Raw genomic sequence first — 144,179 nt, forward strand, 5'->3', positions numbered from 1 at the left:
TAGCAGATATCATTGAGCATATCAGAGCAGATCACAGAGCATACTGTGGCTACGAAGATAAGAACCATCTCTCTATGAACTACAAACATCCTTTGTAATAGAGAGTGGGTTTTTTTCTTTTAAATGACTTGTCTATGGTCACAGAGCCAGTGTGTGTCAGAAGTGGGTGTTAGACCCAGGTTTTCTGACTCTATATTTATGAAGCCTTTCTACCTCAATAATAAAATAATACACGCAAAGTGCTTTACAAACCTTAAACTGTTATATAATGTTAATGATTATTAGTTATTATTGTAAATGAGAGGCAGCCTGTAGGTGGTGCATAGAGAGAAGGTCTTAAGACCTGGCTTCATGTCATACCTCTGATACCTCCTGGTTTCATGTGACCTAGGACAAGTCCCTTCATGTGTCAGCACCCTCAGTTTTAAGAATACTCCTTGTGGAAAGTGTTGATCTGCATTAGTGAAGGGAGTTTCTTCACCCAGAGCCTCCTAACCAATGAAGTCAGAGGTATGGACAAAAGGAAAACATTGCATTGCCAACATGTGAGAGAGAGCATCAGGATATGGGTTTCCACCTAAGGAAGGAGTCACAATTTGAGACTTAGAACCGTTGAAAATTTTTAAAAAATGGGGGCTGCTCCTCAAATAACTTCAAATGGATTTCTGCTGTAGGAGCTGTGACTTTTGAATCCCAGACAGGAATTTGAAATGTTTCCTTGCTTTAGGATAAGAGCAGGAGCCCTGGAGCATGAAAATGCTTTGTGTTTGTAAAAGTCAGTGGAGAATGGGAATAGACAGCTTCTCTTTAGAGAAGGAGGAAACTGCCACTGGTTAAATAATTCAAAGTGCTTCATATTTATTTCAAAGTGAACATCTAAGCATCTTCTTGATTAGTTGGAAGGTACAGTGGTATACTGTGCAGCTGCTATGAGTGGGAAGTTGCTACTTTTTGCCTTGTTAGGGCTAGGCGAAGGGCCCAACTCCTTCAGACTTGTTCTGTCTCAATCTATCTTAGCCCTGTTTTTGTATTGCTCCCTGGTTGTTTCACACGCACAGGTCCTCTCTCAAAGGCTAGATTACAGCCTATTCTTAGTCACGTCCACAGTGTTTTCCTTCCTATTGACCAATGTCCAGCAGAGGCGAGGAACACAGCAAACCTCCAAGTACTGGTTGAAGGACTGAATCATTATGTTCTCATGTCAGACACCAAGTTTTCCAGTTGAGGTTTTATTTTTCCTCCTAGCTATTTATAAGGATTTTTAAAAAAAAACACGAAGTAATTTCGAATTGCTGCTTTTTCCAGGGGTTGCATGGGTGAAGTAACAATTCCATTATTGGACAACAACAAAAAAAGTGTTAGTATCTTTTAGATTAAAAACAAGAACAAAAGAAATAGCCATACTTGTATAATCAGACAGTTACTCCTACAACTTTCAAATGACCTTCTAGGTCTTCTGACCTCCACCCCCATACCCCACCATCTTTCTTCTCTGACAACTTCCCAGGTACTATAGCTGGAAATTATGGTCAAAGGCAGCAGAGAAAACTGGCACATCAGAAAATAATGTTGAATAAACTTATGAGATTTCTAGTGCCACAGTTTTTTCCTATTCAGTCCCACAGCATGATAAGAATGAAAGGAAAGGCTTCCCCCAGTGATACCAAGTCAACAATAATGCCGTTTCATTACCCACTCTACATTAATCTACACTAATACTTTGAGGAATTCTTCTTCATTGTCATGGGTTAATTTTCCTTGCTCCCTACTGAGGATAGGGTCCTATTTTTGGTTTTGTTTTTTTGCCTTCATAGTTCTTCTTTCCTATCCTTAAACAATTTTCTCTTTCTGCTTGATCACTTGGAAGGGACACAAAAGGGGAAAGTTTTTTTTTTCCATCCTTTCTATTACTTTCTCTCTTTTCTGTCTTTGTGTCTTTGAGAGTCAAGGTATATTTGTCTCCTTGAGAACAGGACTGGAGCCTATTTGTCCATGACATTTAAAAAGTTGAAGAGACATAGCTTCTAGGTAATTAATCACTTTATTAATAATGCTAGTATTTTATTAATAAAAGGAATGGTCATTTGGCCAGCTCTCTCTTGGACCAGAGATGACCCATGTTGGTAGGCTCACAGTTAATATGCCCTTGGAAGAGTGGGTGTTCTTGAGGGGGGCAATCAACTCTGATTGGTTAATGATTAATGAGAGAGAACAAATACTACAATGAGGGGCTGGGCTTTATTCTAGTGAGAGTCTTGAGATAGGTGACACTGAGCACCAAAGTCTTGGTCAAAGAGACTTATCAATTTCCACATCACCTATTTGACAAAATGATGAATCCACATTTTCCCAGATCTGTCTGACAATAAGCAGGAATGTACTCATTAGCCTAAACTTAGAATTTCTTTACTGTTCTTTATTAGATCTTAGCTTTCCTGGCTGGGTGAGTCTTTGAGCAAGAATTTTTACACTGGTTGATTTCTGGATGAGGAAGTAGAAAGAAGAAAAAACCTTGGTCCTAATTCAATAATTAATTATTAAATGCAAGAGGGAAATAATCATTTTTCTCATATCTCAGGGCTGTTACTAGGATAAAATGTGACAATATTTGTAAAGCACTTAGTACAGTGCCTGGCACATAGTAGGTGCTTGATAAATCCTTGTTCCCTTTCACTCTGTTCATTTTCATGACCTTACCCTATCCTAGTTTTCCTACTGATTTCCATCTGATGCTGCTCAGTTTCCTTCGCTGACACCTCATTTGTATCATGCTTCTTAATTCTGGTTGTCCCCCAAGGATCTCCTCTGGACCCTCATTTCTTCTCCCTCTGCATTCTTTCTGTTGATAAACTCATTAGCCACCATGGCTTTAATTATCATTCTATTTGGATGGTTCCCAGATCAATATATCCAGACTCAGTTTCTCCTCTGAGTTTCAGTCCCATGTTAACAACTGCCAATTGGACAGTATGGCTCTGACATATAGATAGCAAACTCTACATGCCCAAAGCAGAACTCATTATCTTTACCCCCAAACCATCTCTCTTCCAAACACCCCCATTTCTGCCTGAAGTATTTAGGGAGATACTTTCAGTCTCCCAGGTTCATAACCTTGGGGTTAAGCAGGACTCCTTAACTCTTTACTCTCCCTCACCCCATGTATCCAATCAATGGCCAAAGCTTGATATTTTTACTGTCACCACCACCACATCTTATTACTCACACAACTACAACCAGAGTTTAGGTCCTCATCACCCTTCTCCTAGATTATTGCAACAATTTCCTGATTGGGTTTCCTGCCTCCAGGTTCTCACAACTCTAGTCCATCCTACATACAACTGCCAAAGTGATTTTCCATAAGCATAGATTTGATCATCACGATCATTCCTCTGCTTTATTAGTAGCTTCCTCTTGCTTGGAGGAGGGGAGCTAGGTGGTTCAGTGAATAGAGCACCAGGCTTGGAGTTGGAAAAACCTGAGTTCAAATCTAGCCTCAGACACTTACTAGCTGTGTGAACCTGGGAAAGTCATTTAATCCTGTTTGCCTCAGTTTCCTCATGTAAAATGAGCTAGAGAAGAAAACGGCAAACCATTCTATTATCTTTGCTAAGAAAACCCCAAATTAAAAGTTGAATACAACTGAAAAAATGACTAAACAATAACAATTGCCTGTGGAATAAAATGTACTTTTTAAAGCTTTTTTTAAATTTAAATTCCATTTTTATCCTGATCTTAGATTGGGTATTTTCACATAAATAACAGAACATCAAAAGAAGATTGTATATGACAATGCATCATCTCTATTATTATATCTTATCTGCATTTATCTCTATTCTTTCTTTCTTTCTCTCTTCCTTTCTCTGTCAATTAGGTGTTTTGGAGTGGGATTAGCGAGTGGTTAAGGGGTGGTCAGTTCTTAAAGGAACACGTACTTTTTGTATCTACTGCGCAGGTATCTTACCCAAAGTTCACTGGGAAATAGCCTAAGGGTAGGCTACCTGGAGGTGTGGTTTTGATTGTGAAATGTCACTAAGTCAACCAATGGTCAGGACTGACTGGAAATATCCAGGTGGCTTCCATCAAATGTCTTGTTAGACAAGATGAATGTAAGGGAGTATACATTTGACTATGTCTAGGATACATATCAGTAAGTTCAGAGAGTAGTAAATATTGTTATGTCCCAGCGCACAGCCAATTAGCATGTACACAAGGAGTCGGACCAATAAATTCTATAGGTGCAGCTGGCCACAGTATCAGGAAGAGAGATAAGTGTTTTGCTAAGGCATACTGCCCTTGAACTGGAGAGGAACTGGTAGGGCTAATGCTTTGAAGCTAGGGAGAGATATGATTTTAGAACTGGGGTCCAGGCACAGGCACTCAGGCAGAGGCTAAGGAGAAATGTTAGAATTAGGTCCAAGCACAAGCACCCAAGTACCCCATCACTACCATGTGCCAGGTGTTGGACTAGATGCTGGGGATACACAGATAAAGTGAGTTTCAGCTCTCAAGCTGATAAGAGTCTAGCTGGAGGACATAAGTAAATGAAATCTATATACAGTATAAATACAGAGTGATTGGGGTAGCAACAACCAATAGGGGATCCAGAAAAGGCCTCTTGGAGTAGGTATGAGACAATCAGATTATGAAGAGAAGTTGCTACTGATGAAACTTGATTCCAGAGAACGTGAAATCAACTCTTGTCTGAAACAGAAGCTCTGAGTTGTCTCTCATTATTATTACTTAGGTAAGATAAGGCCTATCTTTTTTTTTTTTTAAATACTAGCATTCTACATGTATTGCTCAGTGACAGCCAAATGTAGCTTCTCTCCTTTTAGGCTCAAAACAATGAAGAATTCCACATGAAGAACAAGGACCCTGGGCAAAACAAAGGAAGAACTTCAAAGAAGGGAGAAAAGATGAAGTCAGGGAATTGTGTGAGAGATTGAACAGCTAGTAAATGTCAAAGCTGGGACCTAAACCTGCATCTTCCCAAGCCCATATGACTTCTCTTCCTAACCTAGCACATGCATCCTCAAGTAGTCCTAGGATTCAAGAGAGACAATCCAGTGTAATCAAAAGAACCTTATATTTAGTGCCAGATGCCTGGGTTCTTATCTCAGCCTTACCAGTAGCAATTGTATTTGTGGGGACTTGGGCAAGCCCTTTATTCTAAGGCCCAAATTTCCTCCTATTTAAAATAAAGGGATTGGGCTAGATGCTGTTTTAAGTCCCCCTTCACCTCTAACCTTCTATGATTTTCCTCACTGCCACATGGCTTAGCTATCTCATTTTATGTACATTTTCTCTCTTACTGCCCTCTTGTTAACTACATCCTTTGCTCTTTCTCTCAAGGCCCCCTTAAAATATCCTGCCACCCACCCCAGTGTAGCCTCGCTCAAGCAGGGAAGATAGGTGGGAAATTATTCAGCTAAACAAGTAGAATAACAATCTAGGGGAAAGAGGGATTTCCTTCCCAAGGCAAACTCCCAGATGTTTAGATCACTTATATTCCAAGATGCTGATTTGGAGAAAAATAACCATCTGTGCCTGAGGCAAAGCAGGTGTGCGATGGAGGGGGGCAGTGTGGGGTGGCGCAGAGCACTAATGTAGGGGTAGAAAGAAAACGAGAAATGATTCTTGGCCATCCCTCCAGTTGGCTGCTCCAAGGTGAGCAGCTTTTCCTTGTTCAGTCCGCACCTGCTCCTTCCTCCCGGCCACTGCTGCTGCCACCTGGGATTCAGAAAGACTGCTTGTCTTCTCTTTCCTATTCTGAGGGGTTTCTGGTTGCCAAGAAGGTACTTGCCTCCTCCTGACGAGAGTAGTTGACTCAAAACATCCCTCTGGAGAAGCACTTGTGAAATAAAGAGAATCGAGCCTAGTAATATAGATTTTTTTTCTTTCCTTTTCTTAAAAAAAATTATTTTATTTTTAATTTATGGAGTAAAACAAGCATTTTCATAACACAGTATATAAAAAAGATGATTGCACATGAAACTGCAAATCTATTATGTACAACTTGCTCTTCCTTTTAAATATATAATAAAGTTATTATGTAAATTTCTTTTTTCCCCTTTTTTTCTTCTCTCGCCACTTCCTGCCTTGCTCTAGAGATGGCTACCATTAGACACAAATAGGTATATATATGTAAAATTATTCTACACACACTTCTATTTATCAGTTCTTTCTCTGGTATAGAACATAGATGGATAGTGTCTTCACACGGCCTTTATTTTTAATTTGTGTATTTACAATAGTCAAAATGACTTTGTAGCTCAAAGTTGTCATATTTTTTTCAGAGTTACTCAGAATTCTATGCTCCAATGCACAGGCAATACATGATTAAAAGAGAGCTTGTAATTTGAACAACATTCCCTTGCATCCTGTCATTCCATCAGTAAGCCTATACTAGAGGTGGCTAGGTTAGAGTGGTAAGAGCAGGGGTGGGGGAACCTCGGCCTCGAGGCCATGGCCTCAAGGCTTCAGGTTTCTCACCCCTAGGTTAGAGCATTAGATCTGAGTTCAAAACCAGCCTCCAATGTGTATTAACTATGTGACCTAGGCAAGGCACTTAACCTCTGACTCAGTATCCTCATCTCAGTAAAATGGGGAGAAGAAATACCACCTGTCTCTCAGGGTTATTGTGAGGGTAAAATGAGATATTTGTAAAATGATTTGTTAACCTTAAAGTGCTAATATTGCTGTTATTAATTCTATATGCCAGGTATTGGGCTAGGAGATAAAAATAAAATAGTGCCTTACCTCCTTGACCCCAAGGAGCTTATATTATGGCAGAGGAAACAACATATACCCATGCAAGTAGAGAAAAATTTATGCAACTCAAATACAAGGTCTTTTGGACGGTGGGTCCAGCAACTGAGGGGATCAGGGAAGGCCTTGTGTAGGAGGTGGTATTTAATAATAATAACCAAAATTTATATAGCATTTACTATGTGCCAAGCACCGTGTTCAGCACTTTACAATTGCTATCTTATTGGATCCTCACAACAATGCTAGGAGGCTAGGTGCTTGTATTGGCAACCAAAAATGGGCTCCTTAGCACTTAGTCAACAAGTGCCTTTGACTAGTTTGGCTTTTTCCCCTGAACTGAATGCTGTTTGTATCTTGGACTGGAGTAAGCTTGTCGGCCCCTTCGCCTTGCTTCCCTTGCTTAAGCTGATGGAGGGGGCCTGTGCTTTTCTGGTCGACCCCTTCGCCTTGCTTGGGCAGATTGGGGGGGGCCTGTGCTTTCCCCGGCGTGCCTTGCACCCCCGCAGAAGCTGGATGGTTAAAAGCAGCTCCCGTTGGAACCAGAGGCAGTTACAGCTACAGTTACAGCTACAGTTACAGAGGCAGTTACAGCTACAGTTACAGTTACAGTTACAGCTACAGTTGCAGACACAGCCACAGCCACAGCCACAGCTGAAGCAGGAGCTGCCAGTAGCAGAGCTGACCTACGGGAGGAAGCTGAACAAAGACTTCAGGCCAGTGGGTAATCTTATTACCATAGAGGGGGAAGCATGATTTTGCTTTACGCAATCATGCTTCTCTGTAGCCTCCTGGTTACTCTTTCAAGGCGTACTTATTGGGCCTGGAAGCCTTTGATCAATATATCAAAATGGGGTTGCTGGTTCATGGGTTGGTTACTGTGGAGCCTAAATATATGTTTTGATTCTTTTGCCTTCTACTTTGAGAGTTTCTTATATCCGGCGGTTCCGAACGTTTCAGACATGTTTATGATCCTCTTTGAGATTATAAACTCTGCCCTCCTAATACAGTGCTGTGATTACCACCCCCATTTTACAGCTGAGGAAACTGAGGCAAAGTGATTTGCCTAGAGTCACACTGGTAGAAAATGTCTGAGTCTAGATTTGAACTCAGGTCTTCCTGACTCCAGGCCCAGAACTCTATGCATTGTGCCACCTAGCTGCCTTTGGTACTTGAACTAAACTTTGAAGAAAGCTAGAAGTTGTAAGAGACAGAGGTGAGGTGTACCAACACAAGGGCAGCCTACGCAAAAGCATAGACACCAGAAATGAGATACGTAGTGTTGGTATATAACGTGGGTGGCCAGGTAGGACATTCATTTCAGATGACACATGGCCTTGAAGTCTTACTTAAGGGCATGTGTGCCTAGAAGCTTTTGATTGTTCCCTTAGTTCTTCTGAAAGACCAAGGAGTGGTGGGGAAGAAGAGGATGGGTATGTAGTGTACCAAAGATGATTGGCCACTCTGCTGAGAGGAGCCATTCATCCAGGAGATTTAAAAGGGGAAGAGTTACTGTTTTCTCTTTCTCTTTGGACTCTGTCATTTGGGAGTCAGACAGCCTTAGACTTCTGGTGAAAAGGGGAATCTTTGTCTCTCTCTCTCTCTCTCTCTCTTTCTCTCTCTCTCTCTTTCTCTCTCTCTCTCAGCGCCCCCTCCCACCCCCTGCCCCCCCACCTCCACCTCATATCCATGGTGACTACACACATATGGAACCAAAAGTATGCTTGCCTAGATGATCCTGAGACTGGATCTCAAGACCCTAGCTGGCTCTTTATGTTTCTTACCATGAGCATGGGTGACTGAATGCTAATTCCGAGATGGGTATTTCTAGCCTTAGCATCAACCTCATGAATTTGATAGTTGGGTGCCCCTGGAACTGGGCGCTGCTTGCCCAGTAGGAAGTGATCTCCCCAATAACTTCTTGGAGGAAGATTTGGCCACCACTAAGAAGCTACTACAGAGGAAAGGAACAAGGAAACTAAAGCCATGCCCTGGCTTGCCAGAAGATTAGAAAGAAAACCAAAGGGTGATGCTTGTAGATCTGGGCTTATGTGTTACACAGATCAGAAATGAAAGTGAATTATGTATCCAGTAGTCCTAAAAGCCGCCTGGGATGCTTCCCCCCTGGACAGTATAATTGGAATGATGAGTCATTGAATCATGTGTTAAGCATTTGCCAATGCCAAATTTGGAGTCTTTTTTGCTTTAAGCATTTGTTTTTGTAGTAGTGGAAATAAATTACTATTGCATACCTGATCTACTTTGTCCATTGAGTACCTCTATAGAAGGGACCCTCTTAATCCCTTTTGGGGAGACCCTAGACATGAGGCGAACCTTACCTTTGATTAAGAGATTTTCACCAAAGGTCTACTCTGAGGAGGAGAAGGAGAATGCAATGAGCCATAAGATGTAAAAAAAAAAAAAAAAAGACTTGATCTCTCTTCTTTGGGGTTGGGCTCCCCAGGTTTAAACTCATTTCATATGAGTCCAGAGGAGGAGCTTGGGCTTCATGTGACATGTGTGAAAAGGCCAATTGGACTTGATATTAGAATGTGTGCATGTAATTGGGGAAAAATAAAATATTATATATTAGAAAAAAATCATCAATAGCAAAACAAAGAACCTGTGAAGAAGAGCAATAAGTCTGGAAAGGTAGGCTGAAGCCAGATTGTCAAGTAATTCAAATGCCGAATGAAAATTTTTGTTTGATGACAGGGATAAGCAGCGGGGTGACATGGTCAGGCTTGTTCTTTAGGAATGTCATTGGGGCAATTGTGTGGATGGTCACTTGGAGAGGCGAGAGACTTTTGGCAGAGGTGACAAGTGAACAGTACAGTGGAGAGAAGGAGATGGAGGTTAGACATGTTGCAGAGGTAGAAATGTCAAGACCGGATACATGGGGAGAAAGAGCGAAGAGCTGAAGATGGCTCCTCTGATGTTATGAAACTAGGCAACTAGAAAGATGGTGGTCATATCAATGGAAAAAGTGTACTAGTAACAAGATGTAATGCTCATATACTATGTTATAGTTTACAAAGCCCTCTCATAGATCAGATGGGATAAAGTGTTTGGTGAAATAAGTTAGGGTAGCTAGGTGGCTCAGTAGATAGAGTGCCAGCCCTGAGTTCAAATGTGACCTCAGACATTTACTAGTAGCACACAGTAAGTGCTTAATAAATGCTTGACTAAGATAAAATGTATGTAAAGTATTTCATGATATAATACTATAGAAATATATTTAATATATTACTTATTAATAATATGTTATAAACTTTATGCTCTCAACAAATAAAAATAAACATAATATTGAATAAAATCTCCCCAAAGAATCTTATAATTAAAATTTTGATAAAAATTAATTATGATATAAACTTTTAACAAAATAAGAGAAAAATTAGCACAGTACTATGGGAAGAGTGCTGTTTTGAGAGTTGGGAGACCCGAGTTTGAATTCTGACTTTTCCCTTTGCTACGTTTGTGTCCTTGGGCATGCCAACCTCTCTTGGCTTCAGTTTTTTCTTCCAAAAAAAATGAGGGATTATATGGCTTCTAAGTTCTTTTCTAGTTCCAAATCTATGATCCAGAGATTACTGATTTTATTGTAGTATTATGTTGTTGGTATAATCATAATAGGGAACAACTTAAAAAAACTATTTTAAATTGTTGCCTAGATTATTATTATTTTAAAAAAAGCAGACATCATGATTTGGGATTCCTTGAATTTAGATTCCATGAGGTTTGACTACTTCTTGACTCTTCTGTGGGCAGGTAAGGAGGGCACCCAGAAAGAGAAGATGTTATTGACGGCCTTTGCCCATCAATGTGCTGTACTTCTGATGTCCTGTGCACACAGGCATCTTCCCCAACTTTCTTTGAGTGAAAAACGAATTTGAAGATGGGCTCCTACACAATTTGCCAGGTTGAGCTCTCCCAGCAGGCCTCCAGCTTGGGAAGCCACAGTTCCTTGATGAAGCTCCCATGGTTTTTGCCAGGGAGCATGTCCACAGCCCTTTGGAATTTGCCTGATGTCTTTGCAGATACTAATAGAGGACAGAGATGCCAAACTATTCGGGCAAATCCCAGGTTGGTGGTAATCCTCTGTGTTTACAGGAGAGAAGGAGACGTGTCTTTCAGATTACTTTATATAGCACTCAAGGGGTAACATGGTACAGGGGATAGAGATCCAACTTCAGCATCAATAAGACAGAGGTTCAAGCTGTGCTCCCAACATGGTGTGGCGATGGGGTGGAGTTGAATGAATCCTGGTGCTGTAGTGAGAGGATGTGGGTTAGAGCCTGCTTCTAAGGCCTTCTACCTGTGTGACCTTGGGCAAATCGTTTAACCTCCATGGGCCAGGCAATAAATTGAGAGCAATCGCCTATCTGTATTGGCAGATGGAGTTTTCTCACTAGGAGTTCCCTCTGTCAGTGAACTCACAAGGCTTGTCCAAAACAAATCTAGCGCTTATTGCTATCTAGGTCTGTGAAGTTGCTGAAAAAACATTCCCCTTCAAAAAATGGAGCACAGATGAGGGCCTTCTTTATTTCTTCATCTCTTGACCTCTTCCAGCTGCTGATGCCTGTAGGCACACAGGGAAAGCAAAAGCCTCGTGGCTGTTCCCTTTCCTCTTCACCTGGCCCTGATATTGTTGGATTTGAACGCCAGCTCTGTTTCAGCTCAAGCTTGCAGGGGTTGGGAAGGCACAACTTTGCTGAGGAGAGCCTCGCCAAGCAAGCCTGCTCCATCTTTCCATCTGCTCAGCAGCACCGGGTCCCTCCAGAGCAGAGCTGCAAAGCAGCCAGCCGGGCAAAAAGTCAAACCATTCCTAGTCTGGATGTTTAAAATCTGAGAAACCACAGCAGCGACAGGAAAGATGTTCTCATAGCAGCACCTCCAAGTAACTGCTCACTGAACTGGTGGGTCATGTTAACAGATTTATGGGACAGGCCAGAGTAAGAGAAGCCGGGATTGACTGGAAGGAGCAGAGGGCTCCCAGGGAAAGATGAATAGCGAATAAACTTCAGTGATTTCAAGGAGAAAAGAAATCAAATAGAGATTTTTAATGTTAATATCTTAATGAAAATTAAAATAAAGTCAAGGTAGCTCAAGACTGAAATGGCCCACCTGCCTAATAGATTGCTTTAATTAAAGGTATCATTTCACCTGTTAGTTCACCCGGAAAGAACAGTATTTATAAGGATGTGACTGATTGTGTGTGGTGCAATTTCATTTCTGGTATAATTTGTTTTCTGACCAACAGTGTCATTAAGTTGTAAATAATATTTTTTAAAGTATTCTAAAATGAGGCTGGGGATGGTAAGATTAAGAATGAGAAAATTCAAAGGTTTGCTGAAAATCGACAGTGGAGGTTTTTCTAGGGGTAGGTTTCCTTTCCTTCACATATGATAAATTGCCATTTTTGGGGGTCGGGGGGAAGACCATTTAAATGTGAACCTATGGGAAGGACTCATTTATGGTATTTCTTGAGTAGATAGGCAAATGCCTTCCCCTGCATCTTCTTTCAGTGTCTTTTCATCCCATGTAGCTGGTTGGATACTGTTCCATATTTGTCTCTGTGTCCCCATTGCCTAGTACAACACCCAGAACATAGGCACTTAATAAATACTTGTTCACTTGAGTAGAGTTAATAACCTTTTCATATTCTGAGTGTGGAATTAGTTCCTATCCCTAATACCCATGTTACCTTCTGATAGTGACTTAGGTGTCATGAGGGGATTGTTTTATGATTATTGCCGACAGAATTTAGGAAACCACCTTGGTGCCTAACATCACCAGAGAATGACTTAAGGATGTGGGAGAAAAGAGCCCATTGTAGCTAAACTTTTAGCCCCTCCCTCATAATTCAAAATCTGCTTCACCATAAGGCCACCAAAGGTTTGGCAGTGTGACTTGTTAGCCAGCAAAGGTTAAGTTGTGGAACACACACATGCACGCACGCATAGACATACACACACACGCATTCACACATGTGTTTTTTAGTACTACAGATATATCTGAATTTGGTTCTCATATGACTAAAATAATTGCTTAACCAGAATAATTTGGAGTCTGGAATGTTTCAAACCTCTCTTGCTGTGTGTGTTGATATAATTTCTCATGAGAGCTGACATTCAGCATTCTTAGTGGTAATCCTCCAACCCACCATCCTTTTGGCTAAAGTTGTCTTATTCACCTGCTTTAAAATTCACAATGGCTTCCAATGCCTTGGCCTGAGTCTATTGTTTGAGAACTCTTCTCTTAAGTTCTTGCAAATGGGAAAAAAAAAATGGGGTTTATAGAATCACAGACCTAGATGGAAACTTAGAGATCATTCAGTTCTTCCTTGTCATTTGCTGAAGATTTTACAGATGATAAGGGATAAGGGCAGTCAGGAGGACCTGAGTTCAAATCCACTTCAGACACTTCCTAGCTGTGCCACCCTGGGTAAAGTCATTCATCCCTGTTTGCCTCCATTTCCTTTATGTCTAAATCATGTATTCATTTTGACTTTATCTCATTATATGGTGAGATGTTGGTCTATACCTAGTTTCTGCCACATTGATTTTCAATTTTCCCAGCAATTTTTGTCAAATGTTGATTCTTATCCCCAAAACTTGGATCTTTGGGTTTATCAAACACTAGATTATTATGATAATTATTTAGTGTATTATAAACCTAATCTGTTCCACTGGTCTAGCTCTCTGTTATCCAGTACTAGATTGGTTTGTTGATTACTGTTTTGTAATATAGTTTGAAATCTGTAACTACTGGTCTTCCTTCCTTAACATTTTTTTCATTGATTCCCTTGATATTCTTAACCTTTTGTTCTTCCAGATGAATTTAGTTAACAATTTTTTTCTAGTTCTTGATGTTTCATGGAGTCATTCATTGGTTTCTAGTTGTGCAATTCTAATTTTTAAGGAATTATTTTCTTCAGTGAACTTTTGTACCTCTTTTTCCATTTGACCAATTCTGCTTTTTTAGGAGTTAATTTCTTTAGTGAATTTTTGTACCTCTTTTTCTATCTGGTCAATTCTATTTTTTGAGGTGTTATATTCTTCAGATTTTTTTTTGTGCCTCTTTTACCAAGCTGTTGTCTTTTCATAATTTTCTTCCTTTGCTTTCATTTCTTTACCCAATTATTCTTCCACCACTCTTATTTGATCTTGAAAAATTTTTTTAGCTCTTCCAGGAATTTTTGTCTGGCTTGTGTCCAATTCACATTTTTCATTGAGGCTTTGCTTGTAGCTGTTTTGACTTCATTATCTTCTTCTGAGTTTGTGTATTGATCTTCCCCATTTAAAAATGTCACCATTTTTAAAAGGTTACCATTTTTGTCACCATTTTTATGGTGAGGTTTTTTTTTTTGTTGTTGTTGTTTGCTCATTTTCCCACTCTATTTCTTGATTTGGATCTTTATGTTGTGTTAGGCTCTGTTCCCAGTAAGGGGGTGGGGTACTGTCTCCATGTTCAGGCTCTTTTGTACTTCTGTTTTCTGAGCTGGTTCTGGGGATTTGGAAGTGTTGGATGCTTGCAAGGTAATATGATTTGGGGAAAGGTGTGGTCATGGCTCTCTTGGTCTACACCAAATATTGCAATCAAAACTTCTCAGGAGCCCTCCTCCCTTGGGACCAGAAATGATACTGTTCCTTAGGGTCCTGGATCCTGGGATGGAAATGATCCTCCTCCTCAGGGCTTCTACTCCTTGTTGACTGAAAGTCTCTTAATCCCTTCTTCCAAATTTATTTTAAGGTTAAGATGTGCCATTGTATCAATAATCCGGCTGGCAGCTGCTGTGGGCGGTGTAAAATCAACAACAACCAGCTCACAGAACGCTGCAAGCTCAGGTTCTTTTGATCTGCTTTACTAAGGAAAGCAATGTTAAGGGGTTGACAATCTCACTTTAATCCAGCATACAAATACCATTTACTTAGTTTAGAGGAAAAAGCCAGCACCCTGAACTTCAGAGCAAATACAAACAAATTACAAACATTGACAGACAGACCAAATACAATTCATAGTTACCAGCATCTAAATTCATCTTGGGAGCTCATAACAAGGGCTGGCCCAGAGTCACGCACGCCACCACTGCTTGTGGGTCAGAGCTCCGAAAAAGAGAAAGCCAACCCCTGGTTTTATATCTCTTTCAGAGTCAAGGGTGAGTCACATATATGTGACTCACAAATCGTCACAAAGAGGTGACTTAAACCCATGTGGTCTAAAAGCCTCTGATGTCACAAACATGTCACTCAAACCCATGTAAACTAGGCATTCCCTTGAGGCAAGGAGGTTGTCAAGGACTCCTAATTTAATCAAGGAAATAAAGGCCAAACTCTTCAAGGGCACTTGGTTGAACTAAGTGCTGAGAGCCCATTTTGATCGCCAATACAGCCATAGTATATGTGTTAGGCCAATTTCACAAAGCAAGCTGGTAAAGTTCTCAAGACACCAGGTCCCTTAGGTGCTAGATTTGGAGTCAGCAAGACTTGAGTTCATATAGTAGTTTCTAGTTGTGTCACTGGGCAGGCCATTATTTCTCTGAGACCCATTTTTCTCATCTGTTAAAAGAGGGAAATGATATTGGCACTAACTGTCAGAAGGTTGTTGTGAAGATTGATTGGAAGTTGGGGTGTCGGGGTGGGGGTTGGGGGTCTCTGTGTAAATCACTCTGAGATAATGCATTTAAAGCACTTCATAAACCTTTTTCTTGTGAGAATGCAAGCAACTGACATCATCATTACTATTTATTTCCCTCTCCAGTAAAGGACAATGGGGCTTATTTGATTCACTACAGGCCTGATACTCCTCTGATGTAGCTTAAACCCACCTAGGTTACAGACTCTGATAATGCTTCCATAAAGAGCAACCACTTTCATTTTATATATTTCTCTGGTGGCTGGAATGAAGCTTCCTGATTTTTCTATAGTTAAAGGATGTGATAGTTTTAATCTGACAATTGTATCTCCTTTCAGGGATAACCTGGAGGGAGCTCTGAAGGCTGGGCTTTTTAAAAATACCTATGTTAATTTAGTGCCTAACCTGATAGTACTCTTGGTTTATGGGCCTGCAGGCTGAAGAAATAGCCAGAACGGGACTCCTGTTAAGTCTAAGATCACCTCACAGATAATGTGTTTGGACTAAGTGTCTCATTTGGTTTTTGCATTAAGTCAGGAAGCCACACCATTGTGCACAGTGTGCTAATTTGCTTAATTCTTTTCCTGTCAACTAGAAAGACCTAGGGGGGTTTGGGGAACATGATTTTGTGTTATATGAGTCTAATATTGCTCAACGGTATCGAATGCCAGAAGTATATTAAAATGTAGGAGACTGTTGGATCCCTGCCTTGGGGAGGGAAGAGAGAGCTGTGCCAGGCTGACAGAGAGCTTGAGACAGATTTCCAGAATACTTGCTGTTAATAGGAAAATAAATGTACTGGGTGAACAGTCAGTAGAAAGAATGACAATATGTTTGCCCCAGGCATTTGGAAAAGATGCCACTAGCCCTGTTAAATGTGTGTGGGGTTAAAACTTAAGATGTCATGATGTTTGTGTACAGAGGAGACAATTCTTTTTGTCATGCTGCTTTTTATGCCTAAATACCTTTACGCCAGGGCTCTCTGCTGAAATTCTATCCATCTCTCCAGGTCCAAAACCAAGGCCATTTCCTTCATGTAGTCTTCCCTGATTGCCCTGCCAAAAGTCCTCCTTGATAATAGTAACAGTTAGAATTTATATAACTATGTGACTTTTGCAAACTATTTTATAAATCTTATTTAATTTGATCCTCACAAAAACTCTGGGAGTTAGGTGCTATTATTATCTCCATTTTATGGATAAGGAAACCAAGGCAGACTGAGCTTAAGCGACTTGCCCAGAGTCCTACTCAGGAGGAGTCTAAGGTAGGATTTGAACTCATGTCTTCCTGACTCCAACTCCAGGGCTCTAGCCACTGTGCTACCTAGCTGCCTCACAGTACTATCCCCACAACAGTTTCTACTTTTTAATGAACTTTGTCTTTTTCTAGTAATATCATCATGTTCACGTATGTTACAAATTTCTTGAGGGCCGAGGCGCGTTTCACTTATATTTGCATCTTCATCAGCACATAGTGTAATACCTTGTACATAGTAGGAGCTTATTAAATGAATGAACCATTTTTCGGTGTGTACTTTATCTTTCACTACAACTAGCAAGCATCAGTGTAGACAGTTGCCTATTATAGTTTGGCTAAGAGAGACTGGAATAGCTAAGGACAGTCAACAACAACAACAAAAAAATACCCAATAACCTGATGCTTATTTCTCACCTTGTGAATTCTTTGATTCTTTGATGGTCTGCAGTTTCTTTGATTTGCATGGTCCCTTCCAAAGATGCAAAGCACAGTCCATTCTCTCATCCTATATAACTCTTGTCCATATTCTCCCATGTTCCATGAAATTCTACCAAATATGGTTTATGAAGATATACATCTAGATACGGTGTGGATTCTAGAGGGTTATCCCAGGTATCCATCATCTAACCCTTGCAATGACCAGCCCATCTTCTTCACCATGCATTTTTATTTCCTTTAAAGTGAGAAAATCAAGTTGGATACCATTCCATTCCTCCCAGGAATGATGTTTAAGTGAAGCACCTGAGAGAGACTGTTGAATATGTGTAGATATTTTGCCATTAGCTCCGTTGGCCAGTGCTGTGTTGGTTGGCATTCAAAAAGGGCTGTCAGCTTCATCTAGTTCTTCTTTTAGGCTTTGTTTGGTGACTTTTTACCTCATGACAACTGGTGAGAGACCATGTCAACCTTGGGAGTTTTGAAAGGTCAGGAGAGCCAGACATGGGAATCTGGAAGTCAGAGTACAGTTGCATAGCATCAATACCATAAGGAGTAAGAAGAGACTTCTGGGAATGACCACCAGGATGCCAATCCAGTGCAAGCTGACATGTGAACTTATCTAGCAACCGTGATACATCTGCACATGAACTTGGTGGGATTAATACTATGTAGAACTAAGCGAAGTTTTGAGCCTACTCTCCTAGAGACCAGGGCGGTACAGGGGAGAGTACTCCCCAGAACTGTTGGGGGGAAGAAGGAATGTTTGTATGTTTGTTCTTGCTGTATCTTTGACATAAATATCCCTTTGTGAAAGCTAATGTTAAATGGTTAAAGGGAACTGGGAGAGCCATTTGCAGGTCCCTAACAATGAGGGGGTGGGGAAAATAGCCAATAGGGCCTCTAATCAATGGCAGTGGATGAAAGTGATATCCCAAGCTCTCAGTATCCTGCCAGAACCCTGATGGGAGGATGTAGCAGCCTGACTCTGGGAGAGGGTGTTAGAGCTTGCCATGCTCCATTAGGAAAGTAGGACATATAGGCTTCCTCCGAGAGGGTGGGGCAGCAGTATTATGGAAGGCTTGAGGAAAGTAAAAAAGGTTTGGAATATTCATTGTGGGTAGTGCAATAGAGACTCAACTGGAGAGGAGTAAAATGATTGCTTTGCTGCAGGGTCTCTCCTCACCCTCCCATTACCTTGCATTCTCTTCTTAAAACATTTGTATTTTCTATCTACACATATATCGAAATGTATGCACACACACACACGTATAGTAATGTATTTATATATATATGTCTATACATTATAAATCAATCAATCTCTTTCTCTCTCTCTCTGTCTAATCTATCTGTCGATGTTGTTTCCTCTGGTAAAACGTGTGCTTCTTGAGGGCAGTGACCATTTCGTTTTTGACTTTGTATCTCCAGTACCAAGAACAGTGCCTGGCACATAATAAGGGCTTAATAAATATTTGTTGATTGAATAATTTACTTAATTATGGGGTCCAGTTCTCCTCCTCTTCTTAGCAATGCCAATATTAGGCAGATCTCCAGAAAAGGTGGGTTTGTAATCATTTTACTAAAGCCAAATTAATCTGATGAATTATTTGTTATAACTTCCTTTTCCCAAAAGCTTGGTAAATATTAATTTCCACACATTTGGGTAGTCCAATAATACCTTTCAGGTGAGAAAATGAGGTACTTAAGAGCGTTTTCACTGAATCGTCTGGAGTCGCTGGAAATGCTGGGATTCAGACTGACATTGCTGAATCCCTTTGGGGTACTCTTCACTGCTCAGTCCATGAAGTCTCTGAGCTCTTTGTTTGCATTGAAAAAGACTGTCCGCATAGGCCATATCCAAAAAAAATTGTCTCCTTCTGCATTCTGAGTCCTTCTCTTCTATCACATCATTAGTCCTCTAATCCTGGTTGGTTCTAACACTAATAAAGTTTCAGTACAGTAGTGTTTCATCACCTTTATATACCATAACTTGTTTAACTATTCCACAATTTATGGATACCGCCCCCCAAGATTTCCATTCTTTGCCACCTTAAAAAGAACTAAATATCTATGTATATCTTTGTCTTGACTGTCTTTAGGAGAGGAATTGCAGAGTATTGCATTTGTTTTAGCTCTAAAAGCTAATCTAATTACTGTCTTGTGTCCCATGATGCCACAACCTTTGGAAATGGATGGGTTCGAATTAGTTTCAGCATAGCCAGTGATCCTAAATACCGCCTAGCTTATTGGAATAGTCCTAGCTCTCAGCTTTCAGTGTACCTGGCAAGAGCACTAGTTTGGAATAATGTTGGAATAATTTACTTGTCAAATAAAACATTCTCTCTTGATTAACTTGCTCTTGGCTTTTGGACCCTATTACACTTGAAGATTTCTAAGATGTCGTCTTGACACCAGTGGGTTAGGGAAATTTCCTGTACACCAAGGAATCTATCCCAATTGATACAGGAAAAGCAAATCACTCCCCAAACCCCATCATTGCTCAATTTTGTTGCTGTTCAGTCATTTTTTTTTTCAATCTTGTCTGACTCTTTGTGACCCCATTTGGGGTTTTCTTGGTAAAGATGCTGGAGAAGTTTGCCATTTCCTTCTCCAGCTCATTTTATAGGTCAGGAAACAGAGGCAACCAGGGTTAAGTGACTTGCCCAGGGTCACACCGCTTGTAAGTGTCTGAGGCTGGCCTTGAATTCATAAAGATGAGTCTTCCTGACTCTAGGCCCAGTATTCTATCCATTGTGCTAACTAGCTGCCCCATCATTGCCCACAAGACTATGTAAAAGAAAGCAACATATCAAGGACCGAGGATGGTTCACTGAAGATGACACAGGAAGGACCATTTTGGTCAGGTTTGGGGGCATAGCTGGAGGGAGAAATCAGAGTTCTTTCTGTTCATAGAATAAGACATTAGAGCTGTAAGGGGCCTTAGGAGAAGCTGAGACCCACGTTTTCATTCTTTCCAGAGGTGAACAGATTTTGTTCTAGTATCAGGATTGGCTAGAGTAGGGCTGGGAAACCTGTGGCCTCAAGGTCACATGTGGCCCTCTAGGTCCTCAAGCACGGCCCTTTGACTGAATCCAAACTTCACAGAACAAATCCTCTTAATGAAAGGATTTGTTCTGTAAAACTTGAACTCAGTCAAAAGGCCGCACCCAAGGACCTAAAAGGCTACATGTGGCCTGGAGGCTGTAAGTTCCCCACCCCAGGCCAGGGAACAGGGAAGGGTCTTAGCAGAAGCAAGAGGCAGAGTTCATTATCATTTTCCTTTGGCCCCTAGAAGCCTGCTGTGAATCTGCATGTATCCGTCCCCTGTCCTCCCTCTCCCCGTAGTTCCATCTGCAGGTCCTGTCTACTCTCATGTTGGATGAATCTACTGTATTTTGAAGGAACGTGGACTGAGAACTAAAAAGGACCTTACAGATCTGCTAGCCCTGTGTCCTGATTTTGTGGTAAAAAACAAACAAACAAACCCCCCCACCCCCAAACCTAGCTTCCCTTTTTACATGGTAGATTTTGGGTGGTGCCATGGAATCTGCTTTAAAATATCTCCATCATGGGGCAGAGAGGTGGCACAGTGAGTAGAGCACCGGCACTGGAGTCAGGAGGACCTGAGTTCAAATCTGACCTCAGATACTTGACACACTTACTAGCTATGTGACCTTGGGCAAGTCACTTAACCCCAATTGCCCTGCCTTCCTCCCACTCCAAAAAAGCCCCCAAAAACCAAAACATAAAATATCTCTGTCACCTACCTATTATGGCACTTCCTATCTGATTGATATTCTTACTATATAATTTCATTTGAAATTTCTATTCTATAACCAAGAAAGGCCAAGCAAAGCAGCATGGAGTTAAAAAAACCTGGGTTCAATTCCACTGCTTATCAGCTCTAGGAACTTGGCCAAATCAATTTAATTCTCTGGGTCTTAGGTTCTACACCAAAAAAATAGAAAGGACCCTCTGGAATGGATGGAGATGTTGCTGAAAATTAAATGAGGTATTTTGTGACTGTGTTTTGAAGAGTCACATGGCACTGTACCAATGTGTTCTTTGGGTTAAACAACGTAGGATCAGAGATCGACAGCAGGAAGGGACCTCAGACATCAGAGAGTCCAACACCTTCGTTTTGTCGTTGGTGTTGTTTTTCAGTTGCGCCTGACCCTCTGTTATCCCATTTTGGGGTTTTCTTAACAAAGATACTGGAGTTGTTTGCCATTTCCTTCTACAACTCATTTTACAGATGAGGAAACTGAGGCAAACAGGGTTAAATGACTTACCCAGGGTCACACAGCTAGGAAGTATCTGAGGTCAGATTTGAACTCAGGAAGATGAGTCTTCCTGAGTCCAGGCTCAGCCCTCTGTGCACTATGGCACCCCAAAGCTGCCCCCATTTTACAGATGCGAAAACCCTCATTTTACAGACAAGAAAATGGAAGCCTATTGAGGTCATAAGTCTAGAACTGGAGGGGACTGCATAAACTATGGAATCCAAAACCTCATTTTACAGTTTAGGACATTAAGGCACAAGGAAGTTTGAGACTTGGGGAAGTTCCCCTGGGTAGTAAGAGGTGGGATAAGTGGAATTCTCTAGATGGGCATTTTGAAATATATACTTGTTTCCTGGAGGTAAGAGGGCTGGGGGTGGGAGTAGGGGCCTATTTTCACTGGTACAACAATAAAGATTGACCTATGTGCTTAGCTAACAGAAAGCAGGGTCCTGATGGGAGAACACTCAGGCCAGATAAGTTTGATGTTTAGGAAAGGTATGGAAGAGACCCTATCTACAGAGTAGTAATTAGCCATAGCAGTAGGTAGGACTAATGGGGAAGGAAGTGGAGGAGCCTAGAGGACCCTGAGACTGTTTGCATATTCTTTCTAGAATGGGACAGCTTGTCTCTCAGAGGGAGTCTAGCCCTTACCCCCTTGAGGATTTGGGAAGATTGGGGAGCCCTGTGATTAGAAGGAGGGTGGTTGGTTCTATTTTTTTTTTTTTTGGCAAAGCTGTATTCGCTTTATGTTAGATATGGCTCTGCAAGCCTCGAGAGGGAAGTCCTGTCTGAGGCAGCCTTGTGGCCCCTGAAGAAATCCAGCACTTAAGGCACATTTTACCTGCATTGCAGTTTTTTCCAGGGTTGGCCCTGAGCACTGGAGCTGGTGCATCCTGGAAAGAAAGCCAGGGCCTGATTCTATAAACCCATGACATGTATAAAGAAGAGAGCTCTCAAGGGGGTCTTCATTCATTTTGGGATTTTGCCTGTTTTGTAATTTTCTTCAACTGAATTCTTTGGGGTTGAGATATGAGGAAAGATGAAGTGAGAAGATCCAAGAATGAGCCTGGGGAGCAGCAGTTTTGAATCTTATTTTAACAAGCAGTCTGTTGGGAGCGTTGCTACATTTAAATACCTCAAACCCATTTGGTTTTCACCCTTGTCTCCCCCAAGCAGTCTATTGAATGGACCTCAGCTATTAGACTATTAGACAATTATATTTTCTGCCCCTCCCCTCCCCTTCTCACGCCTGTACTTCTTTGATTAAGGTTGTTTATTTGGGCAAGGTGATTTGGAACTCTTTTGACCTCTTGGATTTGTCTTGGAAAACATAACATGCTGTGGATGTTCCATATGGAAAATGCATAAACACGTGCGATTTCTAACTGGGAACTTGGGAGCACAGAGGTAGCTGAAAGCCAGGAAAACAGGATCAAGCCTGACTCCTAAAAGCCTGAGAACCAAATAAAATAAAATCAAACCTAATCTCGTCACCTTCACCTGACAAATCCATTTATGGCCTCTGTACTACTACTAGGGTCCCTGAAGCGCTGATCCATTCAAACTTTTTTTCTCTCCTGGGCTTCTGTGACCATAGTAATGACCATAGTAATTTTGTAGCCACCATCTTTTGGAGAGAGTTTCTGCCAGGGTCGCTCGTGGGCTTTCCCCATTTTTAACTATAAATCACTACATCTTGCTTTCTAATTATCTAATCTTTCCCACAGCTGATTGGCAGAGGTCTCTACCTTCCTTTCCAGGATTATGTGGAGTCCTGAAAGACCATTCCTGCTATGTCTCATTCCTAAGCTCATAAGTGGCAAATTCAAGTTATCTCCTGAAACCTCATGTGATTGAAATATTCATTTCCATTCTCTTTTCTCCACCCTTCCCTGTCCCCTAAACTGTCCCTTTACTCCTTTACAATGCCTGTGCTTAATAACAGAACTTGAATGACCCACAATATCCTCTAGGTTTCTTTTTGGTGATAAAGCACAAAGATTACTTCCTACAGCATAATTAGCATTAGGCTGGCAAACGAAGTCTTTCATGCAGCAATTGGTTCTTCAGTTCCTAACAATTTAAATGGTCATTGCTTCAAATGCTATGTCCTAGGTCCTCTTGCCTTTAAGATGAGGTAAAAGCTCTGGAAAACCTGAAATGTAAAGGCTGCACAATTTAGAATAGATGAATACTCAGACAACTAGAGGTGTTTACCATACTCCTGACAAAAGCTGCAGGGATGGGCCATAAAAGGCAGGGAGGTGAGGGGGAGTCCTCACAAAAAGTCATGGGTAAGTGGCAATGTTCAGTTTCCCTTTGGGAAATACTTGGCTACGAGGAGCGAGCCAGGAGTGAAAAAAGGAAGAGGTTTGGGTTTGGTAAATGCATAAAAATAAAAATCTGCAAATTATTACAGCATTTTACAGCTACAAAGAATTTTCAGATAGTCAACTAGCATTATTAAGTGCCTTGATTTTCACAAAAAAAGCAGGTATAGCATGTATGACAGGTACAAATTTCCATTTTATTTAGAAAGACATCAAAGTACAATGAGTGACGCTGGATATTTGGGAGGGCAGTGTGTCAGTTTAAAAGGAGAGTTTCTCTCTCTCTCTCTTTCTCTCTCTCTCTCTCTTTCTCTCTCTCTCCCTTCCCCCCCCCCCCCCCCCCCGCCATCTCTTCCACCTCCTCCACCCCCAAAGGTTCCTTCCAGGGCTAAACTGTCCATTTTGGGACTACTGTTCAGCCACCTATGCTTAGAGGAAGGAAAGACTGTCACACCTTCTTTAGCCCTCAGGGTGGGGGGAGGATAAGTGAGAAAGAGATACTTGCTATATAGGAGAGTCAAAGGAAGAAAAGAGGTGAGGGAAGAATCACTGGGTCACTCCTCCTGGTTTAGTGACCAGCCTATTATGACTCAGCCTTGTTATAGTCTCCCCACATTTTTAGCCATCATGGGGTGGGAGCCCAAGGCATCACTCAGGGTTTGCTGTATCATTCCAAAATGACAAGTCTTTCAGAAGGGACTATGACAACCAGAAGTACTCAGAGCAATTCAGTGTACTGCACCACCTGCGACCTATATATAAAGTGATTTATTGCAGGTCAAATAGCTATTAATGGAGCCAGGTTTTGAAAACATTTCCTCATCCCTATACCAGTGTTTTTTATACTTTGTGGGATCAGGGAATAGTGAGGTTGTGTATAGACAGGTGAGAAACTGGGTGGATGTCTAAATGGGGCGACTGGAGACACCTTGCTCTTTGATGTGTCCTAGAAAATCTGGGTGTAAGTGGATAGAGATAGAACCTTGAATTTAGGAAGATACAGATTTAAGAACTACTTCTGACATATAATGTTTATATGACCCTCTGAAAGTCATTTATTCTTTCAGTGACCCTGGGCAGCTAGCTAATTGCTATAAGTTGCAAATCTATATAGACAGAGAGACTTTCCTTAATGGTCATTCCCTTTACTAGTGGTTTTCAAGCTTTTCCAATTTCACATCTCTATCAGTAAAAAAAGAAAGAGCTTGCACCCCCTTTGTGTATTTGTATGTTGTATCCATATACTATTATACTAACAATTATTGTATATTATAAACCTTACACAAAAATAGAAATTAAGAATGGTGAAATTAAGATGAAATAACATTTGGTCCTAGTCAACTGAAATAGTGAACTGATTGGATATGTGAAGCAAATGAAAGAAAAGTTGAAGATGATGCTAAGGCTGAGAAGCAGGCAAACTAGAAGCATGGTAGTGGCCTTTACAGGAGAAGAAAAAAACTGGAAGAAAAAAATTAACTATTTTAGAATCTCTATAGAAAAATATAAAATAATGCATCATACTTATTAAGTGTGCTGTCACAATATTTAGGAATTAAGACAGTAACTATGTGTAGATATGAGAATAAGCAAGTAAGCATGTTTTATTAAAATACTAACTTGTTGTGACTTGGTGTTCTTAGTACATCTTTGTATAAAAAATAGCTTCTTAATTTCATAAAAATTGTTGAAACGCCTTTTCACTAGTGGCAATCAACATTTTTATTTTCCACTTTTATTTTTCATATGTTATACCAAGGATATTATTTTATTCCAAATCATTGATATACTGTATAGATTTGGGATCTAGGACAGAAATCAAGAAATTTGGAAGAGGAAAGGATTTGGTGGGAATGATAATGAGTACTTTTTTGTATCTATTTAGTTTGGAATGGCTACAGGATATTCAGTTTGAAATGTCTAATAACAGCTAATTGGTGATATGGGACTAGAGCTCAGGAGAGATATTGGGGCTGGATATATAGATCTGGCAGTCACATGGATAGTGATATCAATTAAACAGGGGGCTCTTTAGGGCCTTCTAGTTTTCCCAATCACAGCTTCCTGCTAAGGGATTTGATAGCCAGCACAACAAAACAAATGTTCCCTTGAAGAAGCCAGAGGAATTTGGGATTGAGCAGGATCTCAGCCTTCTGTTACTCTCCTATCCCAGAGTAGATCCTCATTCCTGAAGGTCCATGATAAAATCTCATGCTAGTGGTTTCCCTGGTTGCCTGTATTACAGCACTGTGATGCCTGCCTATCCCAGGTAGTCTCTAACTGCATGGGCATTGAGCTTGGTTGACTGTCTTTAGTGCCTTCCAAGCCCTTAGATCATATGCCCTAACCTTTGATGATTCCTACCATTCAGCTAGACTATGATGTTCATAAGCTCTGTCAGGAGCAGAACTTCTTGTGCGGTGGTCACAGAGAGTATACCTTAGTCCTTGCTTTGAAGATCTTTACTGTCTCCTTCTTTGTGGCATGAAATAACTATCAAATAAGTTCATATTGGTGTTTTTAGGAGAGCCTCACTCCATGCTTCACGCTCAGCACTGATATTATAACAAGTGGTATCTTATGAGGCTAGCCAAAAACATTTCCTTAAATGCCCTTTATTCTCCAGCAAATGGCTATTCCCCTCTTAAAGGTGGCCCCCATCTAATGCTGCCTACCCCTGTGTATTGGCAATCAAAATGGATTTGAGTGACATGTTTACACCACATGGGTTTAAGTCACATTTTTGTGACGGTTTTTGGTCACGTGGGTGAGTTGCATGTGTGACTCACCTTTGACCCTGAACAATATATATAAAACCAGGGGTTGGCTTTCTTTTTTCAGAGCTCTGAGCTGCAGCAGTAGTGAAGCATGACTCTGAGCCAGCTGTTGTCAAGCTCCTGGCTGAACTCAGACATTGGTAACTATGACTTGCATTCGGTCTGTTTATAAATGTATGTTTGCAATTTGTTTGTATTTGCTTTGAAGTTCAGGGTGCTGGCTTTTCCCCTGAACTAAGTGAATGATATTTTTATGCTGGATTAAAGTAAGATTGTTAACCCCTTAACATTGCTTTCCTTAGTAAAGTAGATCGAAAGGACCTGGACTTGCAGCATTCTCTGAGCTGGTTGGTGTTGGTTTCACACCCCCACAGAAGCTTCTAGCTGGATTGTTGACCTGCCCCCCCAAAATGTCCCAAAGACTTAGGATGCCTGAGGCTCTCCAGTTGCAAAATAAAAAGCTGCATACTAAATCCCAGCAGTCTCTTTTCACTTTTCCATGAAGAATAAGCATGAAATGATGAAGTCTGCAATAAAGGAAGCAGACATGTGAGTAGAGAGAGATGTGGAGGCAGAAATGTCAAAATTTACCAACTGATGGGATAATATGTGTGGTGAGGGTAAGTGAGAAACTGAGGTTAGCAATGAAGTTACAAACTTGGGAAACTGGAATTGTGGTGCTTTGGACCAAAATAGGGAAGTTTGGAAGAAGGGTGAGTTTAGGGGAAAGAAAATGACCTCTATTTAGACATAGTGAGAAAGACTTTGCTATCCATAGAGAAATTAATTGCTATTGTGCTATGGTTCTTGTGTTTTGGAAGAAAAGACATTTGAGACCAAAGATGAGAGGTAACTCTAGTTATGGCCTTTCTCATAGCTGATAAAATTTCAAGATCTTTCTCTCTCTTTGTGTCTCTCTCTCTCTCTCTCTCTCTCTCCATATTTGTCATCTTTATCATCTCTATCTATATACACACATATATGCATATATTTACATCATCTGTTCCTCTTAATGAAATACATAGTGATATTTATGTTTGCCTAAGCCTATTAGAACAAAATTTGAGACTGAGAGAGGTAAAAAAAAAGGCTTATGGAGAAGAAAAGTTTCTGCAAGTTTTATAAACTAAAATGAGGGGTCTGTTAATTAGTTTAGATAGTTTCTCTGTTTGTGGGCATTCGTGAGGCAATATTAGATCATGCCCTTAGATTTCCCTCAAACTAGATATGATAGAATTAATTAGTTAACTAATCAAATAACTGCCTGAGGGGTGGCAGTTTACTATTGAAAATACAAGTACCCTTGTCCCACAAACATGGGATTTAAGTTCCTTTGCTATCAGAAACTCTAGGAGAGAATAGTCACTTCTCCTGAAGGTCCCCATCATTTCTATCCCAGAAACCAGTCTTCTCTATTAGTGAGAATCGGTTCTCGTAATAAACTTATAGAGTGCCTTACTCAAGAGATAGAAGAGATTAAAGTTATGGATTCCCAATAAGCCTAGAAAAAATCTTGGTGAAAGTACTATTGTGGTTATTAGGGAAAATTGGAATGTTGTGGGGAACATATCCCTAACATTCAAGGATGACCCCAGGTAAGTCAATCATAGGTTCCCATGGTCACCAACCAGCATCACTTCCAGATGAAGATTGCAGCAGAAAAGATCATGAGTCCAACCAGTTTGACAATGGTTACATTTTTCTCTTAATAGTAATGAAAACAATTCTTCTTGAAGAAATGTTCAGAATTCAATGTTTGCTTTAGATTCAGTATAGACCAAAGAAAGAGGCTTAATTGATGATTGTGGCTTAGAAAACATATGGTGACCTGATGCTTTACTTACACTGGGAAGAAAAAGCTCAATAAATCTGGGATGGCCTAATAGAATTTTAACAAATGAACAAATCACTTGGGCTGTTCTGATGGTAATTAGTGATGAAGTCATTTACGCCATAATAGAAGCCATGGTTCTCCCCAAATTGTGAAGAGGGGAGCCTGTGGTAGGTACTCACAGTCCCTCCATCCAAAAAGGGTTGAGAGGGAAAGGAAGAAAGAAAAAAGCAAGAGACAGAAAGATAGAGAGGAGAGAAAGGAAAGGGAAATGAAGAGGGAGGAAGTAAGGAAGATAAGAGTGGTGTGGGGGGCGAAGAAGAGGAGTGAAGGACTACTGATCACAAGACAGCTCATTTGGTTTCATTTTAGTGAGAATGACAACTCTGAGGTGACCTTCTTAACGTTGCAGCGCTGCTTTCCTGTACTGCTTGTGTGTCATATTGTCCATCTGTGTTATATTAGGAGGAAAGAACATTCTTGGCAGTACATTGATGGAGAGTTTTAATTTTATTCTTCCACAGAAAATGGAAATTTAAACAAAAGATTTCTTTTAAGGAAGGGACTATTCCTCCCTATATCAACCATTCCAACTGAAATACTTGTTGGATATTATAAAATACATATATAATTTTATCTCCAAGTCAGTGATTTTGTATTCTCACTCTTAACAAAAATTAAATGGGATATTACCTGGTACATAGTTTGAGAAACTAGTTTGTACATATCAGCTGTTATACCCAGAGATGAAATAAGTGTTTAAGTTGGGTAGTTTTGGACAAATGAATCTTAGAGTCATGGAACCTTTGAGCTTGAGATAATAAATGGCCAAATAGGAAATATTAAATAGTTGTGTAAGCTTGGGCAATTCTGTTATTTTTCTGGACCTCAGGTTCTTTTTCTGTAAAATCAAATAGATCAGGAAGCATGGTGTGGTGGAGAGCAGGCTGACCTTGGAGCCAGGAGGAGCTGGCTTCAAGTCCCGGTTCTTGCATGTAAAAATGTGACCATGAAGAAGTCACTTCTTAGAGTTTTGGGAAGACTTTAAATTATGGATGAGTAGTCAAGATAGAGCTAGGTAGTGCAATGGATAATGCATTACATCTGGGCTCAGGAAGACTTGAGTTCAGATCTGGTCCTGGACACTTACTAGCTGTGTTATCCTAGGTAGGTCACTTAACCTCTGTCTGGCTCAGTTTCTTCAACTGTAAAATGGGGATAATAATAGCATTTAGCCCTCACAGTATTATAGTAATGATCAAATGAGATAATATTTGCAAAGCATTTAGTACAGTGCCTGGCACTTGGTAGATGCCTTAATAAATGCTTATTCTCTTCTTCCCTTTCTCCCTCTCTTTCAATATTGTGACAGATAAAATCTGAAATAATTGAGGAAACAAAGGTTCGAGCTTCCAAGCCTATCCGTGTATTAAATAGTGCATGCCAATTGCATAAAATTGAGAGCAGGTCTCTTCAGCTTGGCTCTGGACCCCAAATACAAAGGAAGACAGATTTTTATGTGTGTGCAATGAAACTTAGGTTCAGATTCTCACCTGCAATAAGACACACTCCCAACGGAATAATGCTTTTATTGAAAGGCAGGGAATACTACATTGGATTCACAACAGCAATTACTAACAATTCCTAATAACACAACTAATACAGCAAAAGCAACAAAGACACAGACAGACAACATAAAGCATCACCATTTGGGGCAACTCTGATACCTGAGTTTTCAAGCTGGGGAATCACAGGGTACAGCTTATCAGGGTCCCGAATGGGAGGGTCCCAGGCAGAGCGTCCTCTCCATGGGTGAGATTCCAATGTGACTCACTCATGTGGAAACTTAAATAGGACTTTGAACAAAGAAGGCTAACTGTCCCGGATGTTTCCCGCCCAGGAGGGGAGCCACCCCTCAAAGTGGGGTCTCGGAGGTGTTTTGTTCTTAAGAACTGGCTAGGTTCTTAGAATGGCAGTTTCTCCAGATGTTTAACCTTAAGGATGTTTATTATTCTTTGCTCAAGGCCTGGTCATGTGCGAGAGTTCACGCAGGGGACAACCTGATACATATGTGCAAGGCCTGCAGTATAATATGGAGGATCTTTTATATATAATGATTTTATCATTCAATGTATTAAAACCAAAAAATTAACAGAATGTAAGTTGCGTTACAAGATTAGACAATATGATTTCTAATTGGAAGAAATATTAGGAACTTTCTGAATTGGGAGGGGGAAGAGTGAGTAGGTGAACTTTCCCAGATGTGAAACAATATGTCACTCAATTCCCACAATTAGCAAGCAGGTAGAATAGACAGGAAAATGAAATTTTAGTCTCAAGATGGAGTCAGTTTTACAAGATAGAGTCATTTTGGTTCACATATTTCTCTCAATTTTCCCTTTTGATCCATGGGGGACTAGCCCATTCCCCCCCCCCCCCCCCATGGATTACTTGTTTATAAGCTGAATTTATAAGGTTTTTAATGGGCTTATGCTCACTATCAGCATTACATACCAAGAAAAGACCACTGGCGGGCACCCTCTCACAAAGCTTAGTACAACAATGAATATAAAGCCTAAAAACAGTAATGATAATATCCCCTAAGGAGACAAACCTTGTTAAATAGACCCCATAGGTAAACTAAGTTAGGCTATAGATCAAACTACTTAGAGGGCTCACAATGGGCTAATTTTGAGAGGGAAGAGTTATGTCACCAAGGTAACCAAGAAAATTTAGCAAACATAAATACCATGAAACAAAAGGCCAATATAATACAATGATGATCATCAGTATTAAGTAATATCAAGGCTTCTTGTGTCCTAGTAACTTACTCTCAATGTCCACTTAATCAGCAAATTTTGTCCTGAGTCCCAGATGCCCCACGTAGTCATCTGATCCCTGGAAATATTTTCTCTTGGATATTCTGGAATAGGACTCATTTTCATTACAACTCTCAAGGGGGTTCTGCTTCTCCAGTTCCAAGTGACTTGCAGAAATTCCTAGTTAATTCTGCTAAAATTTGCCAGTAACAAGTCTTAATACAATTTAGCACAATCTCTTAAACTTGGTTTTCCAATAACTAGTTCATATGGTGAAAACCAGCTCAATCCTTATGGTTTGAAGCAGACTTACCAGGAAAATGTCAAATTAAGAACCCATGATTCATTTGAAACTTCAGAGAATTTTAGTTTTTCCATGCCACTTGGTGTTTTTTTCTTTACGTAAACCATGTACCTGTTATGAGCAATGATCAACAGACTGAAGAAAGAATTAAAAAAAAAATTCTTAGGGGCATGACTTAGAAAATGAGCACTTCTGTTTCTTAAAACAGATACTTCCAAATAGGAAAATTCACTTTCTTTACAATTATCAATGCAATTTTATATGTAAAATACTTAAGCCAATTTTGAGAACTTAACATGACCAAAGCCTGAATTTCCTATTAGAAACATTTAGAAGTCAATCATATTTTAATTCTATTTCTCTCCTATAGGAAGATATCAGCCCTACATTGTAATTTTTACTCAGATGTTGTAGTACTAATTTATGTAATTAATAGATTCTGTACAACAATGATAAAAATTTCTACAGTTCACAGTTATTTATAGAAATTTGCTTTGAAAGGAAAAAAGAAGGGACATAGTTACAACATTGTCAAGACTGTTCCCTTGAAGGCACAGAATGACCTGACATATACCATAACAAAAGGAAAAAAAAAACTCTCTTAACTATTGATTCCAGGCATGAATCATATTTAGCCACCAATCACATAACAAAGCTCCACATTATTCATAGGGTATGAAAAGCCAGGCTCAGGATTAACCAGGAAGGAAATTTCCTGTTCAAAAATGATAGCACAATGGGGAAACTTCAAGAGGATCCTACCTTAGGACATGCCAAGATTGTCCCTTCAACTTTTCCTAGGGACAGACATCCACCCTTAGCAGTCCTCAAACTGCAGCATATGCCATTTTCTCCATGAATGGTGGACTTATTAGCTTCATGACCATCTTAATACTTAATGCCATATCTTAATCCAATCCACTCTTATCAAATTATCTCAGAAATGTAACTTCATTACAGATTATTCAGATGTAATTTCACAATTTTACGTAAGTGATAGCTAAACAATTTCAGACGAAAACTTGCTCTTTATTATAGTAAACATGTGAATGCTCCCATTTTGGCAAGGAATGGGACAGGAGATCTTATTTCCTCAGTTCTGGGTTCTCAAACTTCGGTACTGCAGAATTTTACAACATGCAATCAATAGGCATGCTAAGATCTTATGATCCATCCTGAATACAGAGTCACAAAGAACCTCACAGATAAAAATATTTTAAAGAGTCTGTGTATTTTCCCAAACAGCAAATTATTATAATTGTCTATTTTAAAGCAAAATACACCCCATTAAATAGTGAATAGTTTTCAAATATCTATTTTAATCACATTCTTTTAACAGCTCAATTCATAATCCATCAGAATCCAGACCAAAGAGAAGTCACCTTTCTAATAGCATTTTTGATATAAGAAAGTAATAATAGTTTACTAAATTTAACAAAAGTTAGAAACACAATAATAAAACATGAGTTAAATAACATCATTTCAGTCAAATGCATTTCCAAGTCATCTTACACAGAAAATCATTGATTGTTAGCATTTTTGGCATTTTATAGTAATCACAACAAAAGCCTGGTATAGAGTTATACAGTATAGAGCAATAAATTCAATTAAATAAATAATAATAATAGCAATAATAATAGTTAACATCTATACAGTGCTTACCATATGCCCAGCAATGTGTTAAGCACTCTACAATCTGTATATCAATTTGATCCCCAAAACAACCCTGGGAGGTGGGTGCTAATTCTATCCCCTTTACAAATTAGGAAACAGAGGAAAATAGAGGTAAAATTTTCTTTAATGTCTATAACCACAAAATCAAAATCTCCATTTTCCAGGGCAATTAGTCACCTGAGATTTAAAACTTAGAGCCCAAAGTTAAAAATTAGCCCATTTCTAAAGGTTTGAGGTAGCGCCTCCACCTTTCAATAAACTTTTTATTTGTTTTCTTTAAAAAATCATCCAAAGAGCTAAATTAATTCCTTTTTCATTCATAATCTAGTCCCACCCTCTCTTTCCTTAAGGCTTTTCAGTTTAAACTTTAAGTAAAAGATAGGGAGAGATCCCAAGTTGCAGCTTCAAATTCACATCCCCTTGCTTTGGCACTCATGCAATTCTAAAGACTTAGGGAATACATCTCTGGAATTGTCTTTCAGGGGCAGAGTACTGTATTTCTTAATCATTTCCCAAACTATCCAAATAGCTAATTTTTATTCCATAGAATGTTTCCTTTGCAATTTAGTGCAAAATTTTACATAATCCTGATTAATTACAATATTGTTGCTCTTTTGGGTTACTAAGAGCTTAGAAATGCATGGTTTCTTCTAATTTTCTTTGGTGACCTTGATTCTGGTTTATAAAAAAATTAATTCTGTCCTATAAAGCTTAGAAAATTCTGCTTCAGCCTTCCCAAAATACATTTCTAGTTCCTGGTCACCTTCCTCTCTCCCTTTCTTGTTGTTGTGAATATTTATCCTCCTCATCCAGAAAAGGGGCTGAGTCCAGACAATGGTGGGGTACGGTAGGCTGACTAACATGCCTGGGGGGGGTGGGGCTTGGTGGTCATTATTATTCTCTCTTTCCAAACTGCCATTAAAATTTACTTATTTTTTAAGTTGCTCCCTGATTGAAATAAGCTTTTCTCTTTTCATGGTCAAGAAAGAGTTAATAATAGGCAGTTTATAAGCATCAGATTTTTTTTTTAATCAGTGAAAACATTTTCATTGCATAAAACAGTAACTCTATCAGTGTCCAGGAAATGGGTGATAAGCCCCTGGAACTGTCACTTTCAAAGTCTTATTCTTATTTTTCCTTAAAACAAATTCTACAGAGTAATACCCCAAAACTCACTGAGAAATTTCACTATTTGTTAAGCTTCTGCTAAATGTCTTATCAGATAGGATAAAGAGAAGGGCGTGAGTTCCTTATTCAGCACTTGCCTTAACTCTGCTTATACCAGTGGAATCAACGTTTCTCAGAACTCTTTCTTAACTGTAATTCCTTCCCTTCAGAAAGAGGAGAGAGGTACTTAGCCTTAGTCTACAAACCTTCAAAATCTACTAAGAGGGGCAGCTAGGTGGCACAGTGAATAGAGCACTGGCCGTGGAGACAGGAGGACCTGAGTTCAAATCTGGCCTCAGACACTTGACACATGTACTAGCTGTGTGACCTTGGGCAATTCACTTAACCCCAATTACCCTGCCCCCCCCCCCCCCCCCCCCCCGCAAAGTGACAAAGCAAAATCTACCAAGATGTTACCATGATTTGGAAATCTATAGTAAAGATGCTACATTTCAGTTACAAAAATTTGATCTTTAATTTATAATGCCACACATTATTATAAACCAGGAAAAGATTTTCCTTTGTTTGATTATTTGACTTTATTTCTGTAACCCCAAGCTGACAGGCTAAAATGACAGAGAGAAAATATCTTGCTTTTTTTTTTTTAACCTAATCTGCCACTAAAAGCCTAAATTGGGAGTCAGTCTTGCTTACTGGGACAGAGAATGTGACATCAGATTACAGAAAGCTGGGAGAACTGTGTCAAGAATAAAACTATGAAGCTTCATTACTCTTCCCTAGCATTCCAGACACTGGCTGAGGATTTTTACAGAGGTCTGTATGGCTGGCTTCACTTTCTTCTTAGCACTTTTTCAAGGTAGCAGAATTTACAAACAAAACCCAACACAACAAAAGACAAAGATTTTTCTGACCCTTTTACAAAGAAATGAAAACAGACAAAATGATAAGACAAACACATACTTGCTAGCCTCCTTATCACCTTTAATTTGCTTTATTTAAAAGTCTCTTCTTCAGGCCAAATTTGCAATCCTTTTGAATTTTTATATGTTTTAGACCAATCTCAATTTCTTTAATGTCAGTTTTAGCTAGCATGGTCTTCCCTTGATCTCAGAACAAAAGAAATTTTTCCCAGGATGGCTTCGCATTGGGACGCTATCCCTGATTCTCACAATTTTCCCAAAGGAACTTTCCCAGCAGTGTGAAGGCTTAACCTAACTTATTTCCCAAAGGGAACTTCTCCTATGGTGAGGAAGGTTGGCTTCACTTATCCCCTTAAAGGGACTTCGCAGGACTACTTACTTCTCCAGCAGTGTTAGGGCTTACCTTAGCTCAGAAGAATTTGAAATTGAGGGGGGTCCAACCTCTGAGGCAGTCTTCCAAGAAGTCTTGTGGTGCTTTAGGAAGCTATTCTAAGATGCTGTCTTGAGCATCAGAGTCCTTTCTTGACCTGGCTGACTCTGCCAAGAACTCTGATAGGTGAAATCTGGAATAATTGAGGAAAAAAAGGTTTGAGCTTTTGAACATATCAATTTATTAAACAATGCATGCCAATTGCATAACAGATTGGGAACAGGCCTCCTCAGCTTGGCACTGGACCCTAAATACAGGAGGAGACAGATTTTTATGCATTAAAAGCAAACAATTTACACGATATAAACCAGGTTACAAAATTAGGTAATCTGATTTCTAATTGGAGGAAAGCTTAGGGACATTCTGAGTTGGGAGGGTGATGAGTATGTTTTGGAATTGGGAGGGGGGAGAGCAAGCAGATGAACTTTCCTGGACGTGAAACAGGATGTCACTCAATTCCAATGATTAGCAAGCAAGAAGAATTTACAGGAAAATGAAACTTTAGCCATGAAATGGAGTAAGTTTTACAAGATGGAGTCAGTTTGGTTCATACAATTCTCACAATTCTCTCAGTATCAGCTAAAGAAGTTTTCATACCTGATGCACCCAAGAAATAATAGATCTGCTCCTTGTTCCCTTCTAATTAGGGTGTTGGATTAGAAAATCTCTAAATTTTCTTGCAATTCTGATATTCTGTGATTTTATGATTTTTTTCTAACTCAGAGTACTTACTTTCAGGGACTTCTCTGCAAAAATTGTGTTTCACCTCCACACTGCTAAGATAACTCAGTGGTAAGTGAAAAATTCAGCCGGTCAGACCATTGTTGTGTCTCATTTTTGATTGAATTGTCTAGTTGCTTTAGCACTGTGGAGATGCAAACACAGTGTACTTGGGGAGAAAGAATTCAGTATGTAGAAATGAGAAACTTAGGAACACATGTTGTGTCTGAACTATTACATCTCCAAAGAGAATAGCTATGAGGGGACAAGATACAATCTGAGTTCTAAGTGAGAATGTTGCAAGCAAGACTCTGTGAAAAGTTAGATGGTTACTGAACTGGGCGATTGAGATCATAGGAGTCTTTGAGGCTGCTGCCAAAATCTCCTAACACCCAACTTCTTTTTATTTCATAATTGCCTATAGCGCCCATTTTGTAAAAGTTTTATTCTCTATTATGACTTACAATTTTTCACAGAAGGATGAAAGAGAAGGTACTTGGTGAAAAAACAACCAGTACTTGTCAGCAATGTCTGAGAAAGAGGTTGTATTTGGCAGGGGGTTCTTAATCTTTTTTTGTCGTGTAACTTCTATCAGTCTGGGGAAGCCTATGGACCACTACTCACAATGATGATTTTAGGGCCACTACTTACAATGGTATGTTAAATGTATAACATAATTTAAACACATAAAGGATAAAACAAATATGATTACAAGGAAAACAAATTATGTTGAAATCCGTAGATCAAAATATTTTTAAAAATTAATATAATCCAGGTTAAGAATTTATGGGTTAGAGGCTTTGTAAGGCCCCTTTCAGCAGTAAGGTTCCATGATTCTATGCAATAAGCCCAATTAAAAAACAAAAACAAAACTTCCTACAAAGGAAAATGTTCTTGTGTCCACATGCTTGAAAAACAGTATCACAACTCTTGCTTGGATGGGTTTATCCATATACAAAATGGCATTTTAATGATTTTATTTTCATGATATCTTGAAAATACAAAAAGTGAGTTTTGTTGTGTAATAAGTGATATAATAGACAGGTAGGTGGTGCAGGGGATAGAGCACCCCCTGGAGTCAGGAGGACCTGAGTTCAAATCCTGCCTTGGACACATACTAGTTCTGTGACCCTGGGAAAGTCACTTCACCCCATTTGCCTCAGTTTCCTCATTTGTAAAATGAATTGGAGAAGGAAATGGCAAACCACTCTATTATCTTTCCCAAGCAAATTCCAAATGGGATCACAGAAAGTCAGACCCAACTGAAATGACGGAACAACAAAAATGTAGCATCAGTATAACGTAGCTGATAGAGCACTGGATTTGGAGCCCAAACCAGCGTTCAAATCCAACTTCTGCAATTCATTAACCTTGTGACCTTGAGCAAATTGATAACCTTTATGGATTTTGGTCTCTTCATCTTTGAAGAGAAGGAATTTGAGTAGTTGGATAGGTTTAAAACAATAGGCCAAATTTAAAAGGCCTAAATATAAAGTCCTACATTTGAGCTAAAACAAAACAAAACAACAAACTACTACTACTACCGTGCAATTATAGGATTGGAGAAAAAGAGCTAGACAACAGTTTGTGGGAGAAGAAGTTTTTATTTTGGGCAGCAAATTTGATGTGAATCAATAATGCGACACAGCAGTCAAAAAAGCTAAGTCAAATTTAGGCATCCATAGAAGCAAAATGTATATTTAGAATGGGGGGAGATTATAATCTCAGTGTCCGCTGGCCTGCGTAGATCTCTCTGGAGTATTGCATCCAATTCTAGGGAATCACCAATAAAGTGGAGTGTCTTCAGAGGCAGACAACACCGGAGACAAAGATAATCTCAACCCCATGGGATGAGGAAGGAACCAGCGATATTTAACCTGAAACAGAGAGTTAGGATAGTAATCGTTGTTGCTGTTCATTCATTTTCAGTCATGTCTGATTCTTTGTGATCCCATTTGGGGTTTTCTTGGTAAAGATGCTGGAGTGGTTTGCCATTTTCTTTTCCAGCTCCTTTTATAGATGCGGAAACTGAGGCAAACAGGGTTAAGTAACTTGCCCAGTGTCCCATAGCCCCAGCAGCAAGCTGGAAGATTATGGGATGGCAAGGCTCCATGCTATGATATTGTGTTTTAAGTTCCTTGTTGTTATGATAAATTGGGCTTGTTGGTTTTGGGAGCTGGTTGCTGCTTGGGTGAGTTGGACTTTTGGTTATGGGATCAGTCCTCTGGTGTCTGAATAAATGTTTTACTTCTTCTACCTTCTATATGGAGAATCTCTCATATTTTGCAATATAGAACTACATTGGCATATTCATGATTATCACTGATATTGTTTATTGTCTTGTTAATACAGTGACCCAAACAACCTCTAAGATTCCACTCTATGTGGCCAAGCACAACTTGTATAATCCTTTTCCACAAGATAGTCATTCAAATAGTTGAAGGCAATTATCGCTCTGAGCAGCTAGGTAGGACAATGGATAAGTGTCAGGCCTGGAGTCAGGAAGACTCATCTTTGTGAATTCAAATCTGGCCTCAGACACTTACTAGCTGTGTGACCCTGGGCAAGTCACCCTGATTGCCTCCAAAAAAAAGAAAGAAAAGAAAAGAAGATTTCAAATGGGGTCACAAAGAGTTAGAAAAAAACTGACCACCACCACCACTAATATTATCCTTATTTTAGAGATGAGGAAACCAAAAAGGTTAAATTGCCTAGCAACACACAGCTACTAAGTGTCTTAGGCAAGATTCAAATCTAGATATTCTGGACTACCGGTACAGCACCCTATCCACCTCAACACCCTGCTGCCTCTCCTAATAGGAGCGTTAGAGAAGGTAACATCCTTGCTCTGTACAGGTTGGACTAAATGTTTCCAGATTCGTCTCTCACCTCTATGGCCTCCTTCTCCAGTTGGTGAGTTGATTTCTGGAGCTGCCATCTGAGGAAGCACTCATGCTAGCTATGCTCATTTAACATCTGGCTCAGCCTGTGACTCCCAGGCCACTCCTCCACATTCCCCCAAAGTGAGTAGCCTCCCCTCCCCCCCAACACTTTTCAGCTTCCTAATATGGGTTGAATTCCACTATAATGTTAGCTCTGAGGGTAGGGGTTGTCTTTCTTTTTTACTTGTATTGTCATTGCTAGCTCTCACTATCTATGTATCTATGTATCTGTGTATCTATGTATGTATGTATGTATGTATGTATGTATCTATCTATCTATCTATCTATCTATCTATCTATGAATTCCAGTTCTGAAATTCTATGATTCAATAGTTCATTGATCTGTAAAGTCTCTTACGGCTCCAAACTCTATGATTCAATTCAGTTCAATTCATTGGACACTTATTAAACACCCTTATGAACAAAACACTAGGCCAGGAACTAGTCCTACCAGGGGTGGGGAATCTGCAGCCCTAAGGCCACACGTGGCCTTCTAGATCCTTGGGTGAGGCCTTTTGACTGAGTCCAAGTTTTACCAAACAAATCCTTTTATCAAGGGGATTTATTCTGTGAAGTTTGGATTCAGTCAAAGGGCTGCACTTGAGGACCTAGAGGGCCACATGTGGCCTTGAGGCTGCAGGTTCCCCACCCCAGGCAGACTGTCCTTTCAAGGAGCTTACAACCTACTGGAGGAAAATATATGAGCACAAATTACTATAATAAAAGGAAGAGTAAGAATCGTGCAAACAAAGTAAGGCCTAGTGTAAAATACTGAGAAATTTGAGAGAATAACTATATGTATCTGGTTGGAAGGGGTAGGGAAAGATTCCTGGAGAAGAAAACCCCTAAAGGAAGCAAAGGTCTCCAGTTGATAGTGATGACAGGCTGAAGAGAAGGGAAGAGAATCCATGCTAGGGTAGAAGACATCACAAGAAAAGACAAGTTGAGAAGACGTGATAGCATGGCTCACTTTGTTATACTATTGCTGGTTAGAAAGACTGGTGGCTTGTTTAGTTTTAGCCCTCTAACGGGAAGCAAGCAGGAACCCCTAGCTCCTATGTGGAGAATAGTGGCAATGCTGCCAACTGTGGCTGAGTGTTTTTCTTGCTAGAAAAATAGCCCCATGTAACCAACTAATTTCATAAAGATTGCCAGGTGGTAATTACTTTCAGGCTGAGTTGAATTGGATTTGAACCAAAGAGCTCTAGGGTAAAATATCCATCCATCTGCTTTGTAAAAATCTCAAGGTTGACACTATCAGAAAAAGTACATCTGTGGTAAGTCTTGACCAAATTGTGTGAACAGCAAGTCAATTTTAAGAAATAATTTGATTGTTCAAAATCTTCTTATCTATAGTTAATATATTAAGATGCTATGCTCTGTTTCTTTTTTTTCTTTTTTTGTGGATAACATTTTTAAAATTTATTTTTAGTTTTCAGCATTCACTTTTATAAGATTTGGAGTTCCAAAAATTTTTCTCCCCCCCCCCACTCAAGATGGCATGCAATCAGATATAGACTATACATGTACAATCATATTAAACATATTTCCATGTTAGTCATGTTGTGAAAGAAGAATCAGAACAAGAGGGAAAAACCACGAGAAAGAGAAAGCAAAAAACCCCCAGAAACAAAAAAGGAGAAAATAATATGCTTTGATCTGCATTCAGACTCCATAGTTCTTTCTCTGGATGTGGATGGTATTTTCCATCATGAGTCTTTGGGAATTGTCTTAGATCATTGTACTGATGAGAAGAGCTAAGTCTGTCAAATTTGATTCTCTCACAATATTGGTGTTACTGTGTACAATGTTCTCCTGGTTATGCTCACTTCACTCAGCATCAGTTTATGTAAGTTTTTCCAGGTGTTTCTGACAACCACCTGCTTATCATTTCTTATAGTGCAATAGTATTCCATTATATTCATATACCACAACCTGTTCAGCCATTCCGCATTTGATGGGTATCTCCTCAATTCTTTGTCACCACAAAAAGAGCTGCTATAAATATTTTTGTACATGTGAATCCTTTTCCTCTTTTTAATGATCTCTTTGGTATACAGATCTAATAGTGCTGTTGCTGAATCAAAGTGTATAGCACTTTGGGTACAGTTCCAAATTGCTCTCCAGAATGGTTGGGTCAGTTCACAGCCCCATCAATAGTGCATAAATGTTTCAATTTTCCCACATCTTTTTCCAACATTTATCATTTTCCTTTTTTGTCATATTAGTCAATCTGATAGGTGTGAGGTGGTCCCTCAGAGTTGTTTCAATTTGCATTTCTCTAATCAATAGTGATTTAGAGCATTTTTCATATGACTATAGATAGCTTTCATTTTTTTCATCTGAAAACTGCCTGTTTATATCCTTTGACCATTCATCAATTGGGGAATAACTTATATTCTTATAAATTTGACTCAGTTCTCTATGAATTTTAGAAATGAGGCCTTTATCAGACACAGGCTGTAAAAATTGTTTCCCAACTTTCTGCTTCCTTTCTAATCTTGGTTGCATTGGCTTTGTTTGTGCAAACCCTTTTTAATTTAATGTAATCAAACACCCATTTTGCATTTCACAATGTTCTCTATCTCTTGTTTGGTCATAAGTTCTTCCCTTCTTCATAGATCTGACAGGTAAACTACCCCTTGCTCTCCTGATTTGCTTATGGTATCACCCTTTATGTCTAAATCACGTACCCATTTTGACCTTGGGATATGGTGTGAGACGTTGGTCTATGGCTAGTTTCTGCTATATGATTTTCCAGTTTTTCCAGCAGCTTTTGTCAAATAATGAATTGTTGTCCCAGAAGTTGGAGTCTTTGGGTTTATCAAGCAGCAGATTACTGTAGTCATTTACTACTGTATCTTGTGTACCTAACCTATTCCACTGATCCACCACTCAATTTCTTAGCCAGTACCAAGTAATTTTGATAATTGCTGCTTTATAATACAATTTAAGATCTGGTATGGCTAGGCCACCTTCTCTTGCATCTCTTTTTATTAATTTCCTTGATATTCTAGACCTTTTGTTCTTCTAGAAGAATTTTGGTATTCCTCCTTCCTTCCTTCTTCCCTCCCTCCCTTCTTCCCTCCCTCTCTCCATCGCTCCCTTCCTCCCTCCCTCCCTTCTTTCCTTCCGTCCTTCCCTCCCTCCTTCCCCCTCTCTCTTCCTTCCTTCCCCCTCTCTCTTCCTTCCTTCCTTCCTCCTCCTCCTCCTCTTCCTCCTCCTCCTCCTCCTCCTCCTCCTCCTCCTTCTTCTTCTTCTTCTTCTTCTTCTTCTTCTTCTTCTTCTTCTTCTTCTTCTTCTTCTTCTTCTTCTTCTTCTTCTTCTTCTTCTTCTCTCTCTCTCTCTCTCTCTTTCTCTCTCTCTCTCTTCCCCCACCTTCTTTATTACACAGGATGGCTACTTTTCATCTTCTTTCCCTAAGCTTCTCAGCATATATTACCTACTTCCTTCTACCTATGGCTGCTCTCCAAGTCTCAGTCCTCGACTCCCATTTTTATTCTAAGCTCCATCCCTTGGAAGACTTATGTACTCTTATGGCCTTAACTATAACCTCTACACTGATGACTTCTGAATCTGCATCATCAATTTATTCCCTCCACCAATTATCCAGCACATCCTTGCCAGACCAAAATACCAATTTCAACATGCCCATTCCCCTGCGGGGCAAATCTTCAAAGTTCTGATATTGTCATCAAATCTAAGCTTCTCCACTTGGTTTTTAAGTAACCTGACCCCACCTTATTTATACAATTCTATTTACCACTTCTGTTCAATTGATCTAATCTAATAGTCTACAGAATTTTCCCTCTGATCTAATTACCTTATTGAATGTAATAAAGAATAATTACAACATCAAAAATGTCTTTTTTCTGTCTTCACCCATGCTGTAGCCTCTCTTCATCTCTCTCTTCCCTCTACACTCAAAAATCCTTCCCATCTCAAGACTCAGGTAAACCCTCATCTCCTCCATGAATGATGTTTTGACCTTTCATTGACCTCCCTTTACTATGAATTTCTTTAACACTTAGACTGATAGACTCACAGGAGCCACATAGTCAAACTTCTTACTCAATTAAATGTTTTTTTTTTCCTTGGCAATATCCCTGAAAGAGAAGCATCCAGCCTCTGCTTGTATACTTCTACTGATTGTTGGCTCACTGTGAGGCCACCCATTCCAAATGTGGACAAATCTAGTTGTGAGAAGGTTCTATTCTCGCATTAAGCCCAATGTTACTTCCTTGTAATGTCCACCTGTTGCTCTAGTTCTAGCTCTCTGGAGCACTACTGAACAAGTCTGCTCTCTCTACTGCAATAGCTCCTCTAAGTCTTGTCCGCTCCAGGCCAAATATGTTTTTAATCATGTGACATGTTTTACAGACTAACTTGGTGATTTTCTTCCCAGTGTTCTCTAGTATATTAGCCATTCTTTTAAAAAATATGGTAGTTAGAAACACAAAGCTTAGTCAGAAGTGGGCCTCCAGATGTGTGTGGTCAAATGCAAAGAACATTTGGAAAATTATGACCCTTGATTTGAATGCCATACTTCTGTTAATGCTGCCTCAGACTGTGTAAGCTTTTCAAGTAGGCCTATAGTTTGTATTGCAAAATTGAGCCCTTAATTTTAATTATATACACTTTCATATTTTTAACTATTGTTTTCTTCTTATTCAGATCTCTCCAAAAAACTTGCAAGGTCCCTAAGATTAAGAAATGACTTTCTCTTACATTTTCTCTCTCCTTACCCCCACAGCATTTATTCTGATGTTGAACGTACAGTGGATGTTCAGTAAAGGTTGTTCGTTGATTGATAAGCACTTTTGAAGTTGGAGAGGATTCTGAATTCCTTTTAAGCTAAGAATGGACCAAATCAAGGCTGTTTTTTCTTTCCTTTCTAACTTTCTGTGCTGTATCTTGCCATCCATATACTTCAATTAGATGAACCAAGGGTCCAGTTAGCCTCAAAGTGATGGATTTGGGAGATGTGGCAATCTTGAAAGGGGTAGATGAGTATAAAAGACAAAATGAGGTGGCTGAAAATGAAACATTATATAGGTTCGAATTCAAAAATTAGGTCTCATTAATAACTACTTGTGATAATGAACTGGCCATTCTTGAAATAGACAAAAACTCCCCTTTTATTGGACCACACCGTGATTTTATTGGCATGAGTGACTTCTGTTAATGAAACTCTCATTACCCATGCAGATTAGCACTTGCTCTGTGACTTAATACTTTAGACAGTTGCCTGAGACTCCAAGAGGTAAGTGACTTGTTCAGGGTCACAGGGGTAGTATGTGTTTGGGCAGCACTTAAACCCAGCTCTCTATTCACTAAGCCAGTGGTGGAGAACCTGCACCTTTGAGGCCACATGGGGCCACACCTTTGAGGCCACAGGTTCCCCACACCTGCACTAAGCCATGCTGCCCAACATCAGTTATCCTTATAAAGGTTAAAAATCAGCTTTTCTCATCTAAAGATTCATCAGTCCATGAAAATCCTATCTTCTACTTCTGTAGCAGGGTGGATACAACTGTTTGTAGTTATCCATCCTCCTACAGAATACACAAAAAAGGCTGATTGCAATGAACGTGAGGTCGTTAGTTGGTGTGGAGGAATAGAGTGCAGGAATCTTCTCCAACTTCTTATTCCCATTTACCCCTTTCGAGATTGCCACATCTCCTTTAAGCTAGCTGTACCCTTGGTTTACTGAATTGGAGTATCTGAATGGCCAGAAATGGCAAGGGAGATTACAATAAAAAAGTCTTGATTTGGTCCTAGTTAAATACTTACAATTTAATGCTGTTGCTTCTGTTTGTAAGCGGAGAGGAAGTGAATGACTAGATCTGACTCCAGATGTTCAATGAATCAGTTAGGAAAATTACCATTTAAAAAGTCCAGTTGATTAGAACCCAAGTCTGGGTAAGTCCAAAGTTGCCTGGGATATTTAAGATTTTTCAAGAGGAAATTTCCAAGAGGAAATTTTAGAAAGTATCGAGACATTCCCAGATAAATGTTAACAGATTAGTCTTGGTTTGTTGAAAAGAGTTCCAAAGACCAGGGGAAACTAGAGCAAATGGATACCACTCAGACAAATTTTGCTATGGGGCTTCCTTTTTTAACCCAAGATTCTTTCTTTGTTTTGAAAATCAATATGGTGCAGTGGATAGAGCATAATAGTTCGAATGAAGAAGGCCTGGGCTTAAATTCCACCTCTGACACTGAGTGAGTTGTGTGACAACAGTCAAATCAATGAATCTCTTCAAGTCTCACTTTTCCCATCTGCAAAATGGGAAAACAGTATCTCTAGTACCTATTTCTCTGGGCTGGAATGAAGCTCAAATGTGTTCATATCTGTAGAGTGCTTTGCAAACTTCAAAGCTCCAAATTAATGTCGGTTATCATATTCAGGCTATTGGCTGTAACTTAGATTAGTAGATCGTTAGTATAGATCATATGGTATCAGTAGGGATCATTGGGAAATGAAAATATAAGGGAAGGAAATCATAGCTCAAAGAGAGGACTTTCAGTCACATCTGATTACCTTGAATATATGGCTTTCTGTATTGGTGTGGTCTGGTTTGTGATTTAAAAAAAATGAATTTTTATCTACTCAAAGCATTAGTTTTCTGTCCTTTTATTTTTATTTCCAGAGCCTAGTAAACTTTGTTATATATGGATTCACCTGGGGAAGTGCCAAATGTTTATTTGTAAGAGCAATAACAACAGCTAGCATTTATATAGCACTTTACAAATATTATCTCATTCAATCCTCAAAACAACCCTGGGAGAGAGGGGCTCTTATTTACCTCCATTTATTTACCCCACAAGTTAAGTGACTTGCCCAGGGTCACACAGCTAATTAAGTGTCTAAAGCTAGATTTGAACCCAAGTCTTCCTAACTCCAAGTCTAAGACTCTTTCCACTGAGTTACCTTTTGGATTTCTATGAAATCTAGAGCAATTATATGGAATCACAGCATTTAAGAGTTAGGCGGTACTTCAGAAGCTACTAGTTCTAACCTTAACTGGGCAGAACTCATACTACCCAGCAAGTGGTCATCTAAACTCTTCTTGAAGATTCCAAGAAGGGATGAATCCCTAAAGAGAGGCTATTTCACTTCTGGACACCTCTAATTATTAGGAAATAATTCCTGACATCAAGCTAAAGTTGGCTTCTTTGCCATCTCTACCCTTTATTCCTGGTTCTGTCTTTTGGGGACAAATAGAAAATAAATTCATAATCCTGCCCCCCCCCCCACAATGGTACTCAAATGCTCAAACGTAGTCATCCCATCACCCCAAGCTTTCTCTTCTCCAACCTACATATCCCCAGGTACTTTAACCAATCTTTATACGACATAGACTTAAATCTTTTCATCACCTTGGTTGCTTTTCTTTGGATGCTTGCCAGTGTATTGAGATCTTTCCTAAACTGTGTTGCTCAGAATTTGATGTAATTCTCCAGATTGGACTGCATGAAGGACTATCACCTCTCTCTTCCTGAAAGCTATGCCTTTCTTAAGGCATCCCTGGAATTCTTCAGGTGCCACATCACACTGCTGACTCATTTTGACATTCAGTGCCTGGAAATCTTTGGATATTTTTCAAACAAGCTATTGTCTAGCCATATCTTTCTCATATTCTAATTGTGACTTTGATTTTTTCTTCTTATATGTAAGACTGTACATTTATCAATGCTGAATTTCATTTTGGATTCCATCTGGTTCTCTAGCTTGTCAAGATCTTTTGGAATTCTTACTTTGTCATCCAGTGTGTTAGCTCTCCCAACTTAGTGTCATTGGTATATTTTTTGAGTGTACCATCTATGCCTTTATCCAAATCACTGATAAAAATGTTAAACACATTCCAGGAATATGCCAATAGAAACTTGGTATTCCATAGCTATGTGGTTCATTTGAAGCTATCCTTCTTTAAATACAGCACTGGAAAACCAGGTTCTTATAAAGCCCATTGGGATTCAAATGGAGCTACTTGCATACTTTAAACCCATCACTCTGGTTCTCACTGATTGGACAACAAGAGGTACTTCTCTCAGGTACCTCTACAAAGCCATCTTTTGTGGTTTTTCTATACTAAAAGATTTTGAGGACTTAAGAATCCAAGTTGAGTAAGATAAGCTTAAACCAGAAACAAGCAAACAAAACTTGGTACTTCACTAAAACCAAATAGTCAAATATAAGTTTGTATATGTGGACATAAATCTCCATAAATAAAGTTTGCTTAAAAATAAAAAAATGTTAACTTTGACAAGACGTTAACAAGTGGTTCTCTTTCATGTCCATATATATTTGTAAACAATTTTTCTTCGGTAACTTCTTCTGAAGTTTATTGTTATTATTATTATGATTTATATGGTTGTTGCCAGTGTGGATATTACTTTGGTTCTGCTTTCTTTCACATCATTTCACATAAGTTTTTATGTATTTATTTGCATTTTTAATATTTGGCATTTCCTATGGGAAAATATTTTTCCATAACATACACATGCCACAAATTGTATAGCCATTTGGAAATAAGTGGACATGCAAGGTTTTTTAATAGTTTTTTTTATTATTACAAATAATACTACCATGAATATTTTTTACACGTGTAGTTCCCCCTGCTCCAACTATGAATATATCCTTGGAGTAGAGTCCTAGTGGAAGGATTGCTGGATCAAAGAGCATGAACAATTTTGTGACTTTTTTTTGTTGGCTTACATAGCCTTAAAAAAATGGTGCCTGTTTACAGCATCATCAGTAGTACTGTAGTGTACCTGACTCCCACAGCACCACCATCTTTGAATTTTATTGTTCTTAAACTTTCTTTATTTTTGTAGTCTTTGACTATTTAACAGTATCTGAGAGTCATTTTAATGTACATTTGTCTGACATAAAGAATTTGGAACATTTTCTGGGTAATTATTGATCATCTATGTTTTACTTTTGAGAACTGCTAGCTTTTGACCATTTAGCTTTTGAGAAATAGAAGCTTATACGAATTTCCTTATGGATTTTGGATGTGATCATCAAAAATGTTTTAGAATAGGTATTTTCTGCAAATTTCTTTTGCTCTAAAATCTCAAAAAATTCGTTATTCACCAAGTAATGGTTAACAAAAGCTGAACACAAAAGACAAGAAGACAGATACAGTATAGATGGTAAAAAACCTTAAGATAAAATATTAGATAATTTAAATACTTAGAATTCCTATTTAGTATTCGCAACCGTCAACTTACTCTGTACTGGGTACAATTAACTCATGTATCCTGAGAATCAGAAAACACTGATTTTATGGAGCTGCATGAAAGAAAGAGGGAATAACTGGAGGACGGGGGGACAGAAGATGAGGGAAGCTCAGAAAACAGTAGAAAATGGGCTAGAATGGGAAGAACTGAAGCAAAGGGAATTTAAACCCATATGGAGCCTTCCCTCAGCATTTGCTCTGGGTAGGGACCTGAGCCAAGATTTCAGATCCCCAAGGCAAGAAAGCTGAGGATTCCCAACCTTGAGGACTTGCACAGTAGCAGAATGGGGAGGAGATAAAGACTGTTAAGGGAAATCAAAGATAAGCAACTGGGGATGCAAGAGAAAAATTAAAAGAACAAAAGGCCAAAGGAGAAAACTTTTGTAAAAAACTCAGCTCAAAAGTAGACAAAGTTCTATAGATCATAAAGAAAGAAGGAAAAAATGGGTTAAAATACAAAAAGAGGTTAGATAGCAATGAAGAATTATACTAAGAAGGAAAGGAACCAAAATTTCTAGCTGAAAAAGAGAAGTCAGCATGAAAAACAGAATAAACTACATAATAGTTCAATAGACAAAAAGATTAAAAGACAATATCAAGAATGAAATTTATCAAGAGATTTAAGCTTGAAATGCTGAATTTAAAAACACAAAGAGCAGGATAGAAAAAAAGGAAAGAGAAAACATGATAGAAATTATCTTCTAAGAAGTAGAGGCTCTAAAAGAAAGAATGACAGATTTGGAACAGAAAAATGCATTGTTAGAAGAAAAGTTGGCAGAAAAGACACAAAATAAGTAGCTTTAAAAGAATATATAAATTCTATACAGTACTGAATGTACTATTCAGTACATTCAAAGGCAGGAAGTATAGAAATAATTTAATGATCATAAGTCTCCCAGAAAAAATGCTAAATATCTAAAAAAAACCCTGAATATCCTATGAGAGGAAAATGAAAATAAACTGCTGCTAAACTCCTGAAAACAGAAAAAAACTAAGAATCAGTCAAATAAATAGATCCCTGCCAGAGAAAAACCCAAACTCTAAAGCATGCAGTGACTAATTTCACAAATTCAATAATCAAGAAATACGAAAGGGGTCAATTTGATCGCTCCAAAGCCATGAAAAATTGGCAAAGATAATAGAATAATATTCCAACAAGCATAGGTACTCAAGTTGACACTAAAATAACATATCATTTGAAGCTGAATCTAACGACCAGTATAAAATATTGAACCTTTGACAAAAGAATCAAGAGAAAGGAAGAAGAAAGAGTTTAATTAATTTTCTGTAGACTAAATTCTGTGATTATAAGTGAATCAGCATCTTTTGTGGAAGAAATAATAGGAAGATTCATGAAAGGGAAAAGGGAGTAAGGATACGCCTTAGTCAGTCCAAGATGAGCAGGGAAAAGATAACAATTCCTTTAGTCTTTCATTAATTATCAGGGCTTTGAAAATTCATATAAGACAATGGAAAGCATGGGATGAAAATAGGGGAGGCAATACAGAAGGTGGCCTATGGTCTGTTCCTCAAAGGGAAAGCAAAGGGTGCTGTAAATAAGATTCTCAAGGGAGGGTAAGTGAAGATGCACATCTATGGTAAGAGGTCCCTGGCACTCTGTCCTAAGATGCTACAGAGGGCTCTGAAGATGCAACTTTGAAATATCAAAGATCAAGGCGGGGGGGGGGGCATGGTGGGGGTGGAGCAGAACCTAACACTAGTTCAGCACAGAAGCCCAGGTGATCTCTTGCCAAAGTACAGTGGGGATGGAACAGCATGCCTGACCATATCACCTCCCTACTGAATAAATTCCAGAGGTTCCTCATCACCTGCCAGCATCAAATATAAAATCCTCTGGCATTCAAAGTTCTTCATAACCTAACCCCCCCTTTTAAGTCTTCTTATACTGTACACTACCTCTAGTATTCTTCGATCCAGCAGTAGTGACCTCCTTGCCCTTCCTTGAACAAGATGCTCCACTCCAAACTTCATGTTTTGTGAAGTTTGGATTCAGTCAAAGGGCCACATTTGAGGTCCTAGAGGGCCACATGTAGCCTTTAGGCCCCAGGTTCCCCACCCCTGGTTAGAATCTCAAAGGGAATAATGAGAAAAGTAAGAATGATGGGACAATAGTACTTCCATACCTCGAATTATACTATAAAGCAACAATCATTAATCATTTAATACTCCATATGTAGAAATATATTTATAGCAATTCTTCTTCTGTAGCAAAGAACTATACCCAGAGAACATGTCCATCATCTGGGAGACAGTTGAACAGAGTACTTTATATGACTGTCATGGAATATTATGGACAAGAAAGACAGTTTTAGAGAAACCTGGGAAGAGTGTATGAATAGATTCAGAGTAAAGTTAGTAGAACTGGGATACCACTGTATACAGTAACAACATTGTAAAGAAAAACAACTTTGAAATGATGCAAGAAGATGGACAAGAAAGCATATCCTCCTTCTCCTGACAGAGGGCTGACGGAATTAAGATACGGAATGAGACATATATCATCGGACCTGCCAAATGTGTGGATTTGTTTTCTTTTACTATGCTTACTTGCTAAAAGAACTGCATTTTTCTTTTCTATCTTAAAAGGAAAGTTAGTGGAGGAGACCCTCAAAAAAAGAAAAGAAAGAAAAAAAGAATCATTGAAGCATAAAAAAAACCGAACAACAAGAAGAGAACAGAAAGTTCAGAAGGAAAAACAGATAGACAAACAAGACAGCTTTGAAAGTAACATAAGTTTATTATAGACTAAACAAAGCAAGTTGTATGTGTCAAAAATTCATACTTTCACAAATAATCCTCTTTTTATGTTCTAGTTTGTATGTGAAAATGTTCTTTATCTTGGTGTTCCTTAAATTCAGAATAAAAAATTAAAACTTAAAAATAAAATAAAAATTTTAGCATTAAAATTTTTTGATACTGATTAAAATAGAAAAATAGGTCAGTGAGATAGATTCAATAAGGAATAATCAGAAATAATTGAACTATCCAAGATGGCGGCCGGAAAGCAGGGACTTGCATGAGCTCCCTACCAGGTCCCTCCAAAAACCTACAAAAAATGGCTCTGAACAAATTTTAGAACTGCAGAACCCACAAAATAGCAGAGGGAGGTAGGGCTCCAGCCCAGGACAACCTGGATGGTCGCTGGGTGAGGTCTATTGTGCATGGATCTGGGAGCAGAGGTGGAGGGGAGCAGAGCTCAGTGTGGGCAGCGGCAGGACCAACCAGACCAGGAGCCAGGTGGAACAAGCCCTAGTGCCCTGAATCGGTGAGCTGTGGCAGTTACCAGACTTCTCAACCCACAAACACCAAAGACAACAGAGAAGGTTAGTGGGAAAAGCTGTGGGAACAGAGTGGAGGGAGTTTATGGTTCAGCCACTGCCCAGGGGGCAGCGGAGGAGGTGCAGCTACAGAACTACAGCTGCAGTTGCTTCTGGCCCCAGGCCCACCTGGTGGTAGGAATTAAGTGGTGGATCAGAGGAGTGCAGAGCCTGCTTAAAATTTTCGTCAGGTCTGGGTTGGCGGTTCGTGGGGAAGGAGGAGTGCTGGTGTGGCAGAGCTGGCTGTATAGCAATATCTCTGAAAACAACAGTGCATCCCCTCAAGCTTGGAACAAAGTACTCTCTACTCTTCAAGCAGTCATACCCTGACGAAAAACTCAAGAGTCAAGTAAGTTGTCTGGGAACATGGCCAGGCAGCGAAAACACACTCATATTCAGTCTCACACTTTGGAATCTTTCTTTGGTGACAAAGAAGACCAAAACATACAGCCAGAAGAAGTCAACAAAGTCAAAGAGCCTACATCAAAAGCCTCCAATAAAAATATGAACTGGTCTCAGGCCATGAAGAGCTCAAAAAGGATTTGGAAAAGCAAGTTAGAGAAGTAGAGGAAAAATTGGAAAAAGAAATGAGAATGATGCAAGAAAACCATGAAAAATGAATCAATGATTTGCTAAAAGAGAACTAAAAAAAAACTAAAAAAATACTGAAGAAAACAACAACTTAAAAAATAGAGTAACTCAAATGGCAAAAGAGCTCCAAAAAGCCAATGAGGAGAAGAATGCCTTGAAAGGCAGAATTAGCCAAATGGAAAAGGAGGTCCAAAAGACCACTGAGGAAAATACTACCTTAAAAATTAGATTGGAGCAAGTGGAAGCTAGTGACTTGATAAGAAATCAAGATATTATAAAACAGAACCAAAGGAATGAAAAAGTGAAAGACAATGTGAAATATCTCATTGGAAAAACCACTGACCTGGAAAATAGATCCAGGAGAGATAATTTAAAAATTATTCAACTACCTGAAAGCCATGATCAAAAAAAGAGCCTAGATATCATCTTTCAAGAAATTATTAAGGAGAACTGCCCTGATATTCTAGAGCCAGAGGGTAAAATAGAAATTGAAAGAATCCACAGATCGCCTCCTCAAGTAGATCCCCAAAAGAAAACTCCTAGGAATATTGTTGCCAAATTCCAGAGCTCCCAGATCAAGGAGAAAATATTGCAAGCAGCCAGAAAGAAACAATTTGAGTATTGTGGAAACCCAATCAGAATAACACAGGATCTAGCAGCTTCTACATTAAGGGCTTGAAGGGCTTGGAACATGATATTCTGGAGGTCAATGGAGCTAGGATTAAAACCAAGAATCACCTACCCAGCAAAGCTGAGTATCATGCTCCAAGGCAAAATATGGATTTTCAACAAAATAGAGGACTTTCAAGCTTTCTCAGTGAAAAGACCGGAGCTAAACAGAAAATTTGACTTTCAAACACACCAATCAAGAGAAGCATGAAAAGGTAAACAAGAAAGAGAAATCCCAAGGGACTTACTAAAATTGAACTGTTTTGTTTACATTCCTACTTGGAAAGATGATGTGTATGATTCATGAGACCTCAGTATTAGGGTAGCTGAAGGGAATATGCATATATATATATGTATATATGTGTTTGTGTGTGTGTGTGTGTATATATATATATATATATATATATATATATATATATGGGTATGTGTATATATATGTGTGTAAGCAAGTATATATGTATGTATATTATGTATATGTGTATATATATTATATATATATAGACAGAGGGCACAGGGTCAGTTGAAGATGAAGGGATGATATCTAAAAAAATAAAATCAAATTAAGGGATGAGAGAGGAACATACTGAGAGAGGGAGAAAGGGGGAGATAGAATGGGATAAATTATCTCTTATAAATGTGGCAAGAAAAAGCAGTTCTGTAGGAAGGGAAGAGGGGGCAGGTGAGGGGGAATGAGTGAATCTTGCTCTCATTGGATTTGACCTGAGGAGGGAATACCACACATTCTCAATTGGGTATCTTACCCCGCAGGAAAGAAGGAGGAAAAAGATATAAAAGGGGGGATGATAGAAGGGAGGGCAGATGGGGGGAGGAGGAGGTAATAAAAAACAAACCCTTTCGAAGAGGGACAGGGTCAAGGGAGAAAATTCAATAAAGGGGGATAGGTTAGGAAGGAGCAATATATAGTTAGTCTTTCACAACATGAGTATTGTGAAAGGGTTTTACATAATGATACACATGTGGCCTGTGTTGAATTGCTTGCCTTCTTAGGGAGGGTGGGTGGGGAGGAAAGAAGGGAGAGAATTTGGAACTCAAAGTTTTAAAAACAGATGTTCAAAAACAAACAAAAAAAGTTTTTGCATGCAACTAGGAAATAAGATACACAGGCAATGGGGTGTAGACATTTATCTTGCCCTACAAGAAAGGAAGGGCAAAGGGGATTTGAGGGGAGTGGGGTGACAGAAGGGAGGGCTGACTGGGGAACAGGGCAACCAGAATATACAGCATCTTGGAATGGGTGGGAGGGTAGAAATGGGGAGAAAATTTGTAATTCAAACTCTTGTGAAAATCAATGCTGAAACCTAAATATATTAAATAAATAAAAAAAGAAATAATTGAACTAAATAATATTTATTTAATAAGCTGAGGATATTAATCATTTTGAGAAAAAGTCCGTATATTAAAATAATTCTTTAGAACACTGGAGAACAATTCCACCTCCTCTCCTCCCCCCAACAATTTAGATCAATCAGTATCACAATATCGCATTGTACTGTATAATCACAGTAATTATTCCAAATGTTACTTGACTGAAAAAAATAAAGAATTAAAAGAAAATATATGGAATTATCTCTCACAATTGTAAAGAGAAGGAGAATTATTAACCAGGAAAAGAGGAAAGAGATTACAAAAGATAAATTATATAATTTTAATTACACAAAATTTTAAAAAATTTCATCAACAAAATCTAATTGCTAGGATATGAAAGGAAACAGTCATTTGGGGGGAAAAGATCTTTGCATCAAATAACTTTGATAAGGGTTTAATATTTAAGATATATAGGGAATGAACACACACATATATATCCATGTGCATCTATGTATACAAACACACTTATGTATATATACTTTTCAGAGGTATGTTTACACATGTATGTGCATGTGCATGTATGTGCTTGTGCTCATACATACACGCATATATGCAGCTAGGTGGCAAGGGATAGAGTACTGGAGTCCGGAAGACTTGAGTTCAAATACAGGCCCAGACATAGTAGCTATATGACTCATGGCAAGTCACAACCTCTCTTTGCCTCAGTTGCCTTATCTGTAAAGTGGGGACAATAATAGCACCTACCTCCCAGGGTTGCTGTGAGGACCAAATGGAATAATAATTATAAAGTGATTAGTACAGTGCCTGGCACATAGTAGGTAATATGCTGTTGTTGAGTCATGTCCAACTTCAGGACCCAATGGACCATACTGTGTGTGTGTGTGTGTGTGTGTGTGTATACACACACATGTATATATGTATATGTGTGTATATATATGTATATAAAGTGATATATAAATATTAGCATATGCCCATACATGCACACATACATATATCCAACTGGGGAAAATATCATATTGTGTATATATGTGTGTGGGGGTTATTTTTGTTATTGCTTAGTTGTGTTTCAATTGTGTCCAAATCTTGGTCACCCTCTTTTGGATTTTCTTGACAAAGATACAAGAGTGGATTACCATTTCATTCTCTAGCTTAATTTATAGATGAGGAAACTGAGGCAAACAGGGTTAAATAACTTATTCAGGGTCACACAGCAAGTGTCTGAGGCTGGATTTGAACTCAGGTCTTCCTGACTCTAGGCCTGGTGCTCAATCCACTATGACACCTAGCTTCCCTGTGTCGATGTGTACATGTAACTATCTACGTATATAACACACGTACACATACATGCATACACGTGTTCATATACCCATGCATCCCCATAAGCTTAAGGGAAATTTGTAAGCTGATTTTGACAGATAAACATGATGCTTGTTTTTAAGATATACCCTGGCCCTCCATTTCTCTCTAACTTTTGTCTGCCAATATTTTAGGATTCTTTCTTTCTTCAAGTCTCACTTAGACAGATGGGAACGGCACGAGCCCTCTCCTCACGTACAGTCTTATTACTACAAGACCTTGAGTGGCTATCACCCAAACCTGGGTCTAATTCCCCGCCGTCTTCTCTGTGGGGGGAGAGAGGAGAAGGAGGTTCCTTGGCATGCACTTTAAAGGAATTAGTGAAGTCGCTGAAAACTGCCTTTCCCTCTTCTTTGTAGCTTAATATAGTCATGGTTTGGAAGAACACAATATTCTGCATTTTGTTTTGGAAGTTACAATCAGCAGAAATGGAAATAATACGGTTCAACAATGACAAGGAATTCAGTATTCTGTTTGGTTTTCAAAGATGAATTAAGGCATGAGTTTAAATTTGTCTTCTTAAGTGTTTGCTGGGAAGCTAGGTGGCGCAGTGGATGGATAGAAAGCCTTGCCTGGAGTCGTCAAATCCCACCTCAGATACTTGCTAGGTGACCCTGGGTAGCTCACTTAACCTTGTTTGCCCGTTTCCTCATCTGTAAAACGAGCTGGAGAAGGAAATGGCAAACCACTCTAGTCTTTTTACCAGAAAAACCCCAAATGGGGTCACAAAGAGTCAAATGTGACTGAACAACACCAATAAAATAGTTTATTTCATGACTATAGAAACAAAGTCTTTTCTTGATATCTCTTATATGTCTTGAGGATGTTTTAGTCAAGGCTGGGCAGGATAGTACCATGTAAAATCTGACTAGAGTCAAAGTCATAGGGCCTAAATTAAAATTCAGGCTGTGCCACTTAATATCTATGTGACAAATCATCTCCGAGCCTGTTTCCTCATTAGGAAAATAAGAGGGTTGGGCTAGATATCCTTTAAGGCTACTTCCAGTTCTAAATCTCTGTTTCCTTATATATTTGTCAGCATACTTTCCCGTGTATTGGCACACCAAGTGCTGTGGTATCTTATTAAAGGCAGTTGGTGGGGAGGCCTGGCTCTCCCACCTAAGTGTCCAGATACAAAGCCTGTGGGTTGGGGAATCTTATGCAGAGCACAGACCAGCTGTGATGTCAAGAAAGAGCCACTTACACTCTGATATCCTGTTCTGTGGAGGTCGCCACTCACCTGTAGGACTTATTATTCCTCTGCAAGTGGAGATGGTAATTTTAAATTCATTGGATTTTCTGGCCACCCCGCTTTGTGAATGACTTATCACTGCATGGAGGATGCTTTGGCGATTTAGTAGCTCATTGCAGAAATAGATGGCAGGGAATGCCTGTCTTCTTATAAAGTATTCTGGAGCTAATTTACATAAATCATAATGGTTCCTTAAGAAAGAGACTTTGTCATTATGTCAAGGTTTCCTATGACACTAAATACTCCTAAACAGTCTTTCAAATTTTTTTTTTGTTTTTAATCTGTACTTGGGGATAATTACTCAAAATTGAAAAGGCAGAGGCATTGTTCAATCATTAAATTAAGCCAAAAAAGTTCTCCTATTTCATTGTTTCTGAAACAATAAAACTGTGTGCGTGTGTATGTGTGTATTAGACTGAATTCCTTCAGTGACCTTTATGTCTTTTTTTATGGGTTCAACACTTTCCTGGAAAAATACTCTAAGGAAAGAAATTCAGATCCTAAATTTTTTCCCCCATCAAGGACATTTCTTTTCTTATCCCATTTCTAAACTTGGACATATTTTTAAAGGTTAGACAATTTTTAAAAAAAAATTTAAACTACCATGGTAATGGGGCAGCTAGAGGGTACAGGAGATGGAGTGCTGGGCCTGGAGTCAGGAGGACTCATCTTTATGAGTTCAAATCTGGCCTCAAACACCTACTAGTTGTGTGACCCACTTAACCCTATTTGCCTCTGTTTCCTTACCTGTAAAATGAGCTGGAGAAGGAAATAGCAAAACCATTCCAGTATATCTGCCAAGAAAACCCCAAATGGGGTCATGAAGAGTTGTATACAACTGAAAAATGACTGAACAGCAACAAAAGACTATGGTCATAATCTATAATTTATTTTTAAGGTAAAACAATACCAATGAAACTGCTTCTAAACTGAGGCTAGTTTCAGGCTGCACATATCAGCAGCTGAGGACCTGCCCCTCCATCAGGGCTTTTAGCAGCTACTGATGGGGACAAAAGAGATTCTTTAGGTCTGTGGCAGAGGCAATGTGTAAGATGTTGGAGTCAAAATGGTCAAGTGGGAGAAAGAGACAGACAGACAGATAGGATGGGGAGAAAGAGAGAAAAAGAGAAAAAGACATACACACACACATACATACACACATGAGTCTGCCTGGTTCTAACATTCCTTGATTGTTTCATTCCTGAGAGTATTTTCCTAAACCCTTGAAAAGTAGCCCTGCCCATGAAGTTCATTGATAAGATCACTTTAGGTCCATACCCTGAATCTTAGCTTCTCAGGGTCAGAAATTTGATTTCTCCAGTTTAACCTGGGGGGTTCTCAGGCCTACACAAACAGATGGATTCCCAGTCACCCAACCCTCAAGGGACTAATGTGTAGCCAAAGCAATGTTCTATTAAGTTACACTGAGAAACACAATTATGAAATAGAAAGGAATACTGGTACTGACTGGACAGCCCATTCTCCTCCCAGTAAGAAAGTCTAGGTGGAAAACAAAATCAACACCAGAAGGTTGCTTGGTGTGCATTCAACTAAATTCATACAACTTTAGAGGAAAACGCCTTGAGGATAAATCTCCCTCCTTATACAAATATAGGATGGTTTCAAGTCTGGGAGGTGTGTTTCTGGCTACACATACATCCAGCCTTCCCAGCTAGCCAGGCATGCTAGATGGAGGACATGGGGGCAGGAGATATCTGTGTACTCTCCTTTACGGGCACCCCAAGTTTGCCCTGGGTTCCTTACTCTGGGGATGCCTGTCACATCAAAGGGGGAATGAGGTCCTTCAACTTCATTGCCACCCCAGATTCCTATAGAATAATCCTTTTTTTTTTTAACTAAGCAGTCCTTGTAGGGGAGCAAGGAGATTTAAAAGGTACCTGGAGTATAAACATGAATCAGGCATGAAACAGGCAGTTTTATTTATCCCTAAGAAGGGAATGCAAAGTAATAAAGAAGCATAGAATGATTCCAGTCAGGTAAGGGACTAGTTCACAAGCCTCATTGGGAATCCTTCTAACAAAGCTGTTTATAAGCTCTTATACTTTTTTCCTTCATTGAATACAGACCGACCAATAGCAAATGAGTTTGCATTTTTTCTAAAACAGGTTTCTTTCCCTCTTTTTTCCATTATTTCTCTTTCCTTTCAGTCTATTCCAGATTTTTATTCTTGACTCATGACCCTTATAATTATTTATTCCTTCTCTGTATTCCTCGTGACACTTCTAAGGTATCTAGTTTCCTCTTCTAAACAGTTTCTATGGAATTGCCTTATTGATATTTCCTCCGGGGACACCCCCCTCCCCCTTTTCTTATGTGCCTTTACAAATGTCAGTTGACGCATATGGACCAAATGACCCTGAACAACTCATATGACTGGCCAATATATGTCAGTCAGGACTTGAATCCAGGTCTTTCTGACTCTGGGTGACTATTCATCCCCCAGTTCTGCTTTTCATACCATCTGCTCACAAAATGCTCGACATCATTTCTAATAAACAACCTGCCCTTTTCACCTAAGTGTTTGTGGGATTTGCCCACATATTTGACTGATTGAATGTGCCATTTACTATATAATGGCTCCTGCACTATATGTTTACATATAATGAATATTTTTCCCCCCAAAAGATAAAATATAATTGATTTTATGTTTAAGAACATCATGGCATAAAAGGGGTGACCTCTAGGAAAAGTTGGAACTGTGTGGAAATGTTGAATATGCAATATTTTCAAAATGCTTTGAGATTCTTAGCAAAAACTGCTACAATGTTTAGGATGCCGTCTAATTGTTTTGGAAATTAATAAATTTCTTATGGGACACATAATACTTCACAATTTTGAATGACTGGATTTTATTTTTGTTGCTAAATTTGATGTTTGGTGGGGCAGCTAGGTGGCAGGAGCAGCCAGGAGATGAAGTGGATAGAGCACAGGAAGGCCTGAATTCAAATCTGGCCTCAGACATTTAGTAGCTCTATGACCCTGGGCAAGTCACTTAACCCTGTTTGCCTAAGTTTCCTCAACTGTAAAATGAGCCGGAGATGGAAAGGGCAAACCAATCCAGTTGCAGTTTCATGTTCAATTATCTTTTATTATTATTATTATACTATGTTATGGAAATGCTTGTTTTTTCTATAAATTAAAAATAAGATTAAAAAAAAACAAATGGGGTCATGAAGAGTTGGGCATGACCTAAAACAACACAACAAAATGATGTTTGGTATTTTGAACAAGGCACAGGCTTTAAAATCAGAGGACCTACCTGGGGATCTTGCTTCTGCTGCTTCCTAATTACTTCCCTTCTTTGGGCCTCAGTTTCTCCATAGGTACAATGAAGAGGTTGGTTTAGGGAACCAAAGTGCTTCCTAGTTCTGAATCCTATGGCCTTCCTAATGCATGTGAAATTGCAGAGAATGTGCCCATAAGAGAACTAAAACTGAACAACAAAGCCAAAAAAATACCCACAACAGGCTTTGGGGACTAAGTTTGTTCCATTTTAAAGAAAGACTGTAGTATGACAAGTCCCAAGGACTCAGTACTTCCTGAACTTAAGAGCCTAGTCAGAGGCTGACCTCTCTAAAAGCCCTGCTGTTAATTGCAGGTAATCCAAAAGACGTCTTGGGGCCACGGAAGCTGATAAAAGCCTGAGCTCTTCAAAGGGTCATTTCACAGGATTTGACACTAGTTCTGTTAATTGTCAGCCTGGGAACGAGTGGCTGTCTGAAATAGGATATGCTCTTAGCCAAACTGGGTTAATAAGGGTTGGAATGAAAAACAAAAAAACAAAAAAAATCTCTAGTGTAGTTTTAGGGAAGGAAAGGTTTAGAGAATGTGAAGGAAGGAAACAAAATAGTAAGAAATGAGCTTTATTTAAAAAACAAGCAAAGAAACAAATGTGCAAAAGAATATTATCCTGGTCTCTAGTCAAAGATTTTGAGGGTATGGGGAGGCGGGGTGAGGATGGGTTGTAATTAGAACTCTTATCTCCTCTGTCCTTTATCCTCTTAGAGAAAGATGCCTCCTTTTTAAGGTTGATTTCCTATCCACCTGTCTCTTGGGCTGTCTTCCTGCTGTCTCCTCTGGGATTGTGCTTTATCAGTTATTCACTTATCTCTTCATGAAAAAAATTTAGCCGATGTCTGAAATTTGCCTCATATCTAAGCATGGCGTATTTCTTCCATTTGTGGGTTTATGGTGTCCATTTGGGTTGGAGAGAGTGGATAGTTTCCGCTATTTGTGATTGTTTAAAATTTTGCTAATCCTCATATTTTTGAGATTCCTCAGAGCAGCTCTTCTACCCTTATTAAGCTAATAACTCTACTTTTAATCATTCTCAGACAATGTATTCCTTCTATTTTACTAACACTAATAATGGTTAGTATATATATGTATATATGTGTGCATATATATATGTGTATGTATGTGTATGTATATATGTATGTATGTATATATATATGTATGCTTTTTAAAGGGCTTTATAAACATTGTTTTATTTTACCCTCACAAAAACCCTGGGAGCTAGGTACAATTATTATCCCCATTTTGTAAATGCGGAAATTGAGGCCAAAGGAAAGTGACTTGACCAGGGTCACATAGCTAGTAAACATCTGAGGCAAGATTTGAACTCAGGTTTTCCTGACTTCAGACCCAGCATGTTTATCTACTGCTCTTGCTATCAGGGCCATCTGCTGTGAGCTCTCTCAACTTCTCTGCCTCAAAACTTCTCATTGTCAACATACATCCTCTCTTTCAGAGCTATAACTTAGAATTCTGTTGCTTAGGACAAATACAGTATCTGGAGTGGCACAAAGGAAAGTTCCTTGGTCAGAGGCAGTCAGTCACACCAGGATGTGGAAAGCCCATGCCCCAGAAATCCCAGCTTTTGTCCCCATAGATGATCCTTCACCTCCAATCCCTAGGAGGAAGAGGATGGGTAAAGCGTTATCATACTGGAGCTGTAGAACACAGAACTCATAGCCTTGGTTCTGTCTTCTCTCCTCTATACACAGGCTCTCCTCCACACCCTTTCCTTAAATCTTAGAGGAAGAAGTGGTTTCCCTTCTTTCCAAGGCTAAGTTCTTAGCCAGATATTACTATCTTTTCCAGGATTTTGCTCCATCGATCTTTCTCTTGTTTATCATAAATAACTTTGTTACTTCGCTGTAAAAACTATCATTCATCACTCCATCTTTAAAGAGATGGGAGAGCAAACTCAGCAGGCTTAAGTCAAAATGGAACTTTGAGTGGAAGTGGGAACATAACAATAATTACTAAAGTTTTTTTTTTTTTAATCTGGAGGACACAACAGCACAACTTGGACTCTTGGACCATAGAAAACCCAAGGGACATACAGAAGTCTTCTGGACCACTCACACCAGCTACACTCACTTATAATGCAGCTCAACTCCTGACTTTCTGGATTTTTCTACCTTCTTTCCAAGCAACTGCCTTGCCTCACCACTTTTTCAACTCCATTTTATGTGTTCTCCCATTAGAATATAAGCTCATCAAGGGCAGAGATTTTTTTCTCTTTAATTTTAATTGTGTTTTATTCTTACTACTTAGCACACTGTGCACTTAGCTTGGCACATTGTAAGTTCTTAATAAATGCACTCTCTCTCTCTCTCTCTCTCTCTCTCTCTCTCTCTCTCTCTCTCCCTCCCTCTCTCCCTCCCCCCCTTCCTCCTTCCCTCTCTCCCTCTCCTCTCCTCTTCTCTCTCTCTCTCATTTGTCTGTCTTGTCTATCTATCTAAACTTCTATCTAAACATCTGTCTTATCTGTCTGTCCTATCTATCTGTCTTGTATCTATCTTATCTGTGTGTAATCTGTCCAATCTATCAATCTAAACTTCTATCTTATCTGTCTTTTCTTTGTCCATCCATCTATTTAATCTGTTTGTCTTGTCTATCTATCTTATCAGTCTGTGCTATCTTGTACCTATCTAATCTATCATGTATGTATGTATGTATCTATCTCAGAGGGCTGGAAGCTAGTTATGCATAAAAAACTTCAGAGAAAAAGGAGAGAAATATCCAGGAGCTCTCAATCATAGGATTTAGAGTTGGAAGAGACTAGACTGTAGGGATTATTTGGAAATAGGATCATAGGTTCTTCGATTTAGAGCTGAAAGGAATCTTAGAGATCTTTGAGTCTAATCCTCTATCCCTCATTTTACAGATGTGGCAACTGAGACTCAAGTTAAAGGATTTGCTTAGGGTCACACAGGTAGTAAATGACTTCAGCAGGATTTAAAACTCAGGTTATGATGATTCCACATCCAGCATTATCCACCAAACTATCTGGCTGCTTTCCATCCTCATTTATAGAAGAAAAAAACAAAACCAAATTAAGGCCTAAAGAAGTGAGTCATTTCCTCAAGTCCACATGATAGTAAACAGTAGAATCAGCATCCACATTCAGCCCCATGATTCCCAATTCAGTGTACTTTCCCTACCCAATGCTCCTCTACACCTCAGACCCTGCTGTTCCGTAGATTTCACCTCACATTCTTTGTTTCTCAACTCACCAGATTTACTTGACCACACTTAGGCCAGTCAGTCCACTCATCTTCTTCCTCTTCATATTCTGGCCACCCAAGCCCAAAGTGGGAACAGTTTGGCCTCCTTCTGCTCTCTCTGCAGTTATCTCAGGTTCTCCTCTTACATCCTGGCCCACATGGGTGATCCCATTCCTCCCACCCTTCTGTACTTTTTTTTTTTTCCTCAAAAGGCTGATATGAATGTGCTGATCTTCCATTATTTCAAAAATTCACAGGGAAAACCAAGAAAAACACATCTCCATTACTCTAACAAGAACAGCAACATTAACAAAAATTTGTTAGGTTCCCAAATCCCTTAGGTTACTGTGTTTTCTGATCCTCCAATGCTGTGATCTTCTCTTTTTTCCCACCAGATTTCTTACCTACTTTACCTTTATGCTGCGGTTTTTGTCCTCACCATTCTACTGAATTGACTGTCTCAAAAAGTTACTACTGCCTTCCTAATAGTCAAGTACAATAGCTTTTTCTCAGTCCTCATCTGCCTTGGTTTCCCTACATAATTTGATACTCTTTTCTGCATCCATTTTCTTCTCTTGACTTCGGCCACATTGTATTATTTTCATTATCTTCATTCTGCTCTGATTACACCTTCTTTAAAACTTTTTAAAAAAATTGTTCCCATCTTTGTATGTTACCTTTATTTCCAATAAAAATTAAAGAGTTTAGCAAACTTGTCAACATATCTGTCAAGTTTCATAGTATATGTAATGTTCCATACCCATAGTTCCCCACATCTACAAAGAAGGAGGTCTGTTTTATCCTCACTTCTTAAGTGAGGATAGCCAAACTTATTATAATTACATAGAATTCAGTTTCTTCTTTATTTGTTTTTATTCTTTTGATTTAGATTGTTGTAGTCAATGAGTATATCATTTTCCTGGTCCTGCTTACTTCACTTTGCATCAGTTCATATGTTGTCCCATGGTCTCTGTATTTTTTTCATATTCATAATTTCATATGACAGTAATTTCCCATAATAATAAAAGTAGCATGTGTTTTTTAGCCATTTATCATTCAAGGGGCATCTATTTTGTTATCATTTCTTTGTGATTTTAATTCTCTATTACTTCTACATGTTTCTCCTCCTTTTCTCATCTTCTAAATAGTATAGTCATTTCGTAAGGTTTTCTGTATTAGATTTTCTTCTTTAACTGAGATTTGACCCCAGACCTGCCAACTCATAACCCTTTGCTCTCCTGACCATGTCAGTATGCTTAAGAGCGCAGGGAAAAGGAGCCCTTTAAAATTATTCCTTGTTGCATTTGCCGAACCAATAGGTTGTCCAGCTTCTGTCACTTTCTAGCTGGCCCTCAAATGTTATTCTACTGTACTTGCTTGGTCTCTCACACTGCAGATCTGGACATTTCCCACAAATATAATGTTTTATGAAGCCTTAGAAGTCTCTGTTACCTTTTATCGCTATCCCTTATTAAATTAAATGGGCCCCAAGGCAATTGCTGTACTTATTCTAACTTTGCAATGTCTTTTGTAGAGCTTCTATGTTTAATACTAGGGCTATCCTCTGAGTTGCTAGGAAGTTATTAATAAGCAGATAGTTACCTAGTGATATGACTCTGGGGATCAAGAACCTTCCTCCTTTTCCTCCTCCTACCCCCAAACAAGTGATAATTTCTGAAATTTCATTCTGATTTAATTCACAATGATGTCCTTCTCCCCGACCAGGAAAAGGGTAACTTGAGGAGTGTAAAGGCAGTATATGTGCAGGGGATGAAGCGAATCCATACTTTTGCACGTCTTCCTTGGGATTCCTTGTCAGAAAAGTTGCTAGGATTCCTTAGAAATGGGACATCTGTGTACAACACTTGCATTTGATCTAAATTTGCTGGACTGATTCTGATAAAGATAAAGTCTCAGGATTGGCCAGGAGTCAGTGACAGATGAATAGGATCTTCCTAATTCAACAAAGGATACCTGGAGAGAGTAATCGTGGCCTCTATGAATATGTGGCAAATGTTAAGTAATGAGGATTCACATCCGAGATGGTACTGATGGAATCAAAGGGCTAGTAGACTAAAAAAAGTTCCCAAAGTAATTCCAAAAAAGCCGACAGATGGTATCTTTACTGATATCCAACATTAAAAGCTATTATTTGGATCTTGACTTAGATGAATGGATAGAAAGACGATCAATGCCAATTCACTTTCATCTAAGATCTTTCTTCCTTTGAAAAGGAGTGGTTCTTGCTTAGATTTCAAAGCCTCAGAACAAGGACCCTGCCCTTAACTCTAATCAGGGCAGTGGAGCCACATCCTCAGATTCTTCATGGGTCATCGACACAATGGTTGCCATGTTCTGTTTCATCTGATGTTTCTTGGGCTAAGGACCCTGAAGGGAAGTTCCTTTAAGAAGCCCGTTCCTGTGATCTAGCATGGAGAGCTGCTTTAGCATGTCGGTCAACATGAAGAGGCAGACATCAGGTTTCTATTGTATATTGTCAAAATGATTCTTTTATTTCTATCAATAGGGCAAGATGTTCCATGGAGAGTGAAAATTAGTTAAGTAGGGAACTAGTGAAATCTATAGGAATTGATTTGCTTAGAAAAGATTCTTCTTCACCCTTCTCCCCTGGAGCTATAAATTTTATTTCTCCTTTCAATAAAATCTTTAATTGGTTTAACAAAATATACAGCAAGTTGCTAAACTTCATTATATAAAAGTACACAATTGAACTAACAGGAAATGGAATTAACTAACCAAACACTTCAATCAATACAAAAATAAATATTTGAAGGTTTCAGAGCAGCTAGAAGAAAAGAAAATCATTATTACTATTACAACAGCAACAGCAACAACTACTACTACTACTACTACCACCACTACCACTATCACACTACTACTACTACTACCACCACCATTACCACCACCACCACCACCACCACTACTATTACTACCACTACAACTGTGACTACAGCTACGACTACCACCACCACCACTACCACCACCACCACTACCACTACTACTACTACTTCTACCACCACTACCTCTACTACTAATTATAGGTATTGGATTTTGATTTCATTGGCATAGGGAACTCCCAGGTGGAGAAACTCCCTCTACCAGTATAGGTTGGCCCCTTTTCTGCAATTTATAGTCTTAGAGAGTTGTCTAGAGCACTAAGAGGTTAAGTGACTTACCCAGAGTTACACAGCTAGTATGTGTCTTGAATCTAGGTCTTGGAAGCTGGCTCTATATATACTATACTGCCTCCATAATAATTATAACAGATTCTACTTACATTACATATTTGCTTTACATATATTATCTCACTTGATCCTCATAAAAGCCTTATCAGGTATTATTAGAAGGATATGGAAGTTTCTAGAGCAATAAGGCTTTTTTTTTTTTTAAATAATAATTCCTCCTTTGAAGAGGCAGCTAGGTGGCACAGTAGATAGAATGCTGGGCCTGGAGTCAGGAAGACTCATCTTCCTGAGTTCAAATCCAGCTTCAGACATTTGCTAGGTGTATGACTCTGGATAAGTCACCTAACCCTGTTTGCCTCAGTTTCCTCATCTGTAAAATGAGCTAGAGAAGGAAATGGCAAACCACTCCAGTATCTCTGCTAAGAAAAACCCAAATGGGGTCACGAAGAGTCAGATACATCTAGAAAAAACAGACAAACTGAACAACAACAATATCCTCTCATAGTAATTGTCTTTAAAAGGATAAACCTCCGGCATTTTGTAAGCAATAAAGAAGACATAATTCCTACTTATGTTGATTCTAGTCGTTTGCAAAGTTCAATATCTTTTAAACTTTTAACTTTTTTTGGATGGAAAGAATGGGAAGAATTTAACGTAAGCTATTGCTCTGACTTGAGGCTGATTAGATAGCTAGATAGCTTAGAATTGCTCCCAAATTAATATAAGGTTTTAATAATTTCCAGCAAAGCAATTTTTTGCCCCTAAGAGAACATATATGAGAAGTAGGACAGAAGTTAGATATTTGAGTTCTGTCATCTGGTCAGATTCATCGCTAATCCTCATTGCAACATGGGTTGAAATTTCAACATCACTGCTAAAGGTTAAGCAGAGTTTACCCCTGTTGTAGTTTTCTCTTGTATTCTTTCCTGTGGCCTCTCTGCTCTTTTTTGAGAGCTGATATCTAAGGGTTAACCCTGGGTCTGAACCCCAGGCCCTGACTACTCTGCAGAAAGCGGGGGAGTTATCAAAGGGAAGAGATTAGATAAAATGGACAATGGAGTAGCAGTCTGGGAAGAAGATAAATGAGTATAAGTGAAGACATCAACCCAAGGGGTGGGTATTGTATAAAACATTTGGTTAATGGTCAAAAAAAGAAAAAAGAGATGGGAACATAATATAGAACATAATATAGACTACTCAGCCAGAAGGAAGTAGATGATGGATTCCAGAAGCAGATTTTTTAAAAAAATGGCAGGGAGCCATTGCATGATAGGGATGGAGTACCTCAGTTATCTGGAAATCTATAAGAATACTCTCTACCAAAAGCACAGTAGGAGACCAGTTATTTTTAAAAATTATTGATCTTTTTTCTTTTATACAACAGACATCCCAAGAGATATTCAAACCATTGACAAAGTATGTTTCCTCAAATAGTAAATAAAACAATATAAGAGAATAGTTTCCCAGAGTATGCAACCTTCTGCTGTTGTTTATTGTTTGTTAACAGAAAGGAAAATATATATGCTTTTACTTTAGTAAGTTGGCACCAGATCCACAGAATCTCAGAAATGCATGGGAACTCAGAGGCCATCTATTTTGATCAGAACTGAACAAAAATCCCCTTTATAGTAATAATGCAAGTGGTTTCCCAGTCTTTGTTGAAGGCCTCTCTTGAGGGAGAACTACAGCTCAATGTAGTGGGGAAAAGTCTCCCTCCAAATTGCAAAACAAAACCTTGATATGATGTCAAATGACTTGAGTTCAAATATCAGCTCTACCACTAACTGCTTGTGTGACTTTGGACAAGTTATTTTCCAAGGACTTTCCTAGATGTTAGTTTTCTCATCTGTAAAATGAGGGGGTTGGAATAGATGGCCTGGGAGGTTCTTTCCAGCTCTAGGTTCCTACGGCAGCCCATTCTGCTTGGAATATTCTCCTAACATTAAGCCTAAATTCTCCTCTTTGTGACTTTCATTCATTTGTCTTAGTTCTCTCCTGTGGGACCAAGCAGAACAAATTTAATTTCTGTTGTACATTATACTGATTCAGTTACTAGAGAACAGTTGTCAGAGTAAATCTTGTCCCTTGTATCTGATTAGAGTTTTGTCACCTTTTAAAGTCATTTGCATTTACATTGCTACAGTTTTTGTATATATTCTTTCAGCTCTGTTTTATTCACTCTAAAAGAACTTGTTATACATCTTTCTAGGTTTCTCTGAATTCTTGTCATCCCTTATAGTAAAACCATTTCATTCATATTTGAAAATTTATTGTTTCCAGTTTCTTGCTATTAAAACAATACAATTATAAATACTTTTGCACATATGGATATTTTCTTGCTCTTAATAACTTCCTGGTGCCATAATGCCAATTGTGAGCTTGTTGCATTAAAGGGTATGAATATTTTGATGGCTTTCTCTTTATGGTTTTAAATTATTTTCTAGGAGAATTGGACCCATTCATAGCTCCACTGAAAATGAATTGACATGTTCTACTTTCCACAACTTGTTCAGCTTTAACTTTTCCCATCTTTGCCAACATAACAGCTATGAGATAATATCTCAGACTTGTTTTAATTTACATTTCTCTTATTATTGGTCATTTTGAACCTATTGATAGTTGTCACTTTTTTAAAATTTGAAAACTGCTCGCTCATCTTCTTTGGCCTTTGCTCTTTGGAAAGTGTCACTTAGTCTTTCAGATTTGTATTGGTTCTCTATATATTTTGGAAGTCAGACATTAAGAGAAATGCTTAATGCTGACTTTCTCATCCAGTCCATAGCATTTCCTCTCATGCTAGATGAATTAATTTCATTTATTCAAAAGTATTTTAAAATATTTATATAATTAAAGGCATCTATTTTTTGTTTTATAATACTCTATATTGCAATTGTTTCAAATTCTTCCTCTTTATGACTATGATATAAATAATTTTCCATTGTCATAGTTTTAAAAAGGTGGCAATTTTTGAATTTCATATTTTGTCCACATAGGATTTATTGCGATGTACAGGCGAAGGTGCTGGCCTAAGCTTACTTTCTGCCAAATTACTATACAGTTTTCCTGGAAGTTTTTGTTGAATAAAGAGTTCCTTCTTTTATACCTTCCATTTTTGGGTTCATCAAAGGCTGGAATATTCGATTGATTTCCTTCTTAGTTTTGCTTATCTATTTCTCTAATCTGTTTCTTATCCAATACTGGACTACATTGACAAAATTTACTTTTTAATATAATTTCAGATTTGGTAATGCCTAACTCATTTCATTCTTACTTTTTTCATTATTTCTTTAATATTCTCAACCTTTCATTGTGCCATTTGATTTTTAAAAATTATTTTGTCTAATTCTATAAAATATCTCCTTGAATTTTTATTGTCATAGTATTAAATCTATAGATTAAAATGTCTAGTAATGTCATTTTTTACTGTATAAATGCAGTTTAGCCATGAATATTGACTATCTCACCACTTATTCTTTATTTTTAAATTAAATTTTGCTTTTTTAATTGATAGAAATATTCTTTTTTCTCTCTGTCCCCCTCTACATTGAAAAGAAAAAAAGAAAAAGAAAAACTTGAAACAAATATATGTGGTCAAACAAGACATCTCTAATTTGGCTATGTCCGTCTATCTGTCTGTCTGTCTTTCTTTATCTATCTCAATCTATATCCTGAGTCTATCCCCTCTTTGTCAGGAGTTGGGTAGTATATTTCATCACAGGTCTTCTGCAATTGTGGCTTCTTCCTCCTTTAAAAGATTATTTATCTATACTTATAGGCATTTATAATCTATCCCACCCACTGCCCCCCGCAAATGAACAATAAGAATAGATAAAAAATAAAACTGCCTTCTTAAACATACATTGTCTAGCAAAATAGATTCCTGCCTTGGCCATGTGTGTATGTATGTCTACAAGCACACATATACACAGTCAAACGCACACACTCATATACATACATATATATGTATACATGTATATATGTATATATATATATATACACATATAAGCATGTGTGTGTATTTGCCTATATTTGTCTACCTAGTTCCGCATTTTAGTTTGTCATCTCTTTTTAAAGAGGTGAGTGCCATGTTTCATCTTCAGGCTTTCGGATTTGAGGTTTATCATTGCCATGATCAGAGTTCTAAAGTCTTTCAATGTTGTTTTTTCTTTATAATGGTGTTGACATTGTATATATATTTTCTCCTAGTTCTGCTCATCTCACTCTGCATTAGTTCAGGAGATTTTCCCAATTTCAATGATGTGCTCCATTGTATCTTTTCTCAGACCAAAATAATGTTCTATCATATTCATGTACCATAATTTGTCTAGCTGTTTTCTGATAGAATGGCTGGGCAGCTAGGTGGTGCCATAGTGCACAGAGTGCTCGGCCTGGAGTCGAGAAGACTCGAGTTTAAATCCAGACTCAGACAATTACTAGCTGTGTGACTCTGGGCAAATCACTTAACACAGTTTGCCTTGGTTTCCTCATCTGTAAAATGAGCTGGAGAAGAAAATGGCAGACCACTCCAGTATCGCTGCCAAGAAAACCCCAAATGGGAGCAGAGCCTCTGGATTTGTGAATTTTGAAAGGTCACGAGGTCACCCAGATTTCTAGAGTCTAGGTTTATAGCTAGAGCAGTGTTGATACTTGAGGAACAAGGAACCAAGATCCTTAAAAATAACCTTCTGAACAGAGGTTGGCAGAGATTGAGATGATGACTCATCTAGCTGTCTGGCTGATCTAGACATGAATTCAGTGGGACCAATGCAACTAAGCAAAGGGTTTGCTCCCAAGAAATTGGGGGACAATGCTTGTCTTTATGCTCTTAACTCTTTGAAATTAATATTCCTTTGTAAAAGCTAATTGAGATTAGCTGGTTAAATGGAAATAGAGTGCTAGTTACTGGAACCTAACAGTTGGGGGAATGGAGCCGTTGGGGCTTGAGCCAATGGCATCAGAGAAGAATAACACCTCAACCCCTTAGGGCACCTTAAAACTCTGAAGGGGAGATATGGCCGGCCTGGATCTGGGAGATGGAGCCAAAACATACTTGCTACATCTGCATTTAAAAATATTATTCTGAGAAGGGTTCCTTAGGCTTCACCAGACTGCCAAAGGGGTCCATGATACAAAAAAGTGAAGAACTCCTGCGATCGATAAAATTTTTCATGTAACCCCCCCTGGGTTCTAGAAAAATGTAATATAAACATATGATTATATAACATAATTGTACATATGTGTATACATATATATGTACACATATGTGTATATATCTATGTATCTATCTAGGCTGATGGTTTAAGAAGATAGTATAACCTAATTAAAGTTTTTAAGGATTGGGGAGATAAGTCAGTTTAATGTAAAAGCAAACCGGTAGACAGGGAGAGGTTGAAGATTAGAGAAGAACTGGGGGATGATTTAGGGGCTAATGTTCTGGAGAAGAAAGGCAGGTATGGGATCAAGTGTAAATGTTGGGAGGGTGGCCTGAGTAAGGAGAGGGACCGCTTCATTTTCAGAGGTTGGAAGAATGAAGGTTTTGATTTTTTTGGGGTGGAGGCAATCAGAGTTAAAGGACTTGATCAGGGTCATCCTACTAGTAAGTGTCTGAGGCTGGATTTGAATTCAGGTCCTCCTGACTCCAGGGCTGGGGCTCTATCCACTGTGCCACCTAGCTGCCCTATGTCAAGAGGTTTTGAGATGAAGAGAAGAGTAGAAGTAGTAGCTTGAGGAGAATGTCCTTAATTTTTTTTCAGGAAGGTGAGATCATCAGAAGACTGATAATGAAGCATGATTCCCACCTCTTGGCAGAGACAAGATGGACCACAGGTACAGAATAAAATGTTCATTTTTTAGACACAATGAATATGTGAATTTTAGTTACAGTGAGTAATATGAGGAAAACTGAAGGATTAGTGATGGTGATGAAAAGATAAGAAAAGAAATTTTAAAAAGCATCATTGAACAATTTAAAAGATACAGAAAAAAGAGTTCAAAAGCAGATACAGACAAGCAGAGTAGTATTGGTACTACCTTATTAAATTTGATATAAATTTTGAAAAAAAACAGGTTGTACACACTAGAGATTTATTATTTCATATGAAGTTCTCTTTTTCTGTTCTTCCTTGTATATGGAAACATTCATTTTTAAAAATAAAACTTAAAGAAAAAAACCCTGAAGAGTATGATATCAATTCCATGCAAAACTAATGTTGCTCTGACAAATCCAACAGAAAGATAAAAATATGTTAGACTTGAACAAAATATTGAGAAAAAATGGATTTGGTTAGACGTAAGGAAAAAAATCTTAATAGGAATGTTAAAGTGTGTATATGTATACACACAAATATAAGTACTCTAATATATAATATCGTACATATATTTTGACATGGATACATGCATACATATAAGTATATGCACACTTTCTAACATCTACACATATATGTGTATATACACACATATATTTGTAATGCTCATACTGAAAATTTAACAATTGGTTCTTACAAGTTGGTACAAGCTGGATCTAGAAAACCTCTGATACATATATTCATAAATAAATAAAATAAGCATGTGTATATATATATACATACACATACATACATACAAATATATGTATACATATATAAAATGTATATGAACTTCCCTTTTTAAGTGGGGTATAAATTCATATATATAGAAATGTCTACACATTTAGATTCATATATGTATGAATTTATATATTAGGCAATTAAAAATGATTGTTTCTTCTTTCTCATAATTCACTCCATTGGTTATAATTCTTCTTTACAACTGGACTATTATGTAAGTAAGTTCAATATGAAGGCATATGTAGAACCTACATTGGATTACATGCTGTCTTGCGGAGGAGGTGGGAGGAGAGGGAGGGAGAGAAAATTTGGAACCCCAAAACTTGTGGAACTGAGTGTTGTAAACTAAAAATAAACAATTAATTTATAATTTAAAAAAAGGATCATAAGTATATATGCATATAACGTATACATACATAAACATGTGTCTATATATGCACATAGAGAGATATAGAGAGATTAGTGAGAACATGGGAGAAAGGACATACAGGATGTCATTAGAAAGATGTATGAGCAGAAAAGAGGTTGGTCAATTCACGTAGCAAGAGCAAAGGATAGTCAATAGATAGCTAGGAGGTGCCATGGTATCCACAGAATATCTATCACAAGAGTCAGAGAAGGGCTGCAGTACTTTGAATGGTTCTCCTTGAGGAAGGTTAATGAGAGGACATGAACAAGTGTTGCACAAGATGTGTAGGAATCGATTGGAGATGGTAGCGCCCACATCAGTGGGAATCACAAAGCCTTAGATAAGTATTGTGGTATCAAAATATTCACCAACTGGTCCAACAAATGAGTTTCCAGTGCTGTGCAAACCAGCTCTTGGAAAGCAGCTGTAGGGGCTTCTCAGGCTGTGTTCTTGGGCAGAAGGTCATATAGTGGTAGTGCTCTATGGGCCATCCAGCTAAGTATGTTCTTAGCTACACGGCCAGAAAAGTCTCCAAGGGGAGGCAGACCTTTACAATGGGTCATGTGTTTCTTGTCCATAGGGAAATCTGTTCTGACCACTTCACATTACTGTCTGTGCTTCTAGGGGGCGAGGTCTACGTTACAAATGACAGATTAGTGTGAGAACAGAGGAAAATGACTACTTAGACTCAGTACCCACAATGAGTTGCTTTAAGCCCGCTGAGGAAAATCTGCAGAGTTGAGGAATTTGTAGACAAAGAAAAATGAATGTCTCCAAGGCCTTTTCTTGAACGTTGTGGCTAGTGAGGTTGAGGCTTGTCTGGTTATCGTAGACTCATTGCATGAATATCTTGGCAAATAGTAAATGAAGTGAATGAGATATGGTAAATCTAAATTGGCTAAGAAATATTTGAGAATGGCTTCAGTTTTTTTAGAAAACAAAAACTGCTTACTAACCTGTGGAAGAACTCTGCTTAGCCCTGCTGGACAGAAATGAGGGACAAAGGCTAGAAAGTTGCAGAGGGGAAAATTTCTGTCTAAAATAAAGAAAAATCTGTCTAAAAATTAGAATTTCCACTGAGTAGAATGAACTAGTTCATAAGGTAGTGAGTTCCCCATCAATGATAATCTTCCAGCAGAAGCTGAATGAATACTTTCTGGGGATATTATTTTGTAAGAATCTTTAACTCAGGGTTCATCAACTTATTAAAAAAATTGTCTTTCAGCATAATTAATTTTTTTTGCAATCCTATATATTTTATTTTAAGTATTTAAAAACATGATTCTGAGAAGATGTTCACGGGCTTCACCAGACTGACTGTTGAACAGGTCCATGCCCCAAAATAAGATGGAAAATATCTGTTTTAGAAGGAATTCCTGCCCAGGTATAGATTGGACTGGATGACCTCTAAGGTTCTAAACTGCTCTGAGGTTCTCCCAATTCTAGATGAGGGTGTTTGTTTGCAAAAGCAGTGCAGGGAGTCTAGAACAGCCCTTGCCATCATAAATCCTGTAGCAGGATGTGGATGTCCATGGTGATGTCATGTTCTGCCCACTGTAACCCAGGGTCCCTTGGCTACTACTAGCATTGCTTGAGTCTCATGGAAGCGTGTTGTTTGTCCATGTTAGACTGTATGACCATATTTTTACAAAATAGCTGTTTTTCAGCCATATTTCTAGCCATTTAACAGGTTTTAAAATTAATTTTGTGGCTCCTCAAAGTGCTTTAATTATTAAGGCTAATGATTTTATTTCAGTTCTTATTCTTCTAAGGATACTTGTGTGAATACGTGTGTGGAGGGGTAGTGTTGGAAATAAAGAACTAATTATTTTTAATGTGATTTGCAGCTGCCACTTAAGAAATAAGAAAATAATTGGGTTTCTGGAAATCTCTTAAGTCATATGTCCAATTTAGCCAGGTTAAATAGCCAGGAGAGACCAATGTAGTTTGGTGAGAATGGAAAGAGTACAGCAGTGTGTACATTGGTAGTTAAGTGAAGGACTCTTAAAAAAATCCATTCAGTCTAAGGGAATTAAGAGACTTATAAAATGAGGAAAAATGTGTTTATTGTTTTTTAGAGGTTTTCAGACCTTCATTCTATAACTGTATATTTAAGATTATATTTGAATTTAATCAGCTTGGCATTCCACCAAATGTTCTATACATACTTGCCAAATAATTTTGTTTTTGTTGATATTATTGTTGTTATAAATATTAATAACAGCTGACATTACATAGTATTTTAAGGTTGGCAAGGCACTTTCCAAAGATTGTTTCATTTGAGCTTAACAAGAGCCCTGTGAGGTTTATGGGATGTGTGATCTCATCAATGCGGGTGCTCCCTCTGGCAATGCGGGCTCACAGACTCATAGATTTCAAGTTAGGAGGGACCTTAGAGGTCACCACGTCCTGCTCCTTCATTTTACAGATGGGGAAACGGGGGCCCAGAGAGTTTAGATGACTGGTCTACGATCTCACAGCTAGAAAGTGCCCGAGGTAGGATTTGAACCTAGGTCTTTCTGCTTGCACATCCGGCAATCTCTCCACTATATAGGGTGGTCTAAAGATCTGTAGTGTATTTTAAAGGTACTAAAACTGCACTAGGACTATTGGGACATCCTTTAAGTCACGTCAATCATGGTTATTCTATGCCTGACAATCGTGGGGGTGAATCTTGTCCGTGGCCTCCTATGAATTTGCTGCAGGAGGTTGATTTAATAAATATACTTCTTGTTTCCTTCTGGACTTCCATGGAACAAAAGGGCTTTTTGTCCTTAGACTGCTAGGTAGGCCAATAGATAAAGTACAGGACTTGGAGTCAGGAAGATCTGGGTTTGAATCCTGCCTCAGACACAACTTAGCTGGATGACCTTGGGCAAGTCACTTAATTTCTTTATGCCTCATTCTCCTCTTCTATAAGATGGGGATAATAATAGCACCTACCTCAACACAGTTGTTGAGAGGATATCAAATGAGTTAACTTATATGAAGCTCTACAAATGCTCTCATTATTCCTTTCCCTTTCCCGTATTGCCAGCCAGTTATCTTTATTGTTCATGTACTTCTTTGATAAGATCCCTTATTGTGTGTGTGTATGTGTCTGTGTGCGTGCATGTGTACGTGCACAATTGGGGCTAAGTGACTTCTCCAGGATTGCACAGCTAGTAAGTATCTGAGGCAGGATTTGAACTCAAGTCCTCCTGACTCCAGGGCCTGTCCTCTCCCCACTGTGCCTGCTACCTAGCTGCCCCTTCTTTATCTTTTCTAATTCCTTGTTTGTAATGGGTGGCCACCCGCTCACACCCACCATGCCTCTCTCTACTGGGCAATGACTTTTCTATGCTTTCTGATTGAAATTCTTCAGTTAATGTAGTATTTTATGATTTACAGATATAAAACAAATCTGGAAGGAATGCTGGTGTTAAAAAAGATGAGGTAGAGCTATGTGTATTCTTATTTCCATTTGGTAGATGAGGAAATGTAGTGAGGTAACTTACCCAGGGTTGTCGTGCATTTATAAGAAGATAATAAGTAAAGTGTTTTGCAATACAATACAATAAAATACAATTATTATTATTATTAGTTAGCAAAGTACTTGCGGCAGCTAGTAAGCATTTGATAACATTTATCAAATTGAACTGAATTTTGGGGGTTCACCATGTTAAAGTCAGCCCATTATGCTGGCTCCTCAATATCTCTTTGTATCTCAATTCTGTCATCCAAACCACCTTCCACTTTTATGCCGTCTGCAGATTCAGTGAGTCTGCTATCTATGTCTTAGCCATAGACGTAGATTGAGACTTAATAGGGACATTTGGTATCATCTGTTCCAATGCCCTAATTTTTCACATGAGGAAACTGAAGACCAAAGACGTGATTGAATAGTAATTAAGAGAGATGTGTTTGGAACCCAGGTTCCCCAATTCCAAATCCATCACTTCTTCCACTGAACCATGTCTTTCTTTAAATAATGGATTAAAAATCTGGTGGCTCAGATATATTTAGATCACAAATTTTCTGGCAAAATCAATAAAGGGGTTGTTAGTGAGCACTTGGAAATGTGAGCAGTGATGAATATTAGAACAAATTGTGCCAGAGTGACATCATTTATTGTTTTGAGAATTTTTAGACCTGTAGGTCAAGTGACTTCAGTAGAAAATAGTATAACTAGATTTCAGTAAGTCTTTAATTTTTTTTTCCATGATATCTTTATAGATAAGAGAGAAAAATATAGCCTGGGTGATCTCAGTTAGTTTTATTTGGAAATGACCTACTAGACACCACAAACAATGAATAATAGAAGAGCTCAATGGAATGTTCCTTGTCGTTATTCTGTTTAACATTTTAATTAATGACTTAGATAAAGCCATAGATTTCATGGTTAATGGCATGGCAACATGAAGCTAGGACACATGCTAGAACCAGGATCCAAAATGCACAGACAATTTATAATGGGATGAATCTAACAAGATAAAATTTAATAGGCATAAATGTAAAATTCTACACTGGGATTCAAAAATAAATGGTACAGGTTCCATATGGGGAAGAAATGGATAGGAAAAAGTTCATGTGACAAAGACCTATGGGTTTTAGCTGACTGCAAACTCAGTATGAGTCATCAGTGTGACACATTACTAAGAAAGGCAAACAAAATAGTAGCCTGCAAGTAGAGGACTGAATGTAGACTAGAAATCATGGATTCTGATCCTACCTCTGACCCTCATTAGCTGTGAGAAAATGGACCAGTGACTCAAATTTGATGATGTATGTAAATTGCTTTGTAATGTTAAACACACAATACGAACATCAGCTGTTGCAGCATAGGACCCAGAAAGTACGAGGTGGTTTGTTGTTGTTATTGTCCAGTTGTAGCCTATGTGACCCCATAAACCATACTGTCCACGGGGTTTTCTTGGCAAAGATACTGGAATAGTTTGCCATTTTCCTCTCAAGTGGATTAAGGCAAACAGAAGTTAAGTGACTTGCCCAGGGTCACACAGCTAGTGAGTGTCTGAGGCTGGATTTGAACTCAGGTTTTCCTGACTCCAGACTCAATGCTTTATCCACTGAGCCATCTAGCAGGTTGGTAGGAAGTGATAGCCTTGATCAGAACATATTTTGAATATTAGAGCTTTGAGAAGAGAGCGAATATGAGGGGACTGTGAGAGGGCTAGAGGACATGTTATTGAAGAATTGATTGAAAGAACTGGAGATGTATAGCCTGGTGTGGAGAAGACTTGGGGGATGCATGATAACCGTCCTCAAGTATTCACAGAAATGTCATATAAAAGAGATAACAGATCTAATAGACTGCATCTCAGAGGGAATAACTAGGAATAATAGGTGGAAGCTGGAGAGAGGTAGATTTCAGCCTTAATGATTAAAAAAACCTATTTGTTATTGATTGTTCAGTTGTTTCAGTCATGTCCAACTCTTCATGACTCCATTTTGGGATTTCCTTGGCAAAGAGACGAGCTGTTTGCCATTTCCTTCTCCAGCTCATTTTACACATGAGGAAACTGAGGCAAACAGGGTTAAGTGACTTGCCCAGGGTCACACAGCTAGTCAGTGTCTGAGGCCAGATTTGAACTCAGGAAGATCAGTCTTTCTGATTCTAAGCCCAGTGCTCTATTCACTGTAACACCCAGCTGCCCCACCTAACTATTAGAGCAGCCCATACAAGGGATGGTCTGCCTAAGAAAGAAGATAGTTGTCCCTTCCTGGAGTTGTCCATGAGGAAGCTGGAAGACCAGTTGTTTGGGAATGTTGTAGATAGAATTCCTGCCCTATACAGGTTGGACTAGATGATCTTTGACCTTTTTTCCTGCATTTGCTTATGGAGACCCTGTTCTGATGAATAGTTAGTTTCATGTGCCACAGCAGAGGCCATCGAATCCACTAGCTTGAGGAGTTTTATTGTTTTAGCTCCCATACAGAGGCAATGTGTTAGGCCAAGTCCATTTCTTTTCAGAATTTGATGGAAGGATGAAGACAGGATGTATCAAGGTTACTTTGGAGCCATTTTGGTAAATCCTTCTATTTTATCCAGAGTGGTTGCACAGGCAGAAGTCTTTGAGACTGGGGTTACTGGTCTTTGTGAAGTCAACGATTAGCAATTACTATTTCTCCAGTTATTTATATCTGTCTGTCTTTATATAAAGTGTTTTGTAGTTGTGTCCATTATAGTTCCTATGTGTGTCTTGGAAACTATTTCTGCAACCTGGACAAGACTGCTCTTTATGTCTTTTCTTAGCCTAGCGAATAGCCTCAGCCCTTTTGATTCTTGGGTGCTTGAATGCTCTGCAAAGCATATTGTTGTCTAGACCCCAATCCCAGTGCTTATGTACTGCTTTATGTACCTGTCTGTCTGTTTCCCTATGCTGATGTGGGTTAGACTGATTTTTTTCTCAGATTTCCTGATCAGGACTCAGGCTGGTTCATTTTCTAGATCATTGTGGAGAAGGTGTGATGAGAGCTTGGCTAGGCTTCTTTCTACTGCACCATCTTGGCTTTGCTCCTCCTCTTCCCCTCCTTCCCCAAGAGGTATTTTGCACACAGGAGGGACTTAATTTTTGGTGAATTGATTTGAATTGGCTGCAGTAAAACAAGAAATACATTGATAAAAAGTCATATCCCACTGCCTCCTTTACTGGCCTAGAAACCAACAGCAGAGTGGCCCCTGATCAAAAAGTCCATTTGGTCAAAGAACAAAACACCATAGTGCCCTATGAGTGGGCCATCACCTTGCCTAGGTTATATAGAATTCCCTGTTGGAAAGGGGGAGCTCTGAGCATGGCCAGAGTGTCATCTCTAGTGTGAAAATGAAGAATAATGACAACCCCTAATATTCTTCTCTGAAAGTCTGCCCAGGCTTCACTTCAAATGAAGTCATTTTTTCCTTAGAACCTAGTTACTAGTAATAGAAGCAGTTGGTGCAGTGGATACAGTGTTGGAGCCACAGGCAGGAAGAGCTGGATTAAAATCCTACCTCAGCCACTTACTGGAGTGTGATCCTGGCCAAGTTACTTACCCTCTCTCGTGGTCAGTTTCCTCAATCATAAAATGGGTGTAACGATATCACCTATCGACCAGAGTAGGTTAGGGTCATTAAGATCAAATGAAATAACATATATAAAGTGCTTTGCAAACAAAGTTCTCTATCAATGCTATCTATTATTATTCCATAGGCCATACATTGCTCAAATCCTATGTTATAAGATTTGCAATTAGAATTGACCACGTTTTATTGCAAAGGTAGACAATATGAAAATATCTTTGGGTTCTCAAAACCATGGTCATTGGAAGGAAATATGGTCTCGTATTTATTACAAGAATCCTGATTTATCCCAAAGCTATTAAAAATTGGTTGCAGAAAATCTGTCTTGCACTGCAAGAAAGTAAGGGGGAAGGGGATAAGAGAAGGGATGAAGGGTGATAGAAGGGAGGACAGACTAGGGGAAGGGGTAATCAGAATTCATGTCATCTTGGGGTGGGGGAGGGGAGAGATGGGGAGAAAATTTGGAACTCAAAATCTTGTGGAAATGAATGTTGAAAACTAAAAATAAATAAATTAATAATTAAAAAAAAAGAAAATTAGTTTCAGAGAATTCTGTACATAATGGATCCATATGTGGTGTGCTTGAAAACATAGCCAAGGAGAAGAGTTCTGGGAACAGGCTTGGTTTTGATGGGCTGAACTCATTTAATCTTTGCAGTTTTTCCACAAAAAAATTGCCTAGACATTGGCTCTTTCAAAGCCCTTTGTCTTCAAGTTTGCATGGGGTTTAGAGGAGTTTATTTGCTGGATTGGGATTCAGTTGTGGGCTGTTGTGATGCTAATGGAATGTTCTATCTCTGCCAATGGCATCCTTTGCATTATTTGGCCACGTTCCCCAAGGCTCCCTGAAGGAGTCTAGAGTTTGCCAGAGTTCCACGTTGTCATCTCAGAGGACAATGTGCTCAAACGGCACAATGGGAAAATCCAGCTCCTAGCATGTTAAACTAGGAGTATTTGGCTGTTAAGTGGAAGTTGATTACTTACTAATTTCCAAGAAGACAAGTGAAAGTCTTGCATGGTTATTGTAAGCTATATAGTTTAAAATGTACTCACTGACTTTCTCTTCTTATTTTAACTGGGGTCTGTAAAGTAATTCCTCGGTTTTATAAATTACTTTTCTGCCTCTAAATGATCTTTGAAACTGTAAGTCAGCTTCAAACCGAGCCGATTTCCCCAAAGTGAGATGGAACAGTCTAGTGTCTACACAGCTGGTGTACAGGAAGAAAAAAGAGATCACTTTTTTTTTAAATCTGAAAAAATTCTCTTCTAAGATCTCTGTTTTATCATCTGGCACAATAGTGAAGATCTGGACTCTCAAACCAGGTAGATGTTAAGATCCCAAAGTCATTGAGCAAGAGAGTTGATACATTAGACCAGGAGAAGAGCTGGGATTAGTGTAGGATCCCACAAAAGTGCTTAGGGAAGGTCGGGCTGCCTCAATTATAGTGGTCCACAGAAGGAAGATAGGAAACGAGACTTGAAAGAGGCTGATTTTCTTGATGTACTGTCCAAGTGTTCAATTACTGTTGCCTATTCTGGTGTACTCCTCCCAAGCTAAGTATGACAGAAGTAGGAAAGCAAAAGGCATTATATTTCTTTTTTTGTTTTTTGAAATTTTTTATTTTTAGTTTACAACACTCGGTTCTACATAATTTTGAGTTCCAGATTTTCTTCCCACCCTCCCCGCCCCCTCCTCAAGATGGCACGGAATCCGATATATCTTCTACATATAACTTCCATAAATCTGATAGGCAAACTATTCCTTGCTCTCCCAAATTGCTTATAGTATCAGCCTTCATTCCTAAATCATGAAGCCATTTTGACTTTATTTTGGTATATGGTCTAAGATACTGGTCTAAGGCATTATATTTCTTGTCCAGGGTAAGAAACTACTCGAGTTTCTCTAGCCTTCCTGGAAGAAAGGGGAATGTGAAGCAAATGATGCTAACCAACTATCTCCTCCTTTCATAAGGGCCAGTGAAGACTGGGAATACTTGCATACCTTGGAGATATTGTGGGTTCAGCTTCAGACTACCACAATAAAGTGAATATTGCAATAAAGTGAGTCATGAATTTTTTTGGTTTTCCAGTGCATATAAAAGTTATGTTTACACTAGTCTATCACGTGTGTAATAGTATTATGTCCAAAAAATCTACATACCTTAATTAAAAATACTTTATTGCTAAAAAATACTAACCCTCATCTGAGCCTTCAGCAAGTTATAATCTTTTTTTCTGGTGAAAGGTCTTGCCTTAATGTTGATGGCTGCTGACTGATTGAGGGGGTAGATGCTGAAGGTTGATAGATGCTGTGAAAACTTCTTAAAATAAGACAACGATGAAGTTTGCTGCATAGATCGACTCTTCCTTTCACTTGAACACTTACAGGTCAGTGTAGGGTTATTAATTGACCTAATTTCAATATTGTTGTGCTTCAGGGAATAGGGAGGCTGGGGGAGTAGGAGAGAGAGGGGGAAGTAGCCTGTTGGTGGAGCAGTCAGAACACATGCAACATTTATCATAGCACCCCAAAACAATTACAATAAAAACATCAAAGATCACTATCACAGATCATCATGACAGATATAATAATAATGAAAAAGTTAGAAAAATTGTGAGAATTACCAAAATGTGACACAGACACACAATGTGAGCTCACGCTGTTGGAAAAATGGTGCCTATGGACTTGCTCGATCTAAAGTTACTACAAACCTTTAATTTATAAAAAAACACAATATCTGTGAAGTACAATAAAGTGAAGTGCAATAAAACAAGGTATGCTTGTCATACCTACATATTCTGATTAATGCTGATAGTGATTCCTCTGAAGTTGTCTTATGTATTAGAATTTGTATTATTCAGAATTATAATAATATAAAATATGCTGATGGTTCCAGCCCAGTAGAAACATGTAATTCAAATTCAAACAATGTGATGACTTTAAAGGATTCATTATTTATACTAATTGGGACCTTGCTTTATATTTACAATGACATTCTTCTGCATAGCTGCTTATAGTAGTAAGGCCAATAGGACTTATAGGTGAGATAATTAGGCTCCAATTGGTTGTAGGGGTGTTCAGAGAAGACTAGTACTTCTTGACTCTTCTACATCATTTCTGGCTGCTACTTTGCCTTTCTATTACTTAACCTACCTCCCCCCTCCCAGAATCCCTCCCTTATTCTCCCATTCCCATAAATTTAAACCCTTTTTATGCCTCCCCTTTGACCTATTCCCTCACTCTCCCCTCTAAAAATCCCTCCCTTTTTCTCCCAAGGATCCCTCCCTTATTCTCTCCTCTCTTCCTGTCCCTTTGGCATTTTATTTCTTTCTGAATTTAGAAGACTTTTACACTTTTCTAGAGATATATGTAATTGCTCCCTCTTGAACCCATTCCCAATGAAAGCAGGTTACCAGAACTAACAGCTCCCCTCCCCGCTCTAATTCCTCTGTTTCAGTTCTTCCTCTTGTACCTCATTTATATAAGATAATTACTCATTTTAGCTGTTCCTAAACAGTTTTACTTTTTAAAGTCATATCATACTCAGGTCTACCCCAATCTTTATCATGAACTACCCAATTACTAATAACAATCTTAGACATATGTTTTACATTTCACATCATAAAAGATAAAGAGTTCTTATTGAGTCCCTTGTAGTTAGTCTTTGGTATATACCTTATATTTCTCTTGGCTCTTGTATATCAAATCTTCTATTAAGTTCAGGTTGTTTTTTAACAAAGCCCTGGAAGTCTGACAATTCATTAAGTGTCCATTTTTTAATTCACGATTATGGTTAGCTTTGCTGGGTATGATATTTTCATCCAGAACCCCAGTTCTTTTGGTTGTTGATATGTAGTGTTCTAAGACCTGCAGTCGTTTAGTGTCACCACTGCTAGGTCTTGTGTGATTCAAACAGCAATATTGTATGATCAACTGTGAATAACTTGGCTATTCTCAATAATACAATGATGCAAGACAGCCCTAAAGGACTTATGAGGAACGGTATTGTCCATCTCCAGAGAAAGAACTGGTGGAATCTGAATGCAGATTGAAGCATACTTTTTCTTTATTTTTCTTGTTTTTTTAAAAACTGTGTTTCTATCACAGCATAACTTACCTGCAAACATATTTTGTATGACTACACATGCATAACCTATATCAGATTGCTTACCTTCTCAATGAGAGAGGAGGGCGGGAGGGAATTTGGAACTCAAATATGAAAAAAACAAATTGAAATTGTTTTTACATGTAATTGGGGAGAAGCAAAATATTAAATTAAAAAAATAAAAACTAATCTAGTCAACAAGCTTGTATGCCCACCAAAAGGAGTGAATGACAGGCTTATGACAATGCAATTGCCACTTGCAGGAAAGCACCATGCCAACCTCTTAGTGTTTTATTCTCCCACCAATGTGAACCCTGGTGAGGTCATTGCATTTAACCAAAGCAGTAACTCCAAGGGAAGATGACTATAGGAAAACTTACTATCAACAGATTACAACACTTCTCTGAATAGGAACAGTTCATTGTTAATGTGGAGGGAAAGCTGAGTCAATTCACATTTAGTAACAGGGAGCAGAAAAGGAATGGGTAGCTTTCAGAGATTTAGTGTATAGCATTGCATTTACTTATCTTGGCCAGAACATTCCCAAACATCAAGATTGGTTAGAAAAAAAAAAACAATGGGGGAAATTCAGAAGCTGCTAAATGAAAAATGAGAACTCCACAGGGTTTACTAGTGGAATGGTTTGTCCATTTCTAAGAAGGCAGTATTTAATTCCATCAAAAGTAAAATGCAAGCAAAGCTTAGAGAGATGCAGGATTCTTGGCTCAGTAAGATGGCAGATGAAATTCAGTTTTACATTGATAGTAACAATCCAAAGCACTTTTATGATGCCCCGAAGGCATTTATGGGCTAAAGACTTATGGCAGATCTCAGCTACTCAGTGCTGGTGGAGCCACACTGATCAATGATAAGGACATGTTCCTGGAAAGATGGGATGAACACTTCCATAGTGTTCTCAACAGACCAACATCGATTAATGGTGAAGTCATTGACAATATACCAGAGGTTGAAGTCAATCCCTCTCTAGTCAAACTTCCAGCTGAAGAAGTTTTGAGTGCCTTTAATCTTCTCATGTGGCAATGCACCTGGTGCTGATTTTATTCCAGCTGAGATTTACAAGGCAGGGGGTCTACTGCTCATACAAAAGCTGACTGACATTCTCTATGTTATAGGGAAAGAGAAGTTATCCCCAGGAGTTCAATGAGTTCAAGTTCAAATTCACTGCCCATCTCTCTCCCTCTCCTCTCTCTCTCCCTCTCTCTCCCTCTCTCTCTCTCTCTCTCTCTCTCATAGCTGGCAAGATTCTTGCCAGAGTGCTCCTACATAGGCTGATCCTTCACCTTTCCCTAACATAGGAGTTCATTCCTTACGTCAGGGCTGTCCAATCTTAGGTTATCTATACGGCCACATTAAAATAAAATAATAATTTGAGGGCCGCACCCAGAATAAAAAAGTACAGTACACTAATAGAAAGTGGGGGAACACACGTCATCAATATGACAGGGGAAGGCATGAAGCATGAAAGCAAATACAAAACAACAAAGCAACAACAGAACAGTATAAAGGTAGGTGCATACTGACTAGTCTGCAACGTACAGAATGAACGCATCCCACAGATCGATTGAAAACTCTGCGAAATGTTCCATCTGTAATACTGCTTAAAAACACCAAAGAAAATAAACATCAATGAGATTATTTATTAGTGATGGAATTAAAAAATCTAATATGCATTCCATGCAAATTATTATTTTATTTTTTCGCTCATGAAAATTAAAACCCACAGGTGGGCCACGTAAAATTGTACTGTTGGCCCCATGTGGCCCAAGGGCTGTTATTTTGGGCAGCCCTATATTACATCATTCATTCATTCATTTATTTGTTTGTCCTCTTGTTCATCCATTTATTTATTTATTGTTTATTTATCTATTGAATCTCTTTATCTTGTTTAGGCTAAAAAATGCAAGAGTCAGTTGGCCTGCTCCCAATACTGATTGGAATTGCAACTTTAATCTGCTCAGTTTTTCCAACCTGTTTGAGTTGGCTCCTCCTTAGGTGCTCGGGGACTACAGTTACGCACCAACCAGCACAAATTGCCTACTCCTTATAATAAGGAATGAAAAAGAGAGAAAAAAGTAGTTCAGGAAAATTAGCTGAAGCATCAGCTGACTATGATTTTACATGTGACACTCTATACCCATACCTGAGGCAGGTAGGTAATGCAGTGGATAGAGTGCTGAGTCTGAAGTCAGGAAGACCTGAGTTTAAATCCAGCCTCTTATACTTACTAATTGTGTGACCCTGGGCGAGTCACTTAATCTTATTTGCCTAATTTCCTCATCTGTAAAATAAGCTGGGAGAAGGAAATGGTAAACCACTCCAGTATCTTTGCCAAGAAAACCCCAAATGAGGTCACAAAGAGTTGGACATGGCTGAAATGACAACATACCCATAGTTCCACGTTTCTATAAAAAAAGGGAGGACAAGTGAATTTTTCTTGTCTTTTTTGGGACAGGTAGGTGGTGTGGGTAGTCCTGGGCCTAGAGTCAGGCAGACCTGAATTCAAATATTGTTTCAGACAATTATTAATTGTGGGAACTTGGGCAAGTCACTTAACCTTTGTTTGCTTCAGTTTCCTTGAATATAAAATGGAGATCATAATAGTACCTACTGCAGGAGGTTGTTATGAGGATTGAATAAAATAATATTAATAAAGTGCTTAGCTCATGGCATGTGGTGGAAAATAAATATTTGTCCCTCCCCATCTCCTTCTCTGGGACCAATCTTTTTTGAGTACACAGTATACAATTTTTAAGTACACAGTAAACCATTTTAAGTACACAGTATACAATTTTTCTTTTTCTTTTGTTCTATTTACATTCTTGTAGTTACATATATATGTATACACACGTATATGTATATATATATATATATATATTTCTAGTTCTGCTTACTTCACTCTGTGTTCATATGTCTTCCCATGTTCTTATGGATTTTTATATCATCATCTCCTATAATGTGATAATATTGCATTAAATTCATGCACTACAATTTGTTTAGCCATTCAGTCATTGATAGACATTTACTTTGTTTCCAGTTCTTTGCTACCACAAAAGTCCAGCCCATCTTCCTTTAAACATATTGTCACTAATTCTGTTATTTTTTCACCTTTTCTTTTTATATCATCTTCATGTCCAAATATATTCCTTACCATTTGCCTCTTTGTAGAGCCAACCCTTGTAACAAAGAATAAAAGAGAGATGGGTGGTGGGGAAAGACAGGGAAGAAGTTCAGCAAAACTAACCAATGCATCGGTTGATTCTGACTATATATATGTATACACACACACACACACACACACACACACACACACACACACACACATATATATATATATATATATATATATATATATAAAATACCCATACCCATTTTCCCCTACTTCTACAAAGAAGGGAGGACAGGTATCCAGCCTATCTGGGTGCTTTCCTGAAATGTGTTTCTTAGCCTCAGAGTATAGTGTGCTTCAGTGTACTGATTTCAGGCTCTCAAAGCCCTCACTCACAGAGAAATATCAGTGGTAGAAAAAGGAATCTTTAGTTATTGACAGGAGAGGCCAAAATACAAATGGCCACAAAAAAAAGAGCAGCTTCCACCAAAAAGTCCTCTACCTGGGGTCTCCCGAGCCAAGGCACTCTAGCATTCTCTGATGAACACCATCACTATTACAGAGCCCCATGCACAGCATGGTGCTGCACACCCAGAATAGAGACCAGACGGGGGGTCACTTCTAAATGGCAGCCTGGCCACAAGCTAACAAAACAGCTGCTTTCCACACCAATGCTTGTTCCACACCAACCAGCCTCTCCATTACAGGATCGATTTTCTGAAGGTGGGCTAGAAACAGCCCCAGGACTCTTAGTTCCCAGATATTTCTGAGAATTGTTTGAGAACAAGGGCAAAATGAGAATCATTAAAAATGTACAAGGCAGTTCAGCTGCTTTCTCTCTAAACCTGAGTACTAATATAATCATTGAAATACAGCCAGAAGTAGAAATAAACAGAAGACAGAACTAAACCACAAATGGATGATATTGTACAACTTGGCAAGGTCCAGCAGGTCTAACCTAACAATATTAATGCCTACACATGGTAGAGAATCAGATTTGGAAGGAACCTGAAGAGGTGATAACATCACATTATCAGTGACCCTAGACTGATAGGTATCTAGCTTTGTCTTAAGTACCTTCAGGGAAGGAGATTCCATAACATGTCCTGGAACCCATCCCGGTGCCTGACAACTTTTACAGCTCCAGAGTCCTTATTTACTGTGTGTCTAATCTGTCCTGACTTCTGTTAACTCATAGAATAGTGGAAGGATGATGAGAAAGAGAAAAGAGATGGGAGTGAGCATTTATTTAGTGTCTACTATGTGCCAGGCATTGAGCTGTGGATTTAAATTTTTTTTGACAAATATCATTTCATTTGAGCCTCACAAGAAAGGAGGAAGTCCAGCTTATTCAGACACTTTCTTGAAATACATTTCTGAGTCTTGGAGCAAAATGGGCTTCAATGTGCTGACTTCAGGCATTCAATGCCCTTACTTACAGCAAAATATCATATCGGTGTTTCTGAGATAACTGTGGCTATTATTCCTACTTTACAGCTAGGGAAAGTGAGGTAAAACAGAGGTTAAGTGACTTGTCCAGGGTCAGACAGCTAGGGAGTCTCTGAGGCTGAATTTGAACTCAGGGCTTCCTGAAGTCTAGGCACATCACTCTGTCTCGACTCTAGCACCACCTAACTGTGTAGCAGAAAGACTGCCTTAGAACCTAAAAGGATGGTTGTCCAGCACATAGGAAGCCCTTAACAGCAGAGTCACACCACAGAGTTATTGTGAATGAATAAATGGCACATGAAGATAAGGAGACTCATGGAGTGCTCCAGAAGGAGATAGGGTGAGGAGCAGATGGAAAGTGAAAATGATGTCTACCTTAAAAAATAAGGTTACTGAAAATGTGTGAAAGTGTGCAGGAATAATTTTATCTACCTTCAGTAGGTTTGACCTTCACCTCCCCTCTCCCCCCTATCCTATGCAGAGCCAAAATAATTAGGATCTATTGTGCCTGGGGCAAATACCACCAATTATAATGGGTAATCAATGGGAACCATGCTCCTAGTTGTAGGGGGCAAGATGGGATGGAGGAGGAGGAGGAGACAAAACTAGCCCACAATTTGGTAGCTTTTCATTTTAACTAGTTATTTTGGCTAAGTCGTGGGTAATAGAAATGTGATTTCTATATGCTGAAAGTCTGAAAATGTCGTTGGCACTGGTTGAGCATCCTGTAAGTTCAGCACCCTGAAGCAAAGCCTTGATCACTCCACCCTAGGTACGGCTATGCCACTAAGTGTAAGTAGCTTATCTTACAAAAGAATTCACTAAACATGAAACCCCCAGAAAACCATCATTGTCATTTTCATTAATGCATGGTCATTGTAACTTTCCTCATCACAAATTAACTCCTGGACATTTTGAACTGGATGTCCCGTAGACACCCCAAACTCAATATATGTAACAATAATAATGATTATAATAACAACTAGCATTTATATAGTGCATATTATGTGTCAAGAGCTTTAGTAATATTATCTCATTTGTTCCTCACAATAGCCTTGGAAGGGAGATGCTATTACTGTTCACTTTTTATGGTTGAAGAAACTGAGAGAAAGAGAGGTTAAATGACTTATCCAAGGTCATCTAACTAGTAAGTGTCTAAGGCCAGTTTTTTAACTCACTTCTTCCTAACTCAAGGCCCAGCACTCTATCCACTGTGACATCCAACTGCCATGTCCAAAATAGAACTTATTATCTTGTCCCCAGAACTCTCCTTCTTTTGAAATTCCCTATTACTGTCAAGAGCAGCTATTCTCCCTGTCACCCAGTTATTCTTCATTCCTCCTTCTCTTTTACTCCATATATTCTATCAGTTACCAGATCGTGTTGGTTCTATAGTCACAACCTTTCTGACGCCTGTCCCCTCCTCTGCACTCACTCAGCCTCCATTCTCCTTCAGGCACTCATAACTTCTCACTTAGACCATCATAATAGCCTCCTGTCTGGTCTCCCTATCTCCAGCCTCTCTCTACTCCAATTCATCCTTTACAAAATTGCCAAACTGGTTTTCCTAAAGTGCCAATCCGACCGTGACACCCCTCCACTCATTTAACTCCGTTACCTCTAAGATCAAACATGAGCTCCTCCATTACCCATCTAAATCTCTTCAGAACCTGGCCAGTTCTATCTTCTTAGTTTTCTTACACGGTATTCCCCTTAACACACTCCATAATACACTCATTTACACACTCAAATATGTGCATGCACACGCATGCACACATGCACTCACGCACATGCATGTGCACATATGCACACTGCTCCATCTCCCATCTCCGCTTCTTGGCCCTGGCTATCTCTCATGACTAGAATCCCCCCTTCCATCACTTTTGCCTCTTTGAATCCCTGATTTCCTTCAAGAACTCAGCTCGAGCAGCACCGTGAAACCTCTCCTGATCTCCCCAGCAGCTAGGGCCCTCCCTTCCCAAACTATCTTGTATTCATTTTGTGTATGTTATAAACATACTTTTATCTATGTCTATGTTGTCTCCCTCATTAGAATGCAAGTTCCTTGAGGCCCGGGACTTTTGGTTTTGTGTATACAACACTTACTATAGTTCTGACTGCCTGTGGATTAATTTTGGAGTTGGTTGGTTGGTTGTTGTCCTTTGATCTCGAAGAGGACCAATATGAGATCACAACGTCAGGGTTGATGTACAGTGTGTCTGACTGTGGCTGGTCAGACCAATGTGAGCGCAGAAGGCTCAAACGATCCACATAAACATGTGGAGTAGAGATGTCTCTAACTTTGCACGTCTCATGTTTCTCTTGAGCTACCGCAAGCGTATCGCCTTCTTTAATGCCTTTACTCTGTGCTGACACTTACCAGTCTGTGGGTGAGCATGCCTTAAGCACTGCTAAAAGTTCAGCCTTGCCTGCGGGTCAGATATTGACTAGGCATCAGGTGGGGTTTTTTTTTGCTAGCTTCTGGTTAGCTGAAAGTGTTGTTTTGGGGTGAAGGACATTGCCCTTGGGTTTAGGAAAGGAAAGAACACCAGGGAGTTTTCTCATACGTCTTGAACATGACATTTGGGATGGAGACTCTCATGAACCTGGATTTGATTCTGCTACTGAAGGTGAAGGGGTGCTGAGAACACAGGGGATGCACAGGAGTATTTCTGCCTTTCCTTTCTCTCTGCACAGACTAGAGAGTGCTGTGGGAAAGGAAACAGCCTCCCTAAGCGGAAATCCCCAGTCTGGCCTTGCATGACTGCAGTTCTGATACACTGCAGGAAGAGTTCTAACTCCCACCAGGCCAGGAAAGTCTTAAGGTTTTTTCCTCCCTTGCCTTGTCAGAGTGTCTGGTGAAAGATAGAAAACTGTTGGTCTTTTTCCTTTTCCTATCTGGTGAAGAGTTCCTAAAAAATAGCTGTATTATGGAAGCAGTGTGATGGAGTCACCAGCAAAAACAGCAGATGAAAGACACAAGACCCATGGGGGTCTTAAAGAAGCCCTTACAATTTGGAACTCTCAGGGGTTGGGGGAGGGGAGGTTACTCTGTGGATCTTTGAGACTAAATCTTGCTATTTGAGTGTTACAGTGTTTCTGTGTTTTTATTCAATTAGACTTTATTCTGTAATATGATGAATTATGAACTGAGAGACAGCAGAGTAGAGGTAGAGGATCAAGAAGTCCTGGGTTCAAGTCCTACTTTTCACAGAGATTGGTTATATAATGCTGATTAAGTCATTTACCCTCTCAGTACCTTGGGCAGCTCCTTAACACTTTAGGTTGCGGGGCATTGTACATTGGTAAAAGGAGTCTATTCACCACAGGTATAGTCCTCCTCTCTACCTCTCCTCCCCATATACATACGAGCTACATACAGAGAAGGTGGAAAGTAGGTAGATGGGTTGGTTCTTGAAGAGGATCAGAATGACATGCCTACGTTAGAGTCAAGTTACAGTGTGTCTCACTGCGGCCGATCAGATCAATACAAGCTTAGAATGCTCTACCACAGGTCAGGCACAAATAGACCATGTGCTCCTTTGGGATGGATTCTCTAAATTTGTGCATCTCGTGTTTTTTGAAGTTCTTCAATTCAGCTTTGCTCATAGAGCACAATGCCTTCTTTGATGAGGGCATGCCATGCTGGGTAGTCTTTTACCAGTGTCTCCCATGTCCCACAATGGGTTCCAAAGTTCTTCTGAGAGAGCTTTGTATTGCTTCTTCTGACCACTATGTGAGCACTTACCTTGTGTGAGTTCTCCATAAAATAGTCTTTTAGGCAAGACAACATTTGGCATTTGAATAATGTAGCCAGCCCGTCAGAGTTATGCTCTCTGTAGTACAGATGGAAAGTAACCCTAGAACAGAAGGCTTTCACAGATAAGCAGGGGTGGGGAACCTGTTCCCTAGAGGACACATGTGGCCTTCTAGATTCTTGGGTGCGGCCTTTTGACTGAATCCAAATTTTACAGAACAAATCTTTTTTTTTAAGGGGATTTGTTCTGTGAAGTTTGGATTCAATCAAAGGGCTGCACTTGAGGACCTGGAGGTGGCCTCATGTGCAGCAGGTTTCCCACGCCTGAGCTAAGAGAGCTGGCAACTGGGCTCAGTTTTGAAAGAAACCAGGGAATTTAAGAAGCAGAGATGAGGAGGGAGAACACTCCAGACATGGGGACTTTTGGCTAATACAGAGACACAGAGATGGGAAATGGAGGGCTATGTATGAAGAACCAGCAAGTAATCCAGTGTAACCAGATTAGATGGTGCATGGTAGGGAGTAAAGCACAAGAAATCTGTTTATAGGTTGTTTCTGTCATACCTACATGAAGAATCACATATGCTTTTGGGGGCTTGCTTTTCCTCACTTTTTACTTTATATATATTATGCGGGTCACTAACTGCCCATTCTCTTTTTCATGGGGACTGTTTCCTAATCAGCACCCTGTACTTATATGGCTGATTTTTCTCCCGACTGTGAACTTTACATTTACCTGCATTAAATATCATCTTGTTAGATTCAGTCCATTTGTTCTAGGATGTCAAGATACTTTTGAATACCACTTCTTCTCATGATCTGTTAACATCCCAACCAACTTCACATCACTTATGAATTTGATGAGTGTGCTATATACACAATCATATGAAATGATTAATAAAAGTATAGAAGAAGATAACACTGAGGACAGATTCTTGGGACATTCTACTAGAGACCTAGCTCAAGGTTGAAATCAAATCATTATTCACTACTCTTAGGGCACTGTCATTCAAATAGTCCCAAATCCACTTAACTCAATATCTTCCAATTTTGTGTACAAAGAAATTATGAGAGATTTTTTCAAATTATATGGTGAAATCCAGGTATTCTGTGTCATGGTATTTTCTTGATCTAACAATCTAGTAGTGCTGTTAAAAAGAGGAAACTAGATTATTATGGCATAATTTATTCTTGAGGAACCCATGTTGTTTCTTAGTGATCACAGTTTTCTTTTCTAACGTCTTATGAGCCACCTTATTAATAATGGGTTCCAGAAATACATCAATATTTCAATTAAAGTTTACTGGCAATATTTCGGAGATTTTATCTTTGCTTTTTTGAAAAATGAAAGGATATTTTCTATCTCTGATCTTGCAATATCTTTCCTGCTCTCCATGACTTCTCAAGGGATCATTGCTAGCATCTTAGCATTCATATCTGGAAGTTCATCTGGTGCTCTGGAATGTATTTAGGCTATTGATTTGAATTCCTTGAAACTGCTGGTTACTTTCTTACTATCTTCTTGCTTATTTCCAATTGTGTTGTCCAACTGAAAATCATTGAGGATAAATGTACTTACATATTTGTTACAAGACTTCTGTTAACTGCTATTTTTGCCATTTTATTGGTAGAATAAGAGAAGCGAGTAGAGTAGTTAGTGGTTAGGGACCATAAATAGAATGTCAGCCTTTTTGATTTAATGCAAAGTAGAGAAGCTATGCTCTTCCCTTACAACCTCTTTTTTTAAACCTCTTTTAAAAAAAAAGAAAACAAGTGTTTACATTTAAAACATTGATTTGAGCACTATGATTAGGTGCATATCTAATCTTGCTTGATCCCATGCTATATTTTTTCTTTGACAGTCAATTTGGTCCTTGGCAGAATAGTCTATATCAGGGACGCAGTGTAATTTAATTAGTCTCCCCCAGAACCTTTGGCTCTGCTTAGAATCAGTGTAGTTTCTCTTTAGAAGGCCAATGCTTGATTGACTTTTGAAACGATCCATTTGTTTTATTCTGTTATGAGCCAGGAGACAGCCATTATGATGCAACTCTTGCCAAGATCCAGGGAGCCTCAATGCAGGGAATTGAGAGCTGTGCAAAACCGTTTGCATTGGGAGGACTAGTTTCTGAACGAAGTGATTTTATGGATGAAATAGGTCATTGTATAATGAAAGATTTTCTTCCAAAATAGGATTATTCCCTTTGCTGATTCTTTGATTGATGCATCAGTTCAACAAAAACAATCATTTGGAATGGACTCATTGCCTTGATTTTGTTTAGAAAGACTGTGGTGACACTTCCTGGAAAACTTTATAAGGCATTTGGTTAGAAAAATCATGTCTGTGCATTGCTGATTGGAAGGGTGTTCCCTGATGTTTGTCATAATTTAAGATCTCTGCCAGGCGAACAGGATCTCTGAGGCTTGGAAGTACTTCCTCTTTTCTTCATTTTGCCTCACTGTTGGAGATATTCTGTTCATTTACATGGTCACTGAGCCTAACCAGAAGTTGGCTTTAGTACCATTGAATTTGTCCAGGGGGATAGTTGAGGTCTCAGTTACACAAAAGTAGGTACAGGGTGAGAGCCTTCTGTATCTGTCCTTCAGTATAGTCTGTGCTTCCTCTTCCTGGTTGGTTTCTACCGTCTCCAGAGTACATGAGGACCTGTCTCTCTGTCCTTTTCTTATGTATTCTTTGTATATTACCTAAGGAAACAGCAAAGAAAGGGCTTAGTCACAACTTCTACATCCTTTAGAGGGTAATTAAGGCCAAGTTACAGGGCTGGACATTGGCTAAACTGCAACCCAATTAAAGTTTATCTTTAATAACCCGGATTATCAGAAGATCCTGGTCACAACTCACATTTCTTTAAAACCCTTTAAGGTTTACAAAGGACTTTCCTCACAACAGCCCTGTGAGGTAGGCAATGCAACATTTGTTGCTGTTGCTCAGTTCTTCGGTCATGTCCTACTCTTTGTGATGCCTTAGAGAGCTTTCTTGGCAAAGATACTGGAGTAGTTTGCCATTTCCTTCTCCAATGGATTAAGGCAAACAAGTTAAATGACCTGCCCAGGGTCACACAGCTAGCATCTGAGGTCACATTTGAACTCAGGTCTTCCTGACACTAGGGCCAGTGTTCTATCCACTGAGCCATCTAGCTACCTCTATGCAAACATTGCCATTCCCTATTTTACAGATGAGAACACCATGGCCCATGCATGTCTTGTTTGGTACTTTCTGGCCCATATCTGACCAGGAACCAAGTAGCCTCATGGACAGCCCCTTGTATGCCTATATTCTAGACCTTTCCCTTTTCCCTCCATCAATATAAACTCTGTGTCCCTTTCTTCAGAAGACCTATCAACTGCTATGATAATCTAATTCAAGATAGTGCTAATGGTTGAAAATGGCATAATGTGTTACTTTTCCAAGATCAGCCAGTCAACAAGTAGGTTCTTAATATATGCCAGGCATTCAACTAAATACTAGAGATACAAAGAAGAGGCAAAACCAGTTCCTGCCTTCGAAGACATTACATTTTAAAAGGGGAGATAACATATATACATCAGAATATAAATAAGAAGTATATGTGAAGTAGCCTTAGAGGAGAAGCTAACATTTACATTTTAATATTAACTTTTGATACATTAATTGAAATGAGTGAATAGTATGGAAATTTTAGCCACTAGAGCAGGACTAATATAGGCATTTATTTTTCAACTGGAGACTTTCCTAGAGCTTTTCAAGTCATATCACATGGGTGACTGTCTATTTACTTATATGGAAGGTCAGCCATTCTGAGATGTACCTCATAACATGCCAAGAAGTTCCACAAATTCTAACATTGCCACTATTAGACTACCAAGAGAAATGGACCAAGTAGGATTAGCTCAGTCCACCAAATATCTTCTTCCCCATTTCAAAATGTACCATTTGGCAGATTGACCTTGCTGGAATGGACGCAGTATGTAAAGAAGAGTCCTATTTAGGACTTTGGAACTGTTTTGAAAACCACCATGTTTTGAAAAACTTTACAAAGTAAGGACAGCTCTTTAAAGACTTAGGCTTATAAGGACACTGATAAAGTAAGAGCAAAATCAATAGCATGGCGATTGTCACAACTGTCCAATGTCATATCAATGAAGGACGCTATGATCTGGATTTCCGCTAAAATAATGTCAGCAGAGACTACTCTCAGCAGTACCTTAAATTTATATTTTAAATATGACGCAGTGTCGTATGAATCATCTGCCCACACTGACAATGGTTTGGGTGATATAGTCAACATTTAACAAGTGATGCTATTCTAGACTGCAATGTGTCATTTATAAATATTGGCATTTGGTTCTTTTAGTGAAGCCTGGGTTCATAGCCGATGTGGTTCCCAGTACTGGTAAAGGCCAAGAATGATGTCTCATGGGACATTATAAGGAAACACATATGATTTCCCCAACTCACTCAGGGACACTTTGCCATGCCATTCCTGTGCATTTAGTGGATGGTGCCTCTCTAAAGTAGCCCAACTCAAAAGCTAGTGTGAAGTGTTGGAAAAGGTATTACAATGGAGCCAACCTGGGCTTTGGTAGTTCCCTTTCAGCCTTATCTGGCCTGGATTAGGTCTTCCCAGCCTTCTCCACATCATGTCTGTGTACTCTTCCAAGTCCCCTTTTTATATGTTGTCTTCCACACTGGACTGTAATCTCATTGAGGTCTGAGGTCATCTTGCTTGTTTGCACTGGTGTCTCTAGGGCTTAGTTAGCACAGTGCCTTGCCCATTTTAACTACTTAATAAATGCTCTATTGATCTGTCTTTCCATCTCTCTCTTCCTCTCCCTTTCCTTCTTTCTGTCTCTCTTTTTCTCTCCACTTCCTCTTTCTTTTCTCCCTCTCTCCTTCCCCATCTCTTGTCTATCTATTCATCCATCTCTCTATCCACCTTTCTGGAAGTCAGGAAGGATGTCTGAGTTCAAATCCTGGCTTTGATAGTTACTAGTTGTATGATTCTTGCTCAGTCACTGATCCTCTCCATGCCTTGGTGTTCTCATCTGTAAAACAAAATCGGATGATGTTTTCATTGATTGCATTGTGAAGTCAATGTGAAGAAAGCACTATGTAATTTTTGAGGGATTTTAAAGAAATGGGAGTTACCATCAAGATTCTCCATATGAGTCTGATACAGTAGAAACAGCACTGCTTCCATAGACAGAGGATGTGGGTTCAAATCTGGCCTCTCATGTTCCTTCTAGCTCTTGGTTTATGGTTCTGTGCTTAGGATGCTAGTGAAACCAATGCCCATTTTCATAGCTAAAGAACATGCCAGGAAAGTTGTGAAGAGCTGTGTGGTCTTTATTTTTCCAACTTCCCCCACCCTGGTCAATCTTATCCTCTTATTCATCATGATAAAGACTTTCCCTCCTCTAAATTCACTGGGTCATTCTCTTTCTTCTCGATAGGCACTTTTATTTTCTCCTCTCATGGTTTTAACCCAAATCTCTCAAGGAATAATCATCTCCCCTAAGACTCTTCTCCATGTAGTCCCCCAAGTTTTTAGCTCTTGACCCACTGCCCTGTTTGTCTTGAGGTTTACCACACCCTCGCCCCCCTGTCTCCTTTTTCCTTTTCATCTCATAATTTCCCAGTTATCCACACCAGAACAGAGCTAGATATCCCTCACATGTGGCCACCCTGGCAATGTGTCAAGCTCTATCCTGCCCACTCTCTATTTGAATAAAGTAAAACTGGTTTCTTCTCAATTTCCATCCAGGGTGTTTTGAAAGTGAACAAAAGAGAGCACACATTAGCCCAGCTACCAAAGAATGTGGGTGCACCTCAGAATCCACGTCAAGCCAAGCTGAGGCACAGTAATGGAATAGGCCTCTCAGTGGCAAAAACCACATCGGATTGTGGGGATCATGAAGAGCAGAATTATTATTATTAGTAATAGTAATATTCATGGGAACAGTAGGGATGATTGCTACTTATACTTATTGCTTCTGACTGAAAGGGTTGAGTAAACTTGAGTTGAGACTGTCCATTCTTCTGACTGAAGGAAGGCAGGGTTCATTTCCACAGGAGACCAAGCTGACCCTCAGTGCTTGTCTTTCATGTTACCTAAAGCCCCTGCTGGAGCAAGCCACCTCCAGACACCCTCAGTACCGCCGGCAGAGTGGGAAGCAGATGGTGTCTCATGGATGACTCCCCTCCCGTGGGTGTGTATGATCACTACCAGCATCCTTGTCCAATCTAATTCAATAAATGTTTATCCAAGCTTTGAGTAAAATCATAAGATCATAGAAGAGATCATCTAGGATAATACCCTCCTTAATCGTGCAGGGAAGGAAACAGAGGACACATATTCTTATTACAATATTATTGTTTGGCAGTCTTGGGAATAAAGCAATTTTTGTTGGCCAAAGTGACCTCCAATAAATAATACAATACAATAAACATTTATTATATACCTGTTATGTCCAGAGCAGTGCATGAAGGGCTAGGAGAGATACTCAATTAAGATAAGAATATTCAAGGAGATTACAAGTAAGAGGATAAGATACCAACTCAGAGAGTTATTACATACAATGGTATCTGACAAATGGATTAACTAGTTACAAGTATACAGTCCCAGCAATGGGATCATTGGGTCATAGTACAATCAATTTTTAGTTCTTATCATTGTCATATTTCACTCCAATCTACAGTCCCACAAACAATGTAATAGCATGCCTGTCTCTCCATCACTCTGTTAACACTGAGTTGAATTGTTTTCATCTAAAAAATAATTCAAGATATATAAGGAGTCAGTGAGAGGCAGCATGGTAATTGGCAGGTTGCAGTCAGGGGGTTTAAGTTACACTTCTGACCCATGCTGGCTGTGGGCTGGGTAAGTGACTGAACCTCTCACTGCCCCAGGCAACTCACTAAGATGCTGCAAAAACGGTTGTCTGTCCCCATTGGCAGAGGGATGCTGTGATAGCAACAGATTACAAAGTGTCTCTGTTTCTAGAGGATTTAGACAATTTCCTAAGTCATTGTCCCTATTTTGTTAGGTATTTTGCCCTTAAAAGCTGTCAGTTGATGGCAGCCTGGAACAGTAGACAGACTGAGCCTGGGCTGTATTTTGCCTTTCTTTGAATCCCCAGTGTTTAGCACAGTGCCTGGCATTTAGTAAGTGCTTAATAAATACTAGCTCTGTCTATGTATTTATGTGTCTGTCTGTCTCTGTCTGTCAGTGTCTATCTACCTAACTCTGTATGTTTTCTCTCTCTCTGTCTCCATCTGTCTGTCTGTCTCTCTCTTTTTCTCTCTCCCCCTTCATCCGTCTATGTTATCTATCTATTCTATCTATCTATCTATCTATCTATCTATCTATCTATCTATCTATCCATCTATCCATCTATCTATCTACGTGTCTATCTATTTACCTGTCTGTCTTCTCTCTCTGTTTCTTTCTCCTTATCTGTCTACTCTATGTTGTCCATCTATCTATCCATCTCTATCTATCTATCTATCTATCTATCTATCTATCTATCTATCTATCTATCCATCTATCTATCATCTATCATCTACCTACCTACCATCTGTTAGGTGATAGTGTGCTGGTCCTGGCATCAGGAAGACCTGAGTTCAAATCTGACCTCAAACACTTACTAGCTGTGTGACCCTGGGCAAGTTGCTTATCCCCTACTTGCCCCAGTTTCTTCAACAGTAAAACAGTATAATAGCACCTACTTACCAGAGTTGTTGTCAGGATCAAATGAAATAATACTTGAAAAATGCTTGGCACATATTAGGCACTACATACATGCATCTCAATTTTGACCTCAGACATTCACTAGCTGTAACCTAGCCTTGGATACTTATTAGTTGTATGACCCTGGACAAGTCACTTAACCTTGTTTGCCTCAGTTTTTTCATCTATAAAATGAGCTAGGGAAGGAAATGGCAGGCTACTCCAGTGTCTCTTTCAAAAAAAGCCCAAATGGGGTCATGAAGAGTCAGACATAACTGAAGCCACTGAACAACATGTATGAACCACCTACCCTGTGCCAGGCATTGTGTTAAGTGCTGGACATACAAAGAAAAAGTGAAGTAATCCCTTTCTTTAAGAAGCCTACTTCCTATGGATGGAAACAATCTGCATTTATATAAGTCTATGTAAAGCAAATAAATGATGATTTAGGGCACTAGCAACCAGGAAAAGTCAAGAAAGACTTCATGCAGAAGGTGGCACCTGAGCTGAGTTTTGAAGGAAGCAAGGGATTCTCAGAGGGGGAGGAGAAGAGAGTCTACTAAGAATGCACGGGGGAGAGAAATGGAGCGTTATGGCTGAGGATGTGCTAAGAAGGCTAATTTGGCTGGACCATAGAGTCAAAGGAAGAGGAATAATATATGTTATTATTGTAAAGGTTGGAAAGATAGAATGAAGCCAAGCTGTGAAGGGCTTTAAATGTCAAATGGAGTAGTTTATGTTTGATCCTAGAGATAATAAGGAGCCATTGGGATTTATTGAGTAGGAGTGACATGATCATTCAGTTATTCAAAAAGTGACTACTATGTGCCAGCCACTGTGTGCTTTAGGAGAATCATTTTGATAAATTTTTATGGTATGTGTTGGAAAGGAGAGAGACTTGAGGTAGGAAGATCAATAAAGTACCCATTGCTATGGTCCTGATAAGAGATGGTGAGGAGGGGGCAGCTAGGTGGCACAATGAGTAGAGCACCGGCCCTGAAGTCAGGGGGACCTGAGTTCAAATCTGACCTCAGACACTTGACACACTAACTGTGTGACCTTGGGCAAGTCACTTAACTCCAATTGCCCTGCCCCCCCTTCCAAAAACAAAACAAAAAAAGAGTTGGTGAGGGCCTGAACAAGGGTGATGGCTGCATGAATAGAGAGAGTGGGACAGAAGTGAAGAAAAGGCTGTAGAGGTAAATGCAACAAGATCTGGCAACTGATTGGTTTTAAGGGATGAGTGAAATAGAGCATTTGATAATGCCAAGTCTGAGAATCTGAGTGACTGGAAGGTTGGGGAAATCATTGAAAAAGAGAGATGGGGGAAGGATAATGAGTTCTGTTTTAGATATGGTGACATCCAATTTGAAATGTTCAATAGACAGTTGAAGATGTGGTACTGGAGCTCAGGAGAAAGACTAGGGCTATACATACATACATACATACATATATATATATACACACACACACACACACATAAGTCTGGGAGTCATCTACACAGAAATAATCATGGAACCAATGGAATCTGATAAAGTTACTAAGTGAAAGGGTGTAGAGAGAAGAGAAAGGGACTTAGGACAGAGCCTTGGGGTACATCCACATTTAAAGTGGCATCGTATGGATGATAAATCAACAAATCCTGAGAAAGAGCAGTTAGATGGAGAGAAGGAGACTCAAAAGAGGGTATTGTCATGACAACCAAGAGAGGAGAGATAATCCAAGAGGAGAGGTTGGTTGGCAGGGACATATATCTGAAGAATGGTTAAGAAAGGAGAAGACTAGGAAAGATCATCAAATTTGGCAAATAGGAAATCATTGGTAACCTTAGAGAGAGCAGCCTCATTGGAGTGATGAGGATGGAAGCCAGATTGCAAAGGGTTGAGAAGTGAGAAGTGAATATAGAAAATTTTTTGAGGGGATGGTAAAGGTATAGTGAGGGATCATTAAAGATCGGGAAGATGGGTGAGTTTGTAGGCAGCAGAGAAGGAACTGATAGATTAAGAGGAGATGGTTATAGGGGGTAGTCTACAGAAGGCAGGAGAAAGAGTTTCAAGGGTACATGGCTTTGGAGAGATGAAAGGCCACTTCTTAATCAGAGACTTGAGTAAAGGAAGAGGTAGTGGGAATGATGGACAGCTAGGTGGCACAGTGGATAGAGTGCAGGGCCTGGAGTCAGACTCATCTTCATTAGTTTAAATCCAGCCTCAGACACTTATTAGCACTGTGGCCCTGGGCAAGTCACTTAACCCGGTTTACCTCAGTTTCCTCATCTGGAAAATGAGCTGGAGAAGTAAATGGCAAACCACTCCTGTATTTTTGCCAAGAAAACCCCAAATGGGGTCACAAAGAGTCAGACGTGACTGAAGAGCAACAAATGGGGACGATGTCAAAGGCTTTTGAGATGTAAAGAAGGGAAGAAGAGGGAGTTCATATAGAATGGCCTCCATTTCAGGAAAAGTCTATTGAAGAGAGAGTGGGAGAAGGTTGGCTTGAGGAATAAAGAATTTTGTAGCAGCCACTGTAAAGAGTGTAATAGAGTGGAATAGAGAATCAATTAGGGAGAAGATGAAGGATTGCTTTGCCAGAGGGAGGCTTGGCTGAAATTAGATGACATCAATTCTGTTCAGGAGTGTGTGGACAGGAGTGGAGTAGGCAGATGATGGGAGTCATCCAGGGCTGTGGTTTTGCAAGACATGAGTGGTGATAGGATAAAGCGGCAAGGTATTTGAGAGTAGAGGTCAATGTAGAGATGAACTGGTTAAATATAAGGTTGAGACTGGGAAGTGAGCAAAGTGAAGTCACAGCAGGGGTGATAGCCAGGGAATGTACGGAGGGATGTAGGAACTGGAGGTCATAGTGAGGATGAAGAATCAGTTCAGGAGGGATAAGGCAACATGAAAGATTAGAATGACAGAATATGATAGGATAAAGGAATTTCAGAGTTTTTGATTGTCGAACTAGAATACTTGTGGGATGAATCACTTTATGTCCCACTAAAAACGGTTTAGAAAATTCAAGAGTGTGGATTCTAATGGTATTGGTTCACCACATGAATTGCATCAATCTCTTTTGAGGCAATGGAAAGCAGTTTTAAAATAAGATTCACAAGATAGCTTTAAAATAAAAAAAAATCTCATGCCACTTAACTGCCACCAATGAGTTTGCGTTTCAGTTTATTACACTTTATAAAGATTTTCCTTTTTCTATTCAACAAGTTTTTTAGGAAGCCACAGTAACTTCCACAACTGTGAGCTCTTCACTCAAGAAGAGGTTTTTTAGTCAATTTGTCATTATCAGTGGGTAGGGTGTTTGGTAGCTTTATCACATACCTCAGCAGACTGTTGGGATGTTGATTATTGCTACGAATAACACCACATTGCTGCTTTTCTTGAGACACTATGGGATCCAAGAAATCAATATGAAAAGGAAGGAAAAAAGAGGAGAAAATAGTTCCCTGGTTGTTGTTGTTTTTCACCTAATAAGGACAAATGGAAGACAGACTCATTAATTACTCTTGATAACAAGCTGGGAAGACAGTGTAGTCTTTTTTCTATAACATTCTCCCAAATAATGTTTTCTGGCATCTGTATCTTCATGTCCCAGACAAAAATTCCTGTGAGCAGTGGTACTCCCACACACTTTTTCCTTTTATTTCCTAGAATGCTCTGGAGTTTTGACTGGTTCAGAAGTGCTATATGGAGAACATCCATAGTCGAAATCATAACTGAGTTAAATTTTTATACCAAGAGCATAGGAGTGAGAGGCAGTGCCTTGATAAGAAAGAAAATGTGTATCTCTCAAAAGTTTTTTGTCTAAACCCTGCCCCCCCTCCCTCACTTTTTGTGTAATCCCTGATTTTGTCCTATTTTTTATGGTATAGGAAAATGGCCCACAGTACTTTCTTATTGCATATGGGGACATAGTTACAAAAAAGGAAGTTTTGCTTTTTGAACAAACTAGTACTCTGATTCATCTAAAAGAAACTGTATGCAACAGGAGTTCTTAACTTTGTCGGTGTGTGTCATGGACCTCTTTGGCAGTATGGTGATGCCTGTGGACCTCTTCTCAGTATGTTTTAAAATGCATAAAATATATAGGATTAGAAAGGAAACTAACTATATAGAAATAAAATTATAAAGATATTTTAAAAATACATTCACAGACCTTAGGTTAAGAATCCCTTGTCTATGTCACTAAGTGTCAGATTTCTGTTATATGAATTATGTTGAATAACATTTGAGTTGAGATAGCATGCCCGGGAGCCCTTGCATAACCCTGGCTCATGCCATGCTTTTGAACTTATGAGATGTTTCTCCTATTTCTCTTCTGCTTTCCTCATTCTTCTTTCTGGCTTGTATCTTTTTCTTTATCCTTCTCCTTCCTTTCCCTGACTGCTTCTCCACTGATTTGCTCACTGGCTGGTTAGCATATTCAATATCGTGAGAATACGCTGCTCCCTGTCCTGGCATTGTTTTCCACAGAAAACATTTCCTTCCACTGTGCAAGCCAAGCTGCTGCTTCCATGGGGAGAAAGCTGGAGCAGAGATTGGAAACACTTGCCTATTGCTGTTTTGTATTTGGCTCATAGGCAACGGGGAATGGGAACTATAGGAGTGAGGGGTTTTCCTGGTTGAGAGGTAGTTCCCCCATCTGCTTCTTATTAGGAATGATGTTGCAAAGAGTTTTGAGAATTAAATCAGATGAGAAACAATGAAATTTGCTCGCTCAATGGCCTTTCCAGAATACTGTATGGCAGAAATGAGAGGCGATGTCTCTTCTCCACAGCAGCCACTACTTCTTCTGAGGAATTTTTTGTATCAAATGGAGAGTATTACGGGTGTCATTGGATTGGAAGCTATCCTTGGGAATTCTGGGACTTTTAGCAAATTGGGAGATGGGTCCAGAGAACCTAGTACACCCTGAGGCAGGAGCATGCATAGCACCATGGCCACTGATTCTAATTTCAGGCATCCTGTGTGGTGCTGTTACCTAGGTAAGGTGGTGCATAGAAAGTCTATGCCAGTTGGGTATTGGTGCAGTGGTAGCAGACCCTAGAGAAATAGACATAACATCAATTAAATCCTGGATGGAGGCTTCTGGTGATTCTTTACCCCCACCACTGTCCGTAGAATCCCATGCCCTTGCTATGATTGCCTCAGAAAGGTAGTATCCCCTCTTGAGATGATGGTGCTCTGAAATGCAGCCCCCATGGTCCTGTGCTAATTAAGATCTTCTGGCTTCTATTTCTTCACTAATTGGGAAGAGGAAGTCTTGTTCTGACCCTTTTTTAAGAGACTGGATTCAAACTTTTGATGGGGGTAAAGGGACAGCCCCAGAGTTACTGCCAGGCTTTGCCCATCTCTAGATTTTATTATCATGGGACAAGCCTGATGTTCTAGCTCAATATAAAATCCTGGCTGCCACTATCAACGTAACATCTGGGATCATCTCGTTAACAGCTCAGATCTCAGAGTATTTCTCAAATAAGGAATTCTACTGCATCTAGACTCAATGCCTCTAACTCCCATGATGATAAATACGACCCCCTTAGGGTTGTCCATGTCTGTAATCTCATTCTCATGTATTTGGTAGAAAAAAAATTATTGACCTTTAGGAGTGGGAAGGTAGAGGGAAATGGCTCAGGTCTAAGGTCTGGCCAAAAGAAGGTGCAGGAAGGAGCTTAATGCATAATCTAAAACAGGTAAGGGACCGATATTTATTTTCCACACACAAGAGTAATTTGCAAAACAGAAAGCTCTCACAAGTGTGCACTAATAGAAAAATAAACATTCTCAAGTAGCAATAATAACTACTGTTACAAACTTTCAGGAGACTGACACCTATAATCATAAATACATGAAGCATTTGGTAGGGTTACTGAGTAGGTGGTTTTATATATTACCTAAGCCCTTCACTGTCCACACTTCCCACAAGATAGATGTCTTCCACAAAGCCAAGACTTATGCTTATCTTGTTGTCGAAGTTCCCATGCCACCAGTCAGCTCTGACCAAAGGAACTAGGATCTCCCAAACTTTTATAATCATGAGTTTGTCACTGAGGCTGGACACATCTATCTTGAATTCCGTGTTTGGTTACTTTGATCAAGTGAATGAATTGAATGCAGTACTTGATGAATTCTCTTACAACAAGAGCTATTCGTCTCTCGAGCCTATTGGATTTCATGCTACCCATAAGCGTGTGCACATTCCATGTATCAATGATGAGTGGAATTCAATTAACGGCCTGGGTGAAACAAGGCTGGCAAAGAAAGGCCAGCCTACTGAAATAGAAGCTGGATACACATTTTTCCGGAGTGGTCACCATGGCAAAGAGTGCCATGAAGCAGATGCAATCTAGTCAGCAAGATTGAGTACCTTCCAAAAGGAGTGAGTGGCACAGGAAAGTGCCGCAGTACCATCACTAGTGCATATGTTCCTACCATGATGAACCCTGATGAGCTCAGAGAAAAATTCTGTGAAGACTTGGAGACCTTCATTATTAATGTGCCAAAAGAGGACAAGCTTATAATTCTGGGTGATTGATTGGAGCCCGTTCTACATTTACTCAAAATGGGTGGGGCTATAGGATGTGAGTTCATTGCTATTGAAGATGGTAAAATGACTAGGATAGTGTCTGCTGATAAGAGGTAATTTCATGTTAGCATTTGTAGCCAGATATGCGAGTTCATGGTTATGAGGTTTAACTAAATTGTACCTAAACAGTAGAGGAACCTTCCCCTGCCCCCCAGGGACAATGAATCTCCAAATAGAGGATCCAGAATATGGGTACATTTTATACCACTTGACAAAAATGGATAAATAAAATGAAAAATAAAGAACAAAAATAAATGAAAACAAACAAACATAAAATAATTAAACAACAGTAAATTCTCAAAACCATGAATGGAAAGTCTTAGTCTGACAAAATTCTAAAATGAGTTATTTAAAGACAGTTTGTGAGCACTCATAAAAGAAAGGAGTCATTTTTAGAAGCCAGCACAGGTCCATAGACAGATAAACAGACAGACAGACAAACACACATCATGATTATCTAATCTGATTTCCCTTTTTTACAAGGTTACTTGGATAGCAATAGCCATGCTCTGGACTGGCTCTCCCAGAGTCAGGTTGCTATATCTCCCCCTCAGAGTTCTAGGGGTACCCTAATGGGTTTTCCTTCTTTAATGACATTGGCTCAAGCTCCCACCAGTTGTGCTTCCCTCACTTTTAGGGTTCAAGGAACAGCACTCTCAGTTCCATTAATCACTTACCATCATTTAGCTTTTACAAAAGAGTATTTTCTTCAAAGATATAGCAAGAACAAAAATTCAAACATTCTCTCCAACCCCAGCACCTCAGTGGCACTCTCTCCCGTATCCCATCTTAGTCTCTAGGGAGAGTGGGCTCAGACTTAGCTCAGTTCCTGTGTAGCAATGTCTCAGCCAAGTTTACATCCAAATATAGCATTGCTGCCAGTTAAGTTCTTGTCTCAGCTGCTACTGAGCTGGGTCTCAAAGGTCACTTTCTTGCTCTTTGGGCACTGATGCTGATCTGGCTACAAAACAGGGACACTAAGGAGCCAGGACACCTGAAGGCTTGCTCTCCTGACCTCATTCACAAGGTCAGAGTTCACTTGGAAAAAAAAGAACAAACGCAGAGATCAAGCCTGAATCCTGTTTCATTGGGCCACATGTCTGACAGTGAGAGTCAAATCAAGAGAGAATGCTGGAGAGAGAATGAGACCACTCTGTGGTTAGCAAATGGAAATTGGTTACAGGATATCTGTGCCTGTTCCAAGGTTTCTCTAAGTCACTTCCGTTACCTGTCATTGTGACTCTACAGGAAATGGGCTACATAGATTCTTCCATGTGATAAGTAGCATCAGAGGCACTCTACATATTTGCCAGCCCCCGTTATACTAGAATGCTATAGGCATGGTAAGCTTAAATTTCTGCAGGGTATTTGACTAAGACTTTCATGATTTCCCTGTGGATAAAAAGAAAAGCATGTGGCCTGGATGATAATAGAGTTAAAGTGGTTGGTTGAGCTGCCATACCCAGAAAAGTACTGATTTGTATATTGATATTAACCTGGGAAAGGATATCTAGTAGAATGTTGGATAGCTTTATATGCTTCAATACTCTGATCAGTGGCTTTGGGGATAAAGGCATCATGCTGTTCAATGTTTGTTTCAGTTGTGTCTGACTCTTTTTGACCCCATTTGGGGTTTTCTTAAGATGGATACTGGAACAGTTTGCTTTTTCCTTCTCCAAGCTCATTTTACAGTTGAGGAAACTGAGGTAAACAGGGGTAAATGACTTACCTAGGGTCACTCAGCAAGTAAGTATCTGAAGCTGGGTTTGAACTCAGGAAGATGAGTCTTGCTGATTCTAAGCCAGAGCTCTATCCAGCTCACCAGCTAGCTGCCCAAAGGCATCATAGAATCATAGAAATCCAGATTTCCGAGGGACATCAGAGGTGTTAAGCATATATGGTTCAAAATCTACCTGAATAAGAATCCGCTATACAACAAACTCAATAAATGGCCATACAACCTTTGATTGAAGACCTCAAATGAGGTAGAACCTATTGCCTCCCAAGGCGGTTCTGCTAGTGAACAGAATCTGAGAGTTTGGACAGGATTTCATAAGCCATCTAGTCCGACCCAAAGACCAAAGGAATCCCAAGTATAACATGTTGAACAAGTTACCATCTGGCTTCTGCTTGAAGGAAGAGGAAGCCATAGCCTCTCAAGGCAGTCTGTTTGACTTCTGGATAGGTGTCTAATTTTTTAGGAAGTTTTTTCTGATATCAAGTGCAAATTTGTCACCTTGCAACTTCTGCCCATTTTATCTTCTAGTGCTATACAGAACAAGTCTAGTCCCTCTGACACACACCAACTCTTCAGATATTTGAAAAGAGCTATCACAGAACTACTTCTGAGCCTTCTCTTTTATCCATGCCAAACATGCCCGGTTCCTTCAAATAATCATCACATGTCATGAACTCAAGGATTTTCGCCATCCCAGTTGCCCTTCTCTGGATCATCTCTATTTCTTACTCTTGGACTTCACCTCGATGCTGTAAATTCCTTCTCTCTTTTCCAGCTCTCCTTTATTTTTGTCTTGTCAGTAGATTGTAAGCTCCTTGAGGGCAAGAACTGTCTTTTTCTTTTATTTGTATCCCTAGATCTTAGCACAGTGACTAGGATATTATAGTGCTTAATAAATGTTTAATCTATCTATCTATCTATCTATCTATCTATCTATCTATCTATCTATCTATCTATCTACCTGTCTGTCTGTCTGTCTATCTATCTATCTATCTCATCTATCATCTATCTATTCATCTATCCATCTATCTATCTATCCGTCTGTCTGTCTGTCTGTCTGTCTGTCTATCTATCTATCTCATCCATCATGTATCTATCCATCTATCTATCTATCTATCTATCTATCTATCTATCTATCTATCTATCTATCTATCTATCTATCTCTGGTGTACACTGCTGCTGCACTTATAGACTTCCAGACCATTCTAACTCCCAAGACTCAGAAGAAGAAACATGGAGTGGTCAGGATGACCAGTATTTCCTCACCCTCCTGGTTTCATATCATGCCACTTGAAGAATTGAAGCTAAGAGGTCAGGATGGAAACTATTTCTTTTAACAAATATAAACCCTTCCATTCCCATCCACTTTCCTTTGTAGTGAAAAGAGTTTATTAAGAACATTGTCATGAATCTAGTGTTTTCAGTTGAATACAAGCTTAGTATGAGGTATCACTGTGATGTGCCAGTCAAAAAAGTTAATGCCCTTTTGGCTTCATTAATAGAATATTATCCAGATTTGGGGGAGCTAACTGTCCCTCTGTCCCTTGCAATGATGTCATATGATGGGGAGAGTTGCAGTCTGGGGTGCTGGGGTAGGTTGCCAAGCTCTCCATTTTCTCCTATCCTCCTACCAAAGCCTCAGGGCTTTGGCCTTTATTAGTTCCAGTATCCTGGCACTCACCTCTTCTGTGGAAGGGGAAACAGGTTTCTGACATCTACCCTGCCTTGCTATCTCTCAAATAGTCATTTCCTTTGGGTTTTGTAATGATTTTTACTGCTGGCAGCTACAATGAAACAAAACACGAGCTTAAAATAGCAAATAAAAGAAAAAATATAAAACTATAAACTTCTTTAAAATGAAATCTGGACTTCTCTAAAAGTACAGTGGGAGATAGTCCTTTGTCCTGTTTAGCTCTCTATAATGGATTCTCTTTTTCATTAATGGACTTGAAGTCAGGAAGACCTGAGTACAAATCCTGCCTCAGACACTTAAAGATGAGTCCTCTCAGTCTCAGGTCCTCATCTGTAAAATCCAACTCACAGGATTGTTGTGAGATAATATACGTGAAAAGCACATTTAGCAAACATTTAGGTGCTATATAAATGCTAGTTATAAATAATAATAATAATGATATTCTCAGTCAGTCCACCCAAAGCTTTGGTGTCCTGGGCATAGGATTAAGCTATGAGATTTCTACCTGAAAAAGATTGGCAAGATTGTTAGGATCCTTAACCTCTTCTGGAAACTTCTTCAAATTTATACCCATCTCTGGGAATCCTACTATGAAGAAGGCACTTCTATCTGGTCCCCAGGGATTCCACTCACATCTTTAGGCCTAAAGACCCATAGACATCCTGGAATTGTACTAGTATCATCATGTTAGAACCAGAAGAAATCTTAGAGATCATCTTTCCTAGGGATTTTTAATCTGGGATCCATAGCCAAAAATTTTTAAATAAATTTGTTTCAATATAATTGGTTTCCTTTGTGATTGTCCATATTTTATTTTATGCATTTAAATACATCATTCTGAGAATGACTCCATAGGCTTCATCAGACTTCCAAAAAATGTCCTGTACACAATGAAGATGAAGAATTCTTGAATTAGTCCAACCCCTTTCTTTTGCAGAAAAGGAAAAATGAGGTCCAGAGAGAGGGGGGAGATCACTCACATAAATTAACATAATTACTGTCTGTTCAGTTCTCCTGACTTTCCGTCCCGAGATTTTATTATGAAACCATGCCAGTACTCAATTTACCTTTAACATATTTTTCTCTGTCCTGGTTAGTTTGCCAGAAGCAAATGGGGAAATGAATATTTGACCAGCCCTTTTGGTGAAATCACTACTTTACCTATTGCCCCTATCAATGAGTCTGACAGCCTGACTCATTCTCCTCAGAAACTCACATGGCCAGTAGTTCTCAGGGAGGCATCCACCATGATCTTTCTTTTTTTTGAGCCTTCCTTCTCCACTTTTGCCCTGTGGAAGTTCCCTAGATGAATGATTATCTTGTCACATTTCAAAGCACTCTTCACCTCTCATTATTTGCTAATCAAAAGAGGCCATCCATCTTTACCATTCAGTGGCCAACTGCTGCCTAAAGAGCAAGCCAGCCAGCCTAGCGGAAGGAGTGGAGCAGTCTGAGGGGAGGCCAGAAGGCAGCATGGACCAGGCAAGTCAAACCACCACCACCACCACCACTTCCCCTCAAAGTCCTAGACTCTGAACCCAAGACCCTTGGGATCATCAGTGCCCTTCCCCACCCCCTGACAATGACTACTGGCTCTTGCTTCCAGTCTAAACCTAATAAGCCATCACTGAGGAGAGCAATCATTGTGGAGAAGGGATACACATCCCTTGCCACCACCAAACTCAACTCCTAAACAGCTGCCAATAAGTACAAGATCCCTGGGAATGGTGGCACTTATCCTTCCTCCTCACCACCACTGGTCCTGCTTAGCCCTTCATAACCTGTCCAGTCCCCCCCCCCCCCCCCTTTTTAGGCTTCTTGCGCCTTATTTCCCACCATACATACTCTTCACTTCAGTGACACTGGCCTCCTGGCTGTTCCACAAACAAGACTTTCCATCTCTTGGCTCCAGGCATTTTCTCTTGCTGTCCCCATTGTCTACTGCCTGCTGACTTCCCTGGCTTCCCTCAGGGCCCAACTAAAATCCTATCTTCTACAAGAAGCCTATCCTAACTTCTCTTAATTCCGGTGCCTTCCCTCTGTTGATTATTTCTTATCTATCCTGCATAGAGCTTGTTTGTACATATTTGTTTGCTTTTTGTCTCCCCTATTAGATTTTACCTCTTTTTTGTATCCCCAGTGCTTAGCACAGTGCCTGGCACATAGTAGATACTAAATAAATGTTGCTTGCTTGCTCCGAAAAGCAACTACCCCATGGAGATATGGCCTGGCAAATGCTTCTGAGGGCATTTTGGCCACAGCTACTGAAAGTTCAGGAAAAAAAAAACAGTTCTCTCTGCCATTGCCCATGACATTGCCAACTTCCATCAGCTACTGATAAGATATAATCCATGAAAATGATATTAAAGAAGATTCATTGCCATCTGCTTTGCCTCTGAAGCCTTAAGACCCATGGGACCTTTCCATCCAACTTGAAGCTGAAACTTTTCATAACTGTTGTCTTCCCTCATTAGAATGTGAGCTCCAGGAGATCCAGGACTATTCTCATATTAAGTACTTAAAATGCCTTTTCATTCATTTTTTTCATTCATTCATAGTCAGGGTTTCAAATGGAGCATTTTGTGGGCTGTTACTTGGGCACAATTCAGAATTGGAGGAAGGAATGATTACATATTGCATCGTGTGAGGGATGGAGCTGTATTATGAGCTTTGGAGATGAGAGAGATCCTTTTTTTCTGCCTTAAGAGAAACGTGTAGCTCTAATCTAGAGCCTCCTCTGGAGTTCACCGGTAGAGAGAAGTGGGAGCCTGAAGAAGAGCTAGCTCCTCAATAGGTTCCAGATAGACAAGCCCACCTCCCTAGAAACTTTGGGAAGTTTCCTAGTGGATGAGATCAGAGTCTCTCTCTTGGTTGAGCTTAGTGGTAGGAAAGCAGTTTCCTGATGCAGCTCCCCTTATCCTGACACAGCTCCCTCTACAAACACAACCACCCACCCCCAACAACTTCCTTTGGCCCCAACTTCCCTAATGGCTTCCCTGGCATAGCTCTGTCTCTGCCCCCCTCAAAACCTGATTAGCTCCAGCTTCTCTAACACAGCTTCCTGGCCTAGGACCAATAAAAGGCCCAAGCCATGTGTACTCTGCCTCTCAGAGTTGGTGGGTGTCCAAGACCACAGGAGTCACTGTGCCCCATGATTGCCTGACCAGACTTAAGGAGGGGGACTGCTAATCACCACTACATCTTTGATGCATATTCATTTTATGTTAGGGCAAAGTAAACCTCCTTTGCTAGCTGTTAAGTTCCTTTAGTGAGCTAGAACCTCATTTCATCCCAACATCAAACCTGAACTGAGGTTCTGGATTTAGAGTCTCCCCCTCCACAACAAACCACGATGTCTTGCGCCCAATCTAAAGAGCTCATTCACTCTGGTCTTTTTTCTTATATATTCTAATTCAGTGCTTCTCAACCTTTTTGATCTTAGGGCTCTTTTACATTTTAAAAAAAGTATTAAGTATCTTTTTTTAAATTTAAATTTATTTAACATATTTAGTTTTCAGCATTGATTTTCACAAGAGTTTGAATTACAAATTTTCTCCCCATTTCTACCTTCCCCCCCCACTCCAAGATGGCATATATTCTGGTTGCCCTGTTCCCCAGTCAGCCCTCCCCTCTATCACCCCACTCCCCTCCCATCCCCTTTTCCGTTCCTTTCTTGTAGGGCAAGATAAATTTCTACTCCCCATTGCCTGTGTATCTTATTTTCTAGTTGCATGCAAAAACTTTTTTTTTGTTTTTGAACATCTGTTTTTAAAACTTTGAGTTCCAAATTCTCTCCCCTCTTCCCTTCTCACCCACTCTCCCTAAGAAGTCAAGCAATTCAACATAGGCCACATGTGTGTCATTATGTATAACCCTCCCACAATACTCATGTTGTGAAAGACTAACTATATTTTGCTCCTTTCCAACCCATCCTGCTTTATTGAATTTTCTCCCTTGACCCTGTCCCCTTTCGAAAGTGTTTTTGATTACCTCCACCCCCATCTGCCCTCCCCTCCATCATCCTGCCCTTTTTTTCTTATCTTCCTCCCTCTTCTTTCCTGTGGGGTAAGATACCCAATTGGGTATGTATGGTATTCCTTCCTCAGGCCAAATCTGATGAGAGCAAGATTCACTCATTCCCCCCTCACCTGCCCTCTCCCCTCCTCCCACAGAACTGCTTCCTCTTGCCACCTTTATGCAAGATAATCCACCCCATTCTATCTCTCCCTATCTCCCTCTCTCTGTATGTTGTTCTCTCATCCCTTAATTTGATTTTATTTCTTTTAGATATCTTCCCTTCATCTTCAACTCACCCTGTGTCTGCTCTCTCTTTTTATATACACACACACACACACACACACACACACACACACACACACACACACACACAGAGAGATATATACATACATACACATTCACTTATATATATACATAAACATATATATATGCATATTCCCTTCAGCTACCCTAATACTGAGGTCTCATGAATCATACATGTCATCTTTCCATGTAGGAATGTAAATAAAACAGTTCAACTTTAGTAAGTCCCTTGCAATTTCTGTTTCTTGATTACCTTTTCATGCTTCTCTTGATTCTTGTGTTTGAAAGTCAAATTTTCTATTCAGTTCTGGTCTTTTCACTGAGAAAGCTTGAAAGTCCTCTATTTTATTGAAAATCCATATTTTGCCTTGGAGCATGATACTCAGTTTTGCTGGGTAGGTGATTCTAGGTTTTAATCCTAGCTCCATTGACTTCCGGAATATCGTATTCCAAGCCCTTCGATCCCTTAATGTAGAAGCTGCCAGATCTTGGATTATTCTGATTGGGTTTCCACAATACTCAAATTGTTTCTTTCTGGCTGCTTGCAGTATTTTCCCCTTGATCTGGGAGCTCTGGAATTTGGCGACAATATTCCTAGGAGATTTCTTTTTGGGATCTTTTTGAGGAGGTGATCTGTGGATTCTTTCAATTTCTATTTTGCCCTGTGGCTCTAGAATATCAGGTCAGTTCTCCTTGATAATTTCTTGAAATATGATATCTAGGCTCTTTTTTTGATCATGGCTTTCAGGTAGTCCAATAATTTTTAAATAATCTCTCCTGGATCTATTTTCCAGGTCAGTGGTTTTTCCAAGGAGATATTTCACATTGCCTTCCATTTTTTTATTCCTTTGTTTCTGTTTTATAATATCTTGATTTCTCATAAAGTCACCAGCTTCCACTTGCTCCAATCTAATTTTTAAAGTAGTATTTTCTTCAGTGGTCTTTTGGAGCTCTTTTTCCGTTTGGCTAATTCTGCCTTTCAAGGCATTCTTCTCCTCATTGGCTTTTTGGAGCTCTTTTGCCATTTGAGTTACTCTATTTTTTAAGGTGTTGTTTTCTTCAGTGTATTTTTCAGTATTTTTTTTGGTTCTCCTTTAGCAAGTCATTGACTTGTTTTTCATGGTTTTCTTGCATCCTTCTCATTTCTCTGCCCAATTTTTCCTCTATTTCTCTAACTTGCTTTTCCAAATCCTTTTTGAGCTCTGCCATGGCCTGGGACCAGTTCATGTTTTTTTTGGAGGTTTCTGTCGTAGGTTCTTTGACTTTTTCTGTCTGTATGTTTTGGTCTTCTTTGTCACCAAAGAAAGAATGCAAAGTCTGAGACTGAATCTGGGTGCGTTTTCTCTGCCTGGCCATATTCTCAGCCAACTAACTTGACCCTTGAGTTTTTCAGTGGGGTATGACTGCTTGTAGACTACAGAGTTCTATGTTCCACGTTTGGGGGGGAGGTGCCAGCTCTGTCACACCAGCACTACTCCTTCCCCAAGAACCCCCAACCCGGACTGGGCTTAGATCTTCAGCAGACTATGCATTCCTGCTCTGATCCACCACTTAATTCCTCCCACCAGGTGGGCCTGGGGCCAGAAGCAACAGCAGCTGTAGCTGCCCCACCTCCGCTGCCCCCGGGGCTGGAAGCCAAACCACGAACTCCTTCCACTCCCGCAGCTTTTCCCACTAACCTTCTCCGCTGTCTTTGGTGTTTGTGGGTTGAGAAGTCTCGTAACTGCCGCAGCTCACTGATTCAGGGTGCTAGGGCCCCCTCCTCCCGGCTCCTGGTCTGGTTGGTCCACACCACTCAGGCTGGGCTCTGCTCCACTCTGTTCCCAGCTCCCAGCTCCCAGCTCCCAGCTCCGTGTGGGATAGACCTCATCCAGAGACCATCCAGGCTTTCCTGGGCTGGAGCCCTGCTTCCCTCTGCTGTTTTGTGGGTTCTGCCATTCTAGAATTGGTTCAGAGCCATTTTTATAGGTTTTTGGAGGGACTCGGCAGGGAGCTCACGCTGGTCCCTACTTTCCAGCCGCCATCTTGGCTCCGCCCCACCAGTATTAAGTATCTTAAATGGCTTTTGTTTATGTGGGCTATATCTATCAACATTTGTCGTATTAGAAATTAAAATTTGATAAAATTTTAAAATGTTTATTAATTCATTTAAAATAATAATAAGTCCATTACATGTTAATCTAAATTACATTTTTTATTTTTAAAAAGTATATTTTCCAAACAAAAAAATAGAAGGTAGCATTGTTTTGCATATTTTTTTCCAAATCTCTTTAAAATCTGGCTTAATAGAAGACATTGGGCAACTAGGCGGATAGAGCACCTGGCCTGAAGTCAGGAAGATTTATCTTCCTGAGTTCAAATCTGGCCTCAGACACTTACTAACTGTGTTACACTGGGCAAGTCACTTAACCCTGTTTTCCTCGGTTTCTCACCTATAAAATGAGCTGGAGAAGGAAATGGCAAACCACTCCATTATCTGCCAAGAAAACCCCAAATGAAGTCACCAAGAGTCAGACACAACTGAACAACAACAAGTCAAAGACAACTGGATTCTCGTATCTGCTTCTACAGTCAGTCTCTGGTGATATATTGTTTTAATTGAAGTATTATGAGGAAAATCTGGCCCCAGAGATATTTAGTTGGAAAAGGGAGGAGTATTTTAATATTTAAATAATTTCGTTGTTGTTCAGTCATGTCCAACTCTTTGTGACCCCATCTGGGATTTTCTTTGCAAAGATACTTAAGTGGTTTGCCATTTCCTTCTCTAGCTCATTTGACAGTTGAGGAAACTGAGGGTAAGTGACCTGCCCAGGGTCATATAGCTAGTAAGTGTCTGAGACCAGATTTGAACCCAGGAAGATGAGTCTCTCTAATTTCAAGCCTAGTTCCCCCTCTCTCCATTGCACCACCTAGCATTATTATGAAAATAGCTTTGACCTTGCTGATCTCCTCAAAAGGTCTTAGTGACACCTATAGGTCTTTGGGACATATTCTGAGAACCATTGCTCTAATCGGTAGGCATTCTCTGATTTCTGTTTGTTATCTGCTTGGATAAATGTCATTTATTTGCTTTTTATTATTTGTCATAGTCTTTTGTGTAACTAGTATTTGGTAGGAAGGAATTAAGTTTGGAGGTTTATGCTTGGGGGTATCTCTTTCCCTTTAAGAGATAGCAATTAGGGAACAAGCAGCTTGAATAAAAAAAAAATCCCCTAGACTCAAAACATTTAGGGAGGCATGTATGATAGAATTATGGTTTGGCCCCCCTCCCAGAGTAAAACAGAGATAGAGTGGCCAGTCTTATGTCTCTTTTCCTGCTCTCAAAGTATGGTCCACCAAGTAGAAAGCAAAGTCTTTCTTAGAGAAGGGTAGGCATGATTCCAGAGATATTTTCATCAATTTCTCCCTACAAGTCATATTTTGACAATTTTTGCAGACATATGTAATCTTCATTGGCAATATACACTCTACACATTCATTCATTCACTCATTAATTCATTCATTCAGAAACTGAATATTCATGTCTTTACAAGCTTCAGGTTACCAGCAACACCAATTTACCTCATTCAAGTTCGTGGATGGATGAATCAACACTCAGGCGCCCTTCTCCTTCCTTCTCTCTGCCAAGGGGAGAGGTTTTATAGAATCCTATGATTTCAGTTTTGTAATATTATAAAGTTACATTAAACACATAGTAATAATAAGAGACAGCTCTTATAACCAGTAAGAGAAGGGTCATTTACCCATAACTAGTCAGACCACATTTGGAGTATTGTGTTCAATTCTGGGCAGCACATTTTTTAAGAAAAGGATTATTGACAGCTTGGAGAATGACCAAGATAGTGAGGGGTCTGGAAACTACATCATCTGAAGAATAGCTGAAGGACCTGCGGATATTTAGCTTGGAGAAAAGAAGACTTAGCAGAGACAGGATAACCGTATTCAAATATCTGAAGAGCTATCATGCGGAAAAAGGATGAGATTTATTTTGGGAAGCTCCAGAAGGCAGAGTTCAGGTCAATAGTGGGATTTCTAGGGAGGCTCAATTCAGCTTGTTTAAATATGAATTTTCTAATAATTTGAACTGTATAAAGAATAGAGTGAACTGACTGCCTCCTAATGTGTTGAATCTCTGTCACTGGAGGTACAGAGGTGAGGCTAGAGCAGGGGTGGGGAACCTGTGGCCTCGAGGTCACATGTGGCCCTCTAGGTCCTCAAGCGTGGCCTTTTGACTGAATCCAAACTTCACAGAACAAATCCCCTTCATAAAAGTATTTGTTCTGCAAAGGCTACACCCAAGGACCTAGAATACCACATGTGGCCTCGAGGCCACAGGTTCCCCACTCCTGGATGCTAGACTATTTCTAGCAAGAGAAGATTCTTTTGTTGGGTAGGACATTGGATTGGATGACTTTCTTTGGTCCCTCCTAACTAGGATTCGATGCTTTTGGGTGTTAATACAAGTTGTTTAAAAGATTTAGAACTCGAAAGACCTTAGAGGCCATGTAGTCCAAATCTCTCATTTTGCAAATGAACATACTGAGACACAGAGAGGTTAAGTGACTTTCTCAGGGCCATACATCTTGAAAGTGTCTGAGATAGAATTAGGACTCAGGTCTTCCTGATTTCAAGTCCAGCCCTTCATCCACTAGGCCAGAGGTAAACATACTATACTATACCTGTTTTTGTATGTATGGCCCTCAAGCTAAGAATGGGTTTTACATTCTAAAATATAACAAAATTATATTTAAATCAGGAAGCTGGCCTAAATTGGCTTTCTTTGCCAATCTCTACACTAGATCATATAACTGCCTCATACTACCCTGACACCAAGGACAATACTGGTCAAATACTTGATGTACATAGTAAGTACTTGCTACTTTTTAATTGATTGATTCATATCTCTAGCTATCGCTCTGAGTGAAGATCAAAATACTTCCATTACTTAACAGTCAGTCATACTTTATCTTATAGCTTGGTCCAGAGCAATTTATGCTATGGACTCCATCATGGCCCTCTCTTCCCATCATATATATTCTAGTCAAATCTAGTTAAAATAGGCATCAATGGGTACCTTGAAGGAAGAAGCAAGGGGTAATATCACAATATTGTAAACCACAGCCTTAAGCTTGTTTCATTGAAAAGAGGGAAGTTTTGTTCTAGGCAATTCTACCTCCTCCGCTTCCAGTTTAATTGGTTTGAACACCTAAGAATTTTTTTTTAAATTTTAGCACCACTTATCAAGTGCTAATGACTTCTTTTCTTGCCCATTATTCTTCTGATTCATCAATTGCCTGGGTCTCATAGCAAGGTGGAGTCCCTAGTCGTCCCAGTTTCTTATAACAAAGATTACTCTGATAGTAGTCTTGTCTTATGCAAGTAAGAAGTCATTAGGCTGCCATTGTGGTAGGATAACCATTTATTCACCAGCTTTTTTTAGTTCTGTCATATTTCCATTGAGATAGTTCTTTCTACCTTCTCTTAGTTGGACAGTTAAACTATTAGATTGGCCAAAAAATAGTGGGATTGAAGGATTTAGAATTGGAAGGTATCTTAGAGGTCATCCAGCCTAACCTCCTCATTTTTCAGATGGAGAAACTGAGACCGAAATATATTAAGTGACTTATACAAGGTCATAGATGTTTTAAGTGGCAAGATTACTCAGTATTCCAACCCTGGTCCTCTGATTCCAAGTTCAGTAGTCTTTCTACTACACTTTACCTCATAAGTCACACTAATCAAATATAGTCTAATTTTAAATTATGATACTCTAGGGGGTTCTTGGTCAGCTTTCTTCCTTGCCAGACATAGTAAGTCACCTTTTCCTTCCTCCTTCTACTCACTGCTCCTCTAATTCCCAGCCACCTGGTCTGAAAAACCAGGTATAATAAAGAAAAATGCAGTCCTTTTCATCTCTTAGCCATGAATAATAATCCACTCAATGGAGTTTCCATTAGCATAAAATTTTAAAAATACTCTTTTCCATGTTTTTATAGATGATTATGTCCAATGTTCACAAAGACCCTTTATTTTCATCATTTATGTGATTGCTGTTTCTCTATAATGTGACCTGTTTGGTGGAGTTTAATGAGACCAGGTAGAGTTGCTGTTTGACTATTGGCATGTTTGTTGGCAAGAGTGGCACGCCAAGGAGGCATGGCTGCTGGGTTCATAATGAAGGGAAATGAATTGAGATGGACCTGAGCTTTTAGTGAGAGCTTTGGATACTCTTTGCAAATACTTATGCCCTGGCCTAGGTTGTCTAAGGAGGTAGCTAGATGGCACAGTGGATGGAATGTAGGATATGGAGTCCCCCTGGTCAGAAAGCTTCCCCACCTTCAACCTCAGTTTCCTCATCTGTGAAATGGAGATAATAAAAGCACTGATTTCATAGGATTGTTGGGAATATCAAATGAAATAATATATGAAAAGCATTATGTAAAAGATAGCTATTTTTGTAATTTACCACATATCAGACCTAGAGGGTTACTCTTCCCATAGGATTTTCCACACAATTGAGACCTAAGAGTACTTTCCTGAAAGCAGGTTTTGTTATGAAATTCCCAGGTCAAATTGGTTGGTCGCATTTCAAAGTCAACATCTTAACTTCTAGATCCTTATCTGCATTGGACTCCTGAACCCTTTGGGGTTCATACATTACTCAAGGGAGATTGGGTGAATGCAGTTTGCTTAAACTTTTGAGCAATGATTCATCTTTGGGCTGAGACCAGGCATGGAAAGTTTCCATTTGAGAGGGATCTCCTCTAAAACCTTTGCTCATCCTTAGATGCGTTAGGGACTGGAAGGAAGGCAGCATGTTTCGTGCACTGCTCTCTGGTCCTATGGGGGTTGATTTATCAGGAGGGGTCTATAAATGGACAAGGGTCAAATATCTTTTCTTTTTCTTTTCACAGAACGTAAACGATTACAACGTCAATCATTACTATCACTATTTCAGGCCTACTATGATACCTACTGTTTATGTGACCCTTTAAGGTTTACAAGTCACTGTAATGAAAACTGCATCTCTACAAGGTGAAATAGATACTGTTATTGTCCCCATTTTACAGATGGAAAAAACCTGAGCCTGAGGGAACTTAAATGACATATATATTATTCCAGAGTTAGTAAGCACAAAACCAGATCTTCCAGATTCCAAGGTACTACTACACTCTATTATGCCATATGGCCTCTTCTAGTCTGTGTTCAAGGTCTACCCTTAACATATGTTGACTATGTGATCATTGGAAAATCACCCAACCACTCAGTGATCCTGAGTAACTCGCTAAAATTATAAGATGTGAATGCACCATATATTGGCAGAGAGATTTTTTTCATCATGTGATCCTTATACCAATGAAATGCCAGTTCTTGTCCATCCTCCTCCATTGCTGTAGTTTAATATTCACCAATATACCTTACTCTCCACCAGTATAGTAAAGGTTCTTGTGGGAAAAGATAGTGCAAAGCACTGCTCTATACCTCTTTCTACTTTCAAGCAAGATCAGTGAACAGAAAAAATGGCCAGCCACCAGGGTTTACACAATCATGAAAAAATCTCCTTACCTGGTGGGTGAGATGCAGAGCATCCTTTGTTACCCAGGTGCCACATCGCTAGTAGGTGTCTGAGGCCAGATTTAAACCGGTCCTCCTGATTCCAGGCCCGGACCTCTAGCCACTGCACCACCCAATTGTCTCTAAGTGAAGCAGTCATTGTTATCAAGTAGCTTTCAGAGGGAGACATCGTGCACAATAAAACCCACTGATCTCACAGTTTTGGGCTACCTACTACACATATTGTATCTTGGAGTTGGAAGGCATCTTAGAGAGATTCCTCATTCTTGCTGCTGCTGAGTGGAAGGAGGCTGTTTGCAGCTTCTGGCTACACAACAGACCAACTTCGTTATTTCACAGGACAAGCTGTTCAGAGGTTCAATTTGAAAGGACATGACAGTCACATGTAGAATTTTACTAGCACTCCAAAAAATGGAATCCTTGGTCTTCTTTAAAAATACAAGTGCTGCTCTGAGTCCCCAAGAACTGGGAGCCTTCATAAATTCATCTTTGTATCTCCCACAGAATCGACAATCAGTCAACACTCAACAGTAAACATTCTATCCACTGTGCCATCTAGCTGCATTTATTAAGCACCTACTATGTGCCAGACACTGTGCTGGGTGCTTTGCAAATATTATATCATTTGATCCTCACAACAACCAAGTGAGGTAGGTGCTGTTATGATCCCCATTTTACAGTTGAAGAAACTGAGGCAGAGAGAAGTTAAGTAAGTTGCTTAGGGTTACCCAGCTAGTCAGTGTCTGAGACCAGATTTCAACTCAGGTCCTCCTACTCCTAAGTCCAGAGCTATATCCATTGCACCACCTAATTGCCTCTAATTGAAGCAATCCTTGCCATCAAGTAGATACCATGGGAGAAAGCAGGCACATAAATAAGTGCAGTGAGGGTCTGGCGCGTGTATAGACACCACCAGCTTACTCAGATGGTATCTCCGTGTGTAGGATGCTATGGAGCTGCTTCCAGGAGAGTCATGATGACACATAAAGGAAGTGCCTTGGAGACACATGTGCTATAGCACATGTGGACATTTGAGAGCTGATTCCAATTGTCTGGTTTGGAGGCATTCAGAAAGGCCTGGTAGCTTTGGCCTTTTTCCTACTCTTTGCCTCATTATCTATCTGCACTCTGCAGGTGGTATGAATGACGGCATCTAGTGAAGAATCCTGCTGTAAGGAGAAGGGAGATTCTATCTGTTCCCTAGTGTCCGTCATGTGGAAATGCTATCTGAGCAGGCTAATGAGGGCTGTGCTTGTGCCAGACCCCCATTACAGAAGTATATACAAAATAAATACAAAGTCATTTGGTGCAGGTGGCGGAGGCACTAGCAAAAATAGAAGAGAATTTTCCACTCAGCTCTCCGGCTTGAGTCTATGAAGACATGCAGTTCTCTTCAAAGGTTCATCACAAATGCATGGACATAATGTGGGAAGATCAGGCCGGTTCTCCTAAAGCCTTCCTGTGCTCCTGGGTCTCTTTGTCCAAAGGGGTATTTATTCACTTGCCCTCTGAACATGTAATTGGGGGCTCCTCAGCAAACGGCAGCTGTTGTGGTCTTTGTTCTAACTGTTCACTTTGTAAGCTCCCTCCCCGTGAATCCAGCCAGGGCCCTCAGGATATTACTGGTGAAAGGTGCTCCACAAATCTGAAGTATTATTACATCATTATATGCAGAGAATGTCGAGTCAAAACTGACATTATGCCCCCTAACTTCAGGACCCATGCCCTTTTTATTACAAGCATGCAAGTTAAGCATGTAGTGTCAAGCTTAATTGAATTTCCTGATTCTTGTTTCTAATTTAACCCCCTCCCACAGTTGGAGTAAAAAAAAAATACCAAGATGAACATCTTTTGGCCCGTCTTTACTAGCTACGTATGTACTGCTCTCATTTGCTCTTGCAGTACCAAACTCATCTTCTAACATGGCAGGTTTTCTTTTTAAGTACCATTAAAATTGCATTTGTTTGAGTCAAGAGTATGACTGTATTTCAGTGATGTTATTTTCTTTGTTCAGGGTCCAGGCCATTACTATAATTTTCCAGCCTAGTCACGGCTGGGCGAACTAACATGTTTCAGGCAGTATTTAAGATGGCTTGACTCCACATAAGAAACACACAGTTAATATCATAAATTCTTATAGCTATTGAAACTTTCCTCAACGTGCAAATACAGAAGTGCAGAGTGTCTTTTCCTTGGTAACAGGAGCAGTTGGAAGGAAGGGGGGGTGGCACACAAGACATTGCTTTTCAACTCCTTCCCCCAACACCTACCCAATAGATGCCAAATGCATGGACAACAAATGGCACTGCTGTGGACATTGTGGACTATGGAGAGCTCAGTTAATCACTTAGATCTCCTAATCTTTGTAGATGAACACCAAAAAGAGAAGGTGAGGCAAGGACATAAAATGGGCACAGGATACCAGCTTTCCTTGCTTAGGTGCAACTTAAAGTCCGAAGAATGATTTTTGTCCCCTGATGACACTGAAATTTTGATATCTGCCTTTTCTACCTGTTTCTTAAGCTGCTTATGTTAAAGGCCTAGCTTCTTAAACTAGAAGTACCACAAAGGAGCAAAGAGTGTGGAAGTGTCATATTTACACCAAGATGTATGTTGCTTCCCACAGATGAAACATCTTCTGATTTTAAACCCATTCCAGGGGGCCTAGGCAAACTTTAAAAATTCATTCAAAATTCTCCGCAGTCAGACATCCCTTTTAAAGGCATTTGGTTACATCAGTGGATGTAATTAGCCCAGATTGTTTGGGTGATCCAAATCCCAAAGGCAGGAACACATCTGCACAACATACGTATTTTTTTCTTTTGTGCAAAGGCGCCGGTGGTTTAGTTTTTGGGTGGTGGGGGCTGAGAGTGGGGGTCAGTGGGGGAGCGAAGAATATGTTGAAAGGTAATATACAGAAGAATCATGTACTAAAAATCCTTTTTGATGCTATCTAGTTTCCTTTTAAATCATGTTTTAAGAAAAGAAACATCACTTTGGAGTCTGTGAGTGGTCATACTTATTAATATCGGTCATCTTTGGTTTCATTAGCACAGTTTTTGTTTCCCTTTGAAGGTCTGGCAGGCAGCATGGAGTTAGGCGGAGAAAAAAGTCTCAGTCTTAAATCCAGCCGGCAGAGGCTGTGTAACCCAGCACCGAGTCTCAGACAGAGGAGGTTGGGGGCTTGTGTTGTAGGAGATTATTCATTTATCACCACTTCTACATGACACATCTTGAGTGCATAGATTTGGTAAGTTGAGAAGAATGCCCGGTGGTCATCTTAACTGGTTCCTCACAACCAATCAGTACAGTTCTATTTCCATCTATGGGATTTTTCCATCTTATTTTTAGGATATTCAGAGGATCTGATGTCAAGCTTCCTAGCAACATGTTTCAGGGCCTCACCTCCAGTGCCTTGCTCTTCCTTATCTGAATCCTATCTGCTGCAGGCTAGGCCCATTTCCTCTTGTTTAGACATCAAGGGAGGTTGGGTAACAGCTGGTCACCATCTTCTTGGTATGAAATCCTCTTGGAAATTTGAAGATTATCAAATACTTTAGCTCAGAGCAGAGAAGATGGATAAGTGCCTTTATGTCATAGTTTCTTATCTATCCTTTCTCCAAGCTAAGTAATCTCATTTCCTTCATTTTTTTCCTTTAAGTCATATTTCCTAATGCTTGAACAAAATCAGAGCTATCCTTTGGGTTCTGTGGCTATGTCTCATTTTTCAGGGAATTGATCCATGTCTGTGGTTGTGAGTGGCAATTTCACCTAGAAACAAGTTTTACTTTGGCCATGTGTATATATGTATCTCTGTGTGTGCGCGCGTGTGCGTGCGTGCGTGTGTGTGTGTGTGTGTGTGTGTACTCTCTCAAATGGGGCAGCTAGGTGGCACAGTGGATAGAGGGAACACCTGAGTTCAAATCCAGTCTCAGACACTTCCTAGCTGTGTGACCCTGGGCAAGTCACTTAACCCTGTTTGCCTCAGTTTCCTCATCTGTGAAATGAGCCAGAGAAGGAAATGGCAAACTGCTCCAGTATCTTTGCCAAGAAAATCCAAAATGGGGTCATGAAAAGTCAGAAACAACTGAATGACAATGGTGAACTCTCTCAAATGTTTGTTTCTGCCGTATCAAAGACTTCACCGCCGCAAAAGTTCTGTTGCCTGTCAGGGCCAAGCTTCGTCAAGGTCACAGTCCAAAGACCTATGATTGGTTGTCAGTGGGCCAGCCTCCGCAGACTCCCTTCTGCTTTGTTTAATACTCTTGTTTGTGTGATCATGGATCTGAAGTTGACCCTAGACGCTATCTGGTACAAACCTCTCATTTTATAGTGGAGGAAGCTTAGGTCAGAGATGTTCGGTGTCTTACCAATGATACACAGAGAGCAAGTGGAGAAGTAGGATTTGAACTCAGGTCTTCTGACTCCAGAACCAATGGTCTTTCCAATTGAACATTACTCTCTCCTATTTTAACCTTATCATGTCAAATGAGATATTTGTAAGTGCTTAGCACCTTGCTTGGCATATAGCAGTCACTTAAATGCTTGTTCCCTTTCTCCCTTCTCTCCCTAGCCCTTTCTCCTTCCTTGTGGAGAGGAGAAAACAAACCTAGGGTCAACTGGTAGAGCCTGAAAAAATATATAGAATCATCAGGTGATTACCCATGTGTCTACTGCATATTTTATGACTGAAACTTCATCCCTTGCTTATGTACCCTGGGGGAGTGTGCCCTCACTTACGGACCCTCTGAAAAGCTGCACCAGATTTGGGGTGCCCTGTGACTCCTCACCTACTGAAAATTCTTGATAAGTAAAAAAAATCATTTTGATGAAAAAGAAAGTATCTGCACCCTTTCTCTGAAATGCCAACAAATTGCCTTTATGGCTATGTGTTTTCTGCATGGTAATAATAACTAGAATTTGTATAGTACTTACTATGTGCCACGCACTGTACTAAGTTCTTTACAAGTATTATCTCATTTAATCCTGACAACAACCTTGTAAAATAGGTGCTATTATTACTCCCATTTTACAGGTGAGGAAACTGAGGCAAACAGAGTTTAAATGATTTTCCCAAGGTCATACAACTAACGAGTGCCTGAGGCTGCCTTTGAACTCTAGGTCCCTGGCTCTATCCACCTGGAGCTTCCTACCTGCCCAAAGCACCTTTGGGAAATGGCTTACATTTAGAGGCCACTCGACTCATAGAGATAAATTTCTTTATGCGTCAAATGTGTTGATTGCTTCTTTCTGCTTCCACTTACAAAAGCATAAAAAACAAACTTTTGACTGACTTGTATTATAAATTAAATTATAGTAAAGTGGGTCTGCTTGCCGAAAGACCAGGAACCTGGGTGGTCAAGGCACAAGCATGGCTAGGTGTATCAGTAAGGCAAGAAACACAACATCAATGATAATTGTGAATATGCTTATGTAGTTCTGTATTGCAAAGTATGAGAGACTCTCCATAAAGAAGGTAAAAGAAGTATAACATTCATTCAGACACGAGAAAATCATATCCCATAACCAAATGTTCAGCACCCACAGCCAATCAGTCCACTTTATCACAACAGCAAGGAACTTAAAACACCATATAACAGACTGGAGACTGGCTATCCCAAAACCTCTCTGACCCCCTGCTGGAATCTTCCCCAAAGACAAACTCACAGTATAGCTAAGTCAGCCTGTTCAGTTCTAACAATCATGAAGGTAGCCATTAGCAGCCATTGGCAGCCATAATCTCTCTCTCTCTCTCTCCTCATTTCCTACAACATAACTTCCTTTTCCTGTCAGGAAGGTCCTCCTGCCACATGTGTCCTAGGCTTCCTCTGATGTAAGTAGGTCCCATGGCCTATTAATGGGTGGGAAACATCTTCAAATCTAAATTGTTACTACACTAGGCTGGACCATCTTATGTCTGTTAGAGCTTCATCCTACCTCTATGTCCCATTGCATTTTGTGCCTGCAGGTCTTATTGTTCCTAAGATGCTCTCTGTTATTGTCTTTTGGGCTTCACCTTTCATTCTTTAGGGCCAGAGTCTAGCAGATTGTAAGCTTCTTGAGGGAGGAGAGTATCTTTTGATTCTTTTTGAATCCCCAGAGCTTAGCTCAATACCTGGCACATAGTAAGCACTTAATAAATGTTTAGGGCATTGAGGTGGCACAGTGGACAGAGTACCAGGTTTGGAATCAGGAAGATTCATCTTCCTGAGTTCAAATCTGGCATATGACACTAGCTGTGTGACTCTGGGCAAGTCACTTACCCCTGTATGCCACAATTTCTTATCCATAAAAGGAGCTGGAGAAGGAAATGGTGAACCATTCCAGTATCTCTGCCGAGGGGTTACAAAGAGTCAGACAGGATTGAAATGGCTCAACAACAACCAATTGATTGCCTGGCACGTAGTAGGAGCTATAGAAATGCTAGTTATTATCACTATTATTATTGTGAGAAACAAAAGAAGGAATTCTGTTTCCACAGGATTAAACTACTCCCAGCTTTGAATGACAAAAGAATGTAAGTTAGAGGCTACTGGTTCTAATCAGAGCTGTGATGTAGCAGAACCAGGCTTCTGATCAGATAAAAGAGCAGAAGCTTGTATGCATGCTTAATGAGCTGTACAAGGGGGAACATATCAAATAAGAAAATAGGAAGGGGGCAATTCAGGAGGTCACATCTGCCAATAGAGAGCAAGGTAGTGGGGTGGAATTTGAATCAGGATGGTTATAAAAAGAGTTTGTAATTGTCTTGAGGTGTGCTTGTACCTAGGAAGTGACCCTTTTCACAAGGGCTTAAAGGTCAAGTCACCCATCAGAAATGACGTGAAATAAAAATCTTTTCTTCTTAATTCACTCATGGCCAGGTGAAATTCTTGGTAAGATGATTATTTCTAACATTATTATTATTAGTTGTTGTTGCCCTGTGTTATTGTTTGCTAGGTGACTAGAAAGTCTTTCACAGGATGGGAGAGCTACTAATCCTTTAGTGCAAAGACAAATTAGGCTTATGCGCCATCTCACCCCACCAACTAGCAAGCAGCAGCAGCCTACAACAACAACAACAACCCAGAAGACCACCCTAGGCTAAAAGAAAGTCTATTCTTCTCTTTGTATCTGATGCTGATTCCAAGTCCATTGTACCATGTAATTATCTTACTTAGGGTTAGAAATTCTTTGCCCCTCCTGTGATATCCCTTATGGATACTGTACCTCTAAAGCTCAGTCTGGGAGACCCTACTGAAGAAACCTCACAGGAAGTAGGAGAAGACTGGAGCTATGAAGCCTACCTTCTCCAGGCTAGCATTTAAAGGAATCCAGGGGAGAGCAAAAGCTAAGTGAACAAGGCAAAGCTATTGTTCTTTCTTCCTTCCCTCCTTCTCCCTCGCCTCCCATTCCTGCCTCACCTATGTATCAGTATCTGTCAGCAGAAAAATCAGCAACTGTTTTTTTTGTTGTTGTTGTTGTTGTAGTCTGGTCAGTGAAAAACCTCACTGTTTTTCTGTACTTGTTCTAGGAGGGTAGGGAAGGACAATTCTGAATAGGCAGTCAGAGAGTAGAAAAAGTAAAGAATACAAAGAAATATATCCCTGGTCCCTGAATATAACTAAGTCAAGGATGAAGCCAGATATGCTGGATTCAACTAAAAAAATGTTGGAATTCATATAAGGTTTAATTAGTTAAGTCTGAATTTATTAATTATTTATTAATTAGTCAAGCCAGAACCAGAGGGGAGAGAGTTGCTAACGTTCCTTCTTCTCCAGTTATACCCTCCCTTCCCCTCCCTCCAAGCTCTAAATGGAATATAGTGTCACCAGGGACAGTGACTATTCTCTTTTCATTTTTGTACATCTAGCTTTTAGCACGAGGCCCTGCTCAAAGTAGGCACTTAATAAAATGTTTGTGGAATTAAATTTCAGAGGGAATGAGAAACAAACAAATAAACACGTTTCAATGCTTTATATAGGAAAGGTATCAGAAAGTTGTATGTAGCCTGTGTAAGTGTGGTTGAAAAGATAAAGTCTTTAAGTAATAGAAAATATGTGAACAATTTTTTTAAAGAAAGCAATGAGACTCCCTTCTATTTCTTGGAACTATTCTAGGTTAAAAGTTAATTTAAAAATCACAACACTGCCCAGATCCCTAGGAATGTCTGGTAGAGAGACGTCTGAACCACAATTAAAGAATATAAAATGTTATAACTTAAAATGGATTTCTTTTCTTTTTTTTTGAAAAGTCTTTAACTTAACATTGACCACATCTTTGAAGTGGCTTAGGGCTCTTTAAAGAAGTATCTCAGTTCTGCGACATTTGTCTAATTTTTCTGAAAGGCAATTGTTTTACCGATAGCTTGAGGTCTCTTTGGTAAAATCATTTCTGTTTTTTTTTCTATGCTTTTCATTCATTCTCCATCTCATTCATTCTACCCATATCTCTCTTTTCCTGCTTTAATAGTGCATCATTGGGTAGGTGTGCCATTACTCCTAACCACATAGAATATTAGAGCTGGAAGAAGTCTTAGAAGCCATAGTGGGGCAGTTGAAACAGTTTTGGATGTGGAGTTAGAAGACTTGATTTCAGATCTTGCTTCTGCTACTTGATACCTGTGTAATGTTGGTGAGGTCATTTAATTTTGGGAGACTCATTTTCCTTGTCCGCAAAATGAGAGGATTGGACGAAATGATGTCTGAGGTCACTTGTCTCTTTAAATCTAGGATTCCAATCCACTTTCTCATATAGTTAGTGGCAGAGTCTGGGTGAGAACTCAGGTCTCCTGCCTCTCAGTTCAGCAGCCCATTTTGTTTTATGCTTGGATGATCCAAAGTGGGATTGTAACCAATTGCTGTTTGTTCCGTTGAGGTCACAAATTCTAAGAGCTTGGAAGCGGGAAAACCAGAATAACTTGGTGTACTCTATAGACAGCTAAGCTTTAAGTCTGGAAGACTTGGGTTCAAATCCCTCAGACACCATCTCCTAAGGCTCTCTTAGCCTTAATTTTTCATCTATCCAACACTAAATGGATGATTTTCTTTTGAACTGCCTCCTAGGACTAGTATCCATCTCATGAGTGGTAAACGTTAGCTGGTGAGTATGTTAGAGCCCCCCAAATCGATCAACTTTCCCTAACAGTAAAGTTCATGACAAAAGAGTTACTAAGTGTTTATTGATCAATTCCATTAACTCTTTCCTAGCAGACAGGGACATCGATGTTCTTGCTCACCTTCCCATGTGTGAAAGCGCTACCATTCCTACCTAAAGATCAGTCACCTCAAAATTCAGCTTGCACAGGTCAATGCCCATGAGAGAGCAAATGCAGAATCATGCTCAGAAATTGTGTGGAGCTTTCTTTAAACAGTTGCCTCAAAGTGCTGCCCCTCCAGGGTACAAAGCACCTTTTAGAAGAGGGAAGGAGAGAGCCTATTGCAATGTCTAAGAAAGGAGCCTCTAGTTGTGCCAACTGCACTTCATGGTTGTTTGCATTTCACCTGGAAAAAAAAGTATACTGCCATTTCAGAAAGGTGACAACAGGAGATGAGGCCGTGTGCAACCACGCAGACTGTCTGAGTATGTTAGAGGTACTCATGCCAAATATCCCATGGAATTTCATTTAATAAATTGCCAGCTGGCCCAGGTGATTGCATTTAGCTAAAAAGGGCACATTTAGCAGGTATTTATTTTTTTTCTGCATTTAGTGCTATTTGTAACATGCCTCTCCAAATTATTTTTAATTTTTATATGAAAAGGCTTTACATAACAGTGAATTGAATTGAATTCAAATTAACAAATACTGGAGACATTGTGGAAAGAATTTTAGATTTGGTGTCAGAGGACTTGGCTTTGAATCCCAGCCCCACCACTTGCGACTTGAGTGACCTTGGGCAACTCATGCTTAGCAGCTGTGTCATTTAACCTTAATCTGACTCAGTTTCCTCATCTATAAAACAAGATTAAGAATATCACCTCCCTCATAGAGTTGTTGTCATGATAATATGAGATAATATTTGTAATGTGCTTGGAGAATCTTAAAGTACTATATAAATGCTAGTTATCACTTTTGTTATTATCTGAGCTCTCTGGGTCTCGGTTTCTCCTTCCGTAAAATGATGGGGTTGGATAAAATTTTCTAGTTCTATTCTGTGATATATTCATTACCTACTATGGGTGATCTCAATTACATCGGATGGATAAAAGCATATCCGCTGTTCTAAAGACAAGCATCAATATCTGAATTAGAAAAACAGGAATTTGGGGCAGCTAGGTGGCGCAGTGAATAGAGCACAGGCCCTGGAGTCAGGAGGACCTGAGTTCAAATCTGGCCTCAGACACTTGACACACTTGCTAGCTGTGTGACCTTGGGCAAGTCACTTAACCCCAATTGTCCTTCCTTCCCCCCTCAAAAAAATGAAAAAGGAAAACAGGAACTTGACCACTGTGGCCTAGCAGAAAGAGAGCTTGGGTTCAGAGTGAAATACCTATACTACTTACTGCCTTTGTGATCTTAGGTGAATCACTTGCCTATTTGCCTTGTCTGCAAAATGAAAATGTTGCACTAATTCCCTAAATTAGTTAGTTGAGGATAGAGGATACGTAAATGAAATAAAGGTTAGGGCAGCAAGGGAGGTGGTACAGTGGGTAGCGCACCAAGTCTAGAGTCAGAAAGACTCATCTTCCTGAGTTCAAATCTGTCCTCAGGCACTTATTAACTGTGTGACCCTGGGCAAGTCATTTAACCCTATTTGCCTCAGTTTCCTCATCTATAAAATGAACTAGAGAAAGAAATGGCAAACCATTCCAGCATCCTTGCCAAGAAAACCCCAAACAGGATCAGGAAGAATTGAACATGACTGAACAACAACAAATTAAATAATTTAATAGCAAATTATAGCATGATAGCTGGTAGGAACTTATAGTAAGTATTAAATGAGTTGTATGCTGAAATGCTATTGGAATTCTGAAGAAGGAGAGAACCCTGTAGTCCTAGGTGGAGAGGGAGAAGATATGACTTGAACTTGGTCTGGAAGAAAGACTTTCATCACAGAAGAAAGGAAAGGAAGTTATTTCAGAATGGAGTGGGGGAAGTGAGAATGAGAGTGCTGAGGCAGGGGTGTACACCTTAAGTTTAGGGAATATTGAGTGACCAGTTTGGTTTGATGAGAAGGCTAGAGTAGAGAAACAGGATAGGAGACAGTTTTTTAGAAATAATTTAGGGCTAGATTAATGTAAATAGATTTAATCTAAATTTAATCTAAATAGATTAAACACTTACCATAAGAAATATCTACAAGATTTTCCTTGTGAGTGCGAAGCAAGAAGTTAGCATTTGCTTGTTCAGTGTTATAAATGGCTTTGTTCATTGGAAATGATTTCATTCAAAGTCTTTTTTCTGATTAACACCAGATTTTTGGGGAAGTCATCTCCCCCAAATGCACTCCAACACTTCAGGGATACCCAAACAAACTTTGTGTGCATGTTGTCTTAAAAGCTATATATTCATAGTATTGTATATTTTAAGAAAATACCATTTTCCGGTCTTTCAAAAATATTTATTTTGAGGTCTGAGAAGATGCTGCATACAAATGGAGCACTATCTGGTCCAAGCTCTGTGTTGACCTTACAAGTTTAACACTTCTTAAATCCCGCTGATGGAGTCAACAGGCAAGTTCTTGTTAACCAGGCAAACATCATGACCGTATTGCACTAAGCGACTTTTCAACACTTGCACCAAACTAGAATTATGGCCCAGTGAATGACTGTTTTATTTTCCAAAAGTGACGTGAAAATTAAAGTTGGCTTAATATCAGGAGTTTGTTATCCATGCATGATTGAAATGCCAGCTTGAAATGTGCCAGCAATGCCATTCCTATGGATTTTTCATCAGACATTTCAGTTATTTGGCCACAAGAATAACCAATTTTGATAATTAGGAACATATCTTTAGATCTATGACTTGATGGTCATTTGGTTCCAATGAATTCAAGCACTGACTTCATTTTAACTACTGCATTTATGTTTGTGTATAGATATGATTTTCCTATTTTACAAGCCATCCACACCTGCTTTCCAAAATACGTGGTTAAGTGTGATGTTAGACCAATCATTTCGTCTCTCTGAGTCTCATGAGGTGTAGACTAGATGATAATTAAAGACTCTTATAGAATGAACACTATGAAAAAATCATGTAATGCTTTAGTTAGCTAGGTAGGTGGTAGAGTTTGCTGAGGCTTCCCTAATGTTAGAAATATATATATATATATACATATATGTATATTATATATATGTATATGTGTGTGTGTGTGTGTGTGTGTGTGTGTGTGTGTGTATACATGTTATTCTTACCCTTTGACAAGCAAAATAGTTTTCATTCCTGCTGAGCAGAACTACTTGAATGTTTTCACACTGGCATGGATGGAGATTGTGGGCAGCAGCTATCTCTTTTGCTCTGACTTTTGCTAATTTTCATTCTTTTACTGGAAACTATATGGTGGCCAACTTGAACAATTCCTCCTCTAAATTTATATGGTTTAGCTGTAGTGGATATTGCATGAGAATTCACTGAACAAACATTTATTAAAAACTACTGTGCACTACTTTGTGTTAGGAGATTGAGAAAAGACTGTAGCTGCTCCCTGTCTACTGAGAACCCTTATAATGAAACTCCCACCCCACTGTCTCCTTTCCTAAATGGCTTTCTCCCTGAGCTTACTTCTCTTTTGTGTTTCTTCTAAACAGTTACTTTCTGATTTGCCCTAGTGTTGTCAAGAAGAAATTGATTTTTCTAAGTGTCCCAGGCAGGATCTGAACTCAGGTGTATCCATCATGCCATAATAAACTTATTCTGGTTTCTTCTCTTCAAAGCTCACAGGATGGGATATACCATGTATCTTACATACCGTGGGTCATATAAACCTAATGGGCTTACTGGACTATTCCAGTTATTGTTGTTGTTCAGTTGTGTCTAACTCTTTGTGACCCCATCTAAGGTTTTGTTGGCAAAGATACTGGATGGTTTGCCATTTCCTTCTCCAGCTCATTTTATAGATGAGGAAACTGAGGCAAACAGGGTTAAGTGACTTGCCCAGGTCACACAGCTAGGAAGTGTCTGAGGCTGGATTTGAACTCGGAAGGATGAGTCTTCCTGACTTCCGGCCTGGCACTCTATCCACTATGCCACATAGCTGCCAGCTTTATTCTAGGCTCTGCACTAATCCTCTTTATGCTTTGGGGAGAGTCACTCCCTCTCTCTAGATCTAATAAAGAAGGAGGGAGTTGGATGAAAATAATAAATTTAGAGAGGGAAGTGACTTCAATGATCATTTGGTCCTCATTTTGCAAATGAGAAAACCGAAGCCTAGAAAAGTTAAGGGACTTGCTCAAGGTTATACAAGGATTAGCAGCATTTTGAGTGTGCAGCCATCCTTGAGATAATTAAGAGAAGCAGCTTGGTAATATGACAGAAAAAGAAAATGATAAATGTTGGATGGGTTGTGGGAAAACTGAAACACTTATGCACGGTTGGTGGAGTGATCCAACCATTTTGGAGAGCAATTTAGGTCTGTATCCCAATGACTTAAAGCATTTTTTTAAAAAGTAAAAGGGCCCATTTGTACAAAAAAATATTTATAGTAGTTCTTTTTGTGGTGGCTAAGAATTGGAAACTGGGGGAATGCTCATCAACTGAGGGATGGCTGAACTAGTTGTGACATATGATTGTGATTGGAGTACTATAAACGATGTGCAGGATGGTTTCAGGAAAACCTGGGAAGACTCATATGAACTGATGCAAAATGAAGTGAGCAGAACCAGAAGAACATCGTACACAGTAACAGCAATTTTATACAGTGATTCTCAGCAATACAATGATCCAAGATAATCCCAAAGTACTCATGATGAAAGATGCTCTCTGCCTCCAGAGAAAGAACTGATGGCATCTGAATACAAACTGAAGCATACTATTTTTCACTTCCTTCCTTCCTGCCTCAAAATGACAAATATGAAAATATATTTTACATGATTACAAATATATAACCTATATTAGATTGCTTACCATATCAGGGAAGGGGTAGGGGAGGAAGGAAAGGAAGGATAAAATTTGGAACTTTGAAATTAAAAAAAAATGTTAAAATTGTTTTACATATAATTGGGGAAAAATAAAACATTATTTAAAAAAAGAGAAAAACAACATGTGTGGGATGAAGGATTACAGTTGTTCTGGAACACAGAAGGAAATAAATTTTGCAAATCACTAGGGTTTCTGCCTAGGGTCTTGATATGAACCAAAGAGATATTACTAATAATTAGTGTCATAACTCTCTAAAAAGCAAGGAAAAGAATACATAAGTTCGGACTAAGTGCTGGGAGGAATTTTGGTAAGTAGAAGCAAGAAAAGTCCTTCAAAGTTAGTGGCCCTTAGGCAACTTTCTTTCCTATTGTTCTCTCTCTGGCAAGTTAAGGAGCCTGATCTTTCTACCCAACCCTTCTCTCTTATACACCTCTCCCCAAAATTCTACAACAGAAGTGGATGGGCTGAGTGGCATGCATGGCTGGGGGACTGCCAAGAGTGAAATTCTGAAGACATAAAATGGAAGGGTTCTAATTTCAGGGCTTAGCACAATGCCTGACGCATAGTAGGCACTTAATAAATACATGTTAACTTGAATGACAAGTCTTTTAGTGGGGAAGAAGGGTGGAGGGGAGGACTTCCTTTTCTTATAACAAAGGACAATAACAAATTCACATTTTCTATTTATAAGAAAATAGATAACATGAGGTTGCCAGGTGTTGCAAGTAGATAGAGGGCTGGACCTGGAATCAGGAAGATCCGAGTTTAAATCTAGTCTCAGATACTTACTAGCTGTGTGACCCTGGGCAGGTCACTTAACTTCTGTCTGCCTAAATCTCTGCATCTGTAAATGGGGATAATAATGCCATCTCTCTCAGAGGGTTTTCAGCACTAAATAAGATAATATTTGTAAAGCACTTTGCAAACCTTAAAGTGCTATGTAAATGTCAGCTATTATTATTATTAATATGGGATCTAGTGGATTGAAGAAAATAGAAGAATGAAATAGGAGGCAAGGTTGGAGGTGGATCATGAAGGATTCATATTTTAAGCAGACATGTACAGAAGATGGAAGCAAGGACATAGAATGTGACATTTGAATGAAGAATGCAGAGAAAAGCAGCTTGAGGAGAAATATACGCAGTTCTCGGAGAAACTGAGAGAAAGCAACAAATTTACAAATGACTGTTCTGGGACTTTGAAGATTATAGCTGGAAAACTGGAGAAGAGAATTGCTTGGGGACTAAGGGACAGTTACATTGACTATTTGTGTACATTGACTAAATGTGGATTTTTAATCTTTCAGCCTAAATTAGAGCTTATGTGATTGGAGGAGAGCTCTGATGCTGGGAGCTGATTCAAGAAAACAAAATCTTCAGCTGCTTGAAGAGCTGACTGAGGGAAAAAAAACTTTCTTTTTCTCTAGTGCCATATGAAGCTTGAGAGAAGGGAAACGCTTTAGTCTTGCCTATGTTGCCCTTTACCTCTATGGCTCAAGAGGGGAAAACCCTTCATAGCCCAGATAACTAAATAATTGTAGGTAACAGGCTTAAAAGAAGTGATTTTCACTTGAAAATGTTTAACATGGCCTTAGTACACAGGCAAGGGAGCCAACCTGGAAAGTTCTGCAAATCCCAGGTTAAAAGCAGTTGTTTCCTAAAAAAACAACAACAACATTATTTCAGCAGTCCAAGAATAGTAAAGAGATGGCTTCATCCAGCAGGAGAGAGTGGAGAGACCTAAGAGAAGAGCAATTTTGCCCAGCAGATAACACGGTGCAGATTGTTATTGAAGAAGTCCAAGTAAATCAAGGTCTGTGTTCCAAACATGTGAGTTGCCCTGGGCATATGAGTTTCCTTCTCACAATTAGCTTTCTGTAATTTGCCGCCCACTCTCCCTACAGATACTGTGTACATTGATGAGAGGGTATGACTTTGTTTTATGGGTATACTGTTATGATATATTCGTTTTGGCTTCTGGGAGAGGAAGACTCTCAGGGTTTCTGGCCAAAATTGAAAAAATTGCTGTTTACACTCACTCAGAGCCATCAATACCCAAATAATGACCAAGGAAGCTTTGGCTAGGACTGATTATTGGCCAATCAGTGAGAGTTAGAGTGATTTGGGTTTAAGGCATACTCAAGTAGTTCCATCTGAATCCCAATGGGCCTTACCAAAGCCTGGTTTTTCCAGAGCTCTATTTCAAGAAATCCACTTTCCTTTGGGCAAAGCACCCACATGTCAGTGCATGATTCCCTATGTGGACAGAAGAAGGAAGGGAAGGAAGGAAGGAAGAAAGGAAAGAAGGAAGAAATGAATGAAGGTAGGAAGGAGCATTGCCCAATTGGAACTGGTCAATTGGGTCCCCCTTGGGCAGCGACTACTACTCACATATTGTTGTTTGTCCTTCATTCTCAAAGAGGACCAATGGCATCAGGATGGCGATGTTTTGACTTGCAAGTGAATTGGATTTAAGTGGTTTTAAGGATTTAGATACCTATATGATCATCCCAGGGTACTGAGAGAACTAGTGGATATGATGGATGAGGAAAATCATGAAGAATGAGAGAAGTTTCTCAGATAGATGAATTGCAAGTCTCCATTATTTTTCTGATTTGATAATTTTTATGTAAGGTATTTCATTTTATTTATGTGTCACCTCTGACACATACTAACTTTAGGACCCTGGCCAGGCATCTTAACCTCTTGGTGCTCTAGGCTGTTCTCTAGGGTTATATCTTGAGGAAGAGGTGCTGCCATTCAATGGTAGAAGAAAATCCTTATGTGGAGCTCCCTGCATCAATGAAAAAAATGATAATAATGACAATGATAATAATAACTAATATTTAGTGTTTTATGGTTTTCAAAGAGCTTTGTATTATCTCCTTTGATTCTCACAATAACTGTGAGGAGTAGGTGCTATTAATCTTCTTCACTCTTGCTGTATAAGTGGACAGATCCAGGAAACACAGAAGACCTTGTCACAGACCAAGAAAGAAATTGCCTTTGAGAGGGAGAGAGTTGGAACTCTTTACATAGCAACTGTGAAATGTGCCATCCAAGGGACTCATAGTTTCCCTGCCTGGGAGGATCTGGGTAGATTTTATCTAGTGGCTATGTATGACTATTTGTCTTCTAGATAGGACAAGTGTAGGCCCTAACCCATAAAGAAGAAGCAATCAACACTTAAGTAGGACTTCTGATATTGAGGTCAGAACAAAGGTCTCCATCAATTGATTTCTGGGTTCTCCATGATTTGGAAAAACAGTGGTGTTCCAGACAGAATAGTTAGATTCCTTCAATTCTGAGGCTCACCTGTTAAGGCAATCAGTACATGAGAAGCTCTTTCCTGCCCATTTGAATAGGCTTAAGGTGGGTCCTAAGGGGAGGGGCTAAGACCAGAGCCAATCACAGGAGCTTAAGTTCTGGTTGCTCAGATGACACGATGACTCTGAAATGGTATAAAAGGAGAGAACACAGCTTGGAGATTGAGACTTGTGGGAGGCAGCGGCAGCAACAGCAACAGCCGAAGCTGAAGCCAAAGCCAAAGGAGCTGAAGCAGCAGGCGTTGCTGGCAGCAGGGCTGACCCGAGTGCCGACCAGAGAGTCCTGAGCAAGGGCTTGAGGCCAGCGGGTTATCTTCTTACCAGAGCGGGCAAGCACGAATATGATTTGGTTTAATGTCATCATGTTTTTCTGTAACCTCCTGGTTACTCTTGTGAGGTGGACTTATTGGGCCTGGAAGCTTTTGGCCAGGATATCAAACTGGGGACACTGGTTTGTGGGTCTGCTACTTTGGAGCTTAAATAAATGCTTTAATTCTTCTGCCTTCTACTTAGAGAATTCCTTATATCCTGTGGTTCGGAACCATTCAGGCATACATATGATTTTCTTTGAAATCATGAATTCTGCCTTCAGAATATATCACCTCAAAGATTAGGAGCCATATTGAATGTTTTCATGGGAATCCTCAAGGTTCTATCTCTTGTGGTCCTATGGTTTTTAACCTAGAATAGCTGCATCTTCATCAGATTGAGAAATGACACAAAGCTAGAAAGGACATCTAATATATTAGAAAATGGAATCAAGATCAAGAAATATTGCAGCAGGCTACAATGATGGACTGAATTTTGATATTTCGATTCATAAAATTTTATGAAATTAAAAAGGATATATGGAAAATTCTATACAGGTTCAAAAAGTTATCCATATAAGGAGATATAGCTAGGGGAGATGTAATTTTTTTACATGGAGCTCACATGAAAGTGGCACTAGTTCATTGGAAACTCACTATGAGTGAACGATGGGACTCTGCAGCCAATAAAGCTAAGGCAATCCAACTACAGAATAGAAATTAGTATCCTGTAACATTACTTGCAGCTACTGGGGAGGTGTAAGGCCAATAACACCAGGATACAGGAGAGCTGCTAGCACAGGTTAGCAATTTTACTTTAATTAAAAACACATATATCATTCACTTAGTTCAGGGGAGAAAGTCAGTGCCCTGGACTTCAGAGCAAATACAAACAGAGAAAATAAACACAAATCAACAGACAGGGCTTCTGTCTGACCATAGCAACATATACATAGTTACCAGAGAGAGAAGCACCAACATCTGGGTTTTCAAAGCCGGGAGGCTCCTTAATGGCTACCCTGACTCTCATCTGGCCAAATCGCACAAACATTCTTCCAATGAGTGAGCCCCAAAGCAAAATGCTAACCTCAGATTATATATACTGTTTCCAATCAATGACTCTTGACTCAAACAAAGGCAAGACTCAATCAAAGTCACTTGATTGCCTTAGTGCTGAGAAGCACTCCAAAAGAAAAAAAACCAGCAAAAAGTCCCACTTTTTTTTGCCATTACATATCCAAAACCTGGAAAGACTTATATGAACTGATACTGAGTGAAGTGAGCAGAATCAGGACAGCATTGTACACAGTAACAGCCACATTGTGCAATGACTAACCTTGGTAGACTTAGCTCTTCTCAGCAATGCAAAGACCTAAGACAACTCCCAAATATTCACAATAGAAAATGCCATCCACAGCCAGAGAAAGAAATATGGAATCTGAATGCAGATAGAAGCAAACTATTTGCCCTCTTTTTCTTTTGTTGTTTTGTTTTGTTTCTTTTTTTTCTCGTGGTTTCTCCCATTAGTTCTAATTCTTCTATACATCATGACTAATGTGGAAATATGTTTAATATGAATGTATAAGTAGAGTCTATTTCAGATTGAATGCTGTCTTGGGGAGCAGGGAGGAGAGGCAAGGGGAGAAAATTTAAAACTCAAAGTGTTATGGAAGTAAATGTTTAAAACTAAAAATTAATTAATTAATTATATATATTAAAAAAAAAAGAAATTAGTATCCAGAATGAAAGAGGTCATAGTCCTGCTAGACTCAGGCCTGGTCAAACCACATCTGGACTATTGTGTCCAGTCTGCATTTTAGAAAGGGCATAGACAGATAAAAATGTATTTAAAGTACAATGGTGAAAGGGACTCAAACCTGGAGCTGAAGGAACCAGTGATAGTTGGCCTGGAGAAGGGAAGACTTCAGGTGGGGCAAGAACATCATCTTAAATATTTGACGGGCTAACATGTTGAATAATAATAATGGTGACATTTATATAGCACTTGTTTGGGTTTTCAGTTGTGTCTGACTCTTCATGACCCCATTTGGGGTTTCCTTGGGAGAGATGCTAGAGTGTTTTGCCATTTCCTTCTCCAGCTCATTTTATAGGTGAGGAAACTGAGGCAAACAGGGTTAATTAAGTGATTTGTTTAGGGTCACACAGCTAGTTAAGTGTCTGAGGCTCAATTTGAACTCAGGAAGATGAGTTTCTGACTCCGTGACCTGTACCCCATCCACTGTGCCACCTGGCTGCCTCTATGTAGTAATTAGAGGTTTACAAAGTTCTTTACACACATGATCTTATGAGAAAGAGGACTTTAACTTATTTAATTGATCTCAGAAGGTAGAACTAAGAACAATGAATAGAAGTTGTACAGAAACTATTTTGGTTCAATGTGAAAAAAAAACTTTCAAACAATTACAGTTTTCCAGAAGATGAATGAACTGTTTTAGGAAGCAGTGATTTCTCCATGATTAAACCACCAATTAAGGATGTTTACTAGAGTTGTGACTTTGGGAAAGTCACTCAACTATTCTGTCTCTCCATCTACTCTTCTGTAAAATGGGGATAATATTAGCACCTAACTCACAAGGTTGTTTTGAAGATGAAATGAGATGACACATGTAAAAGTGATTCACAAACCTTAAAGCACTATATAAATGCTAGTTATTATTAACTAGCTATTATACTTTAAAGGAAACTCCTGATCAGCTATGAATTACACTAGTGGTTCTCTTATGTCTCTTCTATCTCTAGGATTCTGTAATTCAAAATCAGTTTTATGTTTGGAAAGGGGTAAATGTACTGATTTTTCAAAAAAAAATGAAGCTAGTGGGTGTCCAGACTTAAATTGGTAAGCTTGACTTGGATCCCTGGCAAAATTCTAGAACCCATGTCAAAGTGAAGGTTGGTGAGCATTTAGAAAAGGAAGTAGTTGTCACCAAGAGCTAGAGTGGGATCTTCATGAACAGACCATGCCAGATTAAGATCATTTCCTTTTTTGGCATGGTTGATAGACTGGTAGATCAAAGGAATATATGGATTTCAGCAAAGCATTCCACAGTTTCCCTCAGGATATCCTCGTGGAAGAGATGATGAGATGTGGACTTATAGTTAGGTGGTTTTGGAAATGGTTGAAAGCACTCATTAACAGACTGATGTAATTATTGACAGATCTCTAGTTGTACGCTCCTACAATCAGCCTTGGTCCCATGCCATTCTGCAATTTTGTCAGTGACTTGAAGACAAAAAAGGGCATGCTTATCAAAATTATAGATGAAACATAAAGCTAGAGGACCCAGGTTTGAATACTATTGCTAACTGCTTATATGATCTAAGGGAAGTTGCTGAGTGTCTTTGGGCCTCACTTTACTGATTTGTGAAACTGAGGGCAATGTTTTAGAACATCTAATTCTGTTTTCAGTTTTAGATCCCATGAATGAACAAGGTGGAGAGGAAGAGGTAAGTTGGATGAAAGAATCAGGATGCCAAAAGATCTTAACAGTCTAGAAGGATGGGCGAGAAATGACCGAATGAATTTTTATAGGAATAC

This window comes from Trichosurus vulpecula, chromosome 1 (genome assembly GCF_011100635.1).
Source record: "Trichosurus vulpecula isolate mTriVul1 chromosome 1, mTriVul1.pri, whole genome shotgun sequence".
In the NCBI taxonomy this organism is placed as follows: domain Eukaryota; kingdom Metazoa; phylum Chordata; class Mammalia; order Diprotodontia; family Phalangeridae; genus Trichosurus; species Trichosurus vulpecula.